General features: G+C 42.2%; 1 protein-coding gene across 4 annotated transcripts; it reads left to right on the forward strand.

The window, feature by feature from the left end:
* Positions 1–18,388: 18,388 nt before the first annotated feature.
* TMEM260 (transmembrane protein 260) lies at positions 18,389–78,606 on the forward strand. 4 transcript variants are annotated; one of them, XM_037054368.1, is made up of 16 exons: positions 18,389–18,677; positions 23,995–24,026; positions 24,761–24,912; positions 40,936–41,113; positions 42,256–42,369; positions 48,126–48,305; positions 51,589–51,629; positions 54,540–54,623; positions 55,805–55,919; positions 57,418–57,587; positions 59,876–60,047; positions 63,388–63,536; positions 69,948–70,124; positions 71,455–71,508; positions 73,000–73,090; positions 76,479–78,606. In XM_037054368.1, the coding sequence occupies exons 1-16, from the start codon at positions 18,518–18,520 to the stop codon at positions 76,731–76,733; spliced, it is 2,124 nt and encodes a 707-aa protein (XP_036910263.1). In that variant the 5' UTR covers positions 18,389–18,517; the 3' UTR covers positions 76,734–78,606. The 4 variants fall into 4 exon arrangements, with proteins under 4 accessions (XP_036910263.1, XP_036910264.1, XP_036910265.1 ...); XM_037054369.1 differs by lacking the exon at positions 76,479–78,606 and adding an exon at positions 73,911–74,660; XM_037054370.1 differs by lacking the exon at positions 54,540–54,623.
* Positions 78,607–144,179: the final 65,573 nt, after the last annotated feature.

Genomic DNA, 144,179 nt, shown 5'->3' on the forward strand with positions numbered 1-144,179 from the left:
AGTAATGCTCCTTAGCTACACTTAGACTAGGAGCTAAGGAGTGGTTCTCAATGGAGGCTGAATTTGGAACCACCTGGGGGCTTTTAAAATGACCCCCTCACCTCCTCAGATTATCATTTAATTGATCCGGGGTGTGTCCTGGGAGGCGGGAATTAGGGTGTTTAAAATCTCCCTCAGGTGATTCTAATGAGTGGCTGCCAAAGTTAAAAACACCTGGGTTAGAGTAAGCCCAGAAAGAGAGTTTGGTTGCACCTAATATTTTGAACCTAATATTTTGTGAGCAACTACTACCCCTAGGCATTGTGCTGAGTGCTTTCTACGAATCCTTTCAAATCCCTCTCAGGCAGATGTGCTCATTCCCTGTTGAGAAGTGAGTAAGCTACGGTAAACCTTAAAGCTAAATCGAGGTCACAGCGTCTATCCAGATGGCCTGTCCCCAAACCCAATCCTTGACTGCCCTTAGCTGCCTTTCTGGGAGGACAGCACCATCACTTCACACACTGAACAGACAGGTAGAGAGACCAGAGATTATCCTCAAACTCTTTATGGCAAGCTACACAGGCTCTCTGACACCTTTTCTGCCGATATCATGTAATTGGCCTTGAACCTAAGTCTTCCTCACAGCTGTGCTGCCATTACCTCCGAAAAGGGTTTGCCCCTGTTGCTGTTAGCACATCTTTCTTCTCCTTACAATGATGCCACACTGGGTGCTAAGGGATGGGGCAGAGAATCAGAATACACAGCGCTTGTCTTCCTGAAATCTCTTGTAAAGTAGCAAATGTTAAATGAAACTACTTTAGAATAGTAATTAGGGTGGGGCAAATTATTTGAAAGACAATGAATGGCTCTAGCCCTAATTATTTAAAGTGTGGCCCTCAGACCAACTGCACCCAGGTCCTGCAGAATCTCAGGCTCCACCCCAAACCTGCTGAGTCAGAATCTGCATATTAAGTGATCGTGTGATCCCTTTATACAGTACAGTTTGGAAGCAGTGGTCATCAACAGTATTATTGGCATTACTTCTGTCTTATCTTGTGGCTTTGGGAGCATCTGTTTTATCCTCTTTTTCCTAGGAATTTCTCACATAGGATTTCTCTCTCTCTCTTTCTCTCCTCTCTCTTCCTCCCCTCTCTCTTCCTCCCTCACTCCCACCTAGAGCACAGTGGCAATTCTCTTCACCATTCTAAAAGCACAGGAAAGCAAGGCGAGCAGAGAACCCTGATCTTGTTCATAACTAAGTCTTTTGTCAGTTTTCTCATATGGCCCCCGGTGCCCTGGCACAGGTGCTGATATTTAGTTACGTTCTGCACCAGCAATCCTAGCGTTGGGGAAGTGAAATTCATTTTTATCTCTCTAGCTTATGAAAGCCTGGGGCAAAGGAGGTGAAGAAAGGAAAGCTTGGGGGAAATCAGTATTGGAAGTATCAGGTGTAGCAGTGGGGTCAGACCATTTTCGCTCTAAGTCCTGGCATTTTATTTAGGCCTTGACAATCTACCCCTTTACACGGAGATGGGAGCATTTCTTTAATAAGGCCACAAACAAAGGTTTGTAGTTTTCGAGCACTTGGAATTTGACTCACAAGTCCTTATATTAAGTTACACCCCAAACTAGGGTTATGCTCTGTGCTTTGGAATAACTACTATTAAAAAAATGTTCCAGGAATGCCCCGAGCATGATCTTCAGACATGTACAATACTGTTTCATCTAATGAGGGAACTATGGCCCTATTTAAGCTTACATAAAAGTGTGATTTTCATTTAGGTAGGTAATAAAGTGAATCACTTGTAGGTCCTACATCTCCTGTTTAGCAAACCTGTTCTGCTCCTCATTTTAGCATTGAAAACAAGGCCATACCTTTGTCACTGGGCAGATTCTAAAACAAAACCTACTCAAATAGAGGAACAAATTTGCAAATGCTAGGAAACTCTGGAGTTGAAGGATGTGGGTGACTTTGAAACAAACTATTATTCTTGCAAAGTTGCAGAATTATGCCATATGATGTTTGCATAGGGGAAAACTAATTATGAGCCTAAGTCATAGGTTAGAAATAGAATTAAACTGATTAGTGTCATAAGCTAAAAACAAAAAGGAAGGCCTGTGAGAGCCTCCCCCGTCCTCCCCACTCTCCAGAAAGGTTCTTAAAGGAACATGTAAAACACAAGCCTTTGTTCCCTCAATGTACGGAGCTCAGGTCAGGCGGACCCTGCAGTGTGGCTGAAATATCCCAAACAGTCACTCACGAATGTGTCATTTAACCTGCTGTTCTCCCAAAGAGCTATGAAAAATATGTTTCTTGCTGTGATAACTTGAAATCAAATAAACATAATCTCTTTAATTCTTTCTAAATAGTGCTATATTTGAAGTCTAAACACAATAGAATACAAAGCTTCTGGTTTTCAAAAAAAGTTTATTTATTTTTTTAATGTGTGTTGTTGGATTTTTTGTTTTAGTTTGTGTTAGTTTGCTTTTAAGAGTATAACTTACATTTTGAACCGAGTGAATATGTTTCCCTAAGTTTAGACTCACACACAAAAGATGGCCATGGGTTACTTGGTTAAACATACACTTGTGCTTTTATAAGAGTGTTACTTTTAACCAAAGACAAATTTCTTATTTATGTTAACCATCACTCAATAGGCCTAGATCTTTACCAAGGCTTGCAAAACACTGAATGGTATTTCCTTATGCAAAAAAAATGGTTCTGGTTCATTGTTTTTATTTATCCGCAATGATGGTATTCACTCAAGTTTGTAATAACACTGTCATGGCTGAAGGGAGTTTATTTTAGGTATTATATCTATTATCTGCTTCCTCTCTCTTCTTTAAATGGGATTTCCAAGGGGAAAGTTTGAGTGTAGCTTGGATTTAAAGAGTAAAGAAAAGCCAAAAGCTTTCCTAAAATCTCACTGGATTGGAATTTTATATTGTTTGAAGATTTTTAATGATTCCTGTTTGTTTGTTCTTGTAATTGAGCATTTGAATAACACAGAACTTGCCTTGTTCTCAGAGAATTGTAAGGCTTGGAGTCATATATAATATCCTATTAATTTCTTTTGCTATTTTGAGGCAAGCCTACCCAACCTTCCGCCCAAAGGCCGAATAGTTGTTTAGTGCTCCAGGGCAGCGGAAGTGTTGGCTTTGCTTCGCCACCACTAGAGTGCACTCTAGTGCCGTAAGATTCAGGATTTCTTCAGATGTTGGCAGAGTAGATGGAGGAAATGCCTAGAAAAGCATCTTTCTGTCCAATTCCCTGTCCCTTTAAGTGTCTTGGTAAGACTGGATTTGGTTCATGGCTTTGCCTTCAATGTTAACAGTTGATAATATTTTGGATGAGTTTCATTTTTGCAGTTGAATTAGCTCCACTTAGCTCTAATGGGGTGCCCAGGAATATTATTTCCCCTCCTGAGAGCTATGTTTTCAGGCAACGACTTTTACGGTATTTATGAGTGCCACTGTGGCCCTAGTGCATGACTGTGCGGTGGGGTGACTTGGGAAGAAGGAGCTCCTTGAGTATCTATTGCCCTTGTAGCACTCAAGTCCCTGACAGATGGCCACTACCCCTGTCCCGGATGTCAGGGGCAGTGATAGGGGGGTGGGTCCCTGTAGCTGCACTGGAGGCCAGTCATGCTGGAGGACAGTGGTGAGCTCAGCAGTATGATTCTGGCAGGACTCAGCAGCACCTCCTCCCCACTCAGCCCTCTATTGAAACAGAGCCCTGTCTTTCATCTTCACTCCTCTCTGGAAGTCACTGAGACTCTCTCCGGGCACCGTGGCCCCTCCCAGTATCTGCAGTGATCCAGGGTCCTCTTGCTCTTGGGCTTTTCCACAGCTGCAGACAGAATATAACTTCCTTCCCCCGGCATGAGTCATGGTTGCTCCAGCAGAGACTGAAATAAGGTCCTTGAGGCTGGAACCACTTGTCTCCCTAGAGCTCTAAAACTCTCTGTCTGGGAAGAGTTCAGAGGCAAGCACCTCTGGAGCTCACAATCTCTTTCGGATCAGAAGGTGCCCCAGGACCACCTTCACAGAGCACATAGCTGACTGGAGGCAGTATGGAGGCCCAGCTTAGGTCCAGCTCTGGGGGCCACCTGAAGCAAATTGGTTCTAGAGGGACCATGGCCCTGAGAGCCATCTCGGGTGGCCCAGGACAGTAGGCTTCCTTTGCCCCTGCATGGGCCTGAAGGGACTCTCCACCCCCATAGATGTGTAACCACCCGTGTGGGACTCTGTGCTCCTCTATTCCCATGATCCTCAGTTGGATTCAGGGTACACACCATTCCAGCTTCAATATCAGCTGGGCAGTGATGCTGAACTCTCCTCGGCTGAAGGTTTTCCTTGCACAGAGGAGACACGAAGAAGTGGCTTGGGAGATGTCAGGACCCCCCTATTCACACAATAAATCGCCTAGCCCCTTTCAAAGCCACCTCATATAACAGCAAACCATTTTAGTTTTTGTATTGTATTTTTTCCATTACCATTCATTCACCTTTATGCCCTCAACCAACAGCAGACTCTAAATAAAAGCAGTGCATTTGCCAGGTAAGTATAGCTTTAAGCCAAGTGATGTAATGAGTAGCCCCTCCAGCTTCCAGGCAGAGCCCCATCCGGACGGACATCTGCAAGCCATGGCTCATCCGCAGCTCCCCTTCCAGGAACTCAGAGGAGCCCGCCCTGCCGGACTCTCGCCCTCTGGGGCACCATCTGTCCTACTCCTGATTCCGAGATTCTATCAGGACCAGGAGCCCCCAGAATGCCTGGTTTCGCGGCACCTCAGAGGCTTCTGAGAACACCATAAAGGTGGTTTGTGATAGCCACCAAGCTGACCCTGACCCTCCTCTTGCGCTCTTGAAGTTCCTGCAGCCTCTGTGCTTCCGTGATTTGCAGATGCTCTTTGAGAAAAAAAAAAAAAGCAGATGCCGCTGTCTGCTCCCACTTGGGCGGCAGTACGACCCTGTAGAAAGAGCACCCGTCCCAAGTTCCTCTGCTTGTCAGTTGTGTCATTGGGGAGGTTTCAAATTTTCTGGGCCTGTTTCCTTTGTTGTTAAAGAAAGGTAGTAGGAGAACCAGGCTTCGTGTGGCATCCTGCTACCCTCAAAGGGAAAATTGGTGCTATTCTCTCGGGCAGAGAACCCACTAAGCTATGTGCACTTGCTGCTCGGTCATCTGCAGATGCTTGACTCAGTCCCATTCGTCAAAACTGCCTTCAAAAAGGAACTGATGTACTGCTCCACCTTGGGTTTATATTATTTGCCAAACAAGGTGTAATTTCAAAGCAACAGAGGTTTGACAGACTGGAGAAGGAAAAAAAAATCTGATTGACACAAAAATGTTTACCTACCACAGTAGAGTTTTCACCACTAAACATGTTATATAATATGTTGGCTTTTTCACATCGTTGAACTTATTTAACTGATATTTATTAAGCTTACTGTGGAAGAAGTTGGAGATATATATATATATATATATATATATATATATATCAGGCCTGCCCAGAATGGGTCCAGCCCTGTACTATGAAACATAGAAACATCTATTGAAGAAGATATGAGATACACGAAACATTGTACATAAGACAATGATGCCTCAGTAGCCTTCAAAATAGGCACCTTGGGACCACACACAGTTCTCCCAGCATCTCCTCCAATGTCTAAAACACTTTGCAAAATCCTTTGTTGAAATCGCCATCAGCTGCCTTGTCGTATTTTCCTGAAACTCACCAGCCATCTGAATCTCTTCCCTTTCAAAGGTGATTTTAGTTTTGGGAAAAGCCAGAAGTTGCAGGGCACCAAATCTGGGCTGTAGGGGTGCTGAATCACCTGGGTGATTTGACGTTTGGCCAAAAAACTCTGCATGAGACATGATGCATGAGTGGGCACGTTGTTATGATGAAGCTGCCAATCACCAGTTGCCCATAGCTACAGCCTTCTGACTTACCCAAATAGTTTCCGTGAAGGAATGTTCAAGCTTAATGCAAAATTTGATGCAGATTTGTTGCTCTACTTGCTCAGTCATTTTGAATGTGATGACCACACAGTATACTCAGTATACACAGGCCCACTCAGCAGTGTCTACTGCCCCCACTGACTAGTACAGTAAAGTCATCATTGTTCACATATGTGCATTCCAGTCTACTTTCTTTGGCTGCCAGGATACACTGATGTTGTGCAAACCATTCTCTTAGCCTCCCCGGTGTCTGCTTCCTTATCTGTAAAATGACAGGCTTGAAGGGCTGTTACTTTCGATCGATGGGCCCCAGACCAAGCTAATCAACAGGATCACCTGGGAAGCTCTGAGCATGTACAGATACCCAGAATCTACCTGGAATCGCTAATTAGCATCTCCGAGGGTGGGCCCAGGAATCCACGACGTGAAAAAGCTCTGCCAAATATTTCTGACGATCAGCCAGGTTTAGGAAACACTAAAAAACGGCCGCGCTTGATCTTCCTCTAAGACACCTCTTTCCTCGCCCTGCGTAAAGGAATCGCTCTCAGATCTACCCTGGTCTCTTGCATCATGTTTCTGCTCCTTCCTGAGGGATTTCCCAACATCCCCCTTTGCATCTGTGGCCTTAGAAACACACCTCTATTTCCCCTGTGTCCTCAGGTCCCCTCTCCACTGTACTGAGCCCCGTACTGTTCTGACTGCTTCAGTTCCTGTTCCCTGCAACTCAACTAAACCCACAAGTAAAGCCACTTCTCGGGATGAACCGAGTTCCTCCCACCCCACCCCCCACCACCCACATATACACATACTCAGGCTACGGGACCTACTCTACCCCAAGACAAGAGCACTTCCAAGACTAACTCAAGGACTCAGTGAGAAATCAGGGGTGCAGACCAGACAGCTGCCCATCGTTGTTCATGTGTGGGCCCCGAGATGAAATGCGTAGTTCTGAACTTCCGCACGGCCACTCACGGGCTGCGTGATTTGGGCAAGTGGCCTGACTTCTCCGGAGCTCCCTTTCCTCATCTGTAAAGTGGGAACAGAAATGTTTTCTAGCTCGCAGGGTTGCTGAGGCTGTACAATGAGATCATGTGTAATATTTTTTGAGTGTTTATTTATTCAGCAGGCAGTGCTGTGAGCCATGTACAGGCATTATCACATTTCCCTGCTGGAGGCGGATCTCCAACCTAGCCACCACTCTATAACTTACATAACTTCCTTGATGAAGTGCCTGGCGTACAGTAGGCGCTCCTTAAATATTCATTTAAAGCAAGTCTCTATGTTTATCCTGGTTCTCACTCAGATTTCATTCAGGATCCAAAATCGAGGCTCTTGCTTTATATCGGGACTCTTCCTTTATCTTATTGTTCATTTGCTTCTGCACTCCGCATTGTTCTCTCAGACTCCACCTATTACCTTGTCTAATCAGCCCGTTCCCCTAGGACTCAGCTACTCCTAAGAGTTCCCTCTTGCAAGGCCTTCCTTCCAAACCTTTATGTTTTTAACACTGCACAGGCTTTCTGTTCTCCTTCCATCACAATGAGAAGGACGGGACTGTGCTAGCCTGGTGGAAGATGGGAGACACGTGGAGAATTACATCCTCCCAATCAAGGCCATGCGCAAGGTCAGCCAAGATCAGCAGAGTCACCATGACAATGCCCTCAGATGCACGAGCACTAGCAAACCCTCACTGTTATATGCCACTGAGGTTTTGTAGTGTTTTGTTGCACAGCATTATTGAAGCAATAAATGACTGGTGCATAAATATTAGGTGCTATCACATGAACAGCATAACAAAAGCCAGAATTTGGAAAACCCTAGAAAATAAAGTATCCAGTTTCTTTTCTTGTGCTGTAAAGTTCCCCACCTTCTGAAGGGAGAAATGTTATCAATTAAAGAGACATAGAAGCCATACGAGCCAAAGGCAGTGTCTGGATCTTATATGAACCTTAATTCAAACACACCTTCTATAAAAGACAACCAGAATTGTGAGACAACCAGAGAAGTTTAATGCTACCAGAATAGTTGATGTTTTAAAGCAACTATCACTAATTTTCAGGTGTTATAATGGTAATATACTTATATTTTTAAAGAAGACACCATATCTCTCACCACAAGCTGAAATATTTATGGATGAAATGTTGTCTGGGATTATCTTTAAAATAATCCAGTTAATCAAAAGATAGGGGAGGGGAATTGATAAAACCAGATTAGCTGTATCTTGATAAGTATTAGAGCTGAGTGATGAGTTCCAAATGTTTTATTATATTGTGCTATTCTCTCTAGTTCTGTGTATGCTTGAAAATTTACATACTAAAAAGGAAGGAGCCCTGGCTGGTGTGGCTCAGTGGATTGAGCACAGGCCTGCAAACCACATGATCGAGGTTCAATTCCCAGTCAGGGCACAGGCCTGGGTTGCAGGCCAGTTCCCAGCAGGGGACTCACGAGAGGCAACCATACATTGATATTTCTCTCCTTCTCTCCTTCCCTTCCTCTCTAAAGAAATAAATAAAAATCTTAAAAAAAAAAGGAAGGAAAACCTGGCTGGCGTAGCTCACTGGATTGAGCGCGGGCCTGCGAACCAGACGATCGCGGTTCGATTCCCAGTCAGGGCACATGCCTGGGTTGCAGACTGGTTCCTTGCAGGCTAACTACCAGCAGGGGATGCACAAAAGGCAACCATACATTGATGTTTCTCTCCCTCTCTCCTTCCCCTCTAAAGATAAATAAATAAATAAAATCTTTAAAAAAAAAAGGAAGGAAAGAAGGAAGGAAATGAACACACTTCCAGAGACAAATGGTAAGTCACAAAACAAGGTCAGACTAAAGACTTGCCACACGGTGTTATGGTGAGAACCTCACGCTGGGCTATTAAGACCTAATTTGAAGCTATGTAGCCTTTAGTGTTAAAGTGGAAGCCACCACAACAGAGTCCCAGAATAGAATGGGAAAACATAACAGCAGAAAATAAGCATGCAAACAACCTCGAGATCAATAAAGGCCCAATGGCATGAGATAAGAATCAGCAGATCTAACAAATTGGAAAATCCACAGCTCAGGAAATAAATAGAGCAAGCCTCAAGATATTAAGAAGAAAATAGCAATTGTGAAAGAAAAATAAAGAAGAAATAAATAACCTAGTAATTATTAAGTAAGAATAGGACAATGAAGAATAAGAGGCAATTAGACATCATAGAAGTGAAAAATATAGTTAATTATATACACCGTTAAAAAATTCATTAGATTGGCTAACTTGTAGCCTCTTTATAACTGAAGAGATAACTACTAAATTGGAAGAAAGAACTAAGGACATACCTCATAATGTAACTCAGAGAGATAAGAAATAGGAAATATGTAATAGATGTAGAAACAAGGAGAAACCCAAATGAAGTTTCAGACAAAAAAGAAAGACAACAGGATAGAGAAGCAATATTGGAAAAGATAATGGCTAATATTTTTCCAAAACTAAAAGACCTAAATCTTCACATTGAAAAGAACAATGAGTGCCTAGAAGAATAAAGTTAGAAACATCTATGCTCAGATACATCACAAAAAATCAAAAGCAACGAAGGCAAAACAAACAAACAAACAAACAAACAAACAGAAAACCCCAAAAGCTGTCAGAAAGAAAAGGCAAAATAGCTAAAGGAATGACAACCTGATTGATAACAGATTTTTCATCAATAGATGCCAGGAAAAAAGATACTCATAAAAGTGCTGAGGGGGAAATGATGAATCTAAACTTCTACCCAGCTAAATCATTATTCAGAAAAGGGGCAAAAGGAGAGACAAGTTCAGACAGACAAAGATTCAGAAACTACTAAGGAAGGCAGCAATATTTTTGCCAGTACACCTCCTAGAGAAAGGGACACAAAAGAAAGAATAAACAAATGTGACTACATGAAATTAAAAAGCTGCACAGCCAAAGAAACCATCATCAAAATGAAAAGGGAACCCACCATAAGTGAAAATATAATTGCCAATGGTACCTTGGACAAATGTTTGATCTCCAAAATATATAAAGAACTCATAGGACTCAAGACCAGAAAGTCAAACAATCTAATTAAGAAGTCAGCAAAGGAACTGAACAGACACTTCTCCAAGGAGGACATACAGAGGGCCCAAGATATAGGAAATTGTGCTCAGTGTCACTAGCCATCAGAGAGATACAAATTAAAACCACAATGAGCTACCACTTTACACAGGTCAGAATGGCCAGCATTAATATCACCAAACAATAAGTGCTGGTGAGCCTGTAGAGAAAAGGTAACCCTAGTACTTTGTTGGTGGGAATGCAGATGGTGCAGCCGCTATGGGAAACAGAATGGAATTTCCTCGAAGAACTAAAAATGGAACCGCTTTTTGATCCAGTGATTCCACTGCTGGGAATACACCCTAAGAATCCTGAATCACCAATTCAAAAGACCTATGCATCCCTCAGTTCAAAACAGTGTTATTTACAGTAGCCAGGTAACAGGGTATTTACTGGAAACAGCCTAAATGCCATCAATAAATGAATGGATCAAAAAACTGTGGTACATTTACACAATGGAATACTACACAGCAGAAAGAAACAAGGAACTCTTACTCTTTGCGACAGCATAGATGGAACTGGAGAGCATTATGCTAAGTTAAATAAACCAGGTGGTGAGAGACAAATACCATATGATCTCACCTATAAGAGGAACCTAATGAACAAAACAAACAAATGAGCAAACTAGAACCAGAGATATAGAAACAAGGAAGAGAGAGTGACCAGAGGGGAAAAGGGAGGGGGAGAAGGGGAAAAGAAGGGGAGGGGTCTAGTCAAGGAACCCGTATAAAGGACCCATGGACATGAACAACAGAGTGGGGCTGACTGTGGGAGTGGCAGGGGACAGGGAGGGAGGCGTGGGGCAGTGGGGAGCAACTAAGAAAAATTGGGACAATGATATCAAAACAAAAATAATATAATAATAATAATAAGAAGAAGAAGAAGAAACTACTAAGGGATCTATTTCAGGGGGAAATGAGCCCAGAAGGAAACGGCAGGATGAAAGAAGTAATTGCTTCTTCAGGCAGCACTTAGAGGTAACAACATATCCCACCCCCCTCCAAGTATTGCCTGGAAAAAGCACCTGCATTTAAATACAAATATTACAATGCATTTAATTCCATTCTTCTCCTCTATCTTCATTACCATTACTCTGGTTAGGACCAACGTCAGCTCTCACAGAGATTACAACTGCAATTTCCCATACCTACTTTTCCTGCCGCTGCACATTCTTATTTGCCTGTCTCTCCACTCTGCAGGCAGTGACCTCTAAAGCATAAGTCATACAAACCTTTGAATCAATAAAATTTTATATGGATAAAATTACATTTGCAAGTTAAAACAGAATGTCTAAATAAGAGAATTTTATAAATGTAACACAAACAGGAGACAACCGATTTAGGACAAACATTTATAGTGCTCCTTCTATGCTTCAGGCTCTTCCTATATATTATAATCTCTAACTCAAAATGTTGGGCTTTTTTCATTCTCAATTGTTCCTTTACAAATATTTCCCTATTCTTTACCAAAGGAATACAATGCATATGGAAAGGGAGTATATAATAATACAGAGGAGCCCTGACTGGTGGGGCTCAGTGGGTTGGGTGTCATCCTGCAAAGCGAGATTGTTGGTTCGATTCCCGGTCAGGACACATGCCTGCATTTCAGGTCAGGTTCCTGCTTGGGAGAGTGTGAGAGGCAACCAACTGATGTTTCTCTCCATCTTGTTCTCCTTCCCTTTTTCCTCACTCTAAAAATAAATAAATAAAGTCTTTAAAAAAATAGTACAGAACCACTCATGATGAAAGCAATATCTCCCATCCTGCTCCGCCCCTCACCTAGTCTCCCTTCTCAGAGGCACTTTTAACTATTTCTGGTTTTAGTTCTTCTCATACTTATCACCCTTAATAATGGGCCTCTAAAATGATCTCTTAATTTATCAATGTAAGACACTGAGTTCATTGCTGTAATCCTCACCTCCACTTCTGATTTTGAGAGTTGTTATTTTCACTTTTTTAATTGTTTACTCCTGTGCCTTTACATAATATTCCTTTCTATGTGATATTTGTGAGCTTTTTTAAAAACGGGTTTGTTAAAACTTTGTGGACTGCTGATGGACACCAAACTATGACACCAGGTTGGTTTGTTTTCCGAACATCTGGAGCATAATTCACAAAATTTATGTTCAAAAACTACATTGGAGGGAATTTAATCTATTACACTGGGATTGCCAGGGGTGATTTTGAGAGAAAATTTACTTTCATGCTGAAATTTACTTTCCTTGGGTATAAAACACCTCCATATAATCCCTTATGTTATGTGGAACTAAAAAGACGCAGGAAAATTTGTGAGTTATCTCATGCCAACTCAGGGTAATATCCTGGTTAGCATTCATTACGAAAGTGCCCAATGGATATTAAATAACTGCTCCATAATCTGCCTTCCCCATTTTTTTAGTGAACTACTTTGTAAGATAGTATATCAATAGAAGAATGCATAAGACATTTATAAAGGGTTTAAATAGCCAAGTAGCCACAGCCCAAGTCAGGAACAGAAAGATTGACAGACCCTAGAGCTCACGTGGTCCCCTCTCCAGTCACAGCCCCCACTCAGCCCCAGAGGGAACTACAATTTTCCCAGCAACAGTGATGATGATTTCCTGGTATTCTTTATAGCTTTAAATTCTATGGGTATATCTTTAAATGATATAGTTTAGTTTCACTATCTTTCCACTGTAAATACTGGAGTCATTCTACATGTATTATTTTATCACTTGCTCCTTATTAAAAAATCCTCACTCAAGGATATGTTTTTATCAATTTTAGAGAGAAGGGAATAGAGAAAAAGATACAGAAACCTTGATGGGTTTTCTCCCCATATGTGCCCCAACCGGGGACTGAACCCACAGCCTAGGTATGTGCCCTGACCAGAAACCAACTCACAACATTTTGGTGTATGGGATGATGCTCCAACCAGCTGAACCAACTTAGCTACCCAGCTGGGGCTATCACTTTTCTGTGTGTGTGTGAAAGTCAGTCCTATTGTTCCGTGGTAGCAAGCTGTAGTCTGTTCATTGTCTTTGTTGTATTTCGTTGTAGAGATATACCAGAATGACATACTCTCTGTTCCACTGTTGATGAGTGTTCGAGGTTGTTTCTATTTTGGCACTGCTATGAACCATACTGCTACCAACATTTTGTATCCACCTTCTGGCTTCTCTAGGCACAAACCTAGAGTGGAACTGCTGGGTTATAGACCCTGGGACTCTGTCTTCACCAAAAAAATGTCTGTCTCCAAAGTGGTTTGACCAATTTACACTCCTGCTAATGTTTCCACTGTCCCACGCAGTTGCTGGCATTACATATGGGCTTTCATTTTTGCTAACTTGGTAGGTGTGTAGTATTCTGCTGTGGATTTAATTTGCATTCCTCTCATTACTAATAAAGTTGAACACATTTCCATATGTTTACTGACAACTTAGGTCAAATTAGATGAATATTTTTCAGATTTTTGATACATATAGCTAAATTATCCTCTAAAATGTTATACCAAATTCCTTTATCACCAATACCTGATAAATATTAAATACCTTTGACAATTAGAAAGGTGAAAATGGCTTTTCTTTGTTTTTATTTCAAATTCCTTTGGTTATTTGTACATTTGAGTGTTTAACACTACTTTGAAAAGACACTTAATAGGAATGTTTGTGTCTTCTTGTCCTATTACAGATGGTTTATTGAATAGTATTTAGGTATCCGATTTCTAATCTAAAGTTTCTAATCTAAAATTTCAAAGTTATTAGTAAGATTAATGCACATTTGACTTTATTTCAAGGGGGGTTTTGTGGGAGGGATAGTGACTTCTAAATGACAGACAAATTTTTAGTCAAATTTAAATGGATTAATGTCTGTGAAGCTGATCTACATGCTCAGAAAGAGTAACACAAGGGGCCCTGACCAGTGCGGCTCAGTTGGTTGGTCATCATCCTGTGAAGTGCAAGGTCACTGGTTCGATTCCTGGTCTGGGCACATGGCTGGGTTGCAGGATTGGCCCCCAGTCAGGGCACATGTAAGAAACAAACAATCAATGTTTCTTTCTCACATTGATATTTCTGTCCCTCTCTTTTTCCCTCTCTTCCCCTCTCTCTAAAATAAATTAATAAAATCTTTTTTAAAAAGAATAACACAGAGGGGAGTGATTCCTGTTAAGAACAACTAAACACCCTGGACATTACCTATGAGACAAACACAGGACTATTGTTCCGTCAGTCCTATTGTCCAACTGTAACTATAGCAGGGCCTACAGGACTGAAAGGTAGAGAGACGAAGGCAGACCAGATAGAGGCTTTGAAACCTGAAGAGCGAATGATGGTGAGTCCCTTGGGTACTCCTTTTGCCTCATGAATCCCAGATTAGGTGCCAAAGAAGCTGGCAACCCCCCCTCAAGCCTGCCTTTCCTGGTGGCCTGTCCTGGGGACTCCAGACTTGCCTAGCCAGTCCCACAGTGACACATGAGAATTCCTTGTAATAAACATCTCCTACTAGTTCTGTCTCTGGTTGAATCCTAAGTGATATGCACATTCTCCCATTTGAAACTATGTATTATAATAGCTGTTTCTAACCCACTGCAGAATAAAGCAGAGCATACAAAATAGGTAAATATTCCTTGTCTATCTTATTGCTCTGTCCGAGGATCAACTGTCATGTGTCACTTAAAATCCCCTCATCTCTCTTACAGTCTCTACTTTCATCCCTTCTGTCCTTCCCTCCTTGGGTACACACTCTCCAGTCTCCTGTCCATATTTATTTAATCACTATCACTCTCCAGACACTCCCTTGAATTAAAAAACAAAACACAAAAAACCTCATTTGATACTTTGGTATTTGTGAATTTCTATACTATATCTCTTCCCTTCACTGCCAAAACTTCTTTTAAATGTGTTCTATTTTCTCTTCTTTCATTTCTTTTTATTTTAACTTGAGGGTTTTTGAAATTAATTTTATAGAAAAAGAGGAAGGGGGGAAAAAGAATTTATTTATCCACCCATTCATGCATTCATTGGTTGATTGTTGTATGTACCCTGACCAGGGATTAAACCTGCAACCTTGGGGTATGGGGATGATGTTCTAACCAAGTGAACTACCAGCCAAGGTCATTTCCTCATTTCTTAACCCACTATTCCCTGGTCTCCATATCTACTACTCTATTGAAACTGATCTCTTGAACTTTCAAAGTTAATATACCTCCAAGATACCAACTGTAACTATAGCAGGGCCTGCTAGTTACCCCCAATATCCATTCTCTCCTTCTTCCTTTTGTAATAGAATCCTGGAAATTCATCAGGCTGAAAGGGCACATTTCTTAGCTGCCTTTGCCCCTAGGAGTGGCCTACTCAATTGTGGCCAGTGAGATGTAGCAAAATTGTGGCATGACATTTCCAGAGTGCTTGGAATGGGGATAGGGTGTGCCCTTCCTTTCCCATCTTTTCCTTCCTCAGATAAAGAGGGATTGTCTAGAGCATTAACAGCCATCTTGGCTGCTAATTCAGGACATGGCCTTGAAGACTCAAGGTGAGTGGGATGGTGCAGAAATATATAAAGACCTCTGTTTTGTCCTGAATGACATCAAGGAGTTGCCAAACCAGTGTTGGACTGACTTCCTCCAGACTCTTTTACATAAGGGAATAAACACTTGCTTGTTTAAACCACTATAGCAGAGTCTCTGTTACTAGTAGCTAGTAACTAAATGTGATCTCTAATGGATACAACAATGGTCTGTTATTATTCTTTTATTCATTCAGCACATAAATATTTAAGTACTATTTTCTTCCAGGCACCACTTCAGACACAGGTATACAGTGGAAATAAGACAGACACAGTCTTCCAGGTTTGACATGCTGTTTAGACATAGAAATGGAGAAATCACAAGGCAGTTGGGTTTAAAAAAAGTTGTAGCTTAAAGAAGAGGTTGGTGGTATGTAGTTTTGAGATTTATCAGCCTGTAGTTACTATTTACAGTTTCACTAAAACAATTGTGGGAAAAAGGCAGAAAGAGAGGCAATAAGTCCACAACTCAGCCCTGGTACACTGGAGTCTGACAGAGGCAGAGCTGGGTGGAGAGACCAAGGGTAATGGAAAGCCAAAGGAACACGCTGTCATCAAAGCTGGAGGAGGAAGGCTCCAGAGAGGAGCAGAGAATCAGCATGCTACTGAGAGGTAGTTAGACACAGGAAACCGGCCATTCTTCATCCTCAAAGGAAATTAACTGTGAAACTAATGAAGCCTAAGTTTGGCAGAGAATCACTAGCACAGGCTCCTTTGAATGCCTGTACTTCATTTTGTACTTGCAGTTTTATATTCTTTTGCTTAGATGGCTCTCCAAATGGTATAAACTCAAGCCCCATAAAACGTAGATGTGTCGTTCCTCTTCATTGCCCTTCACCTCTCCATGACAACCTGGCCGCATATATTTCATTGACATTATTTCTTCCCTAGCTTCTGTGATGCATCCCTCTCTTCCACTGTTCTCTTTGCCCACCATTCCCTAAATGACAATACGGGCTAATAACATTCGGCCTCAACCTTGTTCTCTCTACACTAAGCTTCTGTGAACTTATTCATTCATATCATCCTCATAGGAACAATTGCCAAATTCATACTTCCAGTACTGACCTTCACCTCCCAAATTCTTTCCCACAGGCAAAGAATTATGCCTTTCTGAAAGTAATTGTCATGCTAAACATTTATCTTTTCATAAAGCTCATGAGCAGGAAATACATGAGGTGGATAAGAAAAAGGAAAGAAATATATGCTTGGCTCAGTCAGTATTATTTATTGGCATATTTTTGTGGAAAAGAAATAGAATGCAGCCTGTCCTAGTAATCCTACTGTTGAATAACAAATTACCCCAATATTTAGTGGACTAAAACAACAGCAGTGATTTCCCCCCTAGTTTCTATAGGAGAGCAATCTATGGGATTCCTGCAGGCTGCAATCAATGTCTTGAAAGGAGTTATCATCATCTCAAGGCTCATATAAGAAGAGAACCATTCCCTACCTCCTTCTATTGGCATAGGCCAGATTTAGTTCCTCTCAGGTTGGTGGACTGAGGGCCCTAGTTCCTTACTGGCTATGAGTTGGAGATGACCCTCAGTTCCTTGCCATGTGGGCTCACAACATGGTAGACAGCTTGCTTCATCAGAGTGAGCAAGTGAGAGGTCAAGAGAGGTAGTGACCACAAGAGAACATGCAAGCAAAATGAAAGTCAGTTCAAAGTGACAGCCATCAGTGTTGCCTTATTCTACTGATGGAAGGGAGTCACTAGGTCCAGCCCACATCCAGCAGGAGTTGCACAAAGGAGTAAATACCAGGAGTCAGGGATCACTGGAAGCTACTTTAGGAGTTGCCTATCACACAGCTCCTGCCCTCCAGGAATGCACAGTATAGGTGAGAAAGCATTGTGTAAGTAGCTGAGAAAGACTAAGGTATGCTGGCATAATGACTGCCAATCAATGCAGATGTGTGTTAGTCTACAGCCAAGACACTGTGCTCCTGTCAGATGGCTTATAACAAGTTTTAGCTGATCACTGATCTCCAGTGCACTTTGAGATGCATTTCACAGAGGTTGCCCTCCTCCCCACCCACTCCAGAATAATTGATACAATAATGTGAAATGTAAGCCTAAAAATCCGAGTGTGCTATGTGGTCATGCAATAGTCCCCATTCTTTTTCCCACTGCTGCTATTCGCAAAGTACAGTGTGTTTCATTTACCACTTTGTGGTCAAAACTTCTTCAAAATACTCCTCTTCGTTGAACTAAGAGACAACACTATAAGGATATGAATTATTTCTGTTAAAGCAGAAACTCACGTTTCTCAGCTCATCTGTGGAGATTTCCTCATGCCATAAGAAAAAAAACAGTCCAATTGACTTATTTCAATCTCCCTACAGATTACTGGGCAATTTAATAATTACTGGGCTTATAATTACTCGCAGTAAACACATGCGATCAAAGTAGTTACCTACTTACTTGCACATACTGCATGCACACATCCCCTTGCTTTAACGCAGTTTGGGCTCTGGCCTCCTTATCTTGGTCCTCCTGCGTAGTTCCACCCCGAGCCACAGAAGGCAGAAGCAGCCTTTTCTCACTCTATTTTCAACCCAGCTTCAGTCTATGTCAGACTCTACCAAGGTAGTGACAAAGGGGGGATTGCCAAGAGAGGGCAGGCATGTGCTCAGGCTTGCTTCCTTAAGAGAAATTTTACCCAAATTATATTTCTTAAAGAATAGCATAATTCTGTAAATTTTATCACGTGAGAAAGTTCTCAGGGCCTGGCTCTTGCTAGGCCTGGCATTTTTATGCTCCCCCTGCTCCGCTGGAAAATGGTGCGGTCCTACCTGCCTTGGACCAACCCGGAAGTCACCCCGCTGCAGAGACTGTGTCCTCCTCCCGCTTTACCCGGGAAGCTCGATGCTGAACGGAGTCCTAAGGCTCACCTGGTCCTCCTTCCTGGGTCCCCCTTCCTGAGCCTACTGGCCAATGGGGCTCCAAAGCGGCGGCAGGGGCCCGGCTCCGGGGCCGGCAGCCCGAGTGGGGCCCCAGAGCTCCGGAGGCCTGTGGGGCGCTGTCGCTGTGTTCACCGCTGTGGCTGCTGTGTACACCCACACGCTGCCCCCCTCAGTGCTGGGGGGAGACTCGGGTAAAGTACTCTCAGGGTCGGCTGTCCTACCCTTTTCTCCGGGTGCATACTTCTCACCAGGTCTGGTCAGCTTACACCTTCCGTTCGTCCATCCGCCTGTGCCCAGGGTTCATTCCAGAACCAACTCTGATTACTTTAGTTCTGAGGCTTTTGACACGGGACTTGTTAGTTTCGTCTAATGGGACTCGCCGACCTCTGCACTACCCCAGATCATTTTTCTGGACCTGAGTTTTGCTTTTCAGTCCGTTTTAGTCCATATGTATTAGTTACTGCGTGTTTGTTGTGCTCTAGACAAAAGGAACTAACAGTAGTGGTGACCAAGGGTCGTGGAGACTATTCTAGAGCTGGTAGAGACAATGCACAAGCTACTGAGTAAACAGTTGCATATCAAGTGGTGATAAATTAATGTTGACAGGGAAATCTGATTGAGATGGGGGTGGCCAGGGGCTTTTTCCCCTTTTTTATTGAGTTTATAGGTGACTGTGGTTAAAAAATTATATAGGTTTGGGGTGTACAATTATATAATACATCATTTATAATACACCCAAGTCAAGTCTCCTATCACCCTTCAAACCCCCTTTACCCTCTTCTATCTCCCCCCAAACCCCTTTCCTTCCCATAATTGCCACACTGCTGTGTGTTGTCTGTGAGGTTTTGTTTATTTATTTGTTTGTTTAATCACTTCACCTTTTTCACCCAGCCCTGGAACCCCCTCCCTTCTTATAACTGTCAGTCTGTTCTCTGTATCTATTCTGTTTCTATGTTTGTTAGTTTATTCTGTTCATTAGATTCCACATGTAAGTGAAACCATATATTTGTCTCTCTCTGACTGGCTTATTGCACTTAGCATAATGTTCTCCAGGTCCATCCATGCTGTTGCGAAGGGTAAAATTTTCTTTCTTCCTTTTTTTTTTTTTGCAGCTGAGTAATATTCTGTTATGTAAATGTACCACAGCTTTTTTTATCTAGTGGCTCCTTCTGAGTGGCTAGTCAGGAATGATATTTTCCTGAATATTGAGAAGGAACCAGCCTGGTTCCTTCTCAATAATAGTTGGGGGAGAATACTTAAAATAGTGGGAGTCAGGTCACAGCTTAAAGCAAGCTACTTCTATTAAAAAGAAAGCCATGCCTCATAGGCCATTTAAATCACACACATTATTGTTTTGTATTTGGTATGAGAAACAAGGTCCAGATTTTTTTTATTTTGCTGCCAACTTGAGTGACCATCCAGTGAAGGCTAATAAAAGCCAATAGTTTCGTCAGCGCCCTAACTTCAGATAGTGAATCCATGGATTGACAAGGCTAAGGGCACTAGTTATCTTTTGCTGCATAACAAACTACTCCCAAATTTAGTGGCTTAAAACAAAGAATGCTCATTATCTCATATTTGATGTAGATCTGGAATCTGGGTGCCCTTTAGCTGGGTGCTCTTTCTCAGGACAAGATTGCCATCAGGGTGTAGGTCTGGGCTACAGTCCTCTCCGGATTCAAGTTGGGGAGGATTTGCTTCTAAGCTCAATCTAGTTCTTTGCCAAGTGGGTCTGGGTGAGCTAACTTCTGTCGGGAGCAAGAGATGGCCCCTTGGTCATTTGGTAACCTAATCTTGTAAGTGGTATACCACCGCCCTATTTGAATCATGGAAGTCAGTCAATAACTCCAGCCCACACTCATTTAGGGAGAGTACCAGGAGTTGGAGATCATCAGGAGTCATCTTCAAGACTGCCTACCATATTTGAGGATCCTTGAAGTTCCATTCTCAGGCTATTACCTTTATTCTTTCAGGTCCTACTGAACACATAGGAGAATTATTTCATTAATAGGGAACAGAGTTACCGTGTTTCCAAGGTTTTACAGTTGTGAGAGTATTGACGTTGGAGAGCATTAGCCAGAGGTTGGGTAGTTCTTCACCTTTCCAAAAAGAAAACCACCGACAATTACCAGGGTTGATTGAGCCTGAAGGATGGAGGTAGGCTGAACAATAATTAACACTTACTGAGCACTTAACTATGTGCCAGGCACAGTTCTAACTGCTTTACGTGGATTGTTATTTTAATCCCCCAGCTGCTACCTTATAAAGTAGGTACTATGAACATCTTCTTTTTGTAGATGACAAAATTAAAACTAAGTTGTGTCTAGAATCACTTACCTAGAAAGTAGGGACAGTGAAGGAAAGAACCCCAAAAGAGTAGTTGTCAAACACAATCTCTTAACCTCTACTCTCTGTGAAAGAATTTCACAAAATTGTTAAGTCCATCATTACATATATAGTGGTATTTAAAATCTATGGTTGTTGCCTTGCCTTTATTAATACTATTTTAATTTCTTCCAAAAGAATAAAGTTATCTATTTACTTTGAGTTACCAAACTTTTGAGGTGCTGTAGTTTGTATAGTTTGACTCTAAATAGTGGTTGCTTCTAATATTTTTATTCATTTTGGGGAATGATAAATAAACTAGTCCAAGTATCCCCAGTAAAATCTGTATAATAATCTCTGATGATTTTTGCGTATGTCGAATGGACTGTTCTTCAATGTTTGTGTTTATGAAATATATTTTCTATCAATAAACAGAACCCATCTCAAAACCAATGTAAAGCATCTATTCTTCTAACTGATAAATCTTAAACTACACTCCATAAATCCATCACATTGTGTGGCCTTGCCAATGTTTTACACTACTTGATACGCACAGTTGATTTGTGGGCAACAGTGCTCATAGTCCTTTGGAGGAGAGGGTGGGAATCTAGCCTTTGCTTCAATTTGTTATTCTTGGGGAAAAGAAATTCACATCAGGATACTGTCTTTAACAGACTTGATATATGACAATATAATAACTATAAAAAATATAAAGGAACCTTTTTTTTTAAATGTTAAGCCTCTGCTAACAACTCTGAGCTTGCCATCCATTTGTGTCCCAGACAGAAGAGAAGATGTGGTCCATAAACTGGAATGTACTTCAGAGTTGCCTGGGAAACTTCAGCCCTGATGCCGGAGGGTCCTAGTGTAGGTGGGTTTGGGGTGTAGTCAGGAGAGTTTCGTTTTTATAAAGTAGCCAGATAATTCTGCTTGCAGACGGAGTGGGGCTTCAGTGTCAGGAACTCCTAGTGTGAGAGGTTGGGGAAAGCACTGACCCAGGACGCCCTTTGTTGTTTTTATGTTTCCGTGGTCACTTACCCTCTTCTCTTTATTATATTCAGTTTGAAGGGTAGTATTTCCATCTAGTTCTTTATCAGAGGTGCAGTTATAGGCTTTGAATAGTAGTGACATCTATGTGTAGATTTTAGTTCAACATTTTATAAGAGTTGATGGAAATTTGTCACATTCCAGATTTATCCTTATACTAACAGAATTCCAGCGAAGAGTAACAACCTAGTGGCTTTTTAATGCTAAAAAGAAGTTAGAGAAAATGGGCTATTTTTGTTAAGTGGAGGAGAATGACTTGTGACCTTGAAATTTTGAACTTCACAGTACTTCATCACACCTACAGAAATTTAAGAACAAGAAGTTGATTAAAACAGTTCTGGACTGAAGACACAGGAGCCATCTCAGTCTAGAGTGAGACTGTGTACTTGACAGTAGTTACAAAGGGAGCGGTGATTCTAAACATTTTGAGACCATAAACAATTTCTTTAAAAAATATGTAAGGTACAGAAAGTACTTTTGGTTCCTAAGGTTTTCTTGACTATCTCCGGAAAACTTAAAGTAATTGACTGCCCCTAAGTAATTGACGTAGGTGAGCAGTGTCTGTTTTGGGTGCCTCTATGGGGGCTCCATGATGGAAGCAGTCATTCACCTAAGAGGGGAGTCTGAGTAGTGAGGGTGGCAATGTGGTAGGTCTTTCTGCCAGCCTCTGTTCGGAGCTCGAATTGGAGTCTGGCCAGAGGAGGGAGAGGTGGCGATGTCTTGATAGGATCCTGAAATGGATAAGATCTATTTTTAAATAACTTAGTGGAAAAGGCAGGAATGGAATCAACTAGCTGCAATATAAGGCAATCTAAGAGCTAAATAGAGAGGTTCAGGCAGGTTCTATGAAGGAAGAAGTGATCAATTTTGACGGGGGGATTGGCTTGGGACGTCAGTGAGAAGGTGGCAACTGAACTGGACCTTGAAGGATTTAGGAGAGAACAGTGGGTGAGAGAAGGAGTGACAGGCGCAAAAGAGGACCATTCCAGAGGACAGTGGGTAATCGTGTTTGACCGAGGCGAGCATGGGTGTCATGGCTACAGCCCTTGTGAAGGGACTTGGAAGCCATAGAGGGCTTGCATGTCATGCTGAGGAATGGTCACCCCTTAAGAATCACCCCTTAAGAAGCAGAGAGCGGCCATTGAGAAGTTTCAGGCGAAAGATATGATCTGGCCTTTTTGGGAGGTTAGGGGAGTGACTGTGGGGTGGCATAAGTGATTTCAGTATGAAGATGAATTGAAGTGGGTCTATGCTATCGCCCCAGTCCAGGCCAGAGCAGGTAAAGGTCTGCATTGTGGCTGGGGCAGTCAGTAAACATTAAGAGTATTGGTATTCATTTAGGGATAGCAAGTGGACATGAATACATTTCCTAATAGATAATAACATTCATAAATCATCAATTAATATTGATTAATTTCTTAAATTGTACTGTACTGCTGTGTATAGAGATGAGTCAAAAATAGTCCCTGTGTTCTGGATACTTAAAATATTAACCAAACAGGCATTGAATGAATGCATTGTAATTATAGGGATACAAGGACCGTGTGAATAGTATGATGATGTAATGGTTTGAAAAAATATATCATGGTACTTGGAGTTTTCCAAAATAACCTGGAGCAAAGACCCACTTGGGAACTGTAGAGGTGTGCAACCCAATTAATTCGGAGAAGGCGTTCTAACGTCGGGTTGAGGGCAGCATGGCAGGCACGCTGTGGGGCGTCCGGACCTCAGAGTCTGCACGGTCTCCGCTTCCTGAGGTCACATCTTTACAGGCAGCTTTGTACCAAATTGTCGAGAGGTGACCCAGCAAATTACACTAATGCTCTGTGAGAGTTTTTAAAAATCTACTTGCAAGTGTATACAGCTTTCAGGAGGGAAAATAAACATTTTTGTAAAAATAGAATTCACCTATATATTTTACTGACCAGTTATTAAAAGCTACCAAAGGTAGTTTGTTCAGTAAGACCTAAGGTAGGAAATACTCTCAGACTACTCATGCTGTTAAATCTCTGCAGATTTACCATTTTATCCAGTCAAATTAATGCAAAACCCCAGTGCAAGCATTCGGATTTTGAAAACTTGGGAGGAGTGTCATTTTCTAATAGTAATTATTGGTTTTACATTATTTTTTCACAGGGGAACTGATCACAGCCGCACATGAGCTTGGAGTAAGTATTAGTTTTATTGTTTAATCAATGCTCTCATTAACAGTTTTAGGAATTAAGAAAGTTTAATTAAGCATGGAATAAAGTAGATTAATTTATTTTTAAACCCCAGTTTTTAGTAACTTACAAGTACAGTACGTGACAATTTACTTTAAGTTTTAAATCCAATTAAACTAAATTATAAAGCAAAGCCTTTACTATATATACAGTGGCTGGCTTATTATCACCCCAAATTTTGTATAAGCTGTGGAGAATAAAATAAATCGGGTTAACAGTTTTAATAAGTTTATTATTTAATAAAGTTTATTATGGCACAGGATCCCTTTAGGCAAGACCTTAGGAGTGTCAGCGAGGCGGTAATCCGATAGCAGCGTGGTCTTTCCGCTTCCCAACCAGTGCGGTGTTTCAGAACCTGCTTTTTTTCAATAGCCTTTTAAAAGACCCTAATGTACTGTGAACCCAGAGAACAAACTGCTTAAGAGTTGACAATGAAATATGTCACCCTTTCTCTAGGTGACACACCATGGGATAGAGGCCGCTGCCAAATCCACTAAAGAAAATATTTATTTGTATTGGCACAAAAGGATTACAATAGAAAACCGCTATTTAAACAGTTAGTCATTGGCTCGCAATCTTTATACTTGCCCGAGGAAAGGACTGCTTTTCAATTAAAGCCAGTGTGACCCTTCCTTTACTAATAGATGAATTCCTTCTAACTGGTGTGAGCTTTTCCCTAGGTTGCCCATCCTCCTGGCTATCCTTTGTTCACGGTGGTGGCTAAACTGGCGATTACACTGTTTCCTTTTGGTTCCGTTGCCTACCGAGTCAATCTTCTGTGTGGCTTGTTTGGAGCAGTAGCTGCCTCCTTCCTTTTTTTCACCGTTTTCAGGTAAAGTAGTTGTTCAGTAAAGATCCATTTTGACTACCTGGAGATGTAGTGTTCTTCCAGCCCAAATACATACATTAAAAATGGTCTTTGTTGTTGTTTGAATGGTTTTCCAATATCAGTCAGGTGAGTTCACTCTCTTAATTTACAGTGATTCTGTTTGTCTTTGACCCCTTAAGTGATAACACAATTGGTTCTGCTTCGTACAGCAGAGTGAAGGTGTCACCAGTTCATTAGCACGATTCTCTGGTTAGGCAGAACTAATAAGGTTTGTCATTTTATGAAGATGCAGGTGGGCCAGTTTAATTCAACAATATGAAGTTCATCTTTGGGGAAATGGTAAATATCCTTTAATTACACACAGTATCCTTGATGGGCAGCTGCCTATCAGGTTCCCAGCTAATACCTAACGATACCGTCTTTGAATATACGCATGTTGTATACTTTTTAAAATGAGGCTGTTAACTAGGGAGATCAATTTGGGATGTGGTTTTAGTAAGGTTTCGTTTTGTTCCATTATAGCTGTGGGGAAATAGGCGTATTAGTCCCCATTTATGTCATTGATGGAAGTCTTTCTGAGTTTTGAAGGCTACCCTGCTTTTAAAAAGTGAGTCATTTGTTTAGGATATTGATAAACTCATTTGTCTTTGCTGTTTCTGTTTCCTTTATTCTTAACTCAATCTGACCTATGCCTAAGAGGATTAAAGTAAAAAATACAAATTATAGTTCCTGTAAAGGGAAAACCAAATTAAGACACTTCTTTCGAAAACTATTGCAGGTTTGATTATAAAACAAGTAATGCTTGTATGTAAATGTAGTGTAGTTTGAGTAGATATGATATCGAATGTCATTTTGGAGACCAGCATTTTTGTTTGTATTAGTCATGATATTGCCCTTCAGCTAAGTTCTTTTCTAAATTCCCTTTTATCATTTACAGTAAGGTAAAAGTTAACATCATTATGACTCTATACTTTTAAATGTATTTGTAGAAAGCTGTCAGATTCAGATGTTATAATTTTTGGTTGCTGACTAACTTAATATCTACATTATTTAATTTGTTTCTATTTTAGTCTTGCAGGTTTTCAGTGATAGCCAAATTTTTAAGCCTGAATGTTGAAGTAACGTCTCTTCTTGGATTGACTTTTGTTGTGGATGTTAGGAGTGATTTCCTTCTCTTAATGACTAGAATAGTCTTTATAAGAATTGTTTCTTCTGAGTCTTTTATGATTAAGGATCTGTTGTTATTTTTGTTGATAGGAAAATTTTTCTATTTTTAAATATTTAGATTGAAATTTAGAATTACCTGTTCTAAAAGTAACACATTACCTGAATGTGTGAGCTATTAATTTTCACAAGACATTTAAGACAAAGACCTTTAAAAAAATGCTTGTATTTAGATATTTCATTTATATTTTAGAAGATCATTTGTGTAACATATACATATATTTGAATTCTCTATAGATATAAATAGCTTTTATGCAAATAAGGGATTTGTTTTCTAGTACTTTTCCATGTTTTTCAGAATAATAATTGTTGATGCCATTCATGAAAACTATTATAAAAATCATATATAAAAGTATTTTTATAGAATCCAAATACCTTTGGACAAGAGTTTCCCTTAGAGTTTTCCATATTTTAAAATAACTTTTATTAATTATTATTCTTGACTATGATGGGTTGTAGAGTAGCAACCCATTTTCTTTTCTTTTAATATATAGTTTTAATGATAAATTTTTATACTTGCTAATACATGTTTTAAATTTAAAAAAAGCTCTTAATATGACTAAAGTGGATATTTGAGTTGTTTTAGAAATATAATACTTTGGAAAAGTTGCTTTCTTTCCAGAAAAGGAATCTAACAATATTATCTCTTACATACATTTTAATATGAAAATACTTTGTTGTTTTGAATACAAATAATTGACAAGGTACACGTCCTTTGGGAACAACCTAGTTCAAGTGGCAAATCTGTTTTGTCAAACAATAGACACCCTTCAGGAAAGAGCAAGCCATCTCTATGGTAATAGGACTAACAGTAGCCTATTGATTGAGTGGAAGAAGACATTATACAATGTCAGCTGCCTTGTTACAATTTCATTTGTTGTATGACCTGAACTTAACCTTTAAAACCTTTCTTCTGTGACTATAAACCCAACAGCAGGACAGTTTCTGTGCAGCCATTACAGCGACAGCTTTTCCCAGTCCGCCGTGATGTCTCCCTGTCCAGGTGGACTCCTTTATCAGGATCTGTTTAGGAGACATCTTACTACTTTATTCACTCACACACCAAGTCGTCATTCTGTCTTGTTGTTGAATGTTGAAGGGTTTTGATTCACGAAACCGTTTTATTCTTTCTTTCCCCTGCCACTTAATAAAACGTTACTGTACATGTGACATTAGTGCCGACTGGTGCGCAGTACATTAATTCCTTTAACAGGTTTAGGGTTTTTTCAGGTAATTGTTCACATAGCATTCACTATATTTAGCTCTTGGGGTGGACATAAAGGCCTTATGGACCTTTTAAACAGAGATTGTATTTCAAAAGAAAATTTCTGTTTAAATGTGTTGATGTAAAAAGCTCCATTTTTTTTTCAGTAAATATGACTTAGATTGAAAGAATGATTTATTCATTGTTTCCAATTACCATGTAATTTTTGTTTTTCTTATATCTTTCTCTTGCTTTTAAATGTAGTCAGATGTCATTAACATTGCATTTTTTGTCGTTCTTTTCTAATGGTTGGTAAGAACTCATTTATATTTGCTTTGCCCTAATGTGGAAAGCATGTGAGTAAAATAGCACATTAAAAGCTATGTGTACCACTGTAGTTTACTGAATTAAAAGTAGTAAGATTGTGCCAGTTGTTTCTGTATTTATGAACTGTCCCCTTTGGGGGTATTTTTAAGCTTTATGTTAAACGAGTTTATGTAATACATTTAATTTATGTGAAATAGTATTCATTGTATTAACGCGTACATCTGTGCATTTAATACTATAATACAATTAGTGTTTTACGGGAACTGGGATTTTCTCTCTTAGGGCCATTAAAGTGAATGATTTTTGAGTTTGGTAGTATGATATTTAAAGTAGTAGATTTGAAATTCACAAATCCCATTAATATAAACTAAAAGTTATAATGTAAATCAGTAATATGAACAGCACTTAGCATGCCTTGCACTTGAATTTCAAACTTCCTTCCTAAGAAACGTCAGAGTAGGTGCTCTGTACTGAATGAGGGAAGAGCACCGTCCTTGAATGTCTGTGTGCTTACATTTCATGTGCCGGTAGCGCTGAAAGGGGATGGTGTTGATAGCATTGTATAAAAATTCCTTACCTCAGAAAGGATTGAAGTGGTTTCTGATCTCTGATGAGGGCGTACTTTGTCATTTATTTTGGTTGTGACGACGCAGGGAATATAACCTCCACAGGCCTGAGAGTCAGCCTGCCCTTCTCACACTCTCAGAGGCCACCCGGAGCTACAGGATTCACTCAGCAGGGTTTGTTGAGCACCCACATGAATCGAAAGTAAACTTGTTTCAGTTTTTGTAATCAAAAGTCAGTGCTTATTTTAAAGAAAGACAAATTCACTAACCATTACATAAGCAGTTTTTCAAATAATTTTTTCTAAAAAGCACTGTTTTAGGAAACTTGCATAAAACAATTTCTAACACCACTGATGTTCAGTAAGAAATCAGATCTCTTAATGTCAAGCAGTTTACCTAGAATATATGAATATTAATAATAATTAAAAGTATATTGAAGCTACTATGTCTGTTTTCTCCAAAGAACCTGCAACCAACTTCAGTAATATTTAAATATCTTCTGGAGGATTATTTTATGCCAGTATTTTATTTATGGGGTATTTCATTTTTTATAAGTTACATATTTCTAAGCATTGTGCTGCTTGCTAAAAGTTAATTTGATTAAACTTTTGGAAAAGGGACACTTGATTCTGAGCACTGTATCGGCTACTCATAACTTCAGCTAAGATTCCATTCAATAAAGAATAGAAAAATGACATACCTTAGAGAATGTAGAATCTCCTGCTTAAGGATCATTTGGATTTTTCAACTCAAAGAGTATTTTAGATTATTACCATAGAGAATAATATGAGGCTCAGACTAATTTCAGAGGTAACAAACAGTCACCAAGTTTTTGCAGTTGGAGAAGAATGGAAAGTACTGGAGCCTTAATTTCCCTTCAGAGAATATCTGTCTTGATCCGTGGTTAATTGATCATATATTTCTCTTATACTTGTATTAAAATTGCATTGACTCAGACTGGTTAAGCATATTGGGAGTTTGGTTCATTTGCATTTTCTTATAAGTAGAGGGACATATTAGGCTCAAATAGAGCACTTCATTTTGAAGGGGAAAAAGCAGGGCAAAAACTCTCTTTTTAAGACTGTAGAGTCTTTTCTGACAGCTAGTCAGAGTTAGAATTAGTTCAAGGAAATGTTAATAATGCACTGCCTGGCCTAATCCCTTTGATATCACCAGGTATCCTCCTGTTCATGGGTTAATTGCTTTAAAAGCCAAGGCAATATTCTGAGCGGTGGGCCGCTTCACCTTTTCACAGCTGTTACCATTGAGTGACAACTAAATCCCATGTGTAAGATGAGGAAGAGCTCAATCTCCAATTGGGAGAAAATTTATGTAAACCACAATCCCTTCAGAATGTGCGGAAGTCATAGACTTTCTTGATTTACTCTGCTTTTCCCAGAAAGCTCTATTGTTCACTTTCCTAAGTCCCATCAACCCTTTGTAGCAGAATATCACAGCGGCAGCAGATAGCTTGAAATATATAAATGCTATCATAGCTCTGATTAATAGCAGTGCTTATGAGTCAAGTCTGATAACAGTGCAGCTCTCCACTCAATTTCAGATACTGCTAATGGAATCTGTCTTCTCCAATTGTAATATGAGAAGGCCTAATTTGCCATGGAGCTTGGAGCTGTCACCAGTAGGGGATTGTGGGGTCAGATGGGAGCTGCCAGGTTTTTGCCCTGCAGCTTGTATCTCTCACTTTGAATGGAGCAGCCCCCTGCCTGCCAGTTAGCTGATAGGCCGCCGTGGGGTTTATGGCACTGCGTACAATGGGAAAGGGCTACACAGGCTGACTTTGTAATTGTGAAGCTAGCTCATATTTCCACAGCTACTGTGCTGCATAATTTCTAATAAGTGGTTTTAACAAATGTCAGATTATGAAAAGTTTCCTCAATTACAAAAACTTATAAAACATTTAAATTGCTAAATCTGTTTCCTGCCGAGATTTTGCCACTGGAAGTAGTCATCCATCGGTCATTATGGCTATAATAATAAATGCATATATTTCTTAAAACTTCAAATAAAATTCTAGATCATAACTCCTATAGAAATAGAAAACAGGCATCATGACACTAAGACATGCGTCATAACTTTACATAACAAGATGACTTAATACTAATTTTCTGTTGTTTATTAACTTGGTTAGGGTTGCTAATGAAAGTAGTTTAATACTCTCATTTTGCTGATTTTTGTGATTTCAATCTTAAGTTTACTTCGCATACCTTTAGGATCTTAACATTGAAAAAAATTTTGCAGCATTTTCTAATTTTGAGTTAAAAAGGACTTAAAGGCCAGTGCCTTTGAGAATAATGTGCTGGAATATACTTTCAGCCAATTTTGATTTTGCTACTGAATACAAAACACACTGTCAAAACTGAGTAATATTGAGGTCTTGTGTGCCTTTAAACATTTCAAACAATAGTGACGAAAATCTGTAATTTGGGAGTTATTTTAAACTGGGCTGTGCTTAAGAAGATAAAGCCCCCCATTGTGCACGTTATTTGGCGTTCTCTGAGAACTTAGTAAAATGTAAATAATGGTGATTTCTAGAAAGCCCAGTTCAGTGTTTTTTCTGTTGGATATTCAGGTATAAGTTGATGGGATATGATAAAATGAATTGTTCTAAACTATGGCTAGCGTTCTCATTTATTGGTTAATGCGTAAACCTTACTTGTAATGGAAATTGTGTGATTATATTTTATTTATCGAAGCTGTTCATAATCTTATTCCCTCCATTTCAGTGGTGCTTCTTTCCTTTTTTTGAAAGCTTTTAAGTGCCCCCTACCCTGTTTTATTTAGTGGTTTAAAATTGGAAATATTACTTTGTACTTTTTCTTTTAGTGTACTGGTGGTTGGTATTTATGTAGCTGAAAATTCAAGGTAGAACAGTTCTTTTCCTTCTGATCGACTCTTCATGAAACAGAACAAACCTTGGTAGGATTGTATCTGATGTGAAAGTGAATCTTTATAAAATGTGGGAAAAGGAACTTATTTGCAAATTTATTAAAGATGGAAATGTTTTACATATTTTAGGTGTGGTGGTGGTAGCTTCAGAGATAGAGATAACTTTAATATACTGTGTCCTAAGTTATTGATTTATGTTCATTAGGTCTGAAAAATTAGATTCTACTACTCTCTAAATGGCCACCAGCTATAATTTGCATACAGCATACCTGGCACATACTAGATGCTCAGCATGTATTTGTTGAATGTTGAGTTAATTGCCACCGAAAGAAAAAGGTCCAGCAACGCACTTTTCTTTTCAGTAGGCGGGCTTTCCAGTTTGCCCATTCTCCAGGTGCACTGAAGAGATAAATATATAAGTGTTAATTATGTGAATGAGCTAGAAGGTAACATTTATATAATTTTCATGAACAAGGCCCAGAAAGATAAGAACTTGGGAAGATGGAGGTGATGGGTTTGCTATTGATTGTTTCTTGCTTTAACTACACTGTAATCCTTTGCGTTTTTTTAGTGGTCAATTAGAGTTGACACTACCGGTAACAGTAGTGCCTGGGTGCTGCACTGTGGCCTTTCTACCGGACTCCACTTACTTCAAGGAATTTTCCATGTAGAAGGAAGGTAGTGTGCTGTCCACGTTGGGTTCTCTGCATGCAAGTAACACCAGAGGCAGATGCGCTCATGGGTTTTATGAAGCACGTCAAATGTGTGTTCTGAAAGAATCTCAGTTTCTGTTATTTGCCTTTTGATGGAAGGTTAGACAAACATGTGACTACACATGAAAATCAAATACTGTGTAGTGGAAAGAAAAATATACCTTATCATCAATAGCAAAGCTGTGTCAATGGTGTAAATTGCAACCTCTTGGTTTATCCATTGTGTCAACAGATGAATAGTATTCTGTCAATGAGAAAACTACTGCACGTGCAGTACCTTTATAAGGAATCTTATCTAGGTCTCATGGATTGTGTGGACCGAAGAGAAGGCAGTTGACCATAGAATTCTGAGCTTCACCTTGGTTGGGATGCTCTTAATAGCGTCACATACGCCTTACCCTGCCCCTGCCCGTGGGGAATCTCTGGGGTTTGCATTATCTGGGTGAATTTTAAACAGTGCTCACCCCTACCGTACCGGCTATCATACTCTTGGTGTATCTTTCCTCATTGACTAACCATATCTTGTAGAATATGGGTTACAAGATTTCAGTGTAAACCCAAGTAAGAAGCAATTAGGTAGATGTATTTACTGCAAATATACTGTAAAATATATTTTATACTTTAAAAATAAATATGCAGTAAATAAAATATGTCATGTAAGGTATATTTATTTATATAAAATAGAAGATACTTTAATAAATTTCAGGTTGCTGTTTGAATCATCATATCATTGATTTACTCTGTTAGTATGAGACCTTGAAAACTGAGCATGCCTCGGTGACAATGTAAAACTGTGGTTTTAATCATTAGTGTTGATGTGTGACTGTCTTTTACAGTACAGAAGTGTTATGAAAATAATCGTAGTAATGGTATCTGATGTGTGATCTTTCTATAGCCTCGTTAGACGTTCTCTCTGTAAGTCAGGTCAGGTACGAAAATTTGTATTTCATTTGAAGAAATGTCTCCTTTGATCTTCTCCTAGGAAGTTCTAGGAGAATGAGAATAGAAACATTTTTTCTCATCTTGTATCTAATTTATCGTAAGTGTTCTTAAATTACCGTGGAGGATAGTTTAGACTATTTGGCAATTTAGTAGTGAATTCTGGTGAAAAGGTTTCATTTTATTCACCATCTCATTTGAATTTTTCTTTTTTTTCTTTAGTTTACTATTAGTTTTATTGAAGTAGTTTCATCGATTCAGTAGAAAAATGGGTGTCTTTTAATTTTAAGATGTCACTCTATACATTATGTGTAAATAAATAAACACTAATTCCTTAGTTGCTTTTAAAAAAATAATAATTAAGCATATTTATTTAAAACAAAGAAATAAAAATTGAAAGTAGGACTTCTGGATTGCCAAGTGAAAACACAGCGCTGTTTTCCGATGAGTCTCTGGGCACCCATTTCTGTTCAGTACCCATTTAATACATTTAATAAGAAACTGGAAAAGGGGTAACCACGCTAGTCCTAGCAGAAGTAAGAAGTTGGAAAGGTGATGAATTGTACACAGTCACTGGGAATTGCCCAAGTAAAGACAAAAACAGTTCTGGATACAGAGAACCTCATATGCAAAGAAACCAGAGAGGGAGAGAAATCGTTTTTGAGTACAGGGCCTTACAAGTCATTTAGTGTTGCTGAGACACAATATCGGAGATGTGTTATATCAAAAACTGAAGCTACAGGTGGGCTGAGATCAGATCATAAAAGGTTTTGTCTCTCGTGATGAGGAGCTTGTAGTATCTTGTAATCAAAAAGGAGACATTCAAGGGTTGAAGGCAGAAAAGGACAAGATCAGGTATGTTTTAGATCCGTTACTCTGGAGGTAGATAGTGTACAAAGCTGTTGCATTGGTGTGAGCCTGGGGGCATGTTAGCAGCTGAAGTGGTGGTATAGGTGGGGAACAGAAGATGAGTTTTTCAAATGTTTATGAAGTAAAATTGGCAGGTTGTGATGTGTTAACAGGGAGAGAGGGAAGGGATCTTTAATGGTGGCTCCTAGGTCTCCTAGGCAACTAGGCAAGTGATGAAAATCGCTAAGAGAACGGAAGAGCCATCCCAGGAAAGAGGACAAGAAATTAATTTTGCATGTGTTGACATTGAAGTTGTCTGGGATATCAAGTTGGAAAGGCCCTGTGGCTGGGGGTACAGCTGTCAGTCAGAGATGGGTAAGTCCTGAGTTAGGGGAGAGGCAGTGCTGGAGACAGATTCGCTTTCTTCAGTCTGTAGCTGGTAGTTGACATCAAGAGAGTAGATAAAGCCACCCAGGCAAAGAGTGAGANGTTGTGATGTGTTAACAGGGAGAGAGGGAAGGGATCTTTAATGGTGGCTCCTAGGTCTCCTAGGCAACTAGGCAAGTGATGAAAATCGCTAAGAGAACGGAAGAGCCATCCCAGGAAAGAGGACAAGAAATTAATTTTGCATGTGTTGACATTGAAGTTGTCTGGGATATCGAGTTGGAAAGGCCCTGTGGCTGGGGGTACAGCTGTCAGTCAGAGATGGGTAAGTCCTGAGTTAGGGGAGAGGCAGTGCCTGAGACAGATTCGCTTTCTTCAGTCTGTAGCTGGTAGTTGGCATCAAGAGAGTAGATAAAGCCACCCAGGCAAAGAGTGAGAAGAACAATTGCCTGGGAGTGAAATCTTGGGAAACACTGGCTTTAAAGGGGTTGAAACAAGAAGAGGATCCATTCGGAGAAAATACAGAAGGCAGATCCAGAGCTATAGATGGAAAACCAGACGGATGAGAGGTCCCAGATGTCAATGCAGTGGAGCTTGACTGAGGGAGTGATCAACACAGCAGAGAGGCCCGCAAAGCCTATTGTATGTGACAGCCAGTGAGGACCTCAGTGAGAGCAATATCAATAGAGTGCTAGGGTCAGAACAGACTGTAGAGGCTGCAGATGTGGACCATGAGAGGCTAACACCGTGCCTAGCCATGACCCTGGAACTTCGCTCTGTGACAGCACCCTGACATCTGCTTGCTCTGTAGTCATTGATCTCTGACTCAGTAAAGTGAAAGGAAGCATGCTCGGATAATGCAATATGGGACAGGCTATCTACAGAGTCCACAAATGACTTGAAGGCCCTCTCCAAAGTCTTCAGATAGTCCTCATTCTTACCACTGCTGGCATCATTCTTTGGCTTGTCAGCAAGGCTCAGACTCAGCTATGCACTGACATGGGGCATCACACCTCCTTGCTAAATGCATGTGATGTCGTGGCACTGGGCCACACACCTGTCTTCCTACATGGCACTCACCCTGCGGATTTATCCATGTATGATTTACTGCTTGTCTTTCAGGACCAATACTTAGTTTTAATGAAAATTTTAAGATTTGGAGAACAGCGTTATTAAACTCTTTTCCATCACAGGCTGCTTTCAACAGAAGACTCCAGTCTTGTTTCCAAAGCCTTTTCCAAAGGCTTTCCAAGGGCCGTGGCACCCTTCAAGTCTGTGTCCCCTTCCCCAATCACTTTTCACTCCCCGCATGGCTCTCAGTTCACTCATTTCCTTGATGCCCCTACCCTTGTCTTCCATTTAACTGAAACCAAGAATGCTTTGTTCAGTCTTTTTGTCCCCTCCATATGCCCCCCTGGGGCTTTACTTCCCTCTCTATCCAATGTAGTTCCCATGGTTCATGACTTCAGCTCCCTTCCCTGCTTGTCATTCCGACTCACCTACCTGGTGAAGCCCCTAACCCTGGCTGCTTCTGACCTCTCCACAGCCGTGCAGGCCGATGCTGCCACTCCACATCCACAGTCCCTGTGGTCTCCAGCCTCTGCTGGGCATTGAGGGCCACCGTCAAGTCCTTGTGTACCCCTCTGCAGCCTGCGGGGTTTTCCCTCAACAGATGTCTCAGAGCATCTCTGCTTTTCCTAATCCACGAGTCTGTACGTGCTACATGGTCAACAAATGTTGGTGGATTCTGAATCTTAGCATAAAGCAAATGTTTAAAGGCAGTGTGTTCAAATATGGGCATTTTAAGGGACATTCACAGTTTGATTTATAAAATATAGTAAAAACCTTTGATTGTACATTTTAAATGGATGAATTACATAGCATATGAATTATCTCAATAAAGTTGTTTTTTACAAAATAAAACATTCAAATATAGAATTAAAAAAAAGAAAAAAGGAAATTGGAGAGCCCAGGGAATTTCTAGGAGGGCTGGATTATTAGTCTCTGAGCCTAGAATATCTATAGTCCTAGGTAGGTATGTTCTAGTGCAACCGCCACAGGCTGTCATCTCTGGGTACCAGGCTCCCCAGTTTACCTGGATTCTGAACATTGCCCTGAAAGTGTTCCCATCGTTTTCTATGGAAATGATTTGGAAATACCACCAGCCATGTCTGAATGTATACTATCCCCATACCTGCTTCTTTGCCTCACCAGTTTCCAGTTGAAAGAATGGAATGGGTGCTTCTGACAGACAGAGCCCAGGTCACACACCTATTCGTGCTCTAGCTGCAAGGGAGGCTGGAAAGTATTTTGTATTTTCAACACGTATAATAGGAGGGTACTATGCCTTATAGGCTGGGTATGCCTCAAGCATAGAAAGGGATTTTATTTATTTTTATTTATTTGTCTTTAGAGGGGAAGAGAAGGAGAGAGGGAGAGAAATATCAGTGTATGGTTGCCTCTCTTGCGTCCCCTGCTGGGAACTGGCCTGCAGCCCAGGCATGTGCCCTGACTGGGAATCGAACCGCGATCATGTGGTTTGCAGGCCTGCACTCAATCCACTGAGCTACACCAGCCAGGGCCATAGAAAGGGATTTTAAATGTTGAGCAGAAAGTTTAAAAACAAAAGATCACCCTTTTGTTTTCACTTTATATTAGGGCTACCGTACAAACTCCTGTAGACTTAGTTTGATTTCTAAGCAAGCTCATTTAGATGCTAAAAAGATCAGGATTATAGGTTTCATTTCCATTAATGGTTTTATAATCAGTTACCACTTTTCTATAACCTTCACCAGCAGTCTAACAAATTACTTCTCTGATACCAAGGAAAATCAGATGTAAGAATCTATGAATTATTCTTTGCAAAACCATCCTGACCTATGCATGGGAGATGGGCAGAGATTCAGATTATAGGCTTTGCTAATGAAGGATTAGTCTTCAATAAAATGCTAATGTATGTAACTAATAGTCTAAGGCAACTGGATAAATTTTATCACTGAAGTTGACCATTTTACCTTACTCTTCAATTTTTAAAACCTTATGAAGTAGTTGAGAAGGCAGTTAATTCTAATAATTTGTGCCAGCAATTCAGACACTTCAGGATGTCTTCCTGAGCATAATAACGTGTTAAAAATCATTGTAGATTAATGAGCCTTGAGTTTGCTTCCTGAGAATTCATACATATCAGGACTGTCACCTCTTTCAGTTCTCTTTAATTAACTGATGGTTTTAAATTTTGACTAATTGCCCTTTCCTGGGTTGGTGGGAGAGGGAAAGGTTAAAACAGTCTTGAGAAAGGTTGAACAGAGTTCAAGCTGATAGTGTATTGTTTTGATAAAAGAGAAATAAACACAATTCTAATAGTTGACATAACTTTTATTCTAGTCTGTTCTTTACTCTAGGGGGTGCATATGTAACCAAATAAAAGTACTTAAATATCATTAATACAGAATAAGTTATTTGACATTAAAACTAAAATGACCATCTTCTACCCCATAATGGAGTGGCACTAAGTAGCTAGACTAATGGTGTGAATCCTGGTTACTTGTCGTAGGACCTTGGAAAGATCGCTCTGCCTCTCTGGACTTCATTTCTTCACTTGAAAATAAATAAACAGTATATTTGTGTGAATTATGGTTAAAATGAAATAAATTTATATGTGTTAAGCACTTAGAACAATAACCTGGCACATGGCAGGCAAAAAAGTCAATAAATGTTAGCAAATTATTTGAGGAATTTGTTGATTTATTTTTTTAACTTCTTATTTTAACATAATTTTAGACATATAGAGGAGTGGCAGGAATGGCCCGATCTCTGTATAACCTTCACCCTGGTTCCCCAAATGTTAATATTTTACCGCACTTTCTTTATCCTTGATTTGTTTCATTTTTAAGCTGCAGCCATGGTACTGTTTTACCCATAACTATACTTTGGGGTATGATTCTTAAAAACCAGAACATAGTTTTAAATACCTACAGTGCAGTTCTCAAAATCAGGGAATTATCATTGATGCAACATTATGATCTAATCTATAGACTTGGTTCCTAGTTTGCCGGTTGTCCCAACCATGCACTTGGTAGAAGAACATCCCAGATTGTGCCTTTTACTCTATTGTCGTGTCTGTTCATTTTTAATCTGGAATGGGTCCTCACAGGTTTTTTTGTCTTTTAAGACCTTTACATTTTTTGATACATAAAAACCAGTTATTTTGTAGAATGTCCTTCAATTTGAGTTTGTTCTTTCCTTCATGGTTAGACTCAGGTACAGCATTTTGGCAGGAATATCGTAGAAACACTGTTGTGTTCTTTTCTTTGAAGAGATGTTTGTTTGTCCTGTTAGTGGGCGGTTAACTTTGACCTTGTGGATAAGATGGTGTCTGCCACTGTAAAGTTAACATTTTTCCTTTTGTAGTGAGTCTGTTAATGGGGGGGAACCTTTAGACTCTGCACCTATTTCTGGTACTGCCACTAGTTTAGCCAGCGTTGATGAGTGTTATGGTTGTGCAATGCTGATTTCTAATCCCATCGTTTCTTACACAGTTGTTAGTTGGCATCCTGTGGACTCTCTCTTCTCCCCCGTTTATGTATATCACTATACATTCATAGATTCTTAGCTATTCATTGGATTACAATCTATTGCTATAATTATTTTGATGCTCACATTATCCCCATCTTGTCTAGTGAGAGCCCCCTTAAGCTGGCTCCAGTGTCTTTTGTTACATCTCTGAGCACTCTCTTCCTTTCGGCACAAGTGTTTCAGATTCATTTTGTACTTGAGCTACCCCAGCCTTGAAATCAGCCTTTCTCCAAAGATCCTACATGATATTTAAGTAGATGGAGGAATCTTGTATCTTATGCTGACTTTCCAAAGTAATATTAACAGATGAATTGTAGAAGTTCCTTTAAAAATGTTAATACTTTAAGATTAATTCATTCTCTCATTTCACTAAGTTTCCTGTCTGTGTTTTGGGCTAGATGCTTCCAGTATAAGTGAAGTTTAGCTCCACTTCACATTTCAAAAAACAGTGTCAAAGTAATGGTTACAGACAATTAAATAGCATAGATATTCAGAGGTAGGCTAGAAACCTGGGAATAGAAGAAAATTTTGAGAAAAGAGTAGAGTTTGAACAAATACAAAAGAGCAGAGAGGACATAGCTTCAGTTCAAAGATACAGCTTGAGCAAAGGTATGACACTGAATAGGCATGTTCGACTAGAGAATTTTGAGAAGACTGACTAGTTGGTGGGGAAAACAATGTTGGTAGTTAGTGGCTCAGTGGGTGGGGTTCAGGTTATCGGGAGCCCGGACTTTAGGCCAACTCATTAAAAATTTACCCTACGGGCAATGAAGAGTCCCTAAGTTTGGGGCTAGGTGGTGATAAAGAGTATGTTTAGGAAGTTTAATCTGATGTAATATTGCAGAATAGATTGAAAAACAAGACAAGTTAGATACCTATTAAAATAACTGAGTCAGCCTTGACCAGTGTGGCTCATTTGGTCGGAGTGTCATCCCACCAAGCGAAAGGATGCAGCTTCACTCCCCAGTCAGGGCGCACGCCTGGGTTGAGGCTTCTTCAGGCCCTGACTGGGAGGCGTACGAGAAGCAACCTGTCGGATGTTTCTGTCTCACATTGATGTTTCTCTCCCTCTTTCTCCTTCCTTCCCTTCCCCTCGCTGTAAAAATAAATAAATAAAATCTTAAAATAAAATGAGATAATTGAGTCAAAGGCCTTAGGAATACAAATTGAAAGGAATTTGGTAGGAAGAAATGACTTCCATTTCTTGAGTCAGGATAACTGGGAGAATGGACACCGATGAGATAAGAAAATGATTATTTTTATAAAAGAAAGAAAATAAGTTGCACAGAGAAACTGTAAGAAAAACAAGTTTGGTGATAACAAAATTTTTATTTTAACTTTTTTTTCTATAAGGGTTAATTAAGAACCATAGAATTACTCCATAACTTTTCATACAAAACAATACAGTTAAAGGGTAATGCTGTGAGGCCATGTACTATCATAATTATTAGCTCCATTAAGGCTTGCTGAATTTCATCATGCTTGTTAGACAAAGATATTTGTAATAGCTTTAGATTTATAGTGAATAAGAAGTTTTTTTGGTTTGATATGCACTAGTATATTCCACCATATTACCAGTCTCAGATCCCATCTCTGAATTGAAGTCGAGATTCCTGGCAGATTTGAAATACACGGCTCCGATTGGCATGCGGGAGAGGGAGAATATTGTTTCCAAGTGTAGCATTTAATTCTTTTTGTATTATTAAAATTCCCATACCCATTCCTGTTTTTAAAAAATATGTCATTTTTAACTTCTACTCTGTGTCAAAAAGAAATCATCAGAAATTAAGAACTTAGCTAACAAGATCTTATACTCACCAAATATTGTGACGAAAATATGTTTTGTCATACATTGGGAGGTGAGTGTAGAAAGTACCTAGTCCAAACACTCCAAGGAAGTGACAATGAAGAGTTCCTGAACTGATATTTTGGCATTTTGTGAATTTTTACAATTAAACACATTTCAGTCTTAACCAGATTATCATTCTTTGTGGACATAGCAAGAAAAATGACACAGGTTTGTTATCTCTCTAGCTACTATCTCTTCAGGCTTTCTGAACTGGCTTGAATCCTAGAGGTTACATCTGAGAACTAAACCTCATTTCATCCACAGGACACCAAACAGGTCTGTTCATTTGTTTTTAATAGGTTAATGTATGGACTTCCTAATTAAAATCTGTTGGAAAATACTGTTACATGAAGGAATGTATTAGCCATGTAATGTGTTGGGATAGTGCTGGGTGACTGTCATAAATTCTGCTGCTCCAGTTTATAAAAAGGAAAATAAAGTCAGTTCTTTTTGTTGGGAAAGAAGATTTCACGTTATCTGTGTTTGCAGGCTTTCCGGCTCATGTGCTGGAGGAATCCTTGCCGCGGGGGTGTTTTCGTTTTCTCGTCTAACGTGGCAGTGGTCCATTGCAGCAGAGGTCTTTAGCTTAAACAATCTGTTTGTGGGGCTGCTTATGGCTCTTACTGTACACTTTGAGGCGGCAGCAACTGCAAAAGAAAGATCAAAGGTAACCTATTTTTATCAAAGTGAAATCATTGTTTTAATTTTTACATACATGCTGAATTTCTTTTTAACTTTGGTTTAGATAACTGTTTATCTGTTCTGATTACTGTCAAGGTAATTTAGGCATGTTAAGAGAGAAAACATTCACAGGTCTTTTACTGTGAACCATGAGAGCCTTTATAGAAACGGGATTTTTCCCCGCCTTGGAGTTCAAGTTTTTTGGAGAATGAGGGGTTCTGAAATCTCCTTTGACTCCTCTGAGAAAGAAGGGCCTGTTCATTAGTTTCTTCACTGTGTGCATGTGTGTGTGTGAATGTGTGTGTGTGATTAAAAGATGCCAAGCTCTAGATTAACAACTTTAAATTATATACCATATGTACATGAACTTATTCCCTAATTGCAAAAAAAACAAAACAAGCCACATTTGTACTTTTTTAAAGGAAGATATCAAATGTAAAATAAAGTAGTTCAGAAAAGATGACAATAAATTCTAAGGCAGGCTCTATCATCAAGATAGTCTGAAACACCAAGGATGCCTGTCTTCCAAGAGTTTCCAGTCTGCGCTGGGCCAGACCCCGCCGTTCGAGGCTGTGGGGGCAAAAACCGCTGCGGTTTATCTGTAGTTTCCGGAGACAGGTCTGTGCTGCTCTTAGAGGGGTTTCGTTTGTTTGTTTAAAGTAAACTTTTTTTCTGATTATGAACATAACACATGTTCAAAAAAAGTAAAAATACTACTCATCAGTAACCAGATTCTAAATATGTTACATGTGTTATATTTCATTTATTTAATTTAATAGAAAAAGTAAAGCAAAGAATTGCTGAATTTTAGTTACAGATTTTACTTGAATAAGAATTACACAGTAGCCTGTTACTGTTAGGACTTATCTAGCCATTATGCAGGACTTTCTGAAATTCAGTTTGAAGACTGTCGTTTAAGGTCAAATTGCAATGATTTGATGAGAATGAAAAATACTAGTAAAAAATAATGGTGATAAATATTCGTGACTGGTAAATCATCTAAGCAATTGATTTTTAACCTGACCTGTGGTGTGCCTGGTTTTACTATAAAGAATGGCCTTTTACTATTGTGCTTGCTCAGAGTTTTAGGTGAGCATTTAACCTGATTTTTCTCTTGTTTATTTTCAGATAGCTAAAATCGGTGCTTTCTGCTGTGGCCTTAGCTTATGTAATCAGCACACAATAGTACTCTATGTTTTGTGCATAATACCATGGATTCTCTTTCGACTTCTAAAAGAGAAGGTAGGTTTTGGAATTTTGTAAAATTGAAAATTAATAATATTTTATTTAGGCCCAGTATAACATATCATGGGGCTTTAATTTTTTTCAGTTTTACATGTTACATAAATTACATTAGGCTCTACCAGTATTTAAAAATAGTATTTATGACAATTATATAGTATTGGTTGCAGTGGGGTTTGGCCTCTTTCATTATTTTCTTGCAGATTCTGAATAGCCCTTTGATGAAAATAAGCTGAAAGTAAAATTTCTTCGTGGTTTTCTGATACATTCTAAGACAATGGCTAGTGTATTAGTAACAGTTCATTCTTTCATCCAGCGGTTTGTTGGTACCAGGTGCTGCTCTAGGTGCTGAAGATTCCACTCTCAGCAGAACAGAGCCATCACTGCCATTGTGAAATAAATAATAAGTCTCTGGTAAACACCTGTTCTGTTTTCTCGGATTTCTCTAGAATTAAAATGATAATTTTAGTTTTTTCTCTGAAAGGAAAAATGATTATGAATTAAATGGCGGTAAAAGCAATGTAGAAAAGTTGCTTTGCTAGGGCATAGGAGATGTGGGTGGAGAGAAGATAGGGAGCGGAGCTAGGTGCAAGTCCTGGGAAAGAAAGAACCTCTTTATTCTGTCCGTCTTTCTCCCAGAGGTTAAAACAGTCAATGTGCAAAGCCAGTGCTGGAGTGACTTTTACTTACTTCATTGTTTACTTGTTAATTCCACCTCAGGCACATTGATCATTTTATTATTTGTTACATACACCCAGCTATCATCAGAATTATATTAGAAAAACACATATAATAAATTATATAGAAAGGTGGAAATAATTCTATCAAAGATTTAGATAATTGTATTTACTATACTTTCATACATTTAACTTGTTAGCTTCTTGGCAACAAAGCAAAAAGAGTAATATGGAGTTATAAAATTTTTATTATGTGATAAAAATAAATAAAAGGGAAACATAATTGACAGGAAAGATGAACTTCTTGGAACTGAATTTTATAAAGCTAATCATATAAGACCTTATGTAATGAATAGTAAACAGCGTAATAAGCTGTAGTTTAATAATGGTCTTGTAGAGTACACAGCAAGTTCTTTATATGGTCTTTTATTACATAGACTCCTGATAAATAAGTGAAGATATAAAATTTAAAAATATAACTCAGCAAAGACTTCAGGAGGCCCAGACATTTTTCTTGTGAGTTGATGGATCCGCAGATAGGGATGCATCGAAATCCTGATGTCAGGAATCTCGGCCCGGCTTCTTTTTATTTTTTTCAGCTTTACTGAGATATAATTGACATTGAACGTGATATAACTTTAAAGTGCACCATGCAATTATTTAGCATATGTATATATTGCAAAATGATTACAACGGCTTCATTACCTCACAGTTATAATTGTGCGTGTGTGCGTGTTGAGAACTTTTGAGATCTACTCAACATCTCTCAAATACGCAGGGCAGTATCGGGAACTACACACCATGCTGTGCATCGCATCCTCAGAACTTACTCATCTTATAACTAGAAATTTGTACCCTTCGACTGCTTTCCATTTCCCTCACTGTATAACCCCCATCTCTGGCAACCACCGATTACTGTTTCTAGGAGTTCAGTTTTTTAGATCCCACATATAAGTGAGATCATACAGCATTTGTCTTTCTCTCTCTGACTTTTTCCACTGAGCATGATGCCCTCAAGGTCCATTTGTGTCATCTGTCACAAATGGCAAGATTTCCTTCTTTTTATGGCTGAACAACATTCCAATGTGTATGTGTATAAAGATATAGTTGCTGTATTTTCTTTATCCCTTCATTTGTCAGTGGGCACTGAGGTTGTTTTCATGTCTTGGCTGTTATAAATAACGGTGCGATGAACAGGAGCGTGCAGAGGCAGTGATTTCACTTCCTTAGGATATACAAGTGTACCCAGAAGTGGAATTGGTGGATCACACGGTAGTTGTGTATTTAACTTTTTGAGGAACCTCCATGCTATGTTTCGAAGTGACTGCACCAATTTACTTTCCCACCAACAGTGCCTAAGGGTTTCTTTTCTCCATATGCTCATCACTCTTGTCATTTCTTGTCTTTTTAATAGTAGCCATTATAATAGGTGTGAGGTGATACCTCATTGTGGTTTTGATTTGCGTTTCCCTGATGGTTAGTGATGTTGAGCACCTTTTCATGTATCTGTTGGAATTTGAATATCTTCTTTGGGAAAATATCTATTCAGTTCCTTTACTCATTTTTTTTAGCCAGACTATTTGTTTTTATTTGTTTGTTTGCTATTGAGTTTGGTGCATTTCTTATATATTTAGAATATTAACCCCCTATCAGATATGTGGTTTGCAAATAATTTCTCTCATTCCACAGGTTGCCTTTTCACTTTGTTGACACTCTCCATTTCTTTGCACAACCTTTTCACTTTGATGTAGTCCCACTTACTTGTTTTTGCTTTTATGGCTTGTGCTCCTGGTGTCCTATCCAGCAAATCATTGCCAAGACTAAAGTCAAGGAGCTTTTTTCCTACATTTTCTTCTAGGAGTTTTATGGTTTCAGATCTTACATTTCAGTTTTTAATACATCTTGAGGTACTTTTTCTGAGTGGTGTAAGATAGGGGTCCGATTTCATTCTTTTGCATGTGAATATCTTATTTTTCATGGTGTTTGTGTCAGTTTTTATGTTAGTGCCGTACTGTTTTGTTATATAGTTTGAAATTAGGAAGTGTGATGCCTCCAGCTTTGTTTTTTTTTCCATCAGGATTTCTTTGGCTATTTAGGCTCTTTTGTGGTTCTGTGTACATTTTAGGATTCTTTTTAATATTTTTGTTTAAAAAATGCCATTAGAATCTTGATAGGTATTGCATTGAATCTGTAGGTGGCTTTGGGTAGTATGGACGTTTTAATGCTACTAATTGTTTCAATCCATGAATATAAGATCTCTTTGTATGTATTTACATCTTCAGTTTCTTTTATCAGAGTCATAGAGTCTTCAGTGTACAGATCTATCATATCCTTGGTTAATTCTATTTCCATTTCCCTCTAAGTGTTTTATTATTTTTGGTGCTATTATAAATGGGATCATGTTCTTTTTTTCTGGGTAGAAATACAACTAATTTTTGCATGTTGATTTTGTATTCTGCAATTTCACTGAATCTGTTTATTAGTTTTAACAGTTTTCTGTGAAGTCTTTAAGATTTTCTATATGTAAGATCATGTAATCTGCAAACAGAGACCATTTTACTTCTTCCTTTCTGATTTGTATGTTTTTTACTTCTTTTTCTTGCCCAATTAATCTGGCTAGGACTTCCAATACTATGTTGAATAGGAGTGGTAAGAGTGGGCACCCTTATGTTTTTCCTGATCTTAGAGGAAAAGCTTTCAACCTCTCATTATTGAGTATGATGTTAGCTTTGGACTTGTCATGTATGGCTTGTATTATGTTAAGGTATGCCCTAGATCAAGAATTGTTTAGGGTGCTCTGCAGATGGGCAGAACTGCTGGCTGGAATCTCTGCTCAGGCAAGCAGGAATACAGTTTCCCAAGATCTGAATGCCAGTTGCTTTGTAAGCCCACCTTCCCTTCTCTATCTGTCTGATCCTCAGTGGTTGAGGCCTGCAAATGTCCCCAGTGGTTCCCATGAGGTGACACTAGAGTGGGCTTCCTGGAAAGTGTCCTGCAGTGCTGGAGGAGCTGGATGTCCCCTTGGGCCCTTTTTTCCCCTGCAAAAACCACAGGCCCAGGGGTGCCCTCTCTGTGCAGCGCTGTGCTGGCCTGGAGAAGGCGATGCAGTCACTTCTGGTGCAGTCCTCAGTCTCAGTGTTCCGGGCGTGCTTCAGCCTCACCCTGGATTCTGGTATTTTCACCGTGGTGTTTTGTCTGTGGATCTTTTGTTGGTTGGTCTGTTTGTGAGGAGGGTGGAAGTTAGGAATGATCTGTGCTGCCAGCCGAATGGTGTCACTCTTAGCCAGGCTGCTGACATTGGCGAAGGTGCATTCAGATGTCAGAGAAGTACATTCCCTGGCAAGAACCTAACAGCCAAGCGTTTTGTGTTAGTTGATTGAGAGGAGGCCCATATGCTTTGTGTAAAACGTGCAGGACTCAGGGCCATTAGGAGGCTGCTTTGAGAGCCTGTCGGCCCTGTACTGAGGTTGGGTACTGGAGAAGGATGACATTTTCGGAAGTATGACTCTTCGAAGGACCTTTTATTTCTATTCTTTAAATAACAGAGGCTAGAAAAGAAGGTCCACCAATCATGTGAAGGGGTAGTTGGATTTGAGGCAGAGGAAGAATATGTGGATTTTACATATTTCCTGAGTCAGTTTGTTGCAGTTCTGGCTGCTCCGTAAATTATCTGGGAAGCTTTAAAGAAGTAAGTGTGTGTGGATATGTGTGTACATATATTAATGTATGTATATATCTATGTATCTGTATTTATGTGTGTGTGTGTGTGTATGTGTGATGCCACCCTAAAATAATTCTGACTTGATCCAGGGTGAGGCACAGACATTGATACTTTTGAAAAGCTCTCCAAGTGATTCTAGTATACGTACTGAGAGGCGTTCTCTTGGACCCTGCGAAGTAGCACTCACCTAACTGTCTCCCTGTTTATTACAAAAGGAAAATTCTGCAGCCATTGCATCTTCCCATTCTAAATTGATTTTTATAATATGTGTAAGCTGACAAAATACAAACATTTACTTTCTTTAAGACAACTTTTAAGAATAGCAAAGGCATGTTGTTTGGTTAGTTATTTCTTACCGTCTTTTGATACCATCATTTTTATGCATCTCATTATCACTTTAGAAATACCAAATGAAATCAGTACAATAATAAAAGCACTCCATAATCAATTAAGAATGTTTATTTGAAAACACTAATATAAGGCAGCTGCTTATCCTATGACTGGTGAATGTGAATCTTGGTTCTTGTATTTATTGTCACATGTGAATTTTCCCTTTTTAAAGGAAAAATTAGGAATTTCCAAATATTATATCTGTAAGAGACCCCCTTTCCCAAATACTAAAGTGACCACTATTTGAATCTTTCTAGTACTACATCAGAATTCTTTTGGGCTTAACCTTTATAAGAATTTGTCAGTATTATCCTTTGTTTTAGAAATGTGCAGATGAGAAATGTATTCTCATAGAGACAACATTGTTACATAGAACAACAAATTTTCTTTAGTCCTCCATTTTATATGTAAATTGAGAATAAAGAGCATTTAGGTAAGCTAGTAGGTTATTTAAAAGTTAGCTTCATTTGTGCCAAATATTTCCATGAAATGCCCAAAACTCTTGTAGGAAGAATGATATTATCCATGTATAATCATAATCGAGCTGAAGTCTGTTCCTGATGAGAGTGATGAAGGGAGTTGGTGTCAGGACAGTATTTTGCGCAATTTCAAAATCAGCCGAGCAGCTTCATCACTTCCACATGGGTCCTCCCAGTTGTGCAGTGCAGCTCTCGTGACATGGTTTTAGACATAACAGGTGCAATAAACATGGTACTTATGAGTCTTTGCTTATAACATTTGCTTCATTCTGATTTCATCTGCCGTGCAGAGGCATTCAGGCTGATGCAATTTTCTGGTAATCCATGGTATTCAGAAGGTTTAACATAGTATTCTATGGTGACTTAATATAAATTGAGAGATCAGCTCTGAGTAAACATATTTGATAGTTTTCTTGATGTGTTTTTGAAGTTCCAGGATGAATCAACCAGAGTAAACACTGTCATACAACACGATGTGCTCTGGTGCAGGAATTGTCCCTGGAGTCCTTGGTGAAGCTGAGCCTGTACTTCTCTGCGGGCCTGCTGCCCTACCTCTACCTCCCCGTCTCATCCTACCTCCGGCAGGCCCGCTGGACCTGGGGAGACCAGACGACGTTGCTAGGGTTTCTGACTCACTTTCTCAGAGAAGAATATGGAACATTCAATCTGGTAAATTTCTATTTAAAGCCTTTTGAGGAATAAGTGCCAAAACTTCTGTGTTTTGCCTGGACCTCTATTGAAAAAAAAAACAAGTTTATCAATGACAGTATGTAGAATTTTCATTTCAGTTATTCATGTAACGAACTATCCCATTGAAATGTGGCCTTTAATATATGTAAGGAAAAAAATGGAATCCTTTAACCTAACATCACACTGTCATATATCTTGAATGTATTTTTAGGATGGCAAGCGTTAAAAGACTGCCACCAGCACTTGGAGCACTTCTGTGGTGCTGGGTATCACTTTGAGCTTGTGGTCTTTGATTTAAAGTGTTTGGGAAAGATTAAAGGAAAAAAACCCTCAAGATCTTTAATTTACCTTCACCAAAACTTTCTTCTTACATATTTGATGAATAGTGTTCATGTTAGTGGTTAGTGTAATTCCTATGTGTAAATGCTTTATAAAATGTAATTTCACTAAATGTGTGAAATTTAGTATGTTCTAAAGTTTAGAAGTTCAAAGGCACTTGTTTTTCCTAAAACATAAATTAGGGGAAAACATTAAAGTCATTACAGTAAAGGTTATCTGAAAAATTAAAGGATAAACAGGTGATTTTTTATTAAAATAAAATTTTAATACAGACAGTTGAACCAGATTTTTTTTTATGGTTCATGATTTTTGTGTCTTAGGAAGGCAGATCTCAGAAGAGTACATATTAAATGACACCATTTATACAAAATGCTAAGCCATACAAAAACTAAACAATCGATACTTCCAGCCAAGATGGAGGCGTAGGTAAACATACTGTGCCTCCTCCCACAACCAAAATAAGGACAACAAAAATTTAGAAACAGAGTAACAACCAGAATTAACAGAAAATTAAACTGTATGAAAGTCCAACAACCAAGGAGTTAAAATAGACACATTCATCCAGATTGGTAGGAGGGGCAGAGTTGGGGTGGCCGGGTGGAGAGGGGCCCTGGCAAAAAAAACGGTGGCACCGGGTGTGCTAGGCAGCAGCTGACAAACCCTGGGCATACAAGTGGGCATCGGGAGGATCCGCAGATGCTGGCTGGCAGACCCCAGGAGCAAGGTAGCAATGGGCAGACCCAGCGAAGGCGGTGATTGTGAAGCCAGGCACAGTGCTCAAAGCGGCTGGCTGACCGGTGGTCCCACATTCACGTGCAGATAAAGCAGGTGAAACTGGGGAGCGAGACAGACCGTGCAACCCGGGGTCCCAGCGCCAGGAATTAAAGCCTCAAAACACTGATTGAAAACACCTGTGGGGGTTGAGATCCTGGGAAAGACTCGCAGCCTCACAAGAGAGTTCATTGGAGAGACCCACAAGGTCCTAGAATGTACACAAGCCCACCCACATGGGAATCAGCACCAGAAAGGCCCAGTTTGCTTGTGGGAAGTGGCGGAAGGGACTGAAATCCAACAGAGAGCAGAGCAAGGGCCATTGTTCCCTCTTGGACCGCCCCACATACAGCATCACAACCCCGTGACTGGGTTGCCCTGCCCTGGTGAACATCTAAGACTCCGCCCCTTACTATGTAACAGGTGTGATAAGACAAAAACAATGGCCAAAAAGGAAGAACAGATTAAAGCTCCAGAAAATTAATTTAAGTGACCAAGAGATAGCCAACCTATCAAATACACAGTTCAAAACACTGGTGATCAGGATGCTCACAGAACTGGTTCAATTTGATCGCAAATTAGATGAACAAATGAAGGCTAAGTGAAATGAAGGGAAATGCACAGAGACCCAATAGTGATGGAAAGAAAACTGGGACTCAAATCAATGGAGTGGACCAGGAGGAAGAAAGAAACAACCAAACAGAAAAGAATGAAGAAACAAGAATTCAAAAAATTGAGGAGAGGCTTAGGAACCTCCAGGACATCTTTAAATGTTCCAACATCCGAATTATAGGGGTACCAGAAGGGGAAGGGGAAGAGCAACAAGTGGAAAATGTATTTGAACAAATAATAAAGGAGAACTTACCCAATCTGGCAAAGGAAATAGACTTCCAGGAAGTCCAGGAAGCTCAGAGAGTCCCAAAGAAGTTGGACCTAAGGAGTAACACACCAAGGCACATTATCATTACATTACCCAAGATTAAAATGAAGGAGAGAGTCCTAGAAGCAGCAAGAGATAAAGGAGACAGTTACCTACAAAGGACTTCTCATCAGACTGTCAGCTGATTTCTCAAAAGAGAACTTACAGGAAAGAAGGGGCTGGAAAGAAGTTTTCCAAGTCATGGAAGTCAAGGACCTGCATCTGAGATTGCTCTACCCAGCAAAGCTTTCATTTAGAATGGAAGGGCAGATAAAGCATTTCTCAGATAAGGTCAAGTTCAAGGAGTTCATCACCAAGCATCATCACCACTTATTACATGAAATGTTAAAGGGACTTATCTAAGAAAAAAGATAAAAAATATGTATAGTAAAATGACAGCAAACTCACAATTATTAACAGCCACACCTCAAACAAAAACAAACTAAGCAAACAACTAGAACAGGAACAGAACCACAGGAATGGAGATCACATGGAGGGATAGCAACGGGAGTGGGAGGAGGAGAAGGGGGAAAAGGTACAGAGAATAAGTAGCATAGATGGTAGGTAGAAAATAGACAAGGGAAGGGTAGGAATAGTATGGGAAATGTAGAAGCTAAAGAACTTAAGACACATGGACATGAACTAAAGGGGGGAATGTGGGTGGGAGAGGGTGTGTGGGGTGGGAAGGAATGAAGAGGGGGAAATGGGACAACTGTAATAGCATAATCAATAAAATATATATATTTTAAAAGTGTGAAGTCTATCAATTCAGTAAGGCGTTAATCATTTCTGCTGGGATAGTTTAACTGATTTTTAGCCAACTGTTATTTCTGAAATTCTTCCTAAAGGATGTCCATGTTTAGTTTTCACTGGTTTTGCTTTAAAAATTCAGTAAGAGGCCCTGGCTGGTGTAGCTCAGTGGATTGAGCGCGGGCCTGCGAACCACACAACCGCAGTTTGATTCCCAGTCAGGGCATATGCCTTGGTTGCAGGCCAGTTCCCAGCAGGGGACACATGAGAAGCAACCATACATTGATGTTTCTCTCCTTCTCTCCTTCCCTTCCCCTCTAAAGATAAATAAATAAAATCTTTGAAAAAAAATTCAGTAAGAGTCTGAAGACTTTGAATGGAAATGTTACATTATGTATCTTTTAAATCAAGATAGTTAGATACACTATCCTAACAGTTTTAGTTTAATGAGTATGCAAATAAACTTTTCTCATTTATGTTTAGGCTAAATCTGAAATAGGATCCAGTATGTCTAAAATTTTACTGTGAGTATGAAATACTTGAAACTGTTTTTAAATTAATTTTCTGTTTGTTCTGTTAAATGGTTTTGGGGATTTCTGAGTTTCTCTCTTTGCAAAGGGGTGTGTCTGTGGATAGTTTTCACCCATACAGTTAACAGTTGTTTTGCATATTGTCAAATATTCTATCATTTCCTTCAGTAAGAGAAAACTTAAAATGAGCAACAAATGCAACAGCAAATGAGACTATGGGGAGACTACATAGAACCTATAAAACTAAAATGTTTCATGTTTCACTTGATACAAATTAGCCAATGTAGTGTTGCTTTATTAAGAAATTATGCCTTATCCTGGTTTTATATATCTTCTTCCTTCCACAGACATTTTGTAACATAGTATTTATTCACTGGAACAATCATTTTCTTGGTATCTTGGATTGCATATGCTTTCTTTTTTAACTCTTAGAGCTAAGTTGATTAAATGTCTCCTCAGTCTGTTCCTTGAGGCTGTCCTTAAGCTCGTCTTTTGACTCACATATTTTTAACATTCAACCTTACTAAAAGCCAGCTCTAAAAAACGTATTTCATCTATACTGTCTACGAGCATTTTTTGGAAAATAGGTTAATATTTTTTTTAAACCTACACAGATTAAGATAACTTGAAAAATATCCCTACAAAGCGTGTAATATTTTTATAATAATTTTCAATATAAAATTAGGGAAGGATAGTTTTCTACAACCCTAAAGTGATATCTAATTATTAATTGGGGAGTCTCAGGACTTTTCGAAAACCATTTGAAAAATATGGGGAGAATATTTCAACTCTATATATGAATCAGTTCACAGGTTTTCACAGTTTCTATCTTGTTTATTTGCTATCTTGCTTCCTTCCATCTTTCCTTCTTTTCTTTTTAAATGATCTTCCCCCCTGCTTTCCATAAAAAGAATATGCAATCATTATGAAAAGTTTAGAAAATATGGTTAAGCAAAAATAATAAAATGACACTTACTGTAATTCCAGCATGCAGAGATAACCATTATTATTAATCATTAAGGTTTTTATGTATGCTTTTGATATTTTTAATATTTTTGTTTTAAAAAAATGGGATCATAACGTACAAGGGTGGACAAAAATAGGTTTACATTTGTTTGTATGGAAAAATAATAAATAAATAGTAGTATGAGAATAAACTCTGTTTTGCTACTCACAACTGTAACACTACATTTGCCCACAGTGTACACGCTGATTTATTGGCGTCTTGTTTTTTATTTTCTACTATACCTTGAAAATATTTTCCTGCCACCAGTTTATTCTTATATAACCTTTGGTGGTTCTCACAATGGATTTTACATATTTCTTTTTATGTCTGATGGAGACTTTTATGTCCCCTTTTTCTCTTCTGCTGGAGAAGGTAGCGTCTTGCGCAGTTTTCCTTTGAAAGGTAAAGGCAGGTTTGCCATCATCTCTGGGCTTTTACTTTGTCCTGCTGTGCTCCACACTGAAAGACTTGCTGCCTGCTCTTTTCTACCTACCTTTTGGGGTTGTTATCACACTCAGGATTGTTGGCATATTTTGCTTTTATAAATCTCACATTAACTCCAAAGAACCCTTGAGAGCAATCCTAGACCACGCATCTAACTTTTATAAGTAGCACATAAAAGTTATCTATTGGGTAAGTAAAGGCCTCCTTTACATTGAAATAATAGCAGTTTGGTTATAAGACAAAAATGATGGCCACTCACTATTTGTTCAAACCAAATCATAATGTGAAAATGGAGGCATATTCTTTGCACTCTCTGATTGAGTGAGAGAATTTCCAATGTTTAATTGTTTCAGGTGGACAAGAGTGTTGAGAAAGGGAACTCATAATTAACTTACTAGAAAATCCTTCAAAATGATGAAGCCTAATCATCTACCCTTTGCTAGTCAAGCAAATTAAATTCTGTCCCCACGCGTATCTCTAAATTGCAATCCTGTACAAGGCAATTATTGAATCTAACCCTAGGCAGTGATCGTGTTTTAGAGCTTACGTTTAAACAACAGATCTCTAAGAATTAATTTTGAGACTGACTTCATTCCTTTTGAAGAATGGCCTGAAATGGACCCCATTCCAGAATCAATTTTTCAAGTGTATTTGAAAGTGAGTAAGGACATCTTCCCATAGTAGATGAGTCTCCATTAGTAAAATGCACATTGTGTGGCTTCCTTAATTATGGCATCATGTTTTCTCCAGGGAAATTGCCAGTAGGGAGAAGAAAGTTCTTTAAGGTGGTATATAGAATCATTTCTTGAAAAAAAAAATGGAGATTGCTAGAGCTATCTTAGAACTCAGGTACCACTTGGAACATGCTTATTAGTTAATTAGTTTATGGAACTCCTAATAGAAGAATTTAGTTTAATTGTAAGGAATAAAGAAAGGATACATTTCTCAGAGATTCCTTGAACATTTTTTAACCAAATAATATAGAAAACAAGGAAACCTTTTAAGGAAGAAGGTAACCCAGGAAAGAATGATTGGAGATCATTTCTCTTTTTTATTCATGATTGAATCTGCAAAAACTGATTTGAATTAATTTTGTCTTCAGTTACTAAGTACTGGAAGCCATGAAGTTCACAAACCCATTTCAGATGACTTCTTATCAAACCAGTCAGGACTACCCCAGTATCAAAAACACTGAAGAATTGTTTGTTGTGGTGCTATCCCAAATTATATACATTGGTGACCAAATGTTACAACTGGAAAACATCTTAAAATCCTTTAACTCTTTCTTATGGTGCTTTTTCTCCTGAATTTGAAAGAGGACAAAATAATTTTCAAATCTGACTTCAACCCTTAAAATTATTCAGTGCATAATCTGATGTATTATACAAAGAAAGTTTTATTTGCAATCGGCAGATTTGTTTTCTGCAAACAGAAAACTGGATTGTCTTTTACAGCTCCCAAGTGACAAGCATGAGGACCGAGCTCTCACTCAACATTCAAGCCCTCGCAGTTTGGGCTAATATATGTTCACTAAGAAAGTAAGTAATGTATTTTTTCCAGCATTTTCCCTATGTTTATCAATTAAATCAATATGTTCAATATGTCATTGTAGAACATTACCACTAGTATTTTATATTCCAAATAAATGACTCTAACCACTTCTATGGAAGAAAATATATATTACTTTCTTGCTAGGTTGTTTTTTTTTCCTGATTACAAATTAGTGATTTTGAAAGATTGAGCCAAGTATTACAATTTAACTAGGAAAATCATTTAATATTTTAAACTTTGGTTTGATCCCTTACTCTGCTCATACACAGTTATTATTATTGCTTTGCAAAAGAAGCAAAGAATTATTTGAATTTCTTTGAAGATAAAAGTAACCTCCAATGATAAAAAAAAACCTAAAAAAATAGCGCTATTCATTGATTTGTTCCTTTACTTTCTAGCTTGTCAAATATATTTTTATATAAATGTATACATATATATACATTTATAGTTTCATTTCCTTAATACTTCACAATGTAACTTATGCATTTCCTTATATCATAAAAAACATTTAACATCTCATCAATGTCTGTATAGTAGTCCGTCTTATAACCTAGGAAAATAAATGTTCTCCTATTTGAGGATCTTTAGATAGCTTCTACTTTTTTCACTATTATAAGTGATGCCAAAGTATTTTTACAGATTAATCTTTATCCACATTTCTGGTTATTGCTTAAAGATTTATGCCTACATGTGAAATTACCGGATCAGTATTTGAATAATGAATGTGAATATTTTTAAGGCTCTTGATATAAATGATCAAATTTACTTTTCTTAAATATTGTACCAATGTATATTCTTATATAACCTAATTCTTGCCAATATTGAAATTTATCATTTTATTATTTTGATGCATAAAATTATCCTTTTGTTTTGCATGTGTTAAGTGTATCTTAAATTTAACAAGATTAATCATTTGTATATCTTCTGCAAATTTTAACTTTATATCTTTTGCTGCATACTTTCTGTTGTCTATAACACATATACAGTGTAGTGTATTACTGTGTTTTAGTTACCTATTCCAATTCAGATTTGAAAAACTGAGATCCTGTTTTATTCCTACTTAAAAATGGAAAGTTTTAAATATTTTCCTATAGTTTAAAACTATGTAATATTATTGGTGATATTCATGTACATAAATAATTTTGGACATATTTTAACTTTTTTATAGGGACAGACAGAACCCATCATTAGTATGGCTTTTTACTGGAATGTTTTGCATTTACTCATTGTTCTTTGCTTGGAGGGCAAATTTAGATATTTCAAAACCACTTTTCATGGGTGTGGTAAGTTTTATTTAGATATATCCTTTGACCAGAAAGCTTGTGATGTATGTAGCAATTTGATTCTTGTCTCTTATAAATCCTGTGGAAAGGAAGATTATCTCAGAAATAGTTAAAATTGCATATACATTATTATAAATCAAAAGTTATGCCCTGGCTCAAATAACAAAAGTTATGTGTGGCTGGGCGGGTTGCATGCTGACCTGTGAACCAAAAAGTTGCTGGTTCAGTTTGTGGTCAGGGCACATGCCTAGGTTGTGGGCCAGGTCCCCAGTTGGGGATATTTGAGAAGCAACCAATTAATGTATCTCTCACACATTGATGTTTCTCATTCTCTCTTTCTCCCTTTCTTCCCCTCTCTCTAAAAATAAATAAATAAAATCTTTTAAAAAAATTACATTGAACCAATAAGGCAAAGGTCTCTCTTTAGGAAAAAAATGTATTGTTTAGATAACACAATAGTTAAATAGAAAAATACATGAAAGGTAGATTTCAGTTAGTCATTTTATGTGTGTACTTACAGATAGATACAGGTACTACTGTGTTTCAACTGAAATTTTTTTAAAGAGCAAAGAAATATGAATTGTAATCAGGGGCTCTTATCAACGCATTTTAGTTATTATTTCTTACCAGTTCAGGCCCGTGCAAAAGAGCAGCCACATTTCTCTATTTCCCTGGCTGCCATATCTGGAGTTCTCCTTACAATAGAAACTCTGTAAACGTAGATAGCTCTTTTGTAACAGCTGAAACAATTTTGGGGGTGTTAAGTGGCCTGTTCAAACTAGCCTATTTTATCACGAGTTCTGAATCACTTGAGAAACAAGGTACCAGTACGAGTGGGAGAACTACCTTTCTTACTGATAATGCTGAGATTGGAGAATGTGGTTTATGTCTGTGAGCAAGAAGGCTTCCTCACCCTGCATCCAAAATAGGTAGACCTACCCAGTAGTCACAGGCAGTGCTGCACAGGGCAAACCTTCCCCACCCCACTGGTGCCTCAGGGACCCAGTCTGCCACTGTGGGCAGTTCATTCCCAAGTGAGAGAGAGAGAAGAAAGAGGAGGGCTGTGCAGGCTCAGTCCCAGCTCCCAGACTGCCCAGTCAGTTCAGTCCCTACAGTCCTACAAGAAGAAATAAGTGAGAGGGCAGAGAGAGACCAGGGGTGTTAAACCAGCGGAACTTCTGCACGTGGAAGGGAACATCGGGAGTAAGGATCCACTGTGTGGATCCACACATTGCAGGAGTTCAACGTGAAGGCCATAGTGTTGAAAAGCATGTATACATCCAAAAAGAGAGATTCACATGTCAAATTGGAAAGAAGGAATGTTTGAAAATCAAAAACTAAAGTAGCATAAAGCTGGATTGGGGAAGTCCATCAACAAGACCTGAGTGACAGCAGCCATAAGCAACTAGGTATATGTAATATATTTTAAAAATAGATAAGTACCAGATTGTTTGCCAATCAGCCAACTGGATGTACTGCTTGTGTGCCCCTTTGGCAGGTGGAACGGTTCTGGATGCAGAGCAATGCAGTGGTGGCCGTCCTCGCTGGCATCGGGCTGGCTGCACTTGGGTCTGAGAGTAGCCGAGTGCTGAACACCAAGGGGCTTCAGTGTCTGGAATGGCTTTCAGCAGCTCTTTTTGTAACTTACCAAATATATTCTAATTACAGGTAAGAAATGGTTATTTTTATGAAAGGTAGCACTCAAGCTAGAGACTTTGGATAGTTAGCTTCTAGGACTTTATTTCCTCTCTGACATCCACTGGTTTTCAAAGGGAGACAGCATGGTCTGAATGCCATGGTCCTTCAATTTTTGAACCGCACTCCCAGCGTGAGTGTTGTGTGGTTCAGGGCACTGCAAACAAAGGTTCTGCTGGTGCGTGTGCACTGTTTGTATGTTTTCCTCTAAGGAACCCTAGAGATAGCTTGTAGAATCTGCAGTGTATGTAAAAGACCACTTGGATGGTGAGTAAAGATATCTAGGGCTTCTTGTATGCCTGGAAGTAATTCAGTCTGTGCTTCAAAGATACCATCTTCTGAGTAGTACCTGGTCCTTATCTAGTTCATCTATAGTAGTGAATATTAATTATTTTGAAATAAAGTTCTAAAGTCTCTACCCCTTAGGCATTATTAGTGTTCTGTGCATTTTTCAAAATCTTTTAAATAACAATTCTAACAAAAATCTCAGTCTGTGGTAAGAGATGTCCGAGTTTAGATGACAATTTGTTTCCCGCAGTATTGAGCAAACATTGCAGAAGAAGAGTCCATTGGAATTTTGTTATGGTAAAATTTGTATTTTACTATACAAATAGTAAAGTGGGTATTTTATAAGGTTGACCCAGCAGGGGCCAGTTCCCAGCAGGGGATGCACGAGGAGCAACCATACATTGATGTTTCTCTTCCTCTCTCCTTCCCTTCTCCTCTAAAGATAAATAAATAAAATATTAAAAAAAATTATAAGGTTGAATTTCCTCTTCCAGCTTAACTCTAAAAACTGATGTTCTTTATAACGCCTACATAGAGCCAGTGTTAGCAATGCCGCGTCACCAGGAGAGGCCTGGTGGGATTCCCCAGACCCAGCTCCATCGCTGGGTTGTCCAAACCCACAGTGTGTGTTTACCCAACTTTTTCTTGTCTCAGTCTTCACCTGGCTCAGGTCTTTAGGGCAATCCATGTTCAAGACCAGGGATGTCAGCACAGGCTGGGTGGTTTTATCTTGTTTTGATTCTTTTATTTGCCCCTGGTGACTGGAATAAATGGACACATTGCCGGGTGGTGAAATGTGATGCATCACCCTGCAAAGTGAGGATTCCCGTGAGGAAACTGTTTCATCCGTTACAAAAGCAAGGGTAGTATTTTATTCCTGGACATGTTTATTTGCTTTGGGATACTAACCTGGTGATTCAAATTGAGGCTGTTTCTCAGAACCTTAAATGTAATGGGCCTGGTAAGAACAGGAGGAAGGATATGGTTTGTTCAGTTTTTTCTTAAGCCTTTACTCTTGCAGTCTTCTTCTTTTATGGGAAATGCTCAGAATCCATGCTAGTTTTTCTTGGAAGTAGAATGTGCACTTGATTGTTGAAGGGAGTTGTACTGCTTTTGTTATGATGCCTGGAGAGAAATAGCAACCGAACCCCCTCTTCCTTGCCTCCCTTCTCATTGGTCTCATTCCCTAATGATTTCTTGGTCTGTGAGGGAGGGGAAGGGAGTGAGGAACACAGGGAGCCTGTGGTTCAAGGAAGGGAGTGGTGCAAAGGGTCAGCTTTGCAAGAGTTAGACAAATGGCATCCCAGTTTTCCAGAAACTGGCAGATTTCTTTCTTTCTTTTTTTTTAAGATTATATTTATTTACTTTTATAGCGAGGGGAAGGGAGGGAGAAAGAGAGGGAGAGAAACATTGTTGTGCAAGAGAAACATTGATCAATTGGTTGCCTCTCACACACCCCCAACCGGGGACCTGGCCTGCAACACAGGCACGTGCCCTGCCTGGGAAGCAAACCAGCAACCTTTCAGCTTGCAGGCTGGTGCTCGATCCACTGAGCCACACTGGCCAGGGCTCTTTTTGCATTTCTGAATGTTCCTAAAGAGAGTTAACATGAAATTACCTTAAATTCTGAGTGGAATGAGAAACCTTACTTCTTTTTAATGAACTGGATATGCTTTTAAGAAAATAAAGTTCTTGAGCACAGAATGATTTTATTTTGATGAAAGTAATTATAAATTCTAGAAGTGAAACAATACATTGATTTTTTAAATTGCACAATTAGCTCCTTTCCCACCACATGATCGTGTTCACTTTTCAAATATAAGCATGTTCTTAGAAAATATAAATTTGAATACTTTGAAGCAGTAAATATAGATTATATGATGGGAAAGGAATGGGGCAGAAAATAAGCCCTGTCTTATTAAAACTGAAGCAATGTGTTGCTATTTTAATGTATTTTTCATCCTTTTATTTAGCATTTGTGACCAAAAGACCAACTATGTGGTTGATAAGTTTGCAAAGAACCTTCTAGCCTCTATGCCTCCTGATGCAATTATCTTACTCAGAGGAGATTTGCCGGGAAATTCTCTCCGTTATGTACATTATTGTGAGGGACTGAGGCCAGACATTTCATTAGTGGATCAGGAAGTAAGTATATGAAAAATCTATTAATATTTAGAATATAGGAATTCTGATCATTTAAAAATGTGTTTTAAAATGCTATTTTTAATAGTGTTGGATACAGTTACCATAATCACTCTTAGGTAGAATATATATTACATTCTTTTGTTTATTTTAACTAATGATATAAATCATATGAGTTATCTCTTCATTATTTAAACTGAATGTTTTAAGAATGTGTTTCATGTTAGATTTGAGTAATATCCTAGGTCTTTAGTTTGCATGACAAACCATGAAAATATTTTTAAACTGTTCTGTTACATTCAAATTAACATTGCCCACTGGTCCAGGGATTAAAATAAATTAGGTTGAATATAAAATAAGTCAAACTGCAGGTGAGTAAACATTTCACTCAAAGTAGAAATTATTAACTACAACTATGCTATAGAATTTTGTGTAAACTTTGTTGTCTTTTTAAAAAAATTTTATTTATTTATCTTTAGAGGGGAAAGGAAGGAGAGAGGGAGAGAAACATCAATGTATGGTTGCCTCTCATGAGTCCCCTGCTGGGAACTGGCCTGCAACCCAGGCATGTGCCCTGACTGGGAATTAAACCTGTGGTTCTTTGGTTCGCAGGCCTGCGCTCAATCTACTGAGCCACACCAGCCAGGGCCTAAACTTTGTTGTCTTATGGAAAAAATATTGTTGGAGAGGCTTGTGAAAATTTTGAAGTTTATTAAAACAATCTTCTGGAACTGAAGAAATCTATTTAAATTATAAGATTTACTATTTAAACCATAAATACTTAAAAATCTGTCTAATTAAAAAAAATTTTTATTGTGTTTTTACCATTACCATTTAACTCCATTATACGCTCCTCCCCACAGCGGTCACCACACTGTTGTCCGTGTCCATGAGTGCTTTTTTCGTTTTTGCTCAATCCCTCCACCCCTAACTTTCCCACCACAATAGCTGTCATCCTGCTCTCCATCTATGAGTCTGTCCCCATCTTCCTTATTAGTTCAGTTTGTTCATTAGATTCTACACATGAGTGAAATCATATGGTATTTGTCTTTCTCTGACTGGCTTATTTCACTTAGCGTCGTGTTCTCCAGGTCCATTCATGCTATTGCACAGGGTAAAATTTTCTTTGTTTTTATGGCTGAGTAGTATTCCATGTGTAAATGTCCCATACTTTTATTCACTCATCTACTGATAGATATTTGGGCTGCTCCCATATCTTGGTGATTAATGAATAACACTGCAGTGAACATAGGGGTGCTTATGTTCTTCCGAATTAGCGTTTGGGGTTTATTTGGATATATTCCCAGAAGTGGAATCACTGGGACAAAAGGCAGTTTCATTTTGACTTTTTTGAGGTATCTCCATACTGCTTGCTACAGTGGTTTCACCAGGTCATATTCCCACCAACAATGCAAAAGGGTGCCCCATTCAGTACATCCTCACCAGCATTTGTGGTTTGTTGATTTATTAACAATAGCCATTCTGACAGGTACACGGTGGTATTTCATTGTTGTTTTAATTTGCATTTCTCTGATGATCAGTGACATTGAGCATCTTTTCATATGTGTATTGGCCCTCTGTATGTCCTCTCTGGAGAAGTGTCTTTTCAGGTCCTTTGCCTGTTTTGTAATTGGATTATTTGGGGTTTTTTGATGCTCAGTTGTTTTTTGAGCAGTTCTTGGGAAAAGAGAACCTTTTAATCTTAAAAAAATACTGCGATTAGTTTGGTTGAATAAATTATGAGGCACGACTTATTTAATAGATTTTGTTGAATTAATAAATAGCTAAAACTTTTTGGATAAAACTTTATAGACAAGTGTAAATAATGGGAAATTTACCAATGACACGTTTTTATAAGCAGTTTACATTTATATCTAGTATACCTATTAATATCTGCAGGCTAGTTTCTGACAAAAGCTACATTATTTGTTGATAATATGGTACCACAGTATGTTTTTAAATACTGTTTGGGATGGCAGCTTCTATAGTTGAGAGGCATGGATTTTAATATTTGGGTTTTTTTTGGTATATATTTGTATTGTATTTTTTCCATCACCATTTACCGGCCCCGTGCCCTCTGCCATCTTCACCCCAGCTCCCCCATAGATTTCAGTGTTAATTAGACCGAAATTCAAGTCCTCATCCTGTCACTTCCTGACTCTAAAGGTTTTTCTTCTCAGAGCCTCTGTGTTCTTATTTATAAAATTGAAATGATCATCATATAAACATAGAATACTTTTGAATGCAAGAATCAAAATACCTGATTAAGAGTAGCTTAAACTATGGAGTTTTTTAATCTCAGATAACAAGGAGTCTGGAGATAGTTGGTGTTGGGATACCATAAGCAGTTCAGTGGTGACAGAGTCTGGGGTAGCTTTTCTGCAGGTCACTATAGAACTAAGAAATGACTTTTTCTGATATTTATGATTTACTTTAAATGTCAGGCTACATAATGAATTCAGAGATACTAATAGATTCAGATAGTTTAGCCAAAAAGGTTTTTGTCTTTGAAGCCTAGATTACCATATGATTGAGCTTCTGCAGGACAGGGATTATGTCTTCTTCATTAGGTGAGCATTCCTGGTGTATTTTTTCCTTTTTATATTTTGTTTAATTTGTTTATTTTAATTGTTGTTCAAGTACAGTTTTCTGCCCTTTACTGCCATCCCAGCCCACCCACCCCAGCCCTCCCCACCTCCCTCCTGTTTCCACCCCCCCTTTTTTTTATGAATGGAGGAGTGGAGTAATGACACATCTTCATTTCGCCTAGGTTGTCTAGTCTCGCAATCAAAGACATTTCAACTTCAGCAGACATAATTTGAGAACTGTTCTATGCCAGGCGGGGTGCTAGGTGCAGAGGCACAAAGATGAGAAGAAGCAGTCCCTTCCCTCTAGGAGTTCGTAGTGTAGCAAGAAGTAGGCTAGGAGCTGTAGTAGAGGCAGGTACCAGTGCTGCAGGAGCATGTCATTCTGCTGCGGGAACTGGGGAGGGCATCGTAAGAGAAGCGATGTTGAAGTTGGTTTTGAAAGTTGAGTACTCGTTCTCTAGGTCTAAGAATGGGGAAGGTCACTCTGGATAATCTGTGAAATGCATGGAGGAAGAATGAAACTAGATGCTGACCTCACCTATGACAGTCATGACTTAAGACATGAAATCTAAGGCTAAGTCATCACAAGAGTGGTCGGTGCCATATACTTTGGTTGTGCTTGTATGTATTTCTCAATTATGTTTATATTTGATGAGCCTGTCTACATTTTAGAACTTTTCTTGTTGTATTTGCAGAATTTGATTTTTTTAAGAAGTGTAATAAAACCATGACATCATGTGTTATTTTTCTGGCAGATGATGACTTATGAGTGGTATTTACCCAAGATGGCAAAGCATTTACCAGGTGTTAACTTTCCTGGGAACCGGTGGAATCCTGTGGAAGGAATATTACCTAGTGGAATGGTCACATTTAATCTTTATCATTTTCTTGAAACAAATAAACAGTAAGCATTCTTTTCGTATAATAGCTTTTCTAAAATCTTAAGCTGTTCTAAAATTGTCTGTGTAGCAGCTGTGCTTCATCCAAAGACCAATTTTCTACACCTATTTTCCTGTCACCAGTGAGATTATCTTTGTAATTAAATTGAATATCTGTGCATAAATGAGGCCAGGCGGAAATAAATGTTATTGTTCTGGATAAAGGAAAAATAAAGACAGATTAGCAAGAATAGCAAATAAGATCTTAGTACAATTCAGAGAAACTGGAGATGTGCCTTCCTACTCAAAGTCGTTGCAGGTAGATTGCAAGCAATTATAGTTTTCCCTGATCAACGCCATGGCCCCCTTTAAAGGACATGTTTTTCAGGAATAATCACTACATAAAAATAGCTTAAGGATTTTTTTTATAAAGGATAAGGCATTTTTATAAATAAGAAGAACACCTACAGTTATACTGGCTGAGATAACATGTGAGAGTTGTGAATTCTATACTTAAGAACATAAAAGTATTCATAGTTAAGATCAAGAATGAGTAACTCCTTCAATAGTACTGTGTTGAACCTGTCTCCTGTCCATGAAATGCTTGGGATTGTCTAGAGTGTGAAGAAGAAAAACTTACTTCGTGATTTCTATTATCTTATAAAGGGGACTTCAGAAATTTTTTGTAAATTGCAAAGTTCAATTATCCCTTGCTAGGGACATAATAATATACTTTTGGTGTTCAGAGTCTGAAGTTTACTGTGGCTTAGGAAGTAGTATGAAGGCAGTGGGTATAAATGTGCTGTGAGAGTAGCACCTAATGGTCCTCTATTGGAATAAAATGCTGATTAACATCCCCAAATAGGCATTTGTGTGTATGTGTGTGTTAATTGTGTTTCATTCAGCCTCACAAAAATTTATTGACTCTCCCATGTTCCATCTTATATCAGGCTCCTGCAATATAATGAGAGTCAGTTCCAAATTTAAGTGGGCCACAATCCAGTTGTATGTATGCATAGATGTGAATACAGCCAGCCATGATATAGTGAGACAAGCTCTATACTAGCAAAGCTTTGCACAGTGTGAGATACAGTAAGTGTTCAGTGTGTGTCTGCTGAATGGAGGGTTTAACTGACGGTATCACCCAAGTGTTCTGTGAGCATGGTTGGGGAAGCAATTAATTCTGCTTTGGGGCATTCACTCAGTATTTGTTTAATAAGTATTGGGTGTCCAAAGTATCCAGAGAACTATACTAGCCACAGCTGTATGGACATGATCCCTGCAATTACTCCTTTTAAATATGCTTTCAGGTGTTATCTTAACTATGAAACATAAATCGTCTGTTAAGTGTGATAATATTAGTACATACAAAATGTTGGAGACCTAAAGACTAAATAGAATTTCTCAAGTGGGTGGGAGAAGGCTGATTTAAGGGAATTGCGCGTGCAAAGTCATGGAGAGGGTGTGCTGGGCTCCAGGGAATCTGGGGCTGGCCCCGTGTGCTTCAACCTCAGGCTTAGTGGGCTGCTAGGCGAGGGCACGAGTGTGGCAGGGTGGCGGGCCCCCGTCATGGGGGTTTGTTCTGTAGGCATGGATGAGGCACTTCCGCGTACTTCCTCCTATGGAAATACCTCACCCTCCTTGTGAAAACCCTAGGGTGATACAGACAAGTATAAAAAAGATCAATATCATCTGTCTTTTGAGGACAACCACTGTTGACACGCTAGGAAACTTTTTAGGATTCCATTTATTTTTAACAAATTATTTCTTTATATATACACATATATACACTTGCATAATATACTTTACATAGCTGGAATAATACTTAGTTTCCTATCAATTATTTCTTCAGCTAATATTTTATTATGAGCATTTTCCTGTGCACTGAATAAAAAGTCTTCCTTAACATCCTTTTGGGGGACTGTATATTATTCTCACGTAGATTCATGATCACTGAACAAATATTTTACTGTTGGACTTCGTTGTTTCTATATATTTTCTGTTGTAATACAGCATAATGATGAACATTCTGACCCATAAATTTTTGACTAAGCAAGGCCACAGGATATTGTTTATTGGTATAGGTTTTTATTTAAAAAATTTTTGTTGTTGGCCTGGCTGGTGTAGCTCAGTGGATTGAGCACGGGCCTGTGAACCACACGATCGCGGTTCGATTCCCAGTCAGGCCACATGCCTGGGTTGCAGGCCAGTTCCCAGCCGGGGACTCACGAGAAGTAACCATACATTGATATTTCTCTCCTTCTCTCCTTTCCTTCCTCTCTAAAGACAAATAAATAAAATCTTTTAAAAAAAACATGAAAAAAAATTTTGTTGTTGTTCAGTTACAGTTGTCCTCACTTTCCCCCCATTGCTCTCCCCTGCCCTACCCACCCCTAACCTCCCACATTCAATTCTCCACCCACATTGTCTTTGTCCAGGGGTCCTTTATACATGTTCCTTGACTTGACCTTTCCTCTTCTTTGCCCTGTTATCCCCCTCTTCTTCCTTTTAGTTACTGCAGTTTGTTCTTTGTTTCCATGTCTTCAATTCTGTTTTGCTCGCTTATTTGTTTTGTTGATTAGGTTCCAGTCAAAGGTGAGATCATATGGTATTTGTCTTTCACCACCTGGCTTATTTCACTTAGCATAATGCTCTCCAGTTCCACGCGTGCTGCTGGGAAGGGAAAGTGTTCCTTCTTGCTTTCTGCTGCATAGTACTCCGTTGTGTAAATGCACCACAGTTTTTTGATCCATTCATTTACTGATGGGCACTTAGGCTGTTTCTAGCTGTTGTAGTCACTGCTATCAACACTGGTTCATAGGTTCTTTTGAATTGGTGTTTCAGGATTCTTAGGATATAATCCCAGCAGTGGAATTGCCAGGTCAAAAGGCAGTTGCATTTTTAATTTTTTGAGGAAATTCCATACTGTTTTCCACAGGGGCTGCACCAGTCAGCATTCCCACCAACAGTGCACTAGGGTCCCCTTTTCTCCACAACCTCATTGGTACTTGTTTGTTAATTTATTAATGATGGCCATTCTGACCAGTGTGAAGAGGATGGTATCAGTTTTTAAAATAAAGTCTTTAGTTTAAAATGTAGTATGTATTTATTATAGAGTAATTAATTATTTTTTAACTAGAAAAAGTATGATCCTATCACTCATAAATAACCAGTATATCAAAAATGCATATTTTTTACAAAGTTGAAATCACAATATGGAAGAATCCTATTTTTGCATTGAATATTACAAAACTATTTTCTTAACCTTTTTACAAATCCTTTAAAATGTTTTTAGTGGGTACATGTACTATAACTTAATCATATGTGAATTGAATTATTTGTAAGTAGTTAATATGATATCTTAATTTTATCCATTGTAAGATTATGGGCTACAACAAATGCCTTATAGTTTTCTTGTGGAAGAGGTGGAAATTTGAATTATTAAGGTAAATTCTCAGAAGTAAAAATTTAAGTCAGAACACATGAACAACTGAAAGGCACCTAATACAGATTTTTTCCCCCTGAAGCATTGGACTATTGGCATTGAATGAAAGCTCTCTGAATTGGTACTTTTTTAAAAGAAGAAAGTTAATATTTTTGAACACCTATTATTTGGTTTTGTTTTTTGTTTGTTTTTTTTTTATTTATCTTTAGAGGGGAAGGAGAGAGGGAGAGAAACATCAATGTATGGTTGCCTTTTGTGCGTCCCCTGCTGGTAGTTAGCCTGCAAGGAACCAGCCTGCAACCCAGGCATGTGCCCTGACTGGGAATCGAACCGCAATCGTCTGGTTCGCAGGCCCGCGCTCAATCCACTGAGCTACGCCAGCCAGGGCTATTATTTGGTTTTTTAATGTGCAAAAGTTTATTCTTTTTTTGGTGTATGGGTCTATGAATTTTAACATGTGTATACACTTGTGTAACCCTGGCAACAGTCAGGATGCAGAACAGATCCATGACCCCCTGAATACCCCCAAATGCTGTTCCTGTGCAGTCACACTGAGCCTGAAGCCCAGACCCGTGCAACCACTGGTCTGTTTCTGTTGCTATGGTTTCACCTTTTGCCAGAATGTCACATAAATGTACTCATATATTGTATTTTTCAGACTAGAAGATGGATTTTTTCTTTCCCCCAAATTTGGGAGGAACAATGGTTGTTAATGCTGCTATTGAGTTCTATTTACATTTACATCGGTGAAATATTATGTTATTTATGTTATCAAATTTTACATTTTTTCCTTCAAAATTTTTTTCGTATTTCCCTCCTCTAAAACCTAGGTGCATCTTATGGTCTGAAAAATACGGTGACCTTTTGACAAGTGGCATGTTTCACTTAGCATAGTGCCTCAAGGTCCATCTGAGTCTGTGTGTGTACCACAGTTCGTCCCTTTTCACTGTTGAGCAGTATTCCATCGTGTGGCTGCACTAGCATTTATTTATCCTTCATCTCTTAAGGACATGTGGGTTGTTCCCAGTTTGGGCCATTTGTGAACAGAGCTGCTGTAAACATTTATGTATAGGTTTGCATGAATATGTTTTCACACCTGAGAGTGGGATTATCAGATTGTTTAGTTTTTACCATTGAGCTTTAAGAGTTCTTTAAATATTCTAAATACAAATCCATTGACCAATATATTACTTATAAATATTTCCTTCCAGTTTATAGCTTGCCATGTTATTTTCAAAATGTTTTCTGAAGGTAAAAGATTTTTTTATTTATATGAAATCCAGTTATCATTTTTTCTCATATGAATCATACTTTTTGTTATCATATCTTAGATATTCTTTGCCTAATGCCAGGTTACAAAGATTTGCTCATGTTTTCTTCTATGAGTTTTATAGTTTTGCGTTTTAGATTTCAGACCAATGAGTCATTTTGAATTAATTTTTGTAATGGGACAGGGGTTAGGACAAGGGACTTTTTTTGCATATGAATATCAAATTGTCCTAATATTATTTGTTGAAGGCATTATCTTTTCCTCATTGAATTGCTTTTGTGCCTTTCTCTGTATTTATTTATTTTTTAAATCCCTCTGGGGTTTTCAGTTGCTTTCAATTTGATTAGTGTTTTCATCTTGTGTCTTTCTTTGGCCCCTTTCTTTTAACTGCCCAGGTCCTATTTAAAGTGGATTTCTTAGAGATATCATACACTTGGGGGCTGGTTTTATTATCCATTCTGACACCGTCTACTTTTTATTGGTGTACTTAGACCATTTACATTTAACGTGAATATTAATTTGTTCAGATGTTCAGATGTGTCTCTCATTTATTTTTTGCTTTTTGTTTGTACTCTCTATTTTTCATTCCACTGTTTCCTCTTTCCTGCCTTCTTTTAGATAATTTGATTTTTTTTTAGTATTCCATTTTAAATTATTTATTGGGATTGTTATTATGTTTCTTGGTAAATTATTTTAGTGCTTGCTCTTGGGATTACAGTGCACATACTTAGCTTTTCACAGCCTGTTTGGGGCTAATGTTTTAGTGCTTCGGGTGGGATGCAGAGAACCCACTGCCCTGTGTCTCTTTAACCGCCCCCTTTGATTGTGTTGTCATGTGTATCATATCAGACATGATCATATTTATTTTCAGCTGTCATGCATGTATTCATAAAATTTGAGATAAAAAATAATCTAAAATATTAATCCAGATATTTACCAGATCTGTTGCTCTCCCTTCAGTCCTGATATTCCGAGTTTCCCTCTTGTATCATTTCCCTTCCATCCAATACTCCCGTAGTGTTTCTTCTAGAGCAAGACTATTGGCAGTGAATTTTCTTAGTTTTCCTTTATCTGAAAATGTATTTCACCCTCATTTTTGGTGGATATTCCTAGATATGGAATAATGGGTTGATAATTCTTTTCTCTTCCTCCAGCACTTTAAAAATGTTATTCTACATACTTTTGACCTGCATAGTTTTTGTTGAGAAATTCAGAGTCATTCAAATCATTGTTTCTGTGTATAAAATGTGTGGGTTTTCTCTGGCTGCTTTCAAGATCATTTGTCTTTAGATTATAAGAGTTGGATTACGGTGTGTATGGGCATGGATTTCTTTTGAGTTTAACTTGTTTGGGGTTCACTGAGTTTCTTGAATCTGTAAGGCGTGTCTTTTCCAAAAATAACATTTTTCCTGCTCTACAGTTTTTCTCTTGTTTTGGGATTCTGATGGTACGAATGTTACTGTCCCACAGGTGATCTTATAGTGTTACAAACAATAGGTTTTATCATTTACGTCTGTTTGCTTCTGCCCAGCCCCCCAAACAGCTTTTTCACACTAATTTCAAACAGTCTATTCAGGAAAGATTTAAATAAACCAAAATGTTTGCAAATGGCTTATTGGTGAATAGGTTTAAAGAGTCAAAAGTGACCTTCATGAGTTATATTTATTTAACATTTAGAACTTTAAGGTGAAAGTAACATCTTTTTTTTCCTGTTTTCAATAGGAAAGAAACATTTGTTTGCATAGGAATTCATGAAGGTGACCCAACCTGGAAAAAGAGCTATTCTCTTTGGCCGTGGGGTTCTTGTGACAAATTAGTTTCTTCGGAGATTGTATTCAACCCTGAGGAATGGATTAAACTTACAAGAAATATCTATAACTGGACTGAAGAATATGGACGGTATGAATAACAATTATATTTTTCACCAGAATATAATAATTTGTGTGCCTAAAAAACACTAAATTTTGAGATGCCTTTACAGTTTGGGGATTTTTTAATTAATATTTTCATTTGCTGCCCACAGAGCATCACAACAGAGGAAGAGAACATGCATTTCCTGTCCTCGTGTTTGAAGAACAGTGGGCGATGGGCGGGGCAGGGGGCTGTGGTTGAGCGGACGCATAGTTGGACCCACGGGACTCTCACTTCCCGGTCCTGTAGTGCATGGCGTCCGCCAGCCTGTCTTGTGCCCTTGAGGTGGGAGAGACTCACTGGCGGCAGCAGAGCCTCACAAGTCACTCTGTTGCCTGTGGTAATCTCCACGTCATATACTTGCCACATTTTTCTTTCCTTGGAGGGGTAGGTGACTTCTCTATGAGGAAGACTGGGACTTGAGGAACTTTGTCTTCACAATAGTTTATCATCAGCCTGGTTGTGTTGTTTTGGGCATGATTAGTCTTCTTGCTTGAAGGGTCTTTCTCTCACACGGAAAATGAGTTTCGTCTAAAGGAAGGTGCCTCCACTGCCGATGTTTAAAAATGTGAATTACTTAAAGATTAGATAATTATTGCTTATAATTCAGGGACAACAGACACGATCACACGGAAAATGGCTATGAAGGGTTAATGCAGTTGAGCAAATGGACCCATCGCTGTGAGGCAGCAGCCAGGGGCGGAGGGCAGGTCTGCGCAGGGCACCCTGAGACCCTCGTCGGAGGCGCGAAACAGCCTGTTCTGTAAAGAGCTGATGGCAGTGCGAGCACACAACGTAGCTCGTTATATTTGTTCAGGCAGAATAGATGCATAAGAGATATTTTAATGATGAGAAGGAAAAAAATTAGTGCTTTAGCCAGTGTCCTTTGAGGAGCATCTGGCTCCAGCAGTGACTTAGCAAGGCCAGCAGCCCCTCTGTTCAGGCCCCTCCCCTTGCCTCTCGGCTCGCTGGCCCTTAGCTGTGTCCGTACAGCACTGGAGGTCTCAGCCTCGCCCCTTTGCCTGCCTGATCGTTCTTAGAACAGCTGGCTTCCCAGCTGCCTCCAGCCTCTTCTCACCAGTTCTTTGTTTGCTCCCATGAGGCACTGGGGCTCATTATGCAGATTAGGAATACATTTACCAAAACCTCAGATTACTAATAATCCAACTTGTCTAGCAAAGTTTTTATTTCAATCTCTATCAGTACTTCAAGATCCAGTCTATTTCATTTGCCTTGTAAGATTATAACACAAAGATTACATATCTGTAGCAATAAATGTAGCTGGCAGAAAAAAGTTACTGTTTTCTTATAACTACAGGTTTGATCCATCTTCTTGGGAATCTGTGGCCAATGAGGAGATGTGGCAAGCAAGGTGACTAATCTACAGTTTCATGTTTTCCATCTGTTTCTAACAGGGCAGAGAAATAGCCTATGGCACTTTCCATTTAGGGAGTAGGGGTGGTTGGTGATAATAAGAAACACTGACGGGCAGTCGTTTTGTTTGAGGCAGTGTACTAATCACTGTAATGAATAGTCCCATTTTATCCCCACAACAACCCATCAAGAAGTTAGTGTTACCTCTGCTCTGCTGAAAACTGCACTGGAGGCAGAGAGGTCACTTGTCCAGGGCCACATAGCTACAGGGATAGAGTCTGACTCTGGAACACTCATAACTCATCTGTCCCCTCTTGCCTCAACCAAACCAAAGTGAGCATAATTGAGGGGAAGTCGGTAATTTCCCTGTGTCCCTGTGCAATGCGCAAGTTGATTGCTTTAGCACTTACTGAGTACTTCCTTGAGGCCAGGCATCGTGCCAGGCATGGAAACTACACAAATGAACATGACCACCTTCCTTCCCTTGATCTGCTCACAGACTAACGGAGCGATCAGACATGTTAAAGGAGACTTGAGTATTAATGTGCTAGATGCTGTACTTTTCTGCCATTACTGTATGAACACTTCATGGAGATACTCTTGACTCTCTAGGTTTCTGTCATTTTAAAATATTTAAAGTACCGAATGATACAGGTCATGAAGGGTACCAGGTACGTAAGACAGACTTCCTGCAGCAATGAAAGGAAGCCCACTCTGGGCCAGGGACAGTGCATTGCATTGAGGCTTGACTTACGGCATGTAAAGGTTTACTCATAAGTATAAAAACATTTTTTTAAAAAAATTGTCAAGAAATATAGCTCCAATAATAACAATTATAAAAACAAGCATACTATAGTTTATGCAGCAGTGTCTTTGAAAATGTCAGAAATGGCATATCTCAAGTTATCAGCCTAGTTATAGAGACGAAAACTTGCTTTGAAGACCTGAACAAAGATGTACCATATGTTCGCACAGTTCTTCACTGCGATTGATCGCAGGAAGGCTGGGGGAGCAATTACATAGAGAGGAAAGCAGGTTGCCATTTGGGAAGGTATTGGTGTAATTGGTGTGCTGAGTACAATTTGGCTGCGTTCACGTGGTCAGAGTGCAGCCGCCACTGAGGAGCTGATCCCTCATGGCGTGAGCCGCCGCAATGGGCACCGCCAGGGACACGCTGACGAACTCGGCAGATCTCCCAGTTCCCAGACACACATAACAATAACACACATCTGGAGGGAAAACCATGTGTAATAGTGATGATGAACATAAGCTTTTTTCTAAAACATTTGGCAGTCAGTGTGAAAGCAGTGTCTTGGCAGTAGGGGAAGAAGGGGACGCTCTTGATCCAGAGAAAACATCTATGAATATGAGAGAAGCGAAAATAATGCAGTAAAGGGTTTTGTATGTTCCTTATCAAAGGGGAAGTCTGGCAGATTTAACTTTGAATTTGAAATCGACAACATGATTTTGATGAAGTCCCCCCTTCCAGGATGAAAACACCATTCTTCATCTTTAACCTGGCAGAGACTGCGAACGTGCCTACGAATGTGAAAACTCAGCTCTACACTCATGCTCATGATGTATGTTGTCCTTCCCATATATGTGTATTGGGTGGGAGAGTCCGGGTGCTTGGTGGAGAGCTTTGACTTGTTTCCAGCTGTGTTTGGCGTTATAAAGTGGTGTAAGTGGGAAGATACTTGTACGAATCACAAGTAGAGTCTAAAGTAGATGGCTATAGTTGGTCAAATAACAGTCCCCTAAAGATGTCCATGTCCTGACCCCCAGAACCTGTAAATATATGACCTGGCATGGCAGGGGGGCTTTGCAGATGTGATTAAGGGTCTTACGGTGGGGAGACTATCCTGTGTCATATGCTGGCGGGCCCATGTAATCCCAGGGTCCTTATAAAGGAGGAGGGCCAGAGTCAGAGAAGGAGATGGGCCGGTGCCGGCAGAGGTCAGAGAGAATGATTTGAAGATGCTGCGCATGTGGCCTGGAAGACGGGGGAGGGGACCACGGGTTAGGGAGCACACGCAGCCCCTGGAAGCTGGGGAGGGCAGAGACGCCGCTTCTAGAGCCTTCAGAAGGAACGCAGCCCTGCCAGTGTTACAAAACCCTCGATTTTGTGGCTTTTCACCTCCAGAAGTATAAAAATACATGTACATTGTTTTATGCCACTATGTTTGTGGTGATATGTCACAACAGTAATGGGAAACTAATATAATGGCTTTATTTTAAAAGGAAGTTCTGACAGGTTGCCCTCTATTGCAAAAGTCATGGTCCTTAAGACACAGCCGCACTAAGGCTCGTGCGCAGTCGGTTCATTCTGATGGGGGAGTACGGAACAGAGGTTTGTTCTCAAACTGTTTTAACAAGTCCCCACTTTTCTGTGGTTCATAGCATCGGGCTCTTCAGACACCTTCAGAGATAGTCTTGGAGCCTGCTGTACAGGAAACGGATCTCCTGGCACAGGCCAATGAGAACAGAGCCCAGGAGCTGTATATATATGAGCAACCGAGGCATTTCTGCGGTCTCGGGGATGCTGTGGGCCTACTCAGCCAGGGCATTTGTTTGGTGCTAAGTCAAAATAGCAGGGTGTCCAGTCAGTATGACTAATTTTACTTGTGACTTTTGTGATAACTGGTTCACTGTTTATTCATGTAGTCACCACTCGCAGACCATTTATTGAGCAGCCAGTCTGTACCAAGTACTGTGGTGGGGATGATCAAGCATTGTCCCTGCGCTCAAGGAGGTGGCAAGCTAGAGAGGGAGCCAGAAGATGAAGTCCTTAGTTAAGTTCATTCTTGTGAGTGATATGAGACATTTGCAGAGGTACTGTGGGGGACAGTGGTGAGGAAGGGCTGGAAGGCTTCCAGCAGAGATGCCACGGGACTTCCATCTCGAAGATCAGGAGGAGAAAGTCAGAGAGTAGTGAGAGTGGGGGAGAGAGGGCATTCCGTAAGGAGGGAGCCACAGGGACAAAGGGCCAACCCTTGGGGTGCCTGCCCACGTAAGGACAGCAAGGGACAGATTATAGGAGGCAGCATGCTGGAATTTTGGATGGTGGTCGGAGGTCCAGGTTCAAGGCTCACTCCACCACTAATTGTCAACTGTAAGTGAATTACCCTTTCCAGCCCTCAATGTTTTCTTTTTTAAAAAAGTGGGCTTTAAACTTTATAGATTTTCTCTCATATCCTGGTGATAGCATATCCTGTTCATCTATAGGACCTTGTGATTCAGTGAAATACAGGTAGTGTTAAGTTGGGAGAAATCTGAGACTTACTAATGTTTCATATTCTCATCAGTAGTCTGCTTCACAGTCAGATGTTAGGCCCCTGCTGAAGCTGATTGGTAGCTTTATTGTCCTGTTGGGCCTATAATCTTTCCTCTTTTCAGAGAACAGGAGTCTGCAGCAGTCCGTAGGTATCTCTCCTTAGCGTATGTCTCCAGCCGGGTGGTGATACTGTTTGAAAGACAAATGAGGCCACATACTTGATGGATTGACGCAAATCCATCCTCCAGTACTGGTTGTTCAAAAACATTGTTGAGTGTAAAATACATTTTTGTCATTATTTACATTATTCTATTCAGTAGCTTACATAGAATATTAAGCTCGGGGGACATTAAGTTCAGGTGTAGTGGGGGAGCACAGAGAATCCCTGTAATCTTTAGGAATACATTTGAGGAACTAAAGATCTCTCCAATAAAGAGAATACAGTCCCCCAAGACTATTGTCAACGGTAACACACACACACACACAGGAGGGAATATCATTCTATGTGAGGAGAAACGACTGGCTTCTTAAGGTATGGCCCATCTGACCATCCAGAATAAGTTGATGTGTCAGTAGCAAAGTGTTCTAGAAAAGGGTGTCAGGTTATTCTGATGTCTGGAGACCATAGCAGGGGGTCATAACTAAGCTCATTCTCCGGAAATGCTCATTGAGGTGCTGGCCTAGGCTTTGAACTCCAAAACCTCAGTAGGATTTTGAAAATGTGGGGAGGTGAAGAACAGGAGCGGCTCCTGAGTGCCTGCCCTGTGCCGGGCAGCACACCAGTCCTTGTCCGGGGACCCTCAGGAAGGCATCCTTGCCTGTTCCGTGCTCTCGTGGAGTCTGTGGGTAAACTCAAGTTCCCGTGGCTCCGACTCCAACTCAGCAGTCCCCGGGAAGGTGTGAAACCCCCAGACAACATGTGTAACCTCCCATTCTGCAGATGTGCATCTACTTTTGTTAAATGTTCATGGTTTTCCACCAGAAAATTCTGCATCAAAAGTTCTAAGTCTGTCCAATTAGTACTGTCTTTGATGCTGAGAAACAAAATTCCTAATTTCTGTGGGCAAAGTTTTCACTGTCAAAATGGTAATTACAGGATACTATGAAGATTTTTAATGTCTCGCTTTAAGGATCTCTCTTACATTCTATTTTGCCCAGCCTTTTCAGTGCTGGGTTTGTTTGGGTTGTTTTAGTGTTACTATCATTATTACTCTGTTTTTCATGTAGGGAGAAATTCATGTGAAAGTAAGGGACTAAATTTACATTCCTTCAAGTTCTTTTTCCATGCAATTTTCTAAAGAAAGCTATTTTTTCCCTCCAACAGCTAAATTTAGAGTTTCAACCTTCTGCCTATTGAGTAAATAGCTTTCCATGAATTAGAACTAAATCCTCTTTCCCAGAACATCTTTCTGGAGGAAGAGCATTTTGTCCTGACACAGTGTGTCCTAGGTTCCCTCTGCACCGTCTGAAAAACCCCAGAAGCAGTTTCAGATGAAGCACATTCGCCCCCTGCGACTGCAATGATTACAGGAGCGTCCTCGCGTTTTCTGCATGGCCTCGCAACGATTAGACTCTTACTATAGGCTGCTTGGGGTTTTTATTTTTCCTGTGTTCTTAGTTTGTCTGTGTTTCCTGATTTTTGAAGAACAGTCCAGGGCTACTAATGAAATACCAACATTTTTGCTGCCTTCCAGCTGTATAAGGAGCTCGTCTATTCACAGAAGGAACACCCAGCGAACTGGCACAAGAACTACGCCATTGCCTGCGAGCGGATGCTGCACCTCCGGGACCGAGGCTCGGACCCCGAGCTCTTGCTGTCTGAGACCATCAGACATTTACGTCTCTACACGCACAAGGTGCAGAGTGACCCGCAGCTGGCGGATATTTCAGTCGCTCTGAAGCACCTCAGAAAAGAACTGCAAAGTCTGAGAAATATGAAAAATGTCTGAGGCAGCAAAACATGGAAAACTGCTTGTCATCCTGCTTCTAAAATTTCAAGGTCCAAAACTTCTTTCTCCAAGAAAAGCAACTGTATTAAAAAGTTGGAGACTAAGTCACTTCCCCGATAGAAGTAGCACAGTGTAGCAGTAGCTTTTCATGGGGGGTTTAGTGACTGAGTTGTGCTATTTGTGCAAAATCTGTTTATCCCATGTCCCCAAATTAGCATTTCAGTGAGAATCTTTTGAACGTCCCTCCTACTTTCACAATCTTTCACCTAGTAATTTTGCTTGATTGAAAATTTTAAAAGAGAATGGACTCTATTCATATACTTAAAATACCAACTGTAAATCTTCTAAGGGCCCTGCCTATTGGGGTCAGTTTTGTAGGTTAAATTCTTCAAACATTAATATCAGACTGAAGACATTTTCTGTTTCTTAAAAGTGAACTTTTTTAAGAAGAGTGAATCTTGTTATACTGCAAGTTAGAATACCCCCTTTTTTAAAGCTGTGGTTGTTACATAATCTCATGCTTCAAGCTAAACACCAATTGGTTGATACTTTGAAAAATATTGGGTTTTTATTGCCTTAGGTAATTCTCTGAAAGCACTAAAAATAAAGCAAATTCATTGTTGTGTTTTTCAGTTGCATAAACTGATTGGCAAGTAAAAGGATTTTGTCATTCCTTAATTAATTTTATATTTGTGTTTTGCTTCTATTTGGGCTCATAAATCTGGGCCCAATAATTAGCAGGCTCCTGCTGCCAAAATGCAAAAAAAAGAGGGGGGCAGGGATTTGAGGGGGAAGATGGGGAGGTGGTTCAGTAAATTAATTTCTGTTACAAGCATCTTTCATACATATTACTAAAGAGAACATAGTAAGAAATGCAAATAATAGTTCTTTATTTTATTATGACAGTTAATTAATAGCAACCTGTTTTAATGAATAAAGTCACTCAGAGTCCTTCAGCACTTCCTAAGTAGAGGCCCGAATCTGTAGGGATTCTTTTCCCCCCAATTGTATAGCTCCTAGACTCCAAGCACTATATAGGCCCCTGTATAGAAATGCTCACTAATGAAGAGGGAGGGCTAGAAGCTTGTCTGCATTCAAAGATCACTGGTGAGTCATTCAGCAAGAAAAGGCCCCTGACCAGGAACAGTCACAGTTCCGTGGCATTGTACTAGCAGAAGGGTCTGATCAAAGGTCTCCTGCGGAGCTTGCATGGTTCCCTTTCATACGACGACCATAATTAAAACCACTAATTCTCTTTTAAAATGCTGCAGGATGCCATGTAGGCATCTGTCTGGAGTGTCCTTTGTGATGTCATAAGCTGTTAAGGACCAGGGCCGAGGGCTTTTGAGTGAAATGCCAGTCATGAAGGTGCTTCAAGACAAGGGTGCCTCTAAAAGCTTGACAGGGCCTTGACTGCACAATTCGAGCTGCATTTGCCCCTTGTCAGCTGCCAGTAAATAAATCTCAAAGGGGGAAAAGCTGAAGTTTCATTACCTGATCCATGGGGCTTTGTTGGTTTTGGCACCACACAGGGGAAGCTCTTGCCCCTCCATTCTCTGGATTTGAAGATGTCCATTGGAGCCTGCAGTGCCTGGACAGGGTTCAGAGCGGAACCTTTTGAAGAGTGTCAATAGTTGTAACAGTTCAGCTGTTAGGAAGACAAATAAATGGAGGAGCTCATTAATCCGCTTTTGGCTCTCGGTGCCTTTTGCCCTTTTATCACAGCCTTATTAGGCTCCTACTCATCTTGAACCAGAAAAAAATGAATTGAAGTTGTTGAGTACTAATTGGCAAAGACTTTTAATCACGGGCCAAGAACTTTCACTGACTTGAAAGTAACTTCTCCACGGGGAGGAACTGAAAACCTGGTTTACCTTAAAACAAAAACCTGTCTGAGTCCGGTGTGGTGTAAAAATTTGAGGAAGCTTTGATAAATTGTTGAAGTTGATCCATTTGAAAGAAATTATGTCAGATTGTGATTTCCACTTTTGTTTTTTAAACAGTACAATAAATATAGTGTAAGTGTCCCCTAGAAATGCACTGTCTTTATTGTCAGAGGAGAGATCGCATCCCTGAGATGACCGTGTTTGTCTCTGAACGTCTACACAGACCTGGTCATGTGCATCACCTGAGCATGTGCACGTACAGTGGGGCTGGAGGGACCTCGTTAATAGCAGCTTTTCCCACCAACACCCTTAATGGTCAATGGAGACGTGTTTTTGAGAATATCTGCTCTTTAAACTTGTCTGTACTGTGGAGATACACACACACACTATGGAGTATGTGGACTAGGCCTGTTGTATGGACTGTCGTCAGATGGTGCCCAGATTATTCTGTATTTGTCCAACAAGGGCTTTGGACCACTCTGCCTTTGAGAAAGCAATGATATGATGGCCCAAAGTAGGTAGAATCGTACTGATTTAAATTTCTGAAAACCATCAGTAAATGAAAACAAAAAAGAAAGAAACTTGAGCTGACACTTGGGGATGCTGGGTGTCAGTCCCAGGTCAACTACTTTGAAGAATCCTTTCAATTGTGTAAGGTTTAAAAAGTTGCTTGCTTTTTCTTTCTCTCACTTTCCCTTGGCGAGTGAACAAACACCACGACATCCGACAGAAGGGTCTCCTTTAGTCCAACCCCCTGACGTGGAAGAGAGTGTGAGGAGGTGACTTCTCAGGCAGGATTTGGCCCGCGTTTTCCCAGCCGTGTCCCCGGAGTGCCAGGGGTTGGCAGGACGGCAGGAACCCCACCAGGCCGACTTCTGCCCGGACTTTGGCCTGAGGAACAAGTGGGAGCCAGCAACACTGTCTGCCTGTCCACATGCCACTGCGCCCTGCTGCCTGGCCCCAAGGCTGGTGCACCCTGGGGGCCGCGGCGAAGGGGCTGTGGGGCTCCGTGTTCCCCAGCAAACTCCCGGCCCTGTTTCTGCTTGTGGGAGGTATGCTGGGCTCTGGCTATTAATTTTCCTCTTGTCTTTGCTTTTTTAAAGGACCGTTTTTCTAAAAAAAATTATTTTGTTCTATTACTCAAAATGCAGCCAAAATAGAAGGGAATCAGTTACTCGTGTACTGTTTTTAAAATCTTCAGAGAGAAGTTATGAAATGTGATTTCTGTCCATATTCTTAGGATTTGCTGGTAGTAGAACCATGATGTTTAGCCTTTATGGTATTTAAATAAAGCCCATTTTGAGGACCAGGGTTATTTTTGATACCCTAGTGATTTCCTGAAGGCATCGGGCTAAGATATAAAGAGTAGTCATTTTGATTTATATTTTCGGTGTTAAATAATGTGAATCCTTAATCATACTTCCCACCAATATCCCTCAGAGTTTAAGTGTTAGCACTTTTAATATCAAGGAAAAGAGTTAATTGCAAAGATTGAAAAAGAATGGATCCTGTTCCAGCAAAGCCTTTTACTCTTTAATTCTGGTGTACTTTCAAAATGCACAAGTGGGGTATTACTTACAATTCTATTCCTCCACTGGTTCCAAGTCCCATGGTAAGTAAAGAAAATGATAGATTCACACTGCTTTGCTCATCCTCATTTTTGTTGTGGATACAAAACCATTCCGAGACTTATACTCACAAACAACTACGTAGTGTTTCCAGGGGTCTGGGAATATCTAAAGGCCGGGGTCTTGGAGCCCAGCAAACAGAGCAAACAGGGAGCTGAAGCTTTAAGCAGCTTCATCTTCGATGGAGATGTCATTGTCAGCACCTTCTAAAGGTCTGGTTGATTCAGATCAGCATGGATGGTGTGACAAAAAACAGGAAGACCACGATGTGCTCACCTCAGTATAGGGAAGTAAACTAATGGAACACATCTTGAGAAAAGGATTTTTTTCTTAAAAAAAAATCCAGTTGCTTTTCAACAATGTAACATATATGTGGAAGAAATTGTATGTACTGGAAAGGTTAACTTACGTCCTATTGAAAATAAAAGAAAGGGGGGGGTGCGGTGGGTAGAGTTGCCAAGACTGTAACCATGGAACCCACAGTAGTTCATGTATGCAGTTAGCTGAGTCTTGTCCACAAACCCCAAGTGTTATTGCTGAGGCTTAATTTTCAGTGATTTAAATATGAGTATTGTGATGATTTTAGATAAGTCAAGTGGATACGGTTGAGAAGGTTTCAAGGTAGAGATGGAAGACACACAGGCGAATGGCTGGACCTCGTTCCCATCCCAGCCAACCAACCTCACAGAGCAGCCAAGGGATCCCGGTGTTTGCACGTAGGTGCCGCTGGGTGGGGATTATGCTAGATAAAGGTCTGATGGAACATAAGCAGACATAAACCAAGTCTAACATTTAACCCTTTTGGAATTGTTTAGAGTTTTTTATAAATCTGCATAAAGAGTATTGGGGGCGAAGTATGACAGAGGGAGTATAATCCTTGTATTGTTAAGTTTATTAAATATTATAAACTACTATATGGAGCTTGTATGCTATTTTTTAAAATATACACACAGACCATAATTATCTTCTACTTAGAAGTGTTGCCTGAAAAGCAGTTATTTTGTATTTAACCTCTTAAACCTCTTTGAGATTTTTTTTACCTAAATGAAATATTCCCAATGGTTGAACCATTGGAAATATCCCTAATCCTTGTGGTTGTGGCTTTTATGCAAAAGTGTGTATGATTAAAGGAAAAGAGGGAACACTGCTTGGCAAATCAGACCCCGTTTTCTTTTTCTTTTTTAAGATTTCACTTACTTTCAGAGAGGAGGCAAAGGAGGGCGACAGAGAAGGAGAGAAACATCAGTGTGACGAGTCAGCTGACTCTCACACTCCCTCCACCTGACTGAGACCTGGCCGGCACCCCAGGCCTGTGCCCTGACAAGGAATCAAACCAGTGACCTTTCAGGTCGCGGGCCGGCACTCAGCCCACCAGTCAAGGCAGACCCAGTTTTCTCATCCTTGGATTATCGTGTGATGGGACATCAGTGAAGCGCCCCAGACCCTTGAGTATCATCTGAGACACAGGAAATCCCAGTAACACCCTGGCATGCCATTGAGGACTTGAGGACAGGATAAAGGATGTGAGAACTACAGTCTTCTTGCAGTATCTTCCCTCAAAATAGGTTTTGCAAGTGGAAGGAAACATAATTTTCATACTATTTATTAAGAGTGCTTTTAAAAGTTAATATTTCAAAAAGTCAAAGACTCATTTAAAATCCTCTAGCAAAAACTACAGAAACTGTAAACGGAGTTGTTTATAAACAGAAAATGCATGTATCAAAACAGGTTTCCTTTGATTTAGGGCTGAAAACAAAGGCTTATTGACACAGAGCATGGAACAGGTAAGCTCTGCTGTGGAGAGCACTGAGCGGGGGTTCTCACTCACTGTGTCAGAGCGTGTCACCGCAACTGGGGAATGTCCCTCCAACATGTGGGCTGGTGCGCACACAGTGTTTATGTTCTTGCAGTGACCAGTTGTGACCGCTGGGCTCTGCCGTCACCGGCACCCACTGGGCGCAGGCCTTCCCAGCTCGGACTGCGCCAGCTGTGGTGATTGTCAGGTTGGGTCAGTAAGTAGTTTAGTGCACACGGAACAGATCTTCTTACAAAATAAAAAAAATAATGCATCTGGGGTAACAAGGGCGATTATTGTTTCATGCAACTTATTTCATTTATGTGTGTGGTTGTATGTAGAGTGTGCATACTATATGTGCACACAGTATACATGTTATACATACACATATGACATGTTGGCCTAGGAGAAATTAAACCACCTTGATTGGATGTTAATGCCAAAAGGTTGTCTGGTAAGGGGTCATCTGGTAGAACTAGCATGACTAATCTAGTTCAGTGAACGAAGAAACCGAGCCCTGCACTGAGTGAGGGACTTGGTGTCACGCCGCTGGGCAGTGGCAGAGCTGGTCCTAGAACACAGGATTCTTGGCTCCATCTGTACACTTTCCCTGCTTCCTTCATGGTTCTTCTGTCAGCTTTGTCACGTTAAAGTCTCTGAGTACTAATATAAACTAATATAACACCGCATATCAAGTGTAATTGAAAAACAAACAAATAAAGGCCGCACTAGTTGATGTATTTCTTCCCCATCCTGAGCAGGATTCAAAACCTGGTGCCGTTTCTGTTTGGCAGAAGGAACGCGCCCCAGCTCCACTGGAGTGTTCACCGAGCTGGGAATTCGACCTCTCCTCCCAGAAGCCGAGACCGTCTAGAGCCACGGTTCAGGATGGTTCTGTTTGGCTCAGCCAGTCTGTTGAAGAATTTTAACAGTGTCCAGAGGGCAGAGGGCTCCGAAGACCCAAATGTCTGGTTTCCTAATCATGAACCTTACCAATGCAATGTTTAGGTGATGATGGCTTCTAAATTTGGCTCTTGAGTCCTATGTATGATTTGTAAAAATACGTAAAAAGAACAGTAATTATATTATTATAACAACTAATCCCACTCAGCATCCGCTGACTGGCTCCAATGGTCTGACATGACCTAGATGGCCTGCGTTTGCTGGGAGGGTCGGGAACGCTTTGACCCCTCATCTCTGGGAGGCACAAGCACATGGGGTCACTCAGGGGACAATGACTCCTGACGCAAACCACGCGGCCAGTGTCGTGAGCATTTGTCTGGAGATGACCTGTCTTACAGGGTTAGCATCGTGTGACAATCCTTTTCTCCTTTCACATGTCCCCTTGTGAACAATGACGTAATTGATCCACAGAGCCCAAACCTGTTGACTACTATGAGCTAAGCCATTGAGGTAGATGTGTAAACCTATACAAGAATCAAACAAAACCAGAGCTTTGTGTTGAAGCCATGCCATGAGGTTCCATAATCCTTGTGCTTGTCCTGTCATGTGAGATCCGTGACTGATTAAACTTGCGATGAGATACAGACTCTGTGTTCCTCATTTATTATAGTGCTGGCGGAGTAAATCAGTCCCTAAGCAAACACCTTCAGGGCGTCCTGAAGGCTCCCAGGACAGTGCGCCAGCCCCTGCAGGACTCGCCGGGTCTGCCTGCGAGGGCAGGACAGCTCCGTGCTCACTGCCCGTGTGAAGACAAACACTCAAGGCCCCATGGCTCGAGGACTCGTTTTGTCCCTAAAGGAGCCCAGAGCAGACACCGGGGCCTTCCCGCCCCTCCCATTCCCACCCCGGGTTACAGGCTCTTTAGAAAGCACAGGCCTCCCCTCTCCAAGTCCCACCAGAAGTCCTGTGTGAGGGTCAGTGCTAGACTCCCAGTCCTGCCACCTGCTGGCTGGGCAACTTGAAGCAATGTCTTTGGGCCTCAACTCCCCTTTCTGTAGATTGGGGATATAAGGAACGGACTTACGTCCTGGTGTGTCTGCGAGAATGAAATGAGTTAACACCTATAAAGTGCATTGAACAATGTCTTGGTATGTAACAACTCATACTGCTGACTGTTTTCGTTCATATGCCCGTGAAACCAGTTCTCACTGCTTTAAACACCCGAGGAAAAAGTTTTCAGAGCCACCAGCTTTGCTTGTCTCTCATATGTGTAAAAAAGGCCTCACTAAGTATGCATCTGAAAAACATATGACTCAATGTAAATTACAATGGTAGTTACAATTATGTTATTTAAATTATGTGGAAACCTGGCAATCACAAGAAAGGAACAAGACGTCTCCTCCCAACACAGCTTCTCTGGGCACTTGAGGGACTGATGTAGGACACAAAGCTCAGAGTCCTGACCTCAGGGCCACCGACAGGCTTCCAAAGCCGCACAGGGTACAGGGTCGTAGATTTCCCAGTGGGTGTGAGTGCCCATCAATGTGCTTTATACATGAGGACCCCATCCACTCGCTTGTTTTATTCATTTAAGCAGTAAGCACTTCCTGAAGCAGGCCCAGGCACTAGGACTTCATAGGAGAGGGAAAGCAGACAGACAAGGGCCTGACCCTAAGGAGCTTCCAGATTCTAGAGGGGAGCCGGGGGGAGCCAAATTGCAAGTCTTAACAATCTGCCCAAGGATTTTTCTCTCAGCACCATGGTTCACCCTGTGCAGGAAACTAAACCTGCTTTCTCCCTGTTACAGATGCTGACCGAGACGGTTTGTCACCGCCCCCTCCACACAAATGAACAAGTCTCCCACCCACAGAGATGCCTGCATCTCATTCTTGGGTTATCTAGAGCCCCCTGAATCCACAGAGGGCTGCCCTGGGCCACAGAACGGTCACTTCACCCACTGCGTTTTGGTCCTCTCCTCCCCTCGCCGCTTCTCCCCACCAACGCGCACAATCCTCTGCCTTCCCCTGCTGATTGGAATAAGACGGGAAAGAATGAACAACAACGGCACTTCTCACTGTCCACCTGTAGCAAAGCCGGTTCTCACTTCTTCCAAGGCCACCGTAGCGGCGGAGAAAGGAGGATACACGTGAGAAAAGCGAGTCAAGTGTTCTTCCTAAGTCTCGTTCCTGGAGGCGTCCTGACCCATGAGTCCCGTCACACACCCTTGCTTTCCGTCGCTGCTGGAAAAGCAGGGCCCACTTCCACAAAGCAATGAGAGGGCATCGGTGCGTCTGCAGTATTCTTGCCAAAAAATGTATAAACTGCAGTTTAGGCTCCAGAAAATATCACACAAACCCAAATTGAGGGCTGCTCTACGAATTACCTGACTGGAACTCTTCAATGAACACTGTCAAAGTCATGAAAGACAAGGAAGGACAGAGAGTGTCCTAAACCGAAGGAGGCTGAGGACACAGGACAACCAGATGCAAATGGGGTCCTGCAAGTGGGATCCTGGGTCGGGTCTGAGAACAGCAGGAAGGCACGGCAGGGGGGTGGGGGGGACGCGGCGGGGTGGGGGACGCGGTGGGCTCCGGACGGGGGTCTGCAGTGTAGCTAGTGCTGCCGTTAGTCTCAGTTTTGGTCATTGCACTATAGTCGTGCAAGACACTCAATTAGGGAAGTCGGGGGAAGGTTGAATAAGCATTCAACTATTTTTACAACTTTTCTGTAATTCTAAAATTATTTCAAAATGAAGTAATGAAATAATTATTTCAAAATGAAATTTATTTATTTAAAAATGTTAAAGGTAAAATGTTCCTTTTTCCTCTTATTCTTTGTCATTCTTTGTTGACTGTCTTAAGCCTCAAGGTGAGCAATAGATACAACAGTGGTCTTTATGACTTGGGCGCACTGATGATCAAAGAGACAAGTTGCTTAAGGCCAAAGGCCACAGACCTGTCCCCGGTGCTGTGTTACGGCAGGTGGTCCTTGTTGGCTGGGGGCCTGAGCACCCTCCTCGTGGCTGTCCAGTGGGACCTGGGTGAGGGTGTGCATCTCCAGGGAGCCCAAGGCTCCATGTCCAGTGCTTTGTGGAGGCTCAGGAAAGGTCCATGGGGTTGAATGCCCTGCAAAGCCACTCGACTCACACCCAGCTGGAAAACAGCGGGATCTACCTCGGATTATTGCTGTGGTCTGGGCTCCTCCCTTCAGGCCGTCACTGCAGGGGAAGAGGGAATGAAGGCAAAGCACCCATAACACCCCAATTCTTTCCAAAGAGGAGTCCCATTTTTGGAGCTTCATTAGCATTTGTAGATAGAAATACATTTTAAGTGGCATTATGTTAAGGAATTATTATCACACGATGGGAAATTAAACACATTTTCCTCAGCTTGAAATTGTTCCTGCCACGTACCGAGTTTGGTGACAGCTTGAGAATTGGGACAGTGCATTGCAAGAAGGAGAGAAGCAATTTACGTCTTTAAAAAAAAATGCCAGTCTTAAATATCCCACCAAAGGTAAGTCCTTGTAGCAAAATAATTTTGGCTGAACGGAATATTAAACCTGCTACTATGAATTTCACGCCTTGCATTCCCAAAGCAGATGCAGAATGATGATGCCAGAAATTAATTGGAAATGACGCGCTTGCCTTGTGTACTCTATCCAGCAGAGGGCACAGCAGATAAGCGTTGTGTGCGTCGGCGACTGGGGGACTGATAAGGCTTGTTTGTAATTGCTTCTGTAAAGATATGTAACAACATGCTTGGATGCTTATTTACATTCAGGAATGTGGTTCAGAATAGGAAGTTTAGATTTATAACTTCGGTTGTGTCTGTCAATACATGGGAGACTTTTGGTTGTTGCGAGCATTATATTTACCAATGCGGGATGTTAAATTGCTGGATTTAATTGTTGTTACAGTACAGTGAATTATCCTATTATTTCTGACTTTTTTTTATCCTAAGGAAAATTCAAACTTTCCAGGCTTCAGGGCAGGATAAAATGGCTCTGAGCATGTCAATGTCTCAAGAGCACATTATTTTCTTATTGGATTGTATTAACTTTAGAGATGGGAATTTGAAGAATTAGAAGGCTTAGCAATGGGAAATTTGGAGAAGAAAAGAATAATGTCTTAAGATTTCTGGAGGGGTTAACTGGTAAGTCATTTTGAAAGCTGCTGATGCTAATTCTCATGGCAAGAGACGTAGCAGACCCTAAAATGATCGGGAACCAGGCACAGAAATGCTACCTAAGAAAGAAGAGAATCTTGTGTCACACTCAGAATTGCCAGTGGATTAGAGAGGTTCCTCCCTCTCTCTGTCTCTGTCTCTGTCTCTGTCTCTGTCTCTCTCTCTCTCTCTGGCACAGATTTCTCTTGTGTAAACTCCTTAGGGCAATAATAGGGCAACTTTCCACAGTCTTGGTAAAGGGTGTTTGGCAATTCCGCTTAGTTTATAAGACAAACAAGCCTCCTGCCTCAGATGCACATATTTGGATGCTAAAGGGTGGAAACATGACAGACATAAACGTTCATCCCTAAGCACTGCAGCTGAAGGGAAAGCTGTGGAAATAAACTGCAACATCATAAAGCCTAATAGACAATAATCCTACAGAAAAAGTCAGAGGCCCACCTCCTGCCAGGGAACCGGCTGTTTCCTGAGAACCGAGTGGCCAGGAGTGGGCAACCAGGAACTGTCCTGTGCTCACTGTGTGATCGCACCCTCAGCCAGGCACCAGCCAGGTGAGGCTGTCCTGCCCCCATCCTGCCCCTGCCCCCACCACAGACTCTCCCCTCTGGGGCTCTTCCCACCCCCTCCCCTATTTTGGAGACTTCCACACAAGCCCCAGATCAGAGACACCCCACAGAGCTGGCCTCTGGGGCTGGGGGCGGGGTGGGGGGGGCAGGCACGTGGGCTCTGGGGTGGCAGGAACTTCCTTGTGTGCCCCCTTTAGCTCTGAATTTTGTCCCATGAGCAAGTACTGCCTAATTGGAAATTGCAGAGAAATGGACCCTGGACCAACGGGTAAAGGGTGGCCTGCCCTTTCCTAGACCGGCTCCTGTGGCCAACCCCACTCCCCACCACGTGGGCGTGTCCCTTCCGCCTTCTCCTGCTTTTCACAATGGAATAATGATCCTTTCTCCCAGGGCCCCACTTTACTGGAGATACTGTTATCACTGTTCCTTCGTTGTTCATGTCTCTGTTTCTTCACCAATGCCCTCCTCCCCAGTGTGTGGGGTGGGTGCGTGGGGGTCGTGCTGAAGGACGCCCGTGGAGGGAGGGTCTGCGAGAGGCAACGGGGAGAGAACGTGGAGAGGCACTTTGTCGTCAGGAAGCTTGTTGCAGGAGAATTCGACCTACAGGCTTTTAAAGTTGAGGGTTGAGTTTTAGGGGGTGAAATCGAAGGATGAGTTCAAGTTTAAAAAAGCTGGTACACAAGAGCCAACGGTTTCTTTTGAACCAAAAGTAAGTGTGCATTCAGAAATGGACGAATTCGTAAGGCATGACCTGAGGTTGGCACAACAAGGGGGAATGGGAATTATTTTATTTCCCCCATCTTAGCAATAGAGGAAATTGCGAAGGTCAATGCATGGGGTCTGTGTATGGGATATCCAGAGCATGTTAATCAGTACCTGATTAGAACATGGTGCAGAAGGGCAAAAGGGGGCTGATTTTAGCTGCTAAGAACACAGAAGCTGGTGGGGACTCCCCTGCCAAGAAGGCGAGAACGGAGAAAGGAAACTATGACGTCATCCGTGGGAGGGGTTAAAGGTGCTCAGTGGTTCTGGCCAGTCTGCAGGACCTGGGTCTGCATGCGTGAGTGATGGAATCAACGGGCTTCCATGGAGATCAGGGGCCCTGCCCGCAGGAAAGAAACGAGACAAACCAGAGCATCCTCTGACTTTTCATTGTCATTTGAGAAGCCATCTTGGGACCCCTGGGATGGGTGGAGCGTATCTTTGGGACCCTGCAGGAAGGTGGAGGAGGACGTGCCACTCAAGTGTCAGAACTGGGACAAAGTTGTTCACGCTTAAGCGCAGCTTCAAAAAAGAATTCCTGGAAATTCAAAATTAAATGAGCCAAGAGACTACAATACATACATTACTCCAAGGCTTTCAGAAGCTGGAAGACCACTTGTAAAGAAAAACATAACCCGTAACCGAATAACACCAGCTGCAGAGTGCGGAAGAGACGGGAGGAGGAGAGGAGCCGAGAGGCATGGCAGGGGTTCTCCCATGGGGACCCTCACGAAGCCTCCTGCAGGTTCCAGTGGAAAGGCGAACCCAACTGCGGGCCCGAGCGTGACCAGCAGCTGGTCCCGATGGCCACGCAGAGTCGCCAGCACCCCAGTCAGTCGCACCACCTTGAGGGGAAGCAGAGTCAACGGCTCTGCCGCTCCGAGTGACCTTCAGTGCTGACATGAACTATTTTAATCTTCTTGTTTACTCAAAAAGTAACTCTAACAGAATTTTTAAAATATCTACAGAACTCTATGTCAGAAATAAGAAAAATATGGGTGTGGTATTTCAGGGGCATTATTATTTTATCAGGGCCAGATCAAAATAAAAAGCACTTTCATTATGATGTAGTAACTGATCACAAGGAAAACATGGAGGAAACCTACCCAAGCTCCAAGTGGGGAAATGTCACAAAAGCTGGGGGTGGTGGCTGGGGGGGTGGCTGGGGGGGCAGGAGGAGGCAGAGCTGCCCCAGGGGGCGGTGGGGGAGAATTGTCCAGGCAGACGGGGGAGGAGACGGGGCAGGAGGAGGAGGAGTGTGTCAGGAAGAGGGAATCACAGTGCAAAGCCCCAGAGGAGAGAGGGGTTACAAAGCGTTCAAAGAATTGATAGGAATTCTGGTGGTTGAAAGGCAGAGTCTGAAGTGGAAATGGCCAGAAATGCAACTGTGAAGCACGCAGGGACCAGCCGAGGAGGATCTTCAGAGTCACCTTGAAGAGTTTGCGTTATTACACCTGAAATTAATTCAATGTTGTGTATCAATGGTAATTGAAAAATAAACTTTAACAAAATTTTAAAAAGAATCTGGGCTGCATCTTGCCGGCAGTGGGAAACGGCTGGAAGTGTGTTAAAGTGGGTTGTGACGCCACGTGATGGGGTGACCACAACGTAGAGACTAGACTACAAGTGGGAGCAAGACAGGGAGAGGAGAAACCAGTCAGAGGTGGTCGCTGTCACATAGAGGGGACGCTGTGGTCTGAGCCCAGTAGCTGACTGGAAATGAGGGAGGGTGGGCCTGTTCGAGTGAACCTCAGGCCTTGAAAGGGTCCTTGGCATGGCGGAGCAGTCCCGGTACGCGTGGTCTCTGCTCCCCAGGACCACCATCACACGCTTTCTTCTCAAATCCCAACTCCGGCTCCTGTTCCCCCACCTCTTAGCCCTCTCCTATTTAGTAGAAACAATGAGAGCTGTTAGAAAGGCTTTCTTCCTTCTTGCCATCAGACCAACCTGCTCCTGCACCAACGTTCCCCTTCCCCACGCCTGAACCCTTCCCTCGTCACTGGCCACCTTCTCAAGGACCCCGCTCCTCTAGGTCCCTTCGTGTCTACATCGTTGGTGTCTTGTTCCCCTCCCTCTCCCCTCCGTGACCTGACTTTGCTTCTCCAACATCCCCCGGTTCTGTTCTATTCCTTAAACCTGCACTTCAGGCACACTGGCCGCAAACACTCCAAGCTCAAAAACTGCTCCCTCTGCCTGGAAAGGATTTACCATCTGCGCCGGGTTGAATAGTGCCTCCCCAAATTCATGTCTACCTGGAACCTCGGGGTGTGACCTTATCTGAAAATAGAGTTTTTGTGAATGTAATTAATTAAGATGAGTTCATACTGGAACAAGGTGGGTCCTACCCCAGTGACTCATGTCCTTATAAGAAGAGAAGAAGAGCACAGAGGGGAAAAGGTAGTTGTCACCTTCCAGGTGGTGGCTGAGTATTGAGTGCGTAGTGGGAGGCCTGTGCCTTTCTACAGCCTGCTGTGGCCACTGGGGCGTCTCAGCTGGGAAGTGACGCAGGAGTTTCCCCGTCTCAGACTCTCCCTGGGTTCTCTGCCCGGGCCACCCCCCAGGATATTGAACAGTGACCCCCATGCGGGGGTGGGGCTGCAGCAACACCTTCGGGACCCTCTTCATTCCTGCCCATGGCAGCGGAGGAGTGAACTATACTTTTAGGCCCTGTTAACCTAGGCTTGATCTTCAATTTATCCCTAATTTGGAGGCATGAAAAATATTTCATCTCCTTCCATCTTTCCGAAGTATTTGCGGGTCCTGTCTGTGGGATCCTCACAGGAGAACAGAGGAGGCGACCTTGGCATCCTGATACTGTGTCCTTTGCTATCGTTCACTTGCGGTCGGCCTTCCTCTCTGAGCTCAAAGCAGGGGTGCTGGAGGCTCCCGGCGCGGCCCCACAGCTCCCAGGTCCTTCACGCCCTGGCCGTGTGCCCGCTGCACCGCACACAGCCTTCCTCCCTCCCACCGCTGGCCCGAAGCAGGACACTGCGGCCTCCGCAGTTCCCTGGGTCTCCACGGAGCAACACTTCCTTCAGCAAGCACTGCTTTCTGGCCACAGACCTGTTTCTTCGCCTTCAGAGATTGGCAGAAAGCTTCCCACATGGCTTTCTATTTACACATTTAGAATGAAATGTGTAATTTTATTGTAAACTGAGATGTGTCTGGGGGAGGTCAGTGCACCACACCGAGCCTTCAAACATTCCTCGCTGAGCCTGTTACCCAACACGCCTTTTTTGTTTCACCGCCAAACCTATTTGCTTCCTTGAGGTGATAGCGCGTTTCCCTGATTCTCACACCGGAGCTGAGCCTGCCCACCCCGGCCTTGTGGCTCCGTGTCTCATGGCACCCTCTTCCAGGGGCACTGTCCCTGGTTGAGGGGCTGGCGTGCGGCACGTGGTCAGGGGCCTGAGTTCTGAGCCCCGGGCACTTGAGAGTCCATCTTCCCTTCTCATTTGCCCCCTGGGGGTCTTCAGCCAGTTTCCTAACCTTTCTGAGTGGCGGTGTCTTCATTTGTAAAGTGTGGCCAGTGATATTTGCTCCACAGAGGCCTGAAGAGTTACAGGATGTGGTAAACACCCCGGCCCACTAATGGGCACCCAGTCACCACTCACCGCCGCTGCACACGTGTCCCGAGTTCGGCAGTGGCTCTCCTCCTGCTCTCTTCCCTTCCTTCCCTGATTCTTAGCTGGTTTATTTCCCCTTCTGGCTCAAGCTCTGATTCAGGCTCAGTTTGGGTACCATCATGAGCGTACCTCACTTTCAGGCCAGAGCGGCCCTAGCGGCAGCTTGACTATTCCCAAGGTCACGGAGCCAGGCCACTCTGCTTCCAACACCTGGGTCTGAATACCGACTCTGCCATCTGCTAGTGGAGCAGCATTGCCCACATTCCTGAGCTTTCCTGAGCCTCACTTGCTACTCTGCAGAATGGGCACGCTGCCTCCGTGGGGATCTACACATCGGTGATGCACATGGTGGTTGACCCTCTCACATCCATGTTCTCCCTCCTCCATCGGGCAGTGGCAACGTTACCATCTGTGATACACAGAAGCTTCCAGAAACCATCTTATAACTATGAGGATAATTCTGACACTGTAGACTAATCAGCAAAACCAAGTAAAGCTGAATACTTTAGTAAAAGATTTGTAATTGTCTGATTTGTCTCTCTTATAGACTGTGGGCTTCTCTGAGATGGGGACTTTGACAGTCTGGCACACAGCAGGCCAGCAAGCAATATTTGCTTTAATGAATAGGAGTTTGTCAATCAGTGAATAAAGATAACAGTATTGTAAGCAAAGTACGACAGTATATGTAGACTCAAAAAATAGCACAGCCTTCCCTGGCTGGTGTAGCTCAGTGGATTGAGTGCGGGCCTGCGAACCACACGATCGAGGTTCGATTCCCAGTCAGGGCACATGCCTGGGTTGCAGGCCAGTTCCCAGCAGGGGACTCACGAGAGGCAACCATACATTGATATTTCTCTCCTTCTCTTCCCCTCTAAAGATAAATACATAAAATCTTTTAAAAAATGGCACAGCCTGTTCAAGAACAAGAAGTCTAAAAATGTGAAGGCTGTGTGAAGAGGGTTTGTGCAGCAAAAGCTGGGAAGCATGGCACTGCCCTGACAGTGCAGGTCAGCCGTGTCCTGAAGACTAGTCTTTTTAGAGACATTTTAGGTTTCCAGGAAAAAGTACAGAGTTCCTCGTTCTGTCTCCTTTCCTCACTCTCCCCACAGAGCACACTGTTCCCCCTACTAGTACCGTCTTGCATTGGTGTGGTGCTTTTGTCACGATCAATGAACTTATACGTTAATGTTCACTGGAGCCCATAGTTTACATCAGGTTCAACATCGTGTTGTATGTTGTGTGGGTTTTGACAAATGCGTGATGTCATGCACCCACCATTATTGTGTCACACAAAATAGCTTCACTTCCCTAAAAGTCCCCTGGACTCCACCTATTCATCCTTCCCCCCTGAAATCCCTGATAATCACTGGTCCTTTTACTATTTCCACAGTTTTTCCTTGTCCAAGATGTCACATAGGTGGAATCATACAGTAGGTAGCCTTTTCAGACTGGCTTCTTTCACTTAGCGATGTGCATTTAAGAAGCCCCCCGGCCCCCTTGCCTCCTGGTGGCTTGATAGTTCATTCTTTCATCGCAGAACACTATTCCATTGTATGGATGTGCCTCTGTTCATCTCTTCACCGATTGAAAGATACTTTGATAGTTTCCACGTTTTCAGCAATTATAAAAAAGGCTGAGTTTGCATGGGCATGCATTGTTGAATCATTTGGGTTAAAACACCAAAGAGCTCAATTGCTGGATCATATGGTAAGGCTGTGTTTCGCTTTCTAAGAAACTGCCAAGCTGTCTTCCAAAGCAGCTGTCCCATTTTAGATTCTTGTCAGTGATGAGTGACGATTTCTGTGGCTACACACCCTTATCAGTGTTTGGTATTATCAATGTTCTGAATTTGGGCCATTTTAACAGGTGTGTAGAGGTATCTTGTTTTAATTTGCATTTCCCTAATGTCATAAGATGCTGGCCATCTTTTTCATATGCTTATTTCCACCCACATATCTTCTCAGGTGGGGTATCTGTTCAGATCTTCACCCGTTTTTTAATCAGCCTGTTTGTTGTCTATGCTTGTATTTTAAGAGCTCTCTGTGTATTTTGGATACAAGTCCTTTATCAGATATGTGCTTTGCAAATAGCTTCTCCTATTCAGTGGCTTATGTCTTCATTCTCTTACCAGTAGGTGTTCCAGAGCAGAATTTTAAAATGCTAATAAAATTCAACTTATCCATCTTTGTAATAGATTATGCATTTGGTGTTGTATCTAAAGCCATCACCTAACCCCAAATCACCTAGATGTTCTCTCCTATGCTATCTTCCAAAAGATCCACAGCGTTACATTTCACATCTGGGTCAATGATCCATTTTGAGTTCATCTTTATGAAGGTGTAAACCTGCGCCGATTCATTTCTTTCACTTGGTTGTCCACCTGCTGTAGCACCATTTGTTGAAAAGACTATTCGTTCTCTGGGGACTTACTCATGCTCCTTTGTCAGAGATCAGTGGAGTGTATTCACAGGAGTCTGTTTGGGAGGGCGGGGGGTTCAATTCTGTTTCACTGATCTATTAGTCAGTTCTTTCACCAAAACCACACTATCTCAACTTACCGTAGCTTTATCATGCATCTTGAAGGCAGGTAGTATCGGTTCTCCGATGCCATTCTTCTTCAATATTGTGTTGGCTCTCTGGGTCTTTTGCCTTTCCGTATAAACTTTCTAATCAATTTGCATATATTCACAAAATAACTTGGGATTTTGATCGGGATTACCTTAAATCTATAGATCAAGTTGGGAGGAACTGATATCTTAACAATATTGAGTCTTCCTATCCATAATCATAAATATCTCTCTATTTTTAAGATATTTGATTTTTATCAGAGTATTTTTATTATTTTCCTCATGTAGATCTTGTACATATTTGTTAAATATATACATAAATATTTTACTTTTGTGTGCTAATGTAAAGATTGTTATACTATAGGCAATAGCAAATCAAAGAAGTTGCTAGGAGGAGGAGTAATATGTGTGTGTATGTATATATATATATATTTAAAGATCATATATATATTTATATATATATTTAATGATTTTAATTTATTTATTTTTAATATATATATTTAAAGATTTTATTTATTTATTTTTAGAGAGAGGAGAAGGGAGGGAGAAAGAGAGGGAGAGAAACATCAATGTGTGTTTGCCTTTCATGTGCCTTCTATTGGGGACCTGGCCCACAACCCAGGTGTGTGCCCTGACCGGGAATCAAACCAATGACCCTTTGGTTCGCAGGCCAGCACTCAATTCACTGAGCCACACTTGCCAGGGTTGTATATACATTTTTAAGAAGAATATACTAACAATGTGGAAGCTGGGTTAGATTTACATAAAACTGGAGATAGGAAGACCAGTTAGGTGAATGTATTTGTAATGGTACAAATGGCAGTAAAAACCTAAACTGGCAGAAGGAATGAGCAATGGTAACTGTAACTCAAAAAATAAGGCACTAGTAAGAATGTTCTTTTTCTGAGAAAACCAAGCAAACGGATGCTCCAACAGCCTTGACAACTGTTCACCTTCTATACTTATCTTGACATCCCAGGGAAGTAATATTTAAAGACCAAAATGGCAGTGTTAGCTGCCTGTTCCAGCATTCCTTTATTCCCCCAGCCCCCGTTTTTCCTGCCTAACACAACCTCGATTTTGCTCAAGTATCCCACTTCTCCACCTGGCCAAGTACTACAGGGAAGCCAGCTTCAGCACCAGCTCCAACGGTGGCCTGATTGACCTAAGGGTGACCCCATCCCCCTTGCCAAGACTGGATCCGGAGTGGGCATGTGGACCAGTTACTTCCGCCACCCCAAGTGAAAGCCACAGAATGAAATGGTCTCCTGCTTTGCTCCGCAGGTTGCCATGTCTCACGACTCCTAGAACTGCTGCGGCCATGTGGCTGTATGCCTAAGGATGCAGCCAGCAGTGAAGGCAGAGAAAGAGATCCTTGAGCTGCTGAACCAAAAGGAACCACATTTCTTTGTTACTGAAGGCAACATGAGGTGGGATTTCTGAGACTTATATCTGAAAGCATACTGTTACACCTGTCCTTATTCAGCAACTAAGCTAAAGGAAGTTTGCCTGCTATCCACCCACCCTTCGAAAATACTAAGTTTTTTCAAAGTGTCCGGATAGATGGCACCTCATGGGTAAGGATGCCTGCTTGTTCACCGCTCTGACCTCCACGTCTAGAACCTGACATTTACTAGGCACTTAACTGTCATGTACCCATGAATGACTAAAATGCCAAAGAGCTACAATCTGAATTGCATTTGCTTAGCTAGTCCTCATCCCTTGCTGTTTTCTTTCACTAAAATTTACCATTGAAGACATCCGCCAAGATGGAGGCGTAGGTGGAAACACTGTGCCTTCTCCCACAACCAAGTTTGATTACAACAAAGGTTTGGAGAACAAAGATGCAGCCAAAGAACAGAAAATTGAACTATACGGAAGTCCGACAACAATAAACCATTCAACCTGACCGGTAAGAGGGGCGGAGCCAGCAGCGGGGCCAGGACAGGCAAGAAAGATCCCTGGACTCCAGGCGCCCAGGCAGCTCCATGTTGGGCTGACCCAGTGAGGGCTCGGGGTGGTGGGCTGGCTGCGGTCACACATTCGCATGCAGATAAACCAGCAGAGAAGTGAGCAGTGAGACGGACCATGCAGGCCCCAGCAGGGGAACCCAGCGGCGGGCTGACCGCGGTCGCACATTCGTGCGCAGTGGGACAGACCTCATGCCCCTGCAGTGGCAGCGGGAGGCGGCAGAGGGGACCGCATTGCTTTCCTTTGACCCCACCCCCACATACAGCGTCACAACCCAGCGACGAGTGGCCCCGCTCTGGTGAACACCTAGGACTCTGCTTCTCATACGTAACAGGCACGAACAGTCCAAAATATGGCTCAAGAACAACTCAAAGCCCCAGAGCCCATAACTCTAACATCTTGAACATCTCAGATACACAATTCAAAAAACTGGTGATCAGGATGCTCACAGAACTGGTTGATTTTAGCCACAAATTACAGGAACATATGAAGGCTAAACTAATTGAAATGAAGGGAAATGCACAAGAAACCAATAGTGATGGAAAGGAAACTGGGACTCAGATCAATGGAGTGGACCAGAAGGAAGAACAAAACATCCAACCAGAAAAGAATGAAGAAACAAGAATTCAAAAAAATGAGGAGAGGCTTAGGAACCTCCAGGACATCTTTAAACGTTCCAACATCCGAATTATAGGGGTACCAGAAGGGGAAAAGAAACAGCCATGAATGGAAAATGTATTTGAACAAATAATAAAGGAGAACTTCCCCAGTCTGGCAAAGGAAATAGACTTCCAGGAAATCCAGGAAGCTCAGGGAGGCCCAAAGAAGTTGGACCCAAGAAGGAACCACCAAAGCACATCATCATTACATTAGCCAAGATTAAAATGAAGGACAGAATCCTAGAAGCAGCAAGAGATAAGGGGACAGTTACCTACAAAGGAGTTCCCATCAGACTGTCAGCGGATTTCTCAAAAGAGACCTTACAGGCAAGAAGGAGCTGGAAGGAAGTATTCCAAGTCATGAAATCCAAAGACCTACATCCAAGATTGCTCTATCCAGCAAAGCTTTCATTTAGAATGGAAGGGCAGATAAAGTGCTTCTCAGATAAAATCAAATTCAAGGAGTTCATCATCACCAAACCCTTATTATATGAAATGTATTATATGAAATGTTAAAGGAACTTATCTAAGAAAAAGAAGATAAAAAATATGAACAGTGAGAGGACAGCAAACTCACAGTTATTAACAACCACACCTAAAACAAAAGCAAACCAAAAGGACAGCTAGATCAGGAGTGGAACCATAGAAATGAAGAACACATGGAGGGTTAGCAACAGGGGAGTGGGAGGAGGAGAAGGGGGGAGAAGGTACAGAAAATAAGTAGCATAGACGGTAGGTAAAAAATAGATAGGGGGGAGGGCAAGAATAGTAGGGGAAATATAGAATCTAAAGAACTTGAGACACATGGTCATAAACTAAAGTGGGGGAAGGGTGGGAGTGTGCAGGGTGGAGGGGACTGAAGGGGGGGAATAGAACAACTGTAATGGTATAATCAATAAAATATATTTTTAAAAAATTTACCATTGAGCCCTGGCTGGGGTGTCAGTGGACTGAGTGCTGGCCTTCGAGCCAAAAGGTCACTGGCTCAATTCCCTTTGTGTGAGAGGCAACCGGTTGATGTCTCTCTCTCTCTCTCTTTCTCCTTCCCTTCCCCTCTCTCTAAAAATAAATGAAATCTTTTTAAAAATTTACCATTTAGTTGTGATTCATGTATGAGGGGGGACCCCCCCAAAACAGAATTATTTTGTACAGGCTCTCTGCACCCCTCCCATTGCCCCACCCTCACTAGGTGAGTGTTCTAGGAACCCGTCTGTATCACTGTACCAGCTGGCATTGTTGTAAGAAGGAGCGTTTGGCTTCAGTGAATTATTTTTGAAGACTCGATGCATTTGCCCATTTCATGATGCATGATTTACGAGTGCACCTGCCCACACCATGTTGAGTGGTCAGCAGTTTTTGACCAAAGAAACCTCAGCATGACCCCCATGCCCCAACCCTCCCTGTTCACCTGATCTCACCCCTAGTGACTATTTTTTTCTGTTTCCCTGGATGAAAAAAGTCCTCAAAGGCAAACATTTTTCTAATGTGGAAGAGGTGATACAAAAAAAATGTGAGAAGCACTAAAACTTGAAAAGTTCAAAAACTCTTTTGAGCCTGGAAAAAACATCTCGATAGGTGTATTATATCAAATAGACAGTACTTTGAAGGTGACTGAAGTTTAAACATGTAAGAATAAATACATGGGTTTTTATAAATAAATTCCTGGTTGTCCTGACTGGTGTGGCTCAGTGGATTGAGCACAGACCTGAGAAATGAAGTGTCGCTGGTTTGATTCCCAGTCTGGGCACATGCCTGGGTTGTGGGCCAGGTCCCCAGTAGGGGGCGTGTGAGAGGCAGTACTTTGAAGTACACTGATGCTTCTCTCCCTCTCTTTCTCCCTCCCTTGCCCTCTCTCTAAAAATAAATAAACAAATCTTTTAATAATTAATTACTTAATTATTTCTGGGTTTTGGTGGTCTCCCCTTGTATGCCCTTGACAAACACCAAAGATTATAGTGAGAAAAAGCTATGTCAGAATAGCCTCTGCATTTGCTATACAGAATAATTGTCAAACACACTGTATGATGTGTTTGGCAGGTTGGGATTAGTGTTTATGTTCACCTATCTGGATGGTTTGTCCACAAGTGAGTGTGTTTCAGGCCCAGACCACTGCACCAGGGAAGCCCTAAAAAAAAAAAATCATCTGGTAATGGGTCACAGTAGGTATCACTGTATGATGTTTTCAGAGTAACTATATCAAGTCTCTAAAAAGAAATTCTAATGCCAGAAAAAAAATACATCTTTGGAGAATTATTCTGCTTCCTTCTATTAGGGTGTATGGACTAATTCAGTGTCATTTTTGCCATGGCTGCCAGGAAGCTCAGAATCCAATCCAATGCTAAATCACAATAACTATTACACTTCACAGCCAGTGCTGGCTTCTTCCCTCTTTCCATGGCTTTGCTTTTCTAATTTTAGTTGAATGAACTTATTGTGTTTGCCTTTGTAGTAAGTTGCTTGAAATCCTTTTCAGAAGGAGGTGCATATATAAAAAAAATTAACAGCTCAATTCTAAAAAACCATGCAGAGACAGAGTTGGCACCACTTGCTCTTTCTAATAGCCTGGGAGGGCCCCTAAAGTAGCCTGGTGCTTTATCTTTATAAACACATGTCAGCCAGAGTAGCGGTGCTCACCGGAGATCTCCAGAGACAAGGGCAAAAATCACCCGTCATTTTCTACTGAATGGGTGTCTGGAGGACCATTCAGGCTCCTAGTGGCTGGATTTGGTGGGGCGGATTAACATGGAGAGCCCTTGGAAAATCAGCATCGCCCCTGCCTGCACCGGCTATTGTTCCAGAGGTGAGTGTTCTGTCTAGTTTTGAAGATAGAATCTCCCTCCTGCCTGGCCCCCAGCCCCACTGGCTTTGCACACAGACTCCTGTGTCCTTTCTCCAGCTTTGGGCCACAGGCCTCTCCAGCCAGGCCTCTGTGCCAACTGACAGAGGGTGCTCTTGTATAGCAAATCAGACTCCCTCCCCACAAAGCTCTAGCCAGGCTGCCTCCACCCACTGGGGACCCTGGAACCTTCATGTGGGGCAAATAGCTTTTTTTTGCCCCCAAAGGCTGGCCTGGGCCATGCTGCAAAACCACTGCTGAGCTGGCCTCATTCCCCCTCACATTGGTGTGTTCCCTCTCTGCACCTCGATTTTCGTACAGGTGGAATAGAATGAGGCTAAATATGCGGGTGGGGAGGGCAGAGTTGGTTTGCTGATATCATGTGTGTGTTGGAGGGGAAATGAAGGAGGAGCAGAGAGAAGACATTGCCCTCTCAGAGCTCTGCAATAATAGATTTCATGATTTAATTGGAAATTTAGTAAATCTGCTAAAACATTTAGTGGTTTAAATTTTTCCTGTTCTGCAAAGAAACAAAGGCTTCTGGTTCACTCTGTGTCTTTCAACAACTTTAATTTCATTCGTAGATTACAGATGGAAGTAGCATTTCCACTCGATTGCATACTGGGCATTAAGAAGACAAAAACCTTCATTGTGTGCAGCCCTCAGAATTTTTTTCAAGACATTAAGCTGTAGGTGGGATTCTTTATACCTGACATCAGAGCACTTCTGTCAGGTGTTTAGTTGACAGGATTTGCCGCGGTCCATCCTAGGTGTGCGGAGCGGTGAGAACAGGAAAATACTGCATTCAGCTGGGCAGGGAGAGGAGCGCACAGGCCCATAGGCCCGATCGGGGGGCTGCTGCTTTGCAAACTGTGTAATGAAAGACCTTTAGAGTTCTTCGAAGGGAATTAATTAGTAGAGAAAGGCTGTTTTGTTTACAGTCCTAATCATCAACATAATCAACAGCCAGCCTTGATGTTGGTGGCAAATTGGACTGAGTTCTCTGGAAGCCAAGATGCTTCATACAGAGATTTCCTTGTTTTGGGAGGCTTGTTCCATCTGTGCATTTACTTGCCATTGGGTGGAGGCAGGAGGGCAGTGAGGAAAGAAGTGCATTGTGGGTGAGGTAGGGGAGGCACTCTCAGTATTGTCAAAACATGCACAGCCTCCTGTGGAGTTCCCATTGCTAACGCCCACCTGCACACGGTGCATTGGCAGGTTGGGATTAGTGTTTATGTTCACCTATCTGGATGGTTTGTGCACAAGTGAGTGTGTTTCAGGCCCAGACCACTGCACCAGGGAAGCCCTAAAAAAAAAATCATCTGGTAATGGGTCACAGTAGGTATCAGTGTATTGACCTGGCGACATCAGAAATACCTGGGGTGCTTCATAATAAATGAGGATGTCTGGGTCTCACCCAGACCTATGAAACCAGAACCTCCTCCGATGGGACTCAGGAATGTGTCAACTCACTATCCAGGTGCTTCTGACACACAGCCAGGTTTGATTTGCAGAACTACTGATCTAAACCATTTGGTGACTTTTTGGTGAAAGGACACGAGCATGAAGTAGGTAGAAAGGCTTGGGTACCCCATGGGGATCACCTTGGTCCAGAAAAGGCCAGTCACAAGGTAGTAGGCCCATGGCCTTCAGGTACAGACAAAAGCTGTTAGGAAGCAGGGCTACTCTTTGCAAAGTACAAACAAAACTTCACCTTGAAGGGTCATCTATAAACCTCGCCTACACAATAGGGGCCACTCTCCAAACTAAGAGAGACTGCAGGGTGGCTCCCTTCCCCTCAAAGAATCCTATTTCATGGTGCCATGAAATGTTTGAAAGGACCAGCAGAATCAGCGCATGAGTGGGTCATACGACTACCCAGTTTGTGAGACGCAGGTCTCCGTAGAGTCAGAGTTTTATAGGCTCAATTTTATCTGATGATCTTGGACATGAGATTCTGGGTCCTGTCTGGCCTTGGTCATGACCAGAGCTCAGAGACTTCCTCGGCTGCCTTGGAGTGTGTCTTTCCCTGGCTCCCTCTATGACTTAGACTCCCCCCGGCCCCCGCCTTTTGTCTGGATTTTATGGAACACTTGGTTCTGGCCTTTTAGTTTCATTTACAGTGATAAGTTTCTACTGTAAATGTAATACAAGTACTCTATGTTGTTACAAATATTTTTAAACAGGTAGAGGTGTTAAAAGTGGAGGGTGGAAGTTCTTCCTATAATCCCCCCTTCAGAGATAATCCCTCTAACCGGTGTCAACCACCTCATTTTCAAGACACTAGGGTTCAGAAAGGTGGAGTCAGCACTTCTGTGGCAGAGCCAAGATGAGGTCCCCACCTCCCAGCCCAGTGCTTTCTCCACCTACGACTCTGAAGGAGGCCTTTATCACCCCAGTTGCCAGAAGCTTTGACACTACCAACAAGGAGATGACAAAATCGCTTCCCATGCGTTAGTGAAGGTGGTCCGCACACTTCTCTGGAAACCTGAGCCATACCTCAACACTGGATTCTTCCAGGAAACACCCCACGGCTGACCCCGCTCTGAACTTCTGACCTTTACACCCATCAATTTCTCATCGTAAGGTTCGTAGAGAGTACTGATTCTCAACAAGGAAAGCAGAACCGAGCACACTCTATAGCTGTTGGGTGGCTGGGGTGTCACAGGAAGAGCAAATAGGGTGAGGCAGGGGGAGTCCCAGCCCCTGAGCAGAGCCTGCTGTGCTTTTGGAGTTCTCTTAAAGGCCCTTGCACTTTCCCCCAACATTCCTGTAAATGCAAGCCTGCCTGTGGTTGTCACATCTTTCTACAACATACAATCAGGTGAGGGATGGGGAGTGGAGAATCGAATACCCTTGATTCCCAGCTAATGGGAGGCATCCAGGTGCAGTTTGGTTACAGTGAAAGGCTTCCAACAACAAAGTGAAGGTTTATGCTTCAGGCTGCATTTGACTTTGTTCAGTAGGCTCAGTGAACAGTCCTGCTCAACCCAGCTCTCTGTATCTGCAGAGTCATAATACAACGACAATGTTTCGTTATATTAACTGTCATGTACTAAGGTAAGCATCAAGTGTGTGCCAGGCACCAGGCTAGGTGTGTCACATAACTTATCTAATCTACTCTGGTAGAGAGCATCGTTTTATCATCTCCATTTACAGATAAAGAAACTGAGACTGAGAGAAGGTACCCCAGGGGCCAATCCAGGTCGATCTGATTGCAAAGCCTGACAGTTTATAAATGTATATGAGGCCTGGTTTCAGAACTTAGCCTATATACCTCCTACACCTTCGACAAAGCTTATGGAGAAAGCAAGGGCAGCCAGAGTGAGGCCTGGTTTCCCACCTCGCACCCCAGTGAGTGGCCGCTGAGCAAGGCTGTCTGCCTGTCCCGTTGGATGGAACGTTCGGGGACACCGTGTTACCTAACACATGACAATTGCTGTTTCAACTGGGGCTGGGAATTTGTTATTACTCCTTGCTGACTTATTTTATGTTTAATCTCCTTTTCCCCTAGAAAAAATAATCTCCCCTCTGGAAACCCTTTGGCAATAATTCTGTTGACCGCAGCCACGTAGACTGCCCACAGCAATTGATAAAGAAATAAAGAGAGGAGCGCGGGGGCTCTGTCAGCAAGGGAGACCCAGCCAGCTTGGGAGTCAAATTCAGGACAGCCAGGAATCCAGAGTGGGTTTTTTTTCCCCTTTCTATCATTTTCAAATTCATGTCAGTAAAGCCAGGTTCTTGGTGCGCCCCTCTGAGAAACCTCTCGCTTTTCTAGCTTAGTTTGAATCTCCTGTGCATTTGCCATAGCTTTGTGGGAAGAAACCTCAGTTTTAATTCTCTTCTCTTCCCTGGGCCCCTCCTTCTCTCCCTCCTTCCCAAATGTTTTAGCATCTGTTAATCCCAGTTGGAAACCTTAGCAGATAAAAGTCTTGTTCTGTGTAGATTGCTTCCAGAACAAATACGGGGGGTACATAATTTAGCATTCGGTTTCAGGAGGGCTTAGGGCGGGGGCTGCAGAGGACGGCACCTCTTCCTCATAAGATGTCCAGTCAAAGCAAAGGCAGAGTAATTCCAAGCTCAAATGGAATGCATGTAGATCAGGTTCATTTCCAGAAAGACTGCTGCCTGCGTTTGGGTGATATTAGAAGCCACCATGACAGCAAAGTCGGTTTTTGCACAGGGGCTTAGCGAGCACTCTGAGAAGTAGTTCAGTGAAGCTATCGGGTTGAAAAATACCAAGTCACAAAGTTTTAATGAAACTAAGTGTGGATCAACGTATCATAAAGAGCATCCAAGAGGACTTAAAAGATCCACGGGTGGAAATTAGAATGGATCTTCAGGATTTATTTGGCAAAGCCCGTCTATTTTGACCTTTTTTTCCGTTTCATATTAAGGCAACTGAAAGTGTGTTTTGTTTGGCTGAGGCTGGAGGAGGACAGCAGCTATTGGGGCTTTTACAGGGATGCTGCCACCGAAGTTTAACGGCATTAATTGACTGATAAGGGCCCAGGCATCAAATAGCGGAGAGAAAGGCCATCGCAGATTTTCTTGCTTTATTTCTCTCCGCACTTCATTTACATCTTAAGCCATATTGGTGATCCAGATTTGAATAAAGCCACAGCTTAAGCAGTGATTAGATCTCAATAGCTTGGATTTTCTATGAAATTGCTGCATTTTTACTAGATGTATTTAGAAATACTGGTGAAAACTGACACCTTGGGTAACTTTATCATTTAAAATGGAGCTTCGGGTGAATAAAAAAAAAGAAGCAGCTAAAATGCGGGTATTAGTCACCAGGCCTTCGACTCAAGCAGTGTCAGGGGTAAGAGTTAGACAAAAGCCAAGCACAGTATGACTCAGGCAAGAAAAGAATGCAGATAAGTCAACCCAGCACCTAACCCTCAGCCCACTCTCCCCAAAAATGTTAATCAAAGCAGTGATCCCATAACCTGAAGAAAAATAAGGAAGCCAAAAGGAATATATAATGCACCAAGGAGCTTTTTTGTTCTGTGATTTTTTTTTAATCATGAAGCAATATTTTTAACTCTAAGGTTAACCTGCTAATCCTTAAGCTGGTGATATGACAGTGTCAATGTGATGGGATTTTGCGATTCTCATTATTGTTATGTATTGTTCTTTCCCTGGTATCCCATATTAATATTTATAAATGCCCTTTTATAGAACCAAGAGGACCAAACCCCATTATTAAATTTTTAAAATGGACAAACCTCACATCCAATATAGTTGATTACAATTTAGAACAAAAAGGATTTCGGTAGTAATCCACTTCTTGTTTCCCGTTGTTGTTGATTTGGGAGGCAGCAGAGCGCCTGACGTAATTTTTTTAAAGTACTGTTTGCACAAAGTAACATCCAAGTGACAGAGAATAACAGAGTATTGATTCTGCTCCACGAGAAGGAGGTGAAAGTCACCATGAGCAGGTAAGAGGGCATAATGGAGAAAAGGTGTGCATTTAAAATGCTAAGTCACCCACCAAGACCAAGGGCAAAACGAAAGAATCGATTACAATTTTAAAAAGCAGGAGGTTGTTCATTCGGTTGTTTTCAAGTGCCTCATTTTACTTGACAAGTGGCCTCTGAGGGGTTCAGTAGGCATCCGTGTGTGTGAAAGAGGAAGTCTCCGTAATACAGAGACGCGAATCAATCATTCCACCGCCAAACCAGAGACGGGAATCAAAATTGACAACTAATCTGCTGGGTCCGTTCTCCTTTCGGCTCCATGGGATGCAATCAAACATCTTTAGAGTCAAACAGGAAGATAAAGTCCCTCTACCCAGCTCAGGGCCATTACTGTGTTCCCAGTTCTGGGCAGCCAAGGGGAGTCTTCAGCCCCAGAGGGGAATATTCACAGAAGAAAGACACTGTGTGGCCAACCTCTCTCACTACTCCCCCTGCCTCCTAAAGGGCCTGAAAAACTGGGTGTAATGGACTGATGGGCTGTGCTTAGGGGTTGGGAGAGAGGGTAGCTGGTTGGTCTGGTTTTGCAGAACAAGCCAGGAGGAAAGAGGGTAACATCTCTGCTCCCGAATCCAAGAAACTGGAGCAGTTAAAACAAAGTGTTAGAAACGTTTCAACCCTTATCCTTTTGGAGCAGTGTTTCCATGGGGGGTGTTTTTATTCTTTTTTTTTATCATTTTTTCCCCGACTCAGTGCCTAAAGCTTCAGAATCAGACCTAAATGTAAGTCCCAGCCCTTTCCCTTCAAGCTGTGTGGTCTTGGGCAGGTTAAGCAGATTTCCTTGATTATAAAATGGGGAAACGGGCACCTACTTCGTGCTGTTGCTGGGAGGGTTAAATGAGATCACTGTGTGGCGTGCGGGGCGTCAGGCACACAGTAAGCCTGCAAGGACTCGCAGCTCTAGTTTATATAGTGATGACTTGAGATCCGAATCTCTGGATCCAGAGATTCCTTTGATCCCCTCCTGGTTTGGGCACTGCAGCCCGTGCATATGGATATTTGTAACTGTAGGTTTGCACATGCCAAAAAGAAATTGAATGGGGTCTGCGAGGGCCCAGGTTGCCTGAGGAATTTCAAGCTATGTTTGGCCTCCTGGAATAGAATATCAGGGCATTTGTTTTTAAACACATCTAAGATGTTTTCCAACACCAATAAGGAAAGAGGAGTCAGAACTGAAGCCTAGTGGTTCTGACAGTTGTTCTATGAGAGTGCAGAGTTACGGCCACAGAGGTGTGTGTTAGCTCCCAGCTGAGTATTGTATGCTCAAAGCAGCAAAGTGTAACTCAATTCCAATGAAACCCAAGTTTGATGAAGCAATGAGAAGGCTATTCATCACGACTGACCTTTATGGAATCTGGCCTCGCCTCTGGGCAAACATGTCTCATGTTTCAGGCATGTGTGATAGCCTGGGTGTGCAATGTAGAGCTAGCTCAGAAACCATGCTAAGGGTGCAGACTTCTCAGACTGCTCAAACCCTTGTCAACCCACCTCTTTCCAAAGTACCTAACATCTTCCTGTCGTTAAGAGCCTAGATTTGAACTCCTCTTAGAGGGAGTCCTCCCAAGCAGACAGATTTGCCAGGGTGCATTTCTCCTCCTATCCATCAGGGACCCCAGACTTCTTTCCACACTGTCCTCGGGTATCGGTGACTTGAGTAGGCCTTGTGGAACTTGCCTCTCCACCATCACTCGCTGCCCCCAAACTGTTCAACTCCCACTGGCTTATCAAAATTTACCTGTCTTCCACTCTGGCTGGTGTAGCTCAATGGATTGAGCTTGAGCCTGTGAACCAAAGGGTTGCGGTTCGATTCCCAGTCAGGGCACATGCCTGGGTTGCAGGCCAGTTCCCAGCAGGGGACCCACGAGAGGCAACCATACGTTAATACTCTCTCCCTCTCTCCTTCTCTTCCCCTCAAGATAAATAAATAAAATCTTTAAAATTTTTTTACCTGTCTTCTACTCCATTTTTTCTGCAGGACCCTGAGGGAGCAATCTGGCACGAAAGTAGACAGCTCAATAAAAGCTTGATCAGACTTCAATTTACGTATTCAGTGATTGACACTAGGCTAATGCAAGAGTGGCATTCTCCTTCAGATAACATCTGTGCTAGACAGCTTTGGTACCCTTTCTCACAAGGACGGAGGCCACCTTGGAGCTCCAGCTGTTACTGTGGCTACACCTGTGCCCAACTGCAGCGCTTTTCCCGACTTCCCCCTAGTTTCTGCCAGGCCCTCTCTCCTCCCACTGTCTGTGGGACCCAGTGCAGCCCTGGTCACCACCCATGCACGATCCTGGGGGCGGGGGGGGGGGGGGCGGCGGGGCAGTCAGCACTCCCCAGGGCAGACTTTGACCAGTGGAGACAAGAGCCAATGGGTATGACGCCCTCTGCCCTTGTCTTTCACGTGGCTCCTGAGAAGCTGTCCCTGAGGGACGGACTCCACTTGCCTGCTGCAGTGACCAGCCCCAACACACCCCTGGACTGGCTTTCCCTGCCTCCTTGTTTCATTCTACCTCGTTGCCTCATTCCAGATCCCTAAGTTCCCTTCTCGAAATAAACTGCCTGCACCGGGCCCCATCTTGGACTCTCCTTCTGGGGAGAAGCCAAGACAAGACATTTTTTCCAACAGAGAACTTCTTATAAAGCTCCTCTAACCTAAGACAGTACATCTCCACAGCGGGGGTTCCTGTGTTGTGGGATATATGGAGGGGGGCAGGGGGACTCTTCATCTGAGCTCCCTAGCTATCAAGGCATGATCTCCAACGGCTTTGTCATATTAGGTTGTCATGACCTGCTTATTCATTTGTCTCCCCTTTGTACTGAATTCAGGGGCAGTATCTCTCTCTCTGTAGTTGTGTGCCAAGTGCAGCGTCTGGTATGTAGTGGGTACTGGACTGCACACCAGACAGTGTGTTTCTGAGGGTTGAATTGAATGAATGAATGAGTGAATGAATACAAGAGAACCATGGCTGGCCCATAGCACACATCTTAATTCACTGTTTACCTAAACCCCATCTAGAGCCCCCAAAATACAATATAAAAATTAAACAATTTTAAGTGAAATTTCAGGGAAGAAGAAAAACTGTAACAGACAATGCCCCTCACACAGAAAAACCACTTTGGGCGCCGTGGAAAGCACACCCCCTCTCCACAGTTCCCCTCCTTTATTGTTGTTGAGCCCCTTGTGCTGGCTGCTCAGTAGCTGGTCCCCTCTTCGTCCTTTTTTCCTGCCTTCCCACGTTGATCCTTTAGGTATCATTGCCTCTGTATGGATATTTCTTCAGGGATCGTCTGTCTAGGATCAGGTCTTTTCTATAAAGTTCGAGAACCACTCAGGACTGAAGCGACGCACAGATTTTACTTGGACTACACATAATGCAAGACCGAGCCACGGTGGGAAACCGGCACCGAGAAGAGAACCTCATTTTAAAAGGCATCCCAGGGTGCCAACAAGCTCCCTTCAGTTTCCCTTATCTTCTGTCTAAAACACCATGTGCAACTGTAAGATTTTTCTCCGAAATCCATGCATTCCATTCAGGGAGATGCTGAGCCCAGCAGGCCAGAAGGCAGGACTTCAATGGGAGAGTGAGGCTGCACTGGCTGAGCCCCCCTGTGCAGCCAGGAAGGCTCAGCACATCTGTGCCGTCCCCGCAGCTGGAACACAGATTCTCTCACTGGCTTAAGTGGTGTCTTAAAGACTTAGTGACTATAAGGCATTTGGAACAATTGCAAGTTTGTACATCAGCTTAATTTAAATTCAGTTTCCCACTTTGTTAAATGAGAAACTGAGCTTTTAGCAACCAGAGCAGTGGTTTCAGAGAGCCGAAGATAGGTTTAATCTTGCCTTGTCAACAGCCACAGTTTACCATTAGGATGCTTTTGGCTGCAAGTTACAAAAACTTTAAATCCAACAAGTTTGAGCAACTTGCCATCCCACAGAACAGAAAGAGGTGTGATGGTTTCCAGAGCAGGTCGATTCAGCAGCTCAAAGACGTCATCAAGGACCCAGGTTCGCTCTCCTCTGCCATCTTAAGTCTGGAGATTTGGCTTGAGTACCCATCGTATGTGGCGCAGGAACCTGCGTTTTTTAAAAAGCCTCTCAGGTAATCAGGATGTGCTTCCAGGTTCCACATCCCAGCTGTCTGTGGGCAGGTAAAGGGCCCCTATTGTTAGTTATTCCTTCACCTGATGGTTAGTTTATTTAACAAATAATGGTCTTCATTAGGTCATTAGGGCAACAAAGTGGTGTTTATTGAACCTAATAAAATAAGAAATCTACTTTGTAGTCACTTTGTGTCATAGGTTATTTTGTTTTTTGATGCTTCTCTGAAAAGCTGAATGAGGATGTCTCTAAACAATGATGCTGTCTCTAAAGGAATCACAGAAGCTTCTTTCTGATTTGACTCCTACAGAATAAATTTTCATGGAATTGAGCCCATCTTGAATTGATCCTTCTCTCTTTATAAGCAGAAGTGTTTGCTGCTGTTCATTGCTTGCCCTTTACCATAGCAAATATTGGATCACAGAAGCCTTGCTTCTACTCTCCACACCTCAGTTTACTCATCTGTGAAATGGGGTTAGCAATAGCATCTCTCACAAAGGGCTGTTAAAAATTAAACGTGACAGAACAGAGAACCTAGACCTAGAACCACGCGAATATGCCCAACTGCATTTCGACAAAGGTGTAAAAAAAGAGTTCAGTACAGGAAAATGGGCTTTGCCGGGTCACTGATTCTGGAGCTATTGGGGATCCACAGGGGAGATGTGAGTGGGAGGAGAGACCTCAGTCTCACATCTTACACAAAAATAAACTCAACATGGCTCATAGTCTTAAATAGAATATGGAAAACCATAAAACTTTTAGGAACAAGCGTAAGAGAAAACCTTTAGGATCTAAGGCTCAGCAAAGAGTTCTTTAACTTGGCGCCAAAAGTATAATCCACAAAAGAAGAACAATCAATAAATTGTACTTCGTCAAAATTAAAAGGTTTCTCTACAAAAGACTATTAAGACAATGAAAAAACAAGCTACACAGTGGGAGAAAATATTGCCAATCATGTATCTGGTAAAGGTCTAGTACCCAGAATACCTATATAAAACTCAAAAACTCAAAACGACAGTAGAAAATGAACAATAATCCACTAGAAAATGGACAAAAGACATGAAGAGATGTTTCATCCAAAAGGATATACAAATGCTAAGCACATCAAAAGATGTTTTACATCATCAGGGAAATGTAAAATAAAACTCCATGAATTATCAGCACACACCTATCAGAAAGTAGATGAGCTGACAACAACAATTGCTGGTGAGTACGTGGGGAAGCTGAATTGCTCAGACATTGCTGGTGGGAATGTGAAACAGTCTGACAATTGACTAAGAAACTAAACATGCAACTGCCATACAACCCAATCATTACACTCTTGGGCATTTACCCCAGACAGATGAACAATGTTCACACACAAACTTGCACACAATGAATGTTTTAGAAGCTTTCGTCATAACAGCCGAGAACTGGACTCAGGGCAGATATCCTTCAGCAGGGGAACGGTCGGTCAGACTGTGGCACATCCACGCCAGAGAGGACTACTCAGCGATGAAGAGGGAGAAACTACTGACGCATGAGACAACCTGAATGAATCTCCAGGCAATCAGGCTAAGTGGGACAAAACAAAAAAGACTGCATGCTGTATAATGCCATTTGTATGACGTTCTTGAAATGACAAATTTATAGAAATGGAAATCAGACTAGTGTACCAACGGTTAGGAAGGGCTGAGGGTGTGAGGGAAGTCGGCGTGTCTATGAAAGGGCATGAGGGGTTCGGGGATGATGGAAATATTGTGTTTCTTGACAGCAACTTGTCAATAGACTCCTGCAAGATGTTACCACTGGGAGACTGGGTAAAAGGTATAGACTCTCTCCTCTTGTTTTCTACAATTGAGACAAATGTCCATTCATGTGCAAATTAAAAATGTAATGAAAAATTAAATGAGTTAGTATTGATGACAGGCACATAGTAAGCCTTTCATACATTTTAGCTATTATTGCTTGCAGCTTTCTGCAATTGCTGGATACCACTCCTGTTTTGTCCTCCTGTCCTCTCTGAAGTGCTGTGAGGACATGCGTTACAGCAGAGGCCGTGCTTGCTGGAGATGCATTCAGGTTCTCATCATAACTGACACTTATTGCACCTGCTGTGACATTGGGCAAGATAACGTCTTTCTCGAACCTTACTTTGTTCATCAGGGAAATGAGGATGATATTATTCCCCTCTCTCCTCGTCATGGGGTTTGGGGGTTTTGTTGTGTGCTTGATTAAGAACCAAATATAAGTTTTTATAATATTTGCTCTAGTTCTGTGAAATAAGCCATTGTTATCTTGACAGGAATTGTGTTGAATCTATAGATTGCTTTGGGTTGTATGGACATTTTAATGATGTTAAGTCTTCCTGTTCATGAACGCAGTATATTCTTCCACTTATTTGTATCTTCTTCAATTTACATGGAACCACAAAAGACCCAAAATAGCCACAGCAATCTTGAGAAAGAAGAACAGAGTTGGAGGAATCATATTACCTGATATCAAACTATATTACATGGCCATGGTCATCAAAACATCATGGTACTAACATAAAAACAGACATATGGATCAATGGAACATAATAAAGATCCCAGAAATAAATCCACACCTTTATGGTCAATTAATATTTGACAAAGGAGGCAAGAACATACAGTGGGGTAAAGATAGGTTATTCAATAAATAGCATTGGGAAAATTGGAGAGATGTGTGCAAAAAAAATGAAGCTATACCACCTACTTACACCATATACAAAAATAATCTCAAAATGGATTACAGACTTAAATGTTAAGAATAAAAACCATAAAAATCCTAGAGGAAAACATATGCAATAAAATCTTAGGCATTTCACTTAACACTTTAACACTCTTTTTTTCTGATACATCTATCTCCTTGGGCAACGGAAACAAAAGAAAGAAAAAAAACAAATGGGACTACCTCAAACTAAAAAGTTTTTGCACAACAAAGGAAACAATCACAAAAATGAAAAGACAACCCACTGAATAGAAGACCATATTTGCCAGTGACACATCTGATAAGGGGTTAATATCCAAAATTTATGAAGAACTTATAAAACTCAACACCAAAAAACCCCAACAATTCAATGAAAAAATGGGCAAAGACCTGAACAGACACTTCTCCAAAGAGGACAGACAGATGGCCAATACATATGAAAAGATGCTCAATACCACTAATCATCAGGGAAATGTAAATTAAAACCACAATGAGGTATCATCTCACACCTGTCAGAATGGCTATCATCAATAAATCAACAAACAACAAGTGTTGGAGAGGATGTGGAGAAAAGGGAACCCTAGTGCACTGCTGGTGGGAACGCAGACTGGTGCAGCCACTGTGGAAAGCAGTATGGAGTTAGCACAAAAAATTAAAAATGAAACTGCCTTATGACCCAATAATTCCACTTCTGGGAATAGATCTGAAGAAATCCAAAACACTAATTTGAAAGCATATATCCAGCCCTATGTTCATTGCAACATTGTTTTCAATTGCTAAGGTTTGGGAGCAGGCCAAGTGTCCATCAGTAAATGAGTGCATAAAAAGCTGTGGTACGTTTACACAATGGAATACTACTTGCCAATAAAAAAAAGAAGGAAATCTTTCTCACACTTTGGGACAGCATGGAAGGACCTGGAGAATATTATGCTAAGTGAGATGAGCCAGTCAGAGAAAGATAAGTACCATATGATTTCACTCGTATGAGGACTATAATGAACAAAATAAACTAACAAACAAAACAGAAACAGATTCATAGACACAGAGAACAGACTGGGAGCTGTCAGGGGGAGGGGTTGGGGGACCGGGTGATAAAGGTAAAAGGATTAAGCCAAAAAAAGGAAGGGAACAACTCACAGACAGAAGCAGCATGGTGATTACCAGAGGGAAAGGGGGGTAGAAGTTGGTAGGAGAAGGTACATGGAGAATAAACAGTGATGGAAGGAGAATGGACCTAGGGTGATGAACACACAGTACAATGTACAGATGATATGCTATGTAACTGTGTACCCGAAACCTATATAATATTATTAACTAATGTCATTCCGATAAATTAAACTTAAAAAGAATCAAACAGATGATGCCCAGGGTGGGGAAGCTTTACAAATTGTTAAGAGCTATAGAAATGTTGTACATTCAACATATGCTTATTAAATACCTCTTACTCATCTACTACTGCAATCACTAATAAATATGACCATTTACTCGCTTGAAACCCTTGTTGGAATTTGGCATGCAAATTTCCTGAGTGTTGCTCATTTGCATCGGAAAAAGGAAAAGAGGTGGGAGGCCTTTTGAAGCCTTTTGAAAATGGAGCTGGGGGCGGGGGGAGGAATTCTTATCACTGGGCCCAAGGTATAATTGATTTTCTAAGCAAAAGCTCACAGGTGCTACGCTTAACACCCTGAGTAGGAGGAGGATGGAAATGTTTCCCCAAGGTGCAGCCTGTACTTAAAATATCTGTGTCGGCCCCTTCCCTCTGGGGAAGGCCAAGAAGCGTGGGGAGCTTGGGCACTCCACCTTTCTGCCAGTCGTCTGAATGTGCTGATGGAGGCACCTGCTCCTTACTTCTCATCCCACTCGGAGAATTGGGCCTTGGGTTTCTTATTTTCAGTGGCCAGATGCCAAAAGTACCTCTTTTCAGACTGGGATCACAAGGTTTGGGAAGAACACAGGGAAAGCCCACCATGAAACACATATTAATATTATAACAACCCTTTCAGAGTTCACTGTTGCTATGTCAACAAAGCAGCTGGGGAAATTGGGTCTTTGGGAAATTGGGAAATGAGGCCGGCTTTGGCAACATGGCAAATGTTTCCTTCTCTCAGAACAATTGCTCTGTGACCCCAGCCAGCCTTTTTCTGCTTGCCCTTTCTCCTGCTTGTTTATAGAAAAATTGAGAAGCAAAACAATGGCCATTAAGGTTGGCGGTTAAGGAGTGTCTGTGTCGTGGAAGTAGCGACAGAAACACAATTATCCCCCACCTCCTTTCACCTGTTTACGTGTTTCCCGGTCCCAGCTGGGAGTCGACTGAAAATGAATTCTATATGCAGCTTTGTGACTTAGAATGAATTACTGACTTCATCTCAGTCGTTACCTCCTCAGTAAAGGTATATTTGCAGGGGACCAATGACACAAGTTTTAGGGCCCAAAACAAGACGAAAATTCAGGGCCCCTTACTCAGAAATTAAGGATTTTGAGGTGGCGACAACAGAGCCTTAGACCAAGTGCAGTGCCTGTCTGAGCCTGGGTGAAAGGCCAGGTCTCGCGCCTGCGAGTCCTGCCCTGTGTGCCAACTTAGGACACTAGGTTTACAAATGGGAGAAGCTACGTCACACTCTTTCCACAAAAAGATAATTTAGTGAGCAGTTATGCTGTTACTGTGGAAAACAGGGGGAGTCGAAAAACTGAGGGGCCCAAGAGATGCCTCCGGACTCTGTTCTCTCATCTCTGGTCTCCCCAGGGCAGCAGCTTCGTGCTCTTCCTTCAAACCTACCCCGAAGATAAAACAGAACCAGGCAGCTCCTGAGCTCCAACCAGCAGAGAGACTCATGGCCGGACATACACTTGGTCTCCTAAATGCCAGAGCTTGGGAAGGGCCTCCCTGGCTCAGATGAGGTCAGGTGCCCATTCTAAACTAACCAACTCTGGCTGGGGGGACCCAGTGAATTTCAGAATACTGGTGGGGCCCAGCACATACTCCCCCGGCTGCCCTGCCTGTTGTAAGAACAGAGCTAGCAGATTGCATGGATGTATTGGTAGCCTCTGCCCAAATGGAAGGGTAGAGATGTCTGGGGCCACTCTGGACTATCAGGAAGGTGGGCACCATGCTGTTTGCCACGAGCAGCGACGGCACAGGTGCCCGTGTTGGCCATCCCGGGCCTCGACTCTGAGCGCTCCGAGTGCTCTCACAGTCCTGCCATTCTATGAGAATGTCCTCTCTGTGCTCAAGCTCATCCTCAAAATGAACTTTAGAAAAATTGCATGTGTTGGGATCATTTGTTTCATTCAAAGGGTGATGGTGAAATGTAATTAGATCTTTTAAAAATAAGTGGATTTATTTGACACACACAAGAAAAATGCTCTGGCTCAAGCAATTCTGAAGCAGAAGCTTATTTAAATTGAAAAGTCATTTAGCTCCTTAGCAAGTCTGCATTTTTATGTAGAGTGCTTTGCTTAAGATGGAGACACTCGGGGTTCCTGCTTGGAGAGACAACCACTGAGGAAGAAGGTGAGAGGTCTGCAGCATCAGAAAATGTACCAGAGGCCTTGATTTAGCGCACTCCCAACTCAATGACAAGGGAGAATTTTCCTCCCTCTGTGCATTGTTGGGTGGCCTGTCCGCTTTGAGGATGCCTGCGTGGTTATTCTGGCATGACTCCATTTGGAGAGCCAGTTTTCACTTGGGTGGTGAAAGGGGGAATAACGGTAACAGCTTCGGACAAGCACCAACCAATGCGGCAACCACTAGCCACCTGTGGCTGCTGAGCGCTTAAGAGGTGGTTGGAGCCAACTGGACTGACGGAGATGCACTGTGTTGTGTAAGTTACACACTGGGTTCTGAAGACTCCATGTGAAAAAATGTAAAGCATCTCAATAATAGTACTTATGTTCTATATATTGAAATGATAATTTCATCATTCATAGGGTTAAAAAAGATGTTAATACACCTGTTTCTTTTTACTTCCTCATGTAGCTACAAGGAAATTCAGAGTAACTCATGTGGCTCGTGTGGCGTTTCTGTTGGATGGAGCTGCTGCAGACCCTGCTGCCCAGCGGTGGTCCTGGGCGTGGCCATGATGCCTCACTGATGAAAGCTTTTCCAAAGCCAAAGGGGAGAGTAGCTCAGACTAAGGGAGCCTAGATAGAGGACAGTGGTAAAGTAGGGAAGAAGCAAAGATTTTCTCCCACTTCAGGGCTATGTCTGAAAGAAACTTGCAGAATTGTAAAGGTGGAACCCGTAGAGTGATGTTCATGCTATTATGTCATCCACACAGTGTGATCTACCCTGTTGTGGAAATTAGAGTTGGCTGCCAGCTCCTGAGACTCCTGCCATTGGGAGGTGGTCTGTGCCCCCCACCCCCTTGAGTCTGGGCAGGCCCTGTGGCTGCTCTGTCAGTTCCAGTCTAGGCTTTAAGAAGACTGAGTCTGTTCCTCCTTCTTCCGGAGCCTTGGACCATCGTGGGAGAAACTTCCATCCGCTCTCTGCAGAGGTCTGGAGGCCACACGGAGGAGAGGAAACCAGCTGGGTCCAACCTGCCAACCATTTGCACTAAGGTGCCAGGACATGCAAATAAAGTCATCTTGGGTCCCCCAGACCCTACAGCCACCAGCCGATACCACCACGAACCCCAGCTCATACCACATGGGAAAAAAACTGCCCAGCAGAATGCTGCCCAAATACCCAACCCAAGGTTTTATCATAACAGTGAAAATGGTCGATGTCTTCAGCCACTGAGTTTTGGGTGGTTTATGCTGCGGCATTAGCTCATCAGAAGACCCACAAATCATCTGTGGTTGGCTCCGTTTGCAAGGAGCTATCAGTACTTCCGCCAAATAGTCACTCATCATTCCTTTGGACACATAAGAAAAGGAAGCAGTGAAGAGTAAGGAATACTAAAATCAATTTGTAAAAGTCTTGAATTCGAAGCCAAGGAGTGAGATTTTTGTTACAGAGGCAGCCAGGAGCCACTAATTGTTTAGAACAGGGAGTAACCCAATAAGAGCCGCGCTTTAGAAACGTTACTTAACAGCTTTGCTCAAAACGGATTGGGGAAAGGAGAGATCAGGCGTGAGAGGGCCAATTTGATAATCCCAAATCCAAAATCTCAGATGAAAAGTAAATTGTCGAAATCCAGGCTAGTGACAGAAAACCAGAAGAAAAGTTCTTGTGTTTCTCAACAGGGATGACATTGAGCCTGGGGGACATTGGGGAATGTCTAGAGTTGTTTCTGATTGTCATGGTGACTGGAGGGCATGACTGGCATTGGGTGGCAGGGGTCAGCCATGTTAAGTAACCTGTGATGCAGAGGACAGTCCCTCACAATGAAGAGTTATCCTATCCACTATGCCCTGTTGAATAATCTATTAAGATAGAAGATTCCACAATAGAACTCAGAAGGTGATTGAGTGGAGATAGAGTAAAAGGCGAGATGTAAGGTTTCTGGATTTGATGACTGGTGTCCTAAACCAAGACAGACCTCCAGGAAGGGGAACAGGCTAGGGGGGAAGCTGAAGAGTGAGGTGCTCAGAAGGCTTCTGGAGAGCAGGATGGCAGTCAGGACCCACTCGGAAGACAGGTCCTGGGATGGAGGTGTGGAAAAGCCCACTACCCCACCCACGGTTTCCACCGCCCTGCAGGGGCTAAGCACCCCCACTTTGGGTCTTATATAAGTATTATGACCCTGGCCTGGGCACAGGTACCAGCGTTTAGTGGTCATCAAGCCTGAGAAGAGTGAATAAGGGCCAGGGACAATGCTGGACTCAGGAGCAGCACACCGTGGTCTGCTGGGGGCTCTTCTCACGCCCCTTGCACACCCAGCCAAACTGCGGACCTCTGTAAAACAAGGGTGCTTAAACAACGACTTTGCCTGGGGCCTTGGGCCCAGGAAGGACCCTCCTCATGAGGTTTTCACGGGAGCACAGGGCTTCTCTAAAGCACTCCCTCCAGAGAAAGAAAAGAGGGGGTTCCCTGGGTGCTCAGGTTCAGAAAATGAGAAACATAAGCTTCCCACTCTTGCTCTTCCTTGATTCTATTCTAACGTAAAGCTTGTCTTCTTAAGGGCTTATGTTGTGCCTACTCTTTTCTTAAGGGATGGTGAGAAGCAGCCACCCCATGTCCCGAGGTGCCTACATCACACCCGAGCCTGCTCATTGCATCACCACCTGCCCCTCCCCCTCTTCCCCCAGACAGGTGCAGTAAGGCTTGTTTCCGACCTGAGCAATGAAGTAGCAGTGGCCATCCATTGTCATTTCTGAGGGGCATTACGGAGCAAGGAGATTTGGGGGCCCAGAGCAGCCAGGTGACACCTTTGCTTCCTGGGGGCAGTATTTGGAAGTGAAGTCCCCCCCCACACACCCAATTAAAATTCACACTTTTAACCTCCACAATCTTCCCAGATCCATATCATTAAGTTCGATTCCGGTAAGCTGCCTCAATATTCTAAATTATTTGTCAGCCTGGCACGGCAAATAAACATTTGTGAAATTCATTTCCAAAGATGTTAACACTGGTGAAACCCACGTGCCCCCAGAGGGATTATACAAATTTCCATGTCAAATATTTGAGGCAAAGCACTTGTAGAGAAACAGTGTTTTTTTGTGTTTTGATGCCTTTCATTTCCATAAACTAGATTACTTTCTGAAATTACTTTCACACAGAGAACCGTTTCTATTGAATTCTCGTCAGTGAACTCCTCCGAGTGTGAGGGGAATAAAACATCTTGGGGCTGAGGGGCTTCCTGGATGCACATGCACCTGTGTTGGGTAAGGAGGGCAGACAGAGCTGAGATGTTATCTTCAGAGAGCTCGTGTACCCAGGCCTGCTGCCTTGCAGTCGTTGCTGAACAACGATTCATTTCACTCGGAGCCGACCAAGGAAGCTCTAGGGTTTTCTCTTCCCCCATCTCTCTCACCTGGCTAACAATGACTCCAGCTCGGTTGCTCACTGGAGATTTGCTGGCAGGCAGCTGCTTGCTACAGCGAGGTTCTCCCACAGTCAAGTTGTATCTGCCGCTTGCAAACACTGATTCTGCCAGAAAAATTCGCGCAAAAAAACTTGATCCAAGCACACAGTGTCCTATTGCCCTAGTTCTGTGCAGCCCATAAAATTAAAATGGACTTAGTTTTCTTAAAGGGAAACAAAAAAAGGGAAAAAGTAGTGAAAGGCCCAAGTAGGAGAAAGCTGCTGGGTTAAATGTTCCTGGAAACAAATAGCAGATATTTCCCACAGGTGTGGACTGAGCAGCTGGATGGTGACACACTGGTGATTCCTGTCGGGTGGGGACAAAGGGTCAACCTCTCCTTAGATAAAGCCACTGGAAGGCTTTTTTCTCCCAAGGCTACTAGGAGAGTTTTCAGATCTGGGCAGGGGGGAACCATTTTTTAGCATATCTAATCTTGACCAACTTTAAAATGACTGACTCATTAGCATGTGAAGATAAGCCTGCAGTTAAGGTGTGGCCTTGGGAACATCAGCAGCCCTGACACTCCTCTAGAAAGAAGGAAGAATAAAAAGAAAAGACTTAGAGCTGGCCGGACGGGTTTTTGAATTTCGCTTTTTCCAAAGCAGCAGAGTTTCCAGCTCGACTCCTCAGTGAGGTGAGAGCCACTGGACGGTGTAAATGAAGAGCCAGGTGATCAGATTTGCTTTTTAATAAGATCTGGCTGCTGAGCAAAGAGCAGACCAAAGGAAGAAAGGGTTAGCAGGATGTTAGAATAGCTAAAGCAAGACATGAGGGTGATCTGGCCCTTGTCCGTGTGGTTCAGTGAGTTGCACAGCAGCCTACCAACTAACGGTGGCCAGCCCCATGCCCAGTCAGGACACATGCCTGAGTTGCAGGGCAGGTCCCCTGGCTGGGGGTACGCAAGAGGCAACTAGTGGATGTTTTTTCTCACACATCAATTGTTTCTTTTTCCCCCCCTTTCCCTCTTAAAATTAAAAAAAAAAGACCCGTTGGTGATTTAGACCCAAGTGGTAGCAGAGGTGTGAGAAAAAGTTAAATTCTTTCAGAGGTGAACTTGTCCTGTCAGGGTGTGAGAATAAAGGAAGAATAGAGGATGCGCACACACATGTTATCCTGACCAGCTAGAAAAACAGAGTTGCCATTTTTACTTAGATGGAGAAGGCTGAAGATGGAAGCCAGGATTGGTCAGTCTTCATTTATATATTATATATATTAGGCTTCTCAGTGGAAAAGTCGGATAGGCGCAGAGAGCAGTCCGCGTGCAATGCAAGTTCTAGAGCCATAAATTCAGAGATGTATTTAAAGCCTTGAAACTGGATGAGAGTGTCGAGGAGGTGAGCGCGAAGATACAAAGAGGTCCCGGGGCACTTCCACGTGAGGCCCATTTGCTGCCTCTCAAAATGTGATACAAATGCAAAGTCTGCTAAGTTGGTTCAGAGAAAAATTGGCTCTCTGGTCGCTTAACGGGCCCTGGAGGACTGAAGCACAGGATGTGTACATTCTGAAGGAGGGAAGGCAGGGACATGGTGACATCTGAGGGATGGGGGGCGGAGAGGAGGTGATGACTGTCATCTTCAGGGCAGAATTGCCCAGGAAGCAGAGGATGTAGCGAAGGTCGCAGGTGCAGACAAGAAAAATTGGGTGTTCTGGGAGATCATTAAAGAATTGAAAGAAAACAGAAAGGGAAGCCCCAAGAACAATCACTCGTTGCAAATTTTGCTTAATCCCTTGTTCCTCCCCGCTCTTCACTGTCCTTGTTCCCAGTTGTCAACAAAATTTCCAAAAAAGAATATTAGGAAACAGAGAGACTTTCTTCAGGTGAAAGAGATCGCAAACCAGAGAAAACCTGCACTCATGGCAGAAAGTGAAAGTGTACTTCCTCAAGCCAAAGTGGGGAGAGGCTACCTTTTATAGGGAAAGCTCCTGCCCGGGTTCCCAGTTAGGTCGTTCCCAGGTTCTCTAATTGACCGGCATCTTGTGTTCTAATTAGTCAGTATAGATGCAAATAGAAATGCAATTCTGGTTGGAGAGGTAGGTTTCGGAACATTGGCAGAAACACGACCAGGAACTCCCTTACAGTGGCTGACTTAGGTTGCAGGAGCACACCTAGTACCGGAGGTTGAAAGCTTATTCTGTGGTTGTTTCCAAAATGAAGAGTGCATGAAGAGGCCTCTGTCAGTAATAGCTGCTAGGCTTGGGTAATGATTTGGGGCCCATTTAACCACAAGAAGTCTATTTTGACATATATTTCTTCTCTGATTTCAAACAACTTTCCATGCAGTGCAGGCACCCACGTGAGTGCCTACAGGCACTCCCACACATTCTCTCTTCTCATCCGAGAAAGAGACTGGTAACAGTGCACATTGCTACAGGTGCCTGACTTGGAGAGACAGAGAGCCATCTCTACCCTTCCATTCTCCATCCCCTCTCCCTGCCTTATTTTTCTTCATCTCCTCACCACTGCCCAAGGTAATGGCTCTGTGGGGACATGTGTTTTCTCCGGGTTAATTTTGGAATTGGAATGGAATCAGCAAGGATCAAGATTACTTTCTTTAAAAAGCACAACTCAAACTTGCTGTTGAGTTTTCCTCTGGATTTAATACATCTGGAGGGAGTGGGAAGGGTGCGGGGGTGACTGGATGACCTGGCACGGCTTTCTCTGTTGGAAAACCCTGCTAAATCTATTATTTCCTCATCTGCTGGATGAGGAGAGAAAAACCTACTTTACAACACAGAAAATGCACTGGGGACCTGATTGGGCGTCGCCTTCTGAGTCCAGGATCTTCCCCCACACACTAGCTATTTGATTGGGGGAAAGCATCCAAAAGTCTCCATGTGTTTGATTTTCTAATCCATGTGAAAGACCATTTCTGCCTCAGAGACTTGTGCAGATTACATGATAAGAAGTGTAAGGAAACTATTAGTACCCTGTGGTTCCCAAGCCAAGGCCACCAGAACTTGATGAATGAGCCGGCAAACTCCTTGAGCCCTGCTTCCCAGAAGTGATCGCTTGGGGAGACAGTCAAATTTTGCCCATTGAGAAGTCTCAGGGATGCCCTGGCTCCTCGTCCTACTGCAGAAGAGAGAAATGAGCCCATGACCTATAAAAATGAATGTTCCTTAAAGACATTATTATTGTTGTCTCTCCACCTGCTCCAGGCCCATCCCACGTGAAAACTTCAGTCTCCAGGCCTTTCCAAGTTCTCCTGGGTGAAAGATGCAAGGGGCCTGCAGCTGCAGATGTTCTCCGGGAGCAGTTACTGTGAGCCTGACCTGACATACAGAAGACTCAAGGACTAAGAGGTATGCACAGGGATATATGCATTGATGTGGTTGAAGGTGAGGGGCGGTGGGGTTGGAGGGAGACCAGTCAGGGTGGGCACTGTGTCGGATGGCCTCCTCCACCTCTCCCAGTTGAAGCTGCTTTTTTATTTTTTTAATTTTTTAAAAAATATATTTTATTGATTATACCATTACAGTTCTATTTTTTTGTAGCTGCTTTTAAAAAATATTTTATTTATTTATTTTTAGAGAGAGGGGACAGGAAGGAGAAAGAGTGGGAGAGAAACATCAATGTGTGGTTGCCTCTCATGTGCCCCTCACTGGGGACCCGGCCTGCAACCCAGGCATGTGCCCTAACTGGGAATCGAACCGGTGACCCTTTGCTTCACAGGCCTGCACTCAGTCCACTGAGCTACACCAGCCAGGGCTGAAGCTGCTTTTGTAGTTCTCTTCCACAGGTTGCCATTTTTAATAGCACAGCCTCGGCTGGGCCATTGTCTCCTGGCTTTACTATGAAAATTTGCAGTAGGAAGAAGTTTGGCATGGGATGTTTCAAGACAAGAAGAAGCACTGTCTGTCTGTCTGTCTCTCTCTCTTCCTTTTCACAGATTTTGAGTCACAGTCATCTAGTCAATTTGCCCTAGGAAAGTAATCTCGAAGTAGAGCCGTACCCACTCACCCCCAACCTCCTGGAGGTGAATTCTTGCATCAGAAGCAGCTTTTAAAACAAGTCTTTAATTTTCCCTTCTGGAACTGAGATGTAAGAAGCTTCTCCCACAGTCTCTCCTGAGCACACAATTATTCTCTTATTGATGGCAAACATCACAGCCTTCCTCTTGGCATCATTTCCTTGTATTTATTCGATGCTCAGAACTTCCCTGGGCACTATTGGAAATCTTGTAAGTAGAGAGAAACATCTTCTATGCAGTATAGAAACACCAAAAAAAGACAGGGTAGAATGAAGGATGTTTGAAGGGCTTAAGCCTCATGCATAATTACTAAGGACTTAACGTTTTTGCTTGAAAAATTAAAGAAATTTGGAATGAAAAAATTTCTCAATGCAAAAATGTAAATTTTGCATTTTAGTGTGACCGAAGGAAAGCCCAATGACAAAATGAGAGCACTTGAAAACAGGATAGGCTATTTTGATTAAAATGAATTTTACTGATAATCAAGGGCAAGATTTAGTAAAGCCTTTATTTTTAGGCTAAATTTATCTCACTGTCCATTCATATATTCAAATATTATTAAAAGCTTACTATGTGCTAAGTTTGCATTTAGAAAATGTTATATGGTTCTTTTCCGAGGTTGTCCTTAGTAATCTCTTTATTTTACATTATCAAAGCATTTTATAAAATGAAGTTATACCTGGCTGGTGTGGCCCAGTGGATTGGGTGCCGGCCTGCGAACCAAAGGGTCACTGGTTCAATTCCGAACCAGGGCACATGCCTGGTTGCAGGCTACATCTCCAGTAGGGGGTGTTCGAGAGGCAACAACACATTGATGTTTCCCTTTTCTCCTTACCTTTCCCTCTCTCCAAAAATAAGTAAATAAAATCGTAGAAAATAAAATAAGATGCAGTTCTTACCATGAAAACTCACTCTCTGACATTTAAGACCTTTTCCCTCATACGGGGCTGGATGAAACCCACAATACAGTTCGAATCACTAAGATCAGAGCTGGAACTCAGCCTTGAATCTCTTAGGATCAAAGTGGGGGATGTTGGGGGAAACTTTTCTTGCATATTCATTATAGACCAGGGGCTTTACAAAATAACCCATTTAATTTTAATTCTCACAACCCGCAGATAAGATTTCCATTTTGTAGTTTAAAAACTGAGGCTAAACAGAATAATAAAACCTGTACATAGTTAGGTTACTTGTAAGTATTGGCATCAGGAGACCTCACTGCTTTTCAGCACATCATCCATTTCATTGATGCACAACTTTACTGAGCACCTACTATGTACTAGGAAGTATTTCAGGAAATAAGAATACAATAAAAACAAAAAGGGTCTTTGCCCTTATTTCAACCCAGTCAGTGGTTGAGAAGGCCACTGTGGCTTGAAGTTGCTTTATGTTATTACAATTATGATTTATACTTAACCCTAGTGGAGTCAGGTAAGCTTTTGAGAGGGACACAATTATAGACCTTAAATTCACTGGCCCTTGCCATTCTTTTTTTTTTTAATTTTAAAAAATCCTCACCTGAGGATACGTTTATTGATTTTAGAGAAAGAGGAACGAGAAAAAGAGAGAGAAATAATGATCAGTTGCACCCTGACAAGGGATTGAACTCACAATCTAGGTATGTGCCCTGACTAGGGTCTGAACTTGGAACTTTCTGGTGCACGGGATGACACTCCAACCAACTGAGCCACCCAGCCAGGGCTAGCTCTTGCCATTCTTACGGGAAAACAAGGTTATCTGAGCTTTTCTCCATGGGTTTGTGAGTAGCTGCTTGGCCAATGTTGGTAGTCAGGGAAGTTGAACACCTCTGTGCTATTAGTTAACCGATTGGTTTTTTCTCCTCTAGGGTGACATGATGCTTTGAGTCACTCTGTAGGGATCTATGACCACCTATTGGAAGAGAGCCTACCTATATAAAGCAAATGAGCCATTTATTTCTGGTTATGCTAACATGGGAAAGAAAACCTTGGACCACTCTGATTTCTGATTTTTGTGGTCACACAGAAGGCTTTTTGGACAGAGCCACCAAGGCGACCTCCATCTCTTGGGTGAGCAGACCACCCTGTAGTACAAATAAAATCAATTCAAAGCAACTCAACAGACTAAAGTATCTCTCAAACAGACAGCAACTTAACTGACTAAAAACACTTCTCAAAGCACCTAGAGATTTAGTGGGTGGGAAGGTAGCGCACAAGGTTCTCCCCAGGAGAGCTCTAGTTCATGGCTCCGTTTCCAGATGTTTGCAGTTCACTGAAGATGGATAAAGGTGGCAAACCCGAGGCCCAGCTCACGGACCTGGCAAGGACAAAGGACAGATCTGGCCCCTGGGCCTGGATTGGAGCAGTTCTCCACTGACCATTTTCTCCCTGGTGGCATTGCAGCGCCTGCTCCAACCTGTCCACTCTCCCTGCAGCCAGATCAGCTCTGGTAGGACCCTCTGACCTCTGTTTCCGCCTCCGTTCCCTGTCCCCCAAACCCCACCAGCATGGCCAGCCACCTGCTCCTCTGCTCTTTCCTGATGCTTCCTCACCTCCCTCCCTTACCTCCTCCACCACACACCACTCTTCATCTCAGGCTTGTAACCAGGGCCTTCTGTCTTCTTGGAAGGATACTCACCAGGCTCTTTTGGGGGAAGAGGGGAAGGGTTAGGGCATCTTAGGGGGAAAATATTTGAGAGTCAGTGTCTTGACCAGGCCTATTTGCCTTTAGGCAAATATGAAGAGAAGTAAGACGGCCCCAGCACCACTTATGGGCCCAGCTCTTGCCTGTGCTCCTGCCACCCACAGACAGGCACCTAGCCAGCAGTGGGACCCCTGGCCCAGAAAACCCCTGGTTAGTGAAGCTGCTGTCAAGGGGCTGCCTGCCATTTCCTGTACTCAGGGTAAGCACTCTTCTCTAGGGCTTCCCAAGGCTGGGGTGACATCTGTCCAATGTCCCCTCTGGAGAACAAGCTTGTCCCTCCTGCCTGCCTGTGCGGGTTAGATACATACCCCTCAGGAAAGTAATGGCTGTCCCTTCCCAAGGAGCATGTGGCTGTCCTTTCTACACAATATCACATTTGGAAGCTCTGTCCACAGTTTTCAGGTAATTAATTCCTTGTGAAAACAAATACCTAGAGAAAGCAAACTTTTCTCAGGGATGCAAATAACCATGGATGTTCTGTGTTTTGTAAAGACGGCTAAACACTGCTGGTTTCATGAATGGCTTTATTGCATGTGTCAACCATCGGAAATTTAGCCTCATTCCCAATCAACATGAGCAATTTGTAATCACAAACTTTGTGACAGAAAGACAAATGCGGAAATCTCAGGACCAAATTAGGTATAATTAGTATCCATACAGGAAACTCTCCAGTAACCTGGCAATTTGCAGCTGGGGGAGGACACATGCGGCATTGTCTTAACAACAAGTTCATCAAACATGTAATTAACCACCAGCCACCAGCCACCTTTGCAAACTGAACCGGAGCTGCTGCCAGTCACAGACTGGCCTGCGGAAGCCTCTTAGAAACCTAGGTAGGTGCCCAAGTGCAATGTGCACCAGCAGGTGCAAAGGGCTGTGCCTGTCTGGTTTCTTATTTGAGGGACTCACAATATTTTTCCTCATTTTAATAAACTGGTATTTCACTCCAGGGGTCAGTTCACTCAAGTTCTTTCTGAGGCAGGAAAGGCATCCCTCTTTGTCCGTGTTCAGTGACCACTGTGAAGAGAGTCGGCCTGTGGAGGATGACCTGGATGCACACCATTTGCTTTTCCATTGTAAGAAGTTGCTTTCAAACACTTCCAAAAAGGAGGAATATTTAGAATCCCCGATTCATAACCGTAGACGTCCAGCACAGTGGAAAAGGCCTCACCACCCCCAACCTCCCCATGCTAGCGTAACAGAAAGAGTTAACTGCAAAATATGCTCTCTGCAAATAAAAAGTAATAGTACATCCAATTAAGCATGACCAATAAAGATTAAAGTCTGGCTTGTTTTTCTGGACATATCTGTCAATTCACTCTAGGACCAATATAGACTATTTCTCTCAGGAGGTGAGATTACAAAGGAACAAAAATGTTCTCAGAGCTCAGTTGGTAATTAATCTTTGCATATGACTTCCTCATAGTTCCCATTAATTATCAATATTCAATCATGCATTAAAAAGTGGATTTTTCTTTGACAGAATTTAGCTGTTTATAAGACTTACTATATCAAGCTAACTTCTAATATAATCACAGAGCGTGGCCTTGCAAACCTTCATTACATTTTTTACAAATCCTTTAGTGGAAGGTTACATACAAACACATTTATAATAGCCAATTCAGCAGAACCAGTGTGCAAAAAACAATATCAAAAGCAAACATAAGCATATCAGTCATTTGCAGTGTGTGAACTTTATTTGGATTCTGACTCAAACAGACTAAATTTTTTTCAAATGATGACATTCTGAGATGACTGGACATTGAACATTGGATATTTTTAAGAAACGTTTATTCATTTTTAGGTGCAATCATTGTATTGTGGTTATGTTTAAATATTTACGGATGGGATGATATGATATCTGAGATTTGCTTCGCTACAGCATGGGAGGGAGAGAGAAGACAGGCAAACCCATACTGGCCATTGGTGAATAAATGCATGGGAGTTTTTCATATGTCCCCTCAGCTAGATGTTACAGTTTACAAATAAAGAGTAAAACACATGGAATCAACACATGGAGAACTCCTCTCTAAAGATTACACATCAGGCAGCAATGGGTTAATAAAAATGAAAGCCAATTCTTCTTCATAAAACTCTAAACCAGAGATATCAAAGTAAAGGCCCGCTGATTGAATCCACCTGGCCATTTTGTGTTATTTGGCTTGTGTATTATTTTATCAAAAATTTGAGTTCTTTACTAACATAATAAAATCAGTATCTTTTGCCAGATTCCTGGTTTGTCTGGAAAAGTACTGAGATTTGGCCACCTGAGGCCCACTTTCCCACTCTGCAGCTACCGGCAAGAGCTGGGGAGAGGCTGCCCCCGCTGGGTGCAGCAGGACCGCTAGGTGGCCATCCCCTGCCAGGCCCACTGAGCTCCGTGTGTCCAGGCTTTGAACCACACTCTTAGAACCACCCTCCAGGGTCATGAGGGACCCGTTGCCTGAGGATGAAGAGTTTTCAATCAGCTTTTCTGCAATTGCAACCAGCCATCCTCCTTTTCAAACCAAGAACCTTTCGCTAAAAAGGGCACAGTTCTTCTCCAAGGATGAAGGGAACACTGAAGACCATCTAGCCTAGTGGTTCTCAACCTTGCATGCAAGTCAGAATCACTTCGGGGAGGTGGGGCGTTAAAAGCTTCCAAAGTCCAAACTTCATCCGAGGCCTCCCAGTCCGACTCTCTAGGGGTAACAGTGACTGTAAATTCAGCTGGCCCTCGCTGCAGCCTAGCAGTCTGCCTTCCACTGCTGGCTCACCAAGGCCCCACTGCTCAGGTCACCTTGGCTACTCACAAGTGTCCACACATACCCCAGACTGCCCACACCCTTTGGTATGGCCTCTGCTGCTCAGGCCTTCCCAGTCCTTTCAAGACTTCAAATGCCACCTCTACACAATGTCATCCCTGATCTAATCACCCAAGCAAGATATTTTTCCTTCTTCTGTCTTCCCACAGCAAGTAATGAATAGTTTTCTTGTAATATATACTCTATTCTACCCTGTGCAGCAGCTGATTCGTCCACCTGCCCCTCTATACATTCCAGATCTCAATCTCCCTGAGGCTGGGCTTGTGACTTCTCTCTTCTATCACCCCAGCATGAGGCTTGGAAACAGTATTCCAAGATGTCAATGAAATAAATTAGAGTTGCATTAAATGATTGGGACCTTATCAGCCTCATAATCTTAAGTAATGCTCACATATTTTTAGTTTGTGTTTTGTTTTTCTGACTCACTATGAGTGGGAGACACCAGTGGGTATTAATTTTATTTTAGAGATGGCGATATTATAGTAACCAGGGTATTCTGCTTAAAGCCATTTGGAGTTGATGGCAGAAAAGGAGCTAGAAGTCCAGCTTGCTGACTCTCATGCCAGTCTTTCATCTGCTCACCACCCTGCTCTGTGTGCAGTGGAGCCAGTAAGCTTGGATGCGGCTATTCCAGTAAGGGGGCCAGGAACACTGGGCGGAAGAGGACAGCATCAACTCAGACATTGGTGCTGCCTGGAGATTTTCAGTGCTCAGCAGCAATAGGCAACTCTGCTCTTACTACTACCCAGGCAGGCTTGAGGGCCTCTAAGAGGAATGCCACGGCCCTTCTCCAGCCCTTCTAATGGATGGAAACACCCAGCAGAGCTGGCACACAGTAGGTCCTCAACAAATGGTAGTTGTTGGTGTGTTCACGTGGCTCAAGTACCTTGCCAAATGCAAGTGCAGAATCGGGAGCACGTGCATCCTGTCACTGGTCCTCATGGAAAACCCAAGGCAGCAGTAATTATTATTTTTAAGTCATGGAGCCTTTTCAGAACTGAAGAAAACTATGGACCACCCCCTCAAAAAGGTGAACGTACCGTTTCAGGGACTTCATGTCCTGGCCGAGGCTCACCATTAGCAGCCCCCAGCTAAGAAACCTGTCCCACAATGGAGCGGCCCTGTGCACTTGGGCCTGGGAGGTACTGCAAAGTGCCAGCACTGTGGGGCACCCGGGTGTGTACACAGCAACCCCTTACTGGCCATGCGGCCTTGGACAAATTACACGTCCTCCTTGCTTCTCGTTGATCTTACGTATAAAATGGGAATGTTTTCCCCATTCACTCACAGGGTTTTTGAGATTAAAAATGAGACACTGTTTCTTGTTGTTGTTGTTATTCTTGCTTTGTTTTGTTTTAACTACATGGCACATTATAGGTGCTCAATAAAGGTTATTTTCATTTCCCAAAGCAAAAAAGACTAGAACTCTAGCTAACTGATTAGTAGGCCAAGAGAACATGAACAGTCAAAAAAAAAAAAAAGAGAGAGAGACAGAGAGAACATGAACAGTCAACATATTTGACCTGTAAAAAGTCTAATCAAATAAGAGCCCTTGTCCCATATCCTGAAGGTCAAGCCCTCACAGTTTGCCAGCCTGGGGTGGGATGATCTGCTTGCAGAGGCCAACTTTTCCTTTTACTTCAGGGCCAAGAGATGACTTGGCACATCTGAATTGCAGTGGAATGTAAACAGAGCTCTTGTGAATCACTGGAGAATATGGCTGGGTGCGCGGCCGATGTGCAAATCCTGTTTTTACATTACATCGTGGTCCTGCTCTCCAATACCACACTCCAAACACGGAAATTAAATTAAGTATTGCTTAAAATGCCTCAGACACTAATATAAATTTGTACTAAATGAATTTAGTGTCATTTTCTTGTTTGGAGTGGACGGTGGGGAAACACTGGAGTGGTGGAAAGAGTAAATAGCTAACTCGATTAATCCTACTGAAGGAGAGGATGGAGCCACACGAGTGACTTTTGTGAGTGTTTGGTTAATATTTTACTGAAAACTGCTATTAGCTCAAACTGATCCCAATCAAAATCCACTGTGTAATATAGCCAACAACTTAATAGCTGAAGTACAGGATGGAAGGCATGACGTGATTCGTGCTATTCAGGGAAATAGAAGAAACGACAGAAACATAAAGGGGGTGGGGGAGAGCTGGAACTTGTGATTTGAAATCCAGTGAAACGAGAATCCAGACCAAGGAAAGAGCCGGGATGGTTGGGAGAGCGGGGAGGAAGGGAAGGGCAGGAGGCGGATGGAGGCCAGTACCAGGGCCCGCTCTACTGGAAACTGGCTTTTTGTAATTCACGGAGGCCAAGGACAGGGTTTGGAGTTGGGGGATGGAGCATCTCAAAGTGAAACCTCAACTCTGCCTGCAGGAGCTATGGTTAGAGTAACTCTCATCTTCCCTAGGATCCAACAAGGCTCGAGAGAGAAGGGGAGAGGCCCCATGCTGGCCCCAGCCGGAGGGATAATTGGCATGGGAGAGGTCTTTTACTTTGACCTGAAAAAGGAGGGTTATTTTTTAAATTTCCTTTCATGGGGACATGGATGGGGTGTGGCAAGAATAAGGGGCCGGTGGAAGATGTGGTGTTAAGCCCCTGCCTCAGAGTTTGCATCATTTTGTCCACTGCTTAGTGTCTGGTCTAGTGAGACAGAGTCACTGGGGAAAGAGAAGGTGACCGCGAAGGATCTAGCTGAGCCTTTCCTGAGTCAGCACAGCCGGGGAAACAGGTGAACCATGGACGACTCCACTGTCCCATCCTGAGGGGCACAGGCTTCAGAATCTTGCAGTTTGCATTTAGAATCCTGACTTTGTACTTACTTGCTGTGAGCAGAAAATTATGTGCAGAAAATTGGAGCTGTGGGGGAGGATTGAATGTGTTTAGTGCTTTACTATCGAGAGCCTAGAAACAAAAGTCCACCTTTACTGCTATCATTATTGCTGGGGAGTCTCAAACTCCTGTCCAGGAAATGGGAGCCTAGACCAGAGAAACGGACCACAACTCAGATTGTGTCTCACATCTTCTGAAAAGAGACTTCAGGTGGCTTCAGTGTGAAAAATCACATCAAACAGGACAATTAAAGATAGGAAAAAAGCAGAGGCCACCTGGGAAAGCAGGGCAGCGGGTCCTCAGGAACTCTCTAAGAGGAATTAATTAGTCTTCCCAAGCATTGATTTTGGCTTTAAGACTCCAGGGAACTAAGGCGAGGAGGCAGGTATGTTAGGTTATGTGGTGCCCTGCCTCACTGAGAGAGAAATCTTTTTCTGGGAACTAATTTGCAGGAGAAATTTATGAAGTAACTTCTGAATAGAGTACACTGGGTAATAGGATCACACTTGCGGCTCTGGCTTTACCTGTGCAGAAAGGACTCTTCGCTCACCCCTGCACCCCCGGGGGTCATCACGCTCCTGACTAAGTTATGGCTTTGGGGGAGAGGGTGGCAGCTGAGATAACGTAGCACTAAGTGTTTCGCTTTCTTTGGACTTCAATTAATAAAGAGAGAACTTGATCTAGGAGGATGGATAATAAACATGTCTTTTGCTATTTCCATACCACTGGCTGGTATTGAATACTGCCAGTGGTATTCAATACCACTGGCTGGTATTGAATACTGCCAGTTCATGACAGAAACCTCCAATAAATGCCTATTGCAATAATATTTGAGGACCTTGCTGGTTAAACTGAGAGCCATTTGCTTTAACCATCAGACAGGAGATATACCGCTGACCCAGCTGTGCCTTATCGTTCAGCTGAGTGTATTAAGGATGTTAGTACATCAATACAATGGGAATAAAGACAAAATAGGGAGCAAAAGAGAAAACACAGCAAAATTTTTCATTTTACAAGGTCAACAAAATACAGTAGCCATTCCTTATAAAACTAAAAAGCAAAGGATCAAAATAGATTCAATCAACTAATTTACTTAACAGTAGTCACTAAGACAACTTATAAATCAGAAGTGGCTCATAGAGTTATTCTGGTGAATCATTGCCATTGTTTTGACATTTTGAACTCTAGTCTTCTAGACAAATTTGGGAGTCTACAAGCAGTCTTCCGAAAAAGTAATGTTTATTCATCTACTCAGTAGGTATGAGTTAGTGTCCACTGAGTGCAAGACGCTGCTCTAGGCTCCTGGGTTACATGGGTGAACAAATCACAGATCCCTGCCCTGGAGTAGCTGACATTCTCAAAGGGGAGACAGACAGTGGCCATACACTTGACCGGTAAGTTCAGCATGGAATATATTAGGAAGTGATAAATGTTATGGGGTGTGGGGGGTGAGGAGATGAAGCAAGGATAAGAGTAGCAAGGGGATTAATGGGACAGGACAGGATGCAATCTTAGAGTCCTCAGGATAAACCTTGTTGAGAAGCTAACATCTGAGCGAAGAGCTGAGGAAGGTGTAAGCAGCTATCCAACGAACTCAGTTTTTACGATGTAGGTGACCTCAAATTCAACGTGTCCAAGCACCACCTGCCAGTCTCTCGTGCCCCCCCCNCCCCATCCTCTCCACTGCTACTTCTGTCTCGCTGACTGACGTCCCCATCTGCAGAGCCAGCTAGACACTAGGCAAGCAGAGCACCAGAGCACTGCGGTCAAGAGTAAGGGCTAGCACCTGCCTGGGTCTGACTCGCAGCACTGCCATTTACTGACCTGTGCCTCTGTTTTCTTATTATAAATTGGGAGACCACGTTTACCACAAAGGGTTATTGCGGGCATTAAATGAACCACTACTTGTAGAGCATGAAGAATTGTGCCAGGAACATAACATGTTTAATAAAAAATCATTCTCCCCAACTTCCCATAAATCAGTCACCAAGTCCTTCTTCATTTATCTCCAAATATCCAGCAAATACACCCAGTTTTCTCTTCTGACAACACCATCCTAGTCCAAGTTGCCATCATTTCCCCCGGTTAAAATCCTTTAATAGTCTCCCTTCCTTTTCTAGATAAACACAAACTCTGACACGGTCAACATGGCCCTGCGTGGTCATGTGGGCTGCTGCCACCTCATCTCACAGCAGGCTCCTGGCCGCCCCTGCTCCTGCTGTTCCTCGCCCCCAGCTTCTGCCTCCAAGCACAGAGCCTCTGCTGGCCCTGCTCCCGCTGCTCCCTCCCTGGGTGAGTGCTGCTCATCCCTCGAGTCTTGGCTAAAGCATACCTCCCCCAGGAAGCCTCCCTGACCTTCTCCATGGAATCAGATTCCATCCCTTGCAGCTCAACCTCAAACTGTGATCCCATCTTTGTAGCACTTGCTCGGGGAATGTTTACACGTTTTCCTTTCCCAGCTGCTCTCAGGGACCAGAACACTGTACTGGACTTTTTCCACCTCCGTATCCCCAGTGCTGGGGCAGCCTGGCCCTGAGATAGATGCTCCATAAACACTCACTGAATGGGTAAGTCCCAAAGTAACCATGTGTCAGCCAGGCGCCAAGAAGTTCTCCAGTTAAGCAAAAGATACTCTTTACTTTCGAGAAACTTGCTTTGAACACTCGCAAACAACATGTTGAAGGGGTAAGTTAGGGATGTACAAGGAGTAATGAAGGGGCGGGGAATTGCACAGTCACTGTCCAAACAATGTCAGGTAAGGCTTTGTGGGGGAAGAGAGTTTTGAGACAAGTTTGTTTTTATTTTTTAATTCTCACCTGAGGAGCTCATTGATTTGAGAGAGACAGAGACAGAGAGAGAAACATCAATTACTTGCCTCTTGTTGACACCCTGACTGGGAATCAAACCTGAAACCTTTTGCTGTACTGAACGGCACTCTAACCAACTGAGCCACCCAGCCAGGGCTGAGACAGGTTTTAAAGGGGGCAGGACTACAAGGGGAGAGGAGCAGTTCTGAGTCAGTGTCCTTATTCAGTCTTTTTTTTTTTTAATTTTTATTTAACTCTTGTTCAAGTACAGTTTTCTTTTTTGTATTCCCAGCCCTGCCCCCCCACAGTGCTCCCCACCTCCCTCCTATCTCCGCCCCCCACCTTAGTTATTGTCCATGTGTCCTTTATACTTGTTCACGTGAGTCCATCCCCTTTTCCCCTGTGATTCTCTCCCCTCTCGACCCTGTCAGCACCTTCTGTATTACAGTGTCTTTGGTTACATTTTGCTTGCTTGTTTGTTTTGTTGTTTAGAATCCTGTTAGAGGTGATATCATATGGTATTTGACTTTCACCACCTGGCTTATTTTGCTCAGCATAATGCTTTCCAGTTCCATCCATGATGTTGCAAAGGGTAGGAGCTCCTTCTTCCTTTCTGCAGCATAGAATTCCATTGGGTAAATGTACCATAGTTTTTTGATCCATTCATTTACTGATGGGCACCTAGGTTGCTTCCAATTCTTGGCTATTGTAAATTGTGCTGCTATGAACATTGGTGTGCATAGGTTCTTTTGGATTGGTGTTTCAGGGTTATTAGGATATACTCCTAACAGTGGAATTGCTGGGTCAAAAGGCACGTCCATTTTTAGTTTTCTAGAAAATTCCATACTGTTTTCCATAGTGGTTGTACCAGTCTGCAATCCCACCAACAGTGAACTAGGGTCCCCTTTTCCCCACAACCTCTCCAACACTTGTTGTTTGTTTCTTTGTTTATGGTAGCCATTCTGACTGGTGTTAGGTGGTATCTCATTGTGGTTTTGATTTGCATCTCTCTGATAGCTAGTGATATCGAGCATCTTTTCATGTGTCTCTGGATCCTCTGTATGTCCTCCTTAGCAAAGTGTCTGTTCAAGTCCTTTGCCCATTTTTTAATTGGGTTGCTTGTCTTCTTTGAGTGGAGTCGTGTGAGTTCTTTGTATATTTTGGAGATTAAACCTTTGTCTGAGGTGTCATTGGCGAATGTTTTCCCAAACTGTTGCTTCTCTTTTTATCTTGATACTGTTTTCCTTGGCCATGCAAAAGCTTTTCTTATTCAGTCTTATTCAGTCTTATTCTCAGTCTGACAACACAGCCTGTGGCACCATCTCTAGAACCACATTGCTGGGTTGAAACTCAGCTCAACTACTTACCAGTGGTGTGATCTTGGACAAGTTATTTTTCCCTCTCTGTGTCTCAATTTCCTCATCCATAAAATGAAGAGAAAAACTACTCCAAACGAGTTTTGTGAGACACTGGTAATTAGGATTCTCATAGACTTGGTTTCATCTGGTTGCAAATTAGATGGAAAAAGGAAGGTTATACTAATTTGAAAAAAAGGAAAATGTACAAAGAACCAATAGTAATGAGAAACTGGGACTCAAATCAACAGTGGTCCCCCTTTCTGTGGACCAGAAGGAAAAAAGAAAACACCCAACCAGAAAAGAATGAAAAAACAAGAATTCAAAAAAATAAGGAGAGGCTTAGGAACCTCCAGGACATCTTTAAATGTTCCAATGTCCAAATTATAGGGGTACCAGAAAGAGAAGAGGAACAGCCATGAGTGAAAAAGTTATTTGAGCAAATAATAAAGAACTTCCCCAATCTGGCAAAGCAAATAGACTCCCAGGAAGTCCAGGAAGCTCAGGGAGTCCCAAAAAAGTTTGACCCAAGGAGGAACACACCAAGGCACATCATCATTACATTACCCAAGATTAAAATGAAGGAGAGAATCCTAGAAGCAGCAAGAGATAAGGGGACAGTCACCTACAAAGGAGTTCCCATCAGACCATCAGCTCATTTCTCAAGACACCTTTCAGCCAAGAAGGGGCTGGAAAGAAGTATTCCAAGTCATGAAAGGCAAGGACCTACATCCAAGATTGCTCTATCCAGGAGAGCTTTCATTTAGAATGGAAGGGCAGATAAAGTGCTTCTCAGATAAAGTCAAGTTAAAGAAGTTCATCATCACCGAGCTCTTATGGTATGAAATGTTTAAGGGATTTATCTAAGAAAAAGAAGATCAAAAACATAAACAGTAAAATGACAGCAAACTCACAATCATTAACAACCACACCTAAAACAAAACAAAAGCAAACTAAGCAAATAACTAGAACAGGAACAGAACCATAGAAATGGAGATCACATGGAGAGTTATCACCAGGGGAGTGGGAGGAGAAGGGGGGAGAAGGTACAGAGAATAAGTAGCTCAGATGGTAGGTAGGAAATAGACAAGGGGAGATTAAGAACAGTATAGGAAATGTAGAAGCCAAAGAACTTATGTGTACGACCCATGGACATGAACTAAAGGTGGGGAATGTGGGTGGGAGAGCGTGTGCAGGGTGGAGGGGAGTAGAGGGGGAGACTGGGACAACTGTAATGGCATAATCCATAAAATATATTTAAAAACAGAAAAAAAGTTTTGTGAGGATTGAACCAGTCCACATGTGGAAAGTAGTTAGATTGGTACTTGGCATGTAGTAATACTGTATTTGTATTTGCTGCCATTTTTGTGGTCATAGTTATACTATTGTTATTGGTAGATGGAATGGCCAGGGTGGAAGCAAAGAGGTGTTGATTAAATGCTGCATGTGGACCCTCTAGTGTCCTGCCAAGGATACCAGATTGTTACTGAGAAGACCAAGAGCCCCAGGGGAGCAAAGCACTCAGCCTGTTACTGAGTCAGCACTGATTTTAGCTAGCACCGTGTCTGGCACCAGTGGGTCCTTAAAATATTTGTGGGATGAATGAACACTTTCAACCATTTATTGGTAATGTGCAATATTCTTGGCACTGAACTAAATTCTTTACATGCATGATCATACTTAATTCTCACAATAAACCTATAAGGTCAGAACAGTTGTCACCTTTGCTTTTCAGAAGAGGTGTAGTGAAAGTTTACTCAAAGGCACACAGCCAGTAAGTAGCAGATCTAAATTCACACACAAAGAGCCTGATTGCAGAGCTCTTAACGGGAACTCTAGAAAGAAAGAATGATCAACTAGTCAATGACAAATTTGAGTGTTATCAATGTTACCGAACAAGGGTCCGAGGGGGGGGGCAATACTTGGCCCACCCAGGGATGCCAAAAACTGCTTCAGAAAACAGGGGCCCCTCCCAAGGACGATACACTAATATCTATAGGGCTCTTCTGTCCGCCGCCAATTGGAAAGACATCTCTCAATGCCAGAGATTTGTGAAAAGGAAACAAAATGTTTATTTAATGCTATTCACGCCTAATGCCTTCCTTAAAATATTAAAGTCTTTAAGGGTATACACCTACACACACACACACACACACCTACACACACACACAGGCAGCGCTCCCTTCTCCCACTGTCCCAACTCCGAGTACCGTAAATCAGGAAAAGGGCACACGTTCGTTTTTCAGGTCGCTGGCACGTGAGCTGTGTCGCCTGCCTGTCCAGGCAGGATCTCCAAGTAATCCAAAGTCATGTGGCACCTTTCACTGGCAAGAGTTCTTTGTACCAAGTTCCAGTCAAAGTCTCTCCCGCTTTCCAGGCCACTCGGCCAAAGGGAGCACGCCAAAGCTGCGTGGGCCTCTTCTACCAAAGCCGCACTCCACCAAAAGCGCATGTCTTTCTTCTTCACCTGGCCGCAGGGATCTCCATTCTGGCAAAGCTGCATGGTCTTCCCTTTCACCTGGCCAAGAGGGGGTCTGCACTCTGCTGAAACCGCTTGGCTCTCCCTCCTAATGGCTACAGGGATCTGCATCTTTCCAAAACAGCATGGCTCTCCCCCTCACCTGGCCAAGAGGGGGTCCTCACTCTGCTAAAGCCACAAGCCTCTCCTGCAGGCACTCTCTCCGAGCATCAGCCCCAATTCCCATCCTGGGTAGCAGCCACTCACTTCTCCCTGGCCCCAAACTTGGCCACAGCTATTTAACATATCTGTGAAACCAGTTAAAGGTTATAGATCTGTTAAATGACCATTCCAGAGGTTAGCTGCAAAACTGTTGCTATGCAAAACAGCTCTCAATGGCCCTGCTCCATTTGTCCCTTCCCCCAACTGACACCTGGGGAGGGGGGACGGGCGAGGACATCTTAATAATATTTCCTCCAATATTCCTATACACTTTGAGTTCTGGACACCATTCCAAATCTTTCCTGGGCCCCTCCTTTGGCTGCACCCTGTATCATCAAGAGTGAGAACAAAAAATAACCAGGGGCAAGAAATACAAGGTGTTACTTTGGTAAACGGTTCCTGAGAGGCAAGATAATGAAGACAAAAAACTTGTTTAGGACAACAGGCAAAGGATGATAAGGGCCTGGAAAATAAAACAAAGTCCTCTGCCTCAGCCAGGAAGACCACACCTGGGTCTCTCAGGCTCTTTTGCATAAAGGGAAGGTGTATGCCTTACTCTTGCTCTAACATTCACTGTTTCAATTTGGGGGGTGGTGTTACTCTGAGAATCTGATAAAAATTGTGATCCTTCCCTTGAGAAACACACACATATAAGTGTTAACATTTCCAGGGTCTCAGTCTTTCTGAAGCCCACCATTGGCCCTCCTGGTCAAGTTGAAGCTCAAGGCACCCACCAGGCTCATTTAGAAATATCTGAGGGAAATAATGCCAAGAGGAGCCCCACTGCCAATGCACAGCCACGGACAGCCAGACTCCGCTTCCATGAGACAAGGCCCCTCTAGGGGTCTTGGGCAGAGAGGCCCAAGGGGCCAGGGGCAGAGAGGAAGCCACCCATCTGGTAGTCCTGGGTTGAAAAATCACATTTCTCCTGGTGCCTTCGAATGTGTTGTTTTTCAGCCCCAGGTTTCCATAAGGCACAGAGAACTCAGTGTGAAGCCTAGCAGACCTGGGAACAACACGGGAGCCACTCGGGGACCACATTCTCTGATGGTCAGATGGTGACTTTTGTGACTTTACAAGGCTCAGGATTCAGTTGACATTTTTTTTTTAAGATTTTATTTATTTATTTATTTATATTTTAGAGGGGAAGGAAAGAGGGGGAGAAACATCAATGTATGGTTGCTTTTTCGTGCATCCCCTGCTGGGAGTTGGCCTGCAGGGAACCGGCCTGCAACCCAGGCATGTGCCCTGACTGGGAATCGAACTGCGATCTTCTAGTTCGCAGGCCTGCGGCTCAATCCACTGAGCTACACCACAGTTGACATTTTTTTAAAAGATTTTTATTTACTTAGTTTTAAAGAGAGGGGAGGGAAGAGAGAAAGAGAGGGAGAGAGAAACATCAATGTGTGGTTGCCTCTTGCATACTCCCAACCAGAAACCTGGCGTGCAACCCAGGCATGTGCCCTGACTGGGAATTGAACCAGAGACCTCTTGGTTGGCAGAGCTGGTGCTCAAGCCACCAGCCAGGACTCATTTGGCATTTTTAAAAGATCATTATTTAAAAGTTCCTTGTGATTGTGATTGAGTTGCAGACATCACCAGGAAGCTGAGAAATACTAATTTCTCTTGGGGCAATTTCTCAGGCATTTCTCTTGGGGCTGGCCTTAGAATAACTCCAGAAAATAGAAAGAAAAACATTTCAATACAGATCTAGGCAAAAAAAAAAAAAATTAGTGGAAATTTCTGGTTGAAAAAAATTTAAATCCATCTCCATAATCTACTTCCTCAAGGACTTCCCCACACTGATAGGGGACTTCAGAGTTGGAAAATTTTAGTTGGAGCAAGAGTAGTAAGGTTAGTAATCAATGCATGTGAAAGCTTTTGTTCCAGGAACTGAAGAAAGTTCAGTAAAGTCATTAGGATCCACCCTGACTCCAGGAGACCTCAAGCAGTTCCACTTTTGTTCCTCAGGGGGACTGCAAACAACTCAAGATGGTATCTGAGCCATTGCGCTCTAGGGTATCTCACCCTGCTACCCAGGACACAGCTAAGGACCACCGCCTGGGGCACAGCTAAAGACCACCGCCCAGGGTGAGCAAACTGAAGGGTTTTTTTTTTTTTTCAATTCAATTAACTTTTTCCTGAATTCCAAATCCTTTACCTACACTTTGTTCCCCTTATAAAAGGGGCATTTTAAAATGGAATTTAAGATGGTCTTTTAGGGTATAAACCCGCCACGTGGCCCGCCGGCAATCTGATGAAGGTGCCCATAAAGATTCAATCGCAGTCATTGCTGATTGGCTATGGTAGTGACAGGCAGCCTGAACGCCGGTGTCTTTTCCAGTTTCACACTTTGGCGGTTCTGCTGGGACAGACTTTGGCACTCTGTGGTAAGTCCGTGTTTGGCGGGGAGTCCCCTTGGCTGCCTGGGCTGAGAGGCCCCGGGGTTTGGACTCAGAGGATCCCGAGCAGCAGCCAGTGATTTCACCAGGGGATCCTGCCTGCACCCCTAGCACTTCTCCTCACTCATCACATTTGATGGAATCATTGTACTTTCTTTCTCCCATCCAAGTACTAACCAGGCCCGACCCTGTTTAGCTTCTGAGATCAGACGAGATCGGACGCGTTCACGGTGGTATGGCTGTAGGCTGCGCTTTCTGGTTCAGGTTAAAATCCCGGGTCATGACTTAGGTCGTCTGGTGAAGGTACCTTTCTGTGCTACAGAGCTCAGTCTGAAAAAAATGATGCCCGTTGGTTTGGGTACCCTCTGTTTGAAGGAGCTCTTTCTGGAAAAGGACATCCTACGATTTGGTTCTGGACGTCCTTCGGTAGTTTGGAGCTCCATCTGGCAGAAAGAGGGGAAAAGCCTCCGTTTGAGGGGGGGGGAGAGAAGAGCCCTTTGAGGCCAGATCTGGCTAATTCGTACACTTAGGAGCAAATATCTAGACGGTATGTGGTTTTACTATAGCACTGTGCTGTTTGTATCCTGTGTATTTGAGACTCAGGAGAGCGCTGGGCACCGAATGGGTCTTTAAATTACTGTATTATACTGTAATAGAGTTGTTTTGTCAAAAATCAAGGAAGTGGGACAAAATGCCTTACCTTAAAGGTTGTTTTTTTTTTAGTTTACATGATAAAGAGGCAGAATTAAAAAGAAATAAGTTGATGGTATAGTGGAAAGTGTATTTTCATGTGAAAGACAGAAGCTCAGATCTGTGAGAGGCACCGGAAAGATGTAGACATTGTGATCAAGGCACTGGTCAGAGTTCCTGGGGCTGCGGGAACTACCAGAGCTCCTGGAGGAGGGGAATGGGGAATATGTGCCTGAACTGGCATTGCTGCTCCAATTGGTCAAGGTGATACAGGGTGCAGCTAAGGAGGGGCCCAGAAAAGATTTGGAATGGTGTCCAGAACTCAAAGTGTACAGGAATATTGGAGGAAATATTAAGATATCCTCACCACCCCCCCCCCCAAGGTGTCAGTTGGGGGGAAGGGACAAATGGAGCAGGGCCATTGAGAGCTGTTTTGCATAGCAACAGTTTTGCAGCTAACCTCTGGAATGGTCATTTAACATATCTATAACCTTTAACTGGTTTCATAGATATGTTAAATAGCTGTGGCCAAGTTTTGGGCCAGGGAGAAGTGAGTGGTGGAAAAACCAGGCTGGAATTGGGAGCTGCTTCTCAGAGAGAGTGCCTGCAGGAGAGGCTTGTGGCTTTAGCAGAGTGAGGAACCCCCTCTTGGCCAGGTGAGGGGGAGAGCCACGCTGTTTTGGAAAGATGTAGACCCCTGTAGCCATTAGGAGGGAGAGCCAAGAGGTTTCAGCAGAGCGCAGACCCCCTCTTGGCCAGGTGAACGGGAAAACCATGCAGCTTTGCCAGAATGGAGATCCCTGCGACCAGGTGAAGAAGAAAGACGCGCACTTTTGGTGGAGTGCGGCTTTGGTAGAAGAGGCCCACGCAGCTTTGGGGTGCTCCCTTTGGCCGAGTGGCCTGGAAAGCGGGAGAGACTTTGACTAGGACTTGGTACAAAGAACTCTTGCCAGTGGAAGGTGCCGCATGACTTTGGATTACTTGGAGATCCTGCCTGGACAGGCAGGCGACACAGCTCACGTGCCAGCGACCTGAAAAACAAACGTGTGCCCTTTTCCTGATTTACGGTACTCGGAGCTGGGACAGTGGGAGAAGGGAGCGCTGCGTGTGTGTGTGTGTGTGTGTGTGTGTGTGTGTAGGTGTATACCCTTAAAGACTTTAATATTTTAAGGAAGGCATTAGGCGTGAATAGCATTAAATAAACATTTTGTTTCCTTTTCACAAATCTCTGGCATTGAGAGATGTCTTTCCAATTGGCGGCGGACAGAAGAGCCCTATAGATATTAGTGTATCGTCCTTGGGAGGGGCCCTTGTTTTCTGTAGCAGTTTTTGGCACCCCTCGGTGGGCCAAGTATTGCCCCCCCTCGGACCCTTGTTCAGTAACAAAGGGACCAAATTCAGTGGAGGAAATGCTCCAACTGGGGCAGGGCAATATCCTTTTCAGTGACTTCCAGCGGGAGTAGGGCCAGCCCTGCTGGGTATTGCTGGGCACATACTGTTTTTGACATCAGAGATGTTAAACTGGAAAAGCTCAAACCCTTCTTATAGAGATGTTCCTGCTAAAGTGACTGATTGTGTTGCATCAGTTTTTGCTACTCATCATCCCAGTTGGGCGGACACACAAGCCTTTTTATTAAAAATATATTTTATTGATTATGCCATTACACTTGTCCTATTTCCCCCCCACCTTCATTCCCCTCCACCCTGCACACCCCTCCCCCACCATTCCCCCCTTTAGTTTATGTCCACGTGTCACAAGTTCTTTAGATTCTATATTTCCCCTATTATTCTAGCCCCTCAACTATTTTCTACCTACCATCTATGCTACTTATTCTCTGTACCTTCTCCCCCCTTCTCCTCCTCCCACTCCCCTGTTGCTAACCCTCCATGAGATCTTCATTTCTATGGTTCCACTCCTGATCTAGCTGTCCTCTTAGTTTGCTTTTGTGTTAGGTGTGGTTGTTAATAACTGTGAGTTTGCTGTCCTCTCATTGTTTATATTTTTATCTTCTTCTTAGATAAGTCCCTTTAACATTTTATATAATAAGGACTTGGTGATGATGAACTCCCAGAATTTGACATTATCTAAGAAGCACTTTATTTGCCCTTCCATTCTAAATGGAAGCTTCGCTGGATAGAGCAATCTTGGATGTTGGTCTTTGGATTTCATGACTTGGGATACTTATTTTTATTGTTGTTTTTTTTGTTCTTGTTGTTTTTTGTTTTTTTGGGGGGGATACTTCTTTCCAGCCCCTTCTTGCCTGTAAGGTCTCTTTTGAGAAATCAGCTGACAGTCTGATGGGAACTCCTTTGTAGGTGACTGTCCCCTTATCTCTTGCTGCTTCTAGGATCCTCTCTTTCATTTTAATCTTGGGTAATGTAATGATGATGTGCCTTGGTGTGCTCCTTCTTGGTCCAGCTTCTTTGGGCCTCCCTGAGCTTCCTGGATTTCCTGGAAGTCTATTTCCTTTGCCAGATTGGGGAAATTATCCTTTATTATTTGTTCAAACAATTTTTCCACTCGTGGCTGTTCCTCTTCCCCTTCTGGTACCCGTATAATTCGGATGTTGGAA

This window comes from Sturnira hondurensis, unplaced genomic scaffold (genome assembly GCF_014824575.4).
Source record: "Sturnira hondurensis isolate 20B ecotype Veracruz unplaced genomic scaffold, ASM1482457v3 Scaffold0008196, whole genome shotgun sequence".
In the NCBI taxonomy this organism is placed as follows: domain Eukaryota; kingdom Metazoa; phylum Chordata; class Mammalia; order Chiroptera; family Phyllostomidae; genus Sturnira; species Sturnira hondurensis.

Coding starts and splice junctions, on each gene's coding strand:
- TMEM260 (XM_037054368.1), top strand. CDS start 18,518: ATGGGGCTCCAAAGCGGCGGCAGGGGCCCGGCTCCGGGGCCGGCAGCC. Junction 24,027..24,760: donor CAGCCGCACATGAGCTTGGA/GTAAGTATTAGT, acceptor GCTTTTCCCTAG/GTTGCCCATCCTCCTGGCTA. Junction 48,306..51,588: donor AATATGGAACATTCAATCTG/GTAAATTTCTAT, acceptor ATTTATGTTTAG/GCTAAATCTGAAATAGGATC.